Consider the following 118,861-nt stretch of genomic DNA (forward strand, 5'->3'; position numbering starts at 1 on the left):
AAGGCTTCTCTTGTGTGTGAACTCTCTGATGACTATTGAGGGAACCAAGTCTAATGAAACTCTTCCCACAATTAGAACAGCAATAAGGCTTCACTCCTGTGTGAACTCCCTGATGAATAGTAAGTTTGCTTGATGTAATTAAACTCTTCCCACAGTTAGAACAGCAATAAAGCCTCACTCCTGTGTGAACTCTCTGATGAATAGTAAGTTCATTTCACCTAATGAAACACTTCCCACAGTCAGAACAGGAGTAAGGCTTCTCTCCTGTGTGAACTCCCTGATGAATATCAAGTTTGCTATATGTAATGAAACTCTTCCCAGTCAGAACAGCAATAAGGCTTCATTCCTGTGTGAACTCTCTGATTAATTTTACATTTGTTTGATCTAATGAAACACTTCCCACACTCAGAACAGGAGTAAGGCTTCTCTCCTGTGTGAACTCTCTGATGAATTTTAAGTTTGCTTGATGTAATGAAACTCTTCCCACAGTCAGAACAGGAGTAAGGTTTCTCACAAGTATGGACTCTCCATTGACTTAAGGGAATCAAGTCTAGTGAAACTTTGTCCAGTCAGAACAGGAGTAAGGCTTCTCTCCTTTGGGAGCTCACCTGTGAACAGTTAGATCACCTGATGTAATGAATCTCTTCCCACAGACAAAACAGGAGTAAGGGCCATCTCCAGTATGAATTTTATGGTGACATTTAGGGAAACCGTGTGTAGTGAAACCTTTCAGAGTGGACAGGAGTATGGTTTCTCAACTGCGCACTCAGTTCATTTGAAGAAATTCAATTTTTCCACAATCAGAACATGACGTTTTCATTCTGGATGTTAAGGTGTCTGTTGAACTTTGATAGAGATTTTAAACAATTCGTCAACATGTGGCCAATGGTGAGAAATCTCATCTTCATGTTGTTTCTCCCCAAATGCAGAAAAGGTCTGCATGTCTGGGATCTCAACTGTGTGATTAAAATCAGAACAGTTACATTTTATTTAGTAGTGTAAACGGGTAAAACTGTAAATTGTCGACCGTCACCTTTTGATATAGCATTACCTACTTTCCTATCAGATTCTCCCTGCAGAACACTTCCTGCCGCTAACGAGTAGCAGCTACCATGTTACTTTCCTGGATGTCAGCCTGTTGGTTTACAAAACACTACAGCTATAGAACGTGGATTAGTTTGGGTCTTATAACCCTATTTGACATGTTAAATAACACAAATCAAGTATAGACTTTAGGTGGTGTTAGCTTTTGCTTGGTACCAGTTAGGAAACAATGAAACTGCTGTTGATATTTTGACAGAGCAAGACGCTGCAGGCAAAGTTGTTAATGTTTTGCCGAGCTTTGAGCAAGACACTCATATAACTTAAACATACGCATTATGTAATCATCATTTAAATTAAACTGTTGAGTGAAAAAACACGTACAAATTGTGTTCAAAAAGTATTCATGTTTTCACTTTACCATGTTGTCTTAGATGTCATAATTGATTAAATTTTTTGTCTTGCCATCTACACACAATAACACAAAGACAAAACGTAACAATCTCATGTAAATACAGCACATTCAGAACCAAGAGAGAAAAAAACACGGAACTTTTCATAGATCTGCAAAGCGAAGATTACTCCTAAAGCATTGAAAGTTTCCAGGATCACAGTGTGCTAAATAATTGTGATATAGAAGATGTTTGGGACCATCAACCAAGATGGCCCCCGCAGATGGCCGCCTCGGTTGGCTGGTGTGTAATATTCTGTCTTATTTTGTGTTAAATCAGTGTTGTGAGACAATTCTTGGATTGTTTTCTCAAGAGAGGAGATAACATACATCAGGGAAACAGCTCCTGTGGATTTATTCACAGATTTTCACGTAACATTCATTGAATTACTGGACATTCGGGTCAAAGCTACATCTGCACTTTGTTACGCCGCAAAACACATTAGAGGCAAAGATAATAAATAGTAACGTAAATCAGAAATGTTGACACATAACACTGTAAATGAAGTGTAAATCTTATGGGAATCACAATGACAAAAAATGGTTTGTCTTAATTTGATTATAATATGATAAAAATAATCCAAAGATGTGTAAACCTGTCGGAAGGTCAAGCTTTTCAGAAGCACCATGTCGATCAGGCCTTTGGGGTAGAGTGGCTACACTGAAGTCACTCCTGAGTGAAAGGGATACAACATGCTGCCTGAAGGACTCTGAGAATGAAAAGACTGCTGTGATGGGACTAAAATCAGCCTACTTGTTAAAGCGCTACATGAGGCGTAAACAAGGTGCCATTCATCTCCTGGTTGGTTTACACTGTAAAAATAAAATAATTTCAAAAATAATCCCCAACTATGAAATTAATGCCGTAAAAGCCGAAAGAGCAGCTTTTCCATGTTTTTCCAAATATTACGACGCACACTGTTACAGTTTGCATTACAGATCCATGTCAAACAGAAGCTATTTAACACAACTGATCTAGCTTATAGTAGCTTTCAGACATAACGCGTTTTTCTTACAATTATATTTTGTTTCTAAACGCTGTAGAATTGCTAAATTGGCGCCATGCTAACACGGGTGCTAGCTATTAGCAGGCAACGTGGTCAGTCTATCATCTACAGCTAGCTGCATGTGGGAATTTATAACGTATGGTAAACAAAAAAAATGCAAAAATAACTTTTGGAAACATATGCACATTAACAGTAATACCTTGCCGGACCTGCATCATACCTTTAATTAATTTCGAGGTTTTACGTGGTTTTTCAACTTAATTTCAGTCTTGACAAACCTGCTCATCAGTTGCGTCTTATAGAGTGAGCAGCAGGTCGCGCCATCATACAAAAGAGAGAAGTTTAAAACGTCCAGCACAAACTACCAAATCAACCAAAACGACTGGATATTAAGATAAACCTGTATTTGGCAAATACGAATTAAATTAAATCATTATAAAAGAGAAATTGCTAACAGAGAAACGGTACGGTCTTCCCTATATCTGCGTCAGTGCTACGTAATGTGGTACTAGGTTGACAGAATCCTTTGACTTCACCCGTCACACCTTGTAGACACTTTGTATTTGTTATGGCCTCAGGCAATATCTCAAACTCCTGGCCTTGTCACGTAAGAATGGAGCAGATGTAACCAGTGTAAGACAGTCCAGACATAATAGAAGAGGAAAAGAATAGAAGAGTTTAGAATAAAAGCATTTTTTGAGAAACAAATCGTCTTGATAAAACCAGTTATTACCTTGATGAATTCATCCCCAGTCTTCTTCTCCACTTCCTATTTAATATAATTAAATCCCAGTGTGTGTGAGGGTGGGCGACTCATTTATATCAATCCACATGGAGCAACTGTCGTACTCCGTCATCCACAATTTACATGTTGATTTCCAAACTAGGTTTGCTAATATGTTACACTGTACAGAGCAAAAATATTAATGACATCAACTATATCACAAGAAATGGCTAAAATACAGGTGCATGTTCAAGGAAAGGAGAAAATCATTGTATTAGTATTAGCAAATAAACTAGCTAACTTGGCTAACTAGCAAGCTAACGCTACGGTTTATCCACATTGTTAGTATTTGTTTCTAAACTACAATAAAGCTAGCTCAGTAGCTGTGTTTTTGTTTTATTTAAACCAAATTGAACATGTTTCATAATTGTTTTGAGACTAAATTGATTGAAATAAGTTAAAATAAGTATTCACCATTGTTTCAGAATTGTTGTAACTGTCATTATTTATATTTTTAAATAATGTAAATAAATAATATAAATGATGTTTCTAAAATATATTTATATTTTTCTCTTAGTGACTGACAGGTGGCAGTGTGAGTCCATCCACCACCATGTTATATTTATACAAATTGGCCGGTTTATTGGTATCAGCTTTTTTTGACCCTCCAATCACTATTGGTATCAGCGTTGAAAAATAATTCGGCCAACCTCTTCTCTGCAGGGCTTCCAGCTGACCCACTCCCTGGGCGGGGGCACCAGGTCTTGCATGGGAACTCTACTGATCTGCGGAGGAGTACCCCCGACCGCATCATGAACACATTCAGAACGGTGCCCTCCTCCACAGTGGTGGAGCCCTACAACACCACCCTCTCCAACCACCACCTGGACTAGCAGGAGCCAGCAGTACCCCAAGAACATGGCGGTGTTCATCACCATGTTCTACCACAAGGCCTTTCTGCACAGGTATACCGGGGAGGGCATGGACGAGACAGAGTTCACAGAGGCCGAGAGCAACATGAACCACCTGGTGTCATAACACCAGCAGTACCAAGACGCCAACACCGAGCAGGGAGAGTTTGAGGAAGAGGAGGATTCATGAAAAGACACAGTCTGTCTTGTCCAGTTCTATCCAGTATTTTTTATATTTTTTTACATTGATTTGTTCCGGTCTTTAAAATCTGGGTTTTGTGAAGCACTTCTGTGAGTTAAGATATATTAGCATGAATGGAATACTTGGTGTATCTTCTACAACACAGCCTAATTCTTCATATTCAATGGTAACAGTTTATTAAAATTCAGGTGAAATGAGTAATGACAACATCAAGCTAATACTACAATGGGGATTTCTCGCTGCTATATTATGCATTCATTTATGGATGACTGTTTTACATGAATGAATGCAACACAATTAGCATTTTCATGAGGACCAAACAAGATAGAAAAAACATTACATAAGATTACTATGAAACTCTTAGGGCAGGTTTTGCGGACAAAGCTGAAGCTTAGTCCCAGACTAAAACAATCTTGAAGGACTGGGCTTAATATTTGTCAGGGAAAGTGACCTTGAGAGTTTTTGGGGACTGTATGTTAATGATGATTACTACATTCCAGTCGAAGATCTATTTGAATTTCAGTTAATGCATTTTCTTTTATGTCTGGCTGAATGTTCCTTAGTTAAATTTTTCCCCCATTCATCCAGGTAGTTATTACAAGTATTCCAAACGTTTTAACAGTTCCCATTTCAAGATCCATGACCAGAGGCTCAGCATCACCCAGGACCAGTGTTATCAGGTTCGACAATACAAGGTTAAGACCAAAGTGAGACTCATTCTGATAAATTCATTGGAGCAGCATATTGCTCAGTGTTACAGGATTAGCACTGACCCTGTGACCTGTGTTTAGGAAATACAGTTAAACTGGCTGGTGATCAGTATGCAAAGGTTGACACTAATAGGACAGTAAAGCTGTTGGGCTGTGTTTTCCTGGTGTACTTTGAAATTCACTATTATTGTGTTTCTTTTTTACTGTAATGTAAAAAATGATGTGACTGAAGCAACACCTATGCTTCAGTCACATCAAACCTAAATCAAATTATCATTCAGCATAATAAGTGTGGGAGTTTGTCCCTTGTTCAGTAGAGGCACACATAATTCAGGGATAGAGGACCTTGTGTCTTGACCTTGTGTTGTTGAATGTGGGGCCCAGATACGGCTGAATCATCACTAGGAGACAACTCCTATCCTGGCCAATCCCCTCCCACCCCTTACTGCCCACTACACACTAGACTAACTTATAGAACTTCAAGTTACAGTCTGTTTCTGCGGTTTCCAAAGATAAGTTGTTACATCGTTATGGTAAGTAAGCCACTCCCATGTGCTGGGAATCTGCCTATCAGGGATCCCAGGCACGTAAAGCAGTAAAGCAGCTGCATAACTAGGTCACTCTAGGTGAACTGGTTCTGACCACAAAGATTTTCAAACAGGTACGGAAATAAAATTCAAAGAGTAATGCTTTTTGTTTTCTCAAATTACATCACTAAATACACCACTGGTGCCCAGCTTCCAGCCATAGTAGACCTCCAGCGCAAGCGGTTTCTGTGAAGGGCGCGCGGAATCATCAGGGACCCTTCACATCCATGCCACAAACTGTTTCACCTCCTACCATCAGGCAGGTTGTACAGGTCTCTTCGGTCCCGCAACAACAGGCTCAGGAACAGTTTTTTTCTATCTACTGATGAAGTTCATGCAGTCCCCATGGAAACAGCTTAGCTTGAGAATTGTAACAATCTGAATGTTTTAATTCCATTGCATTTTGTATTTTTATTTTCACTGTTAAGCACTTTGAATTGCTTCTATGTATGAATTGTGCTATATAAATAAACTTGCTTGCTTACGGCCTTGTTGTACTACTCCCTTTGTACTACTCTGACACTGCCTTGCAAAGTCTGATAATGGAAGGTTTCAGTTGTTACAGGTACATGTCTACCTCGGGGACCTCATTGCTGCGATCGTTTCATTTCAGTTGCACCTTGCACCTTCAATTTGCAACACTGCACATTTAGAATTGCAATCGTACTTGCATTTTTACAGTTAAATACAAACGTCTACCTCGAGGACCTCATTTCTGCCATCTCTGCACCTCAATAGCACATGCTACCTTACTCCTTTTGCCTGGATGACATATCTAGATTTTCCCATTTGTACCTGAACAACTATTATCCCACTTGTAACAAACACTATACTTAATACTTGTAAACCTTCTGCCCTCTTCTATTTGCCTTAACTGCACATCTTTACATTCCACTGGTAATATACATTTACTTAATACTTGTAAATACTTGTACATTTTCTGCCCTCCTCTATTTGCACTTCTGGTTAGATGCTTACTGCATTTTGTTGTGCTGTACTGTTCAATGACAAAGTTGAATCTAATCTAAATCTAATCTAAATATGACAATTAGAAAATGCACATTATCAAAAAATTTCAATAAACAAATACTTTAGGACAAAACAATTAATATAAAAATATGAAACTATTGGTTTTATCCCCCAGATACATAGATGCCATTTTACAAGGCATTTTTGATGATGAATGCCAAACAAAATCCCGAATATTTACATAATTTCTTGCACCATTATGAGTCTATCGCTGTTTCCTCAGTGATCACTGGTCTTCGTGAAATCTCTGGAAAATAAAAGCAAATCATCAATCATAATTTTTTTAACAGAATATAACAAAAACAAGAATGTCTGTTTTCACTCAAACTGGAAGGTTTAGCATTAAAACGTACATTTTTATGTGAACCGGTTTGGATTTGGTTGTTCTGAATCTACCCCAAGGGAATGAGCACGCCATGCAAGAGAACTGGCCCAAATCAGCTACAGGGAGCGAAGGAGAAGCAGCGGCTACAGGGAGCGAAGGAGAAGCAGCGGCTACAGGGAGCGAAGGAGAAGCAGCGGCTACAGGGAGCGAAGGAGAAGCAGCGGCTACAGGGAGCGAAGGAGAAGCAGCGGCTACAGGGAGCGAAGGAGAAGCAGCGGCTACAGGGAGCGAAGGAGAAGCAGCGGCTACAGGGAGCGAAGGAGAAGCAGCGGCTACAGGGAGCGAAGGAGAAGCAGCGGCTACAGGGAGCGAAGGAGAAGCAGCGGCTACAGGGAGCGACGGCAGCACCTCCATCAGGCAGCAGACTGGAGCAACCATACGGGCCTAGAAGGCCGAGGCGCGGGGCCTAGAAGGCTGAGGTGCGGGGCCTAGAAGGCTGAGGTGCGGGGCCTACCTCTGGCTGGGGAGGGCTGGGAGGCGGTACATGGTGGTGGATGGACTCTCACCGCCACCTGTCAGTCACTAAGAGAAAAGGGCGTCAATACCTGCCGGCGTCAAGACCAAGGCCTGGAGGAGGTCAGAGAGAGAGACGATCCCCCTCACGACGTCCTCTTCATCCACCAGCACCAGGCGGTGAACCTGGGAGGAGGAGGTACCAGAGCATCGAGGTTGAATGGAACAGGGTGTCATGTGGCACACACACAGGCAGCGAAAGACTGGAGAAAAGAAGCTCTGCCTCTCAGCCATAGACAGAGTTTAATGCATGGCTCTTAGATGTAGATAATACAGAGTTTAACACATGGCTCTGAGACGTAGATAATATAGAGTTTAACACATGGCTCTGAGACGTAGATAATACAGAGTTTAACACATGGCTCTGAGACGTAGATAATACAGAGTTTAACACATGGCTCTGAGACGTAGATAATACAGAGTTTAACATATTGTTCTGAGACGTAGATAATACAGAGTTTAGCACATGGCTCTGAGACGTAGATAATACAGAGTTTAACACATGGCTCTGAGACGTAGATAATACAGAGTTTAACATATTGTTCTGAGACGTAGATAATACAGAGTTTAGCACATGGCTCTGAGACGTAGATAATACAGAGTTTAACATATCGTTCTGAGACGTAGATAATACAGAGTTTAACATATTGTTCTGAGACGTAGATAATACAGAGTTTAACACATGGCTCTGAGACGTAGATAATACAGAGTTTAACGCATGGCTCTGAGACGTAGATAATACAGAGTTTAGCACATGGCTCTGAGACGTAGATAATACAGAGTTTAGCACATGGCTCTGAGACATAGATAATACAGAGTTTAACATATTGTTCTGAGACGTAGATAATACAGAGTTTAACACATGGCTCTGAGACATAGATAATACAGAGTTTAACGCATGGCTCTGAGACGTAGATAATACAGAGTTTAGCACATGGCTCTGAGACGTAGATAATACAGAGTTTAGCACATGGCTCTGAGACGTAGATAATACAGAGTTTAACATATTGAGTTTAATTCATCAATCTAAAGCCTGGGTGTTGACTACTATACAGCATTTCATATAAAAGGAGAATTTGAATGTTTATAACTTGAATATGTCATGGTTCCATGCACCCTCAACGCCGTAGACAATGTCTGCCAATACTGCATTGCTCTAGTTCAGTGTCGTAAACACATTCCTGATAGAAATGTCTACACATTATTAACTGCTGAGATATTCTCATTTTTGAGGACCAAGCTCCAGTATGGTACAAATATTTTGTAAGTATGAAATGTATACATAGTATTCATATTCCACAAAAACTAAGGAATCAGATCTGCCCCCTCAGGCCACAATAGACACTATTTAACTCAAGTGTCCCTTCAAGATACAACAGAAGTGATTGCTTCTCTCTGACACAGAAAATGTGGGCTTGCTTCCATTCTACGAAATTATTTTTATTCTTAAATCCCCGCAGACAAATCAATGTGAGAGGCCACCACCATGGTTGCATGTGGTAAACTCTTGTACGCCATTTGCTGTATTCCACGAAAGGCACGGCTCTGAGCCAGAGCTCAATTATTCTTCGCAGGCAAGGCCAAGAAATGTCAGTTGGCCCTCCCTACCCAAATGATAGCACTTTTCACAGACAATGATTGACCCCATAGACAATGCTGGTCCAGGGGCACACAATACACAGAATTGTTGGTCAGAACCACTACAAACCATCCACAAGCTAGGAGATTTAAAGTGGTTTAAAGGTTGGTGATTTGAAAATCCATTAGAAACTGCAGCTAAAACTAGTTTATATTCATTTGAAGTTGGTGGATTCATGATATTTCAGTCAGTTGACTTTAGTTGATTTTCAGGGTGATATACAATCTAATCTGAAGTTATAAAATAGTGAAATTCACCTTTAATGCAGCATTACAGTCTAATAGCCTTGTATCAAGGCTATCAAGGAATAAGTATTGTTTAACCATCAAAATGTCTTACCTCTGCTTTGGCAATACGATCAATGACAGTCTCCAGAGTTTCATGGGGGTAACATTTCAGCACTCCTTCGATACAGCAGGCCCTGGAGCTGATGGCCTCCACCATGGTCATGTTCAGATTGTTGTAGTTCTTCTGAGCTGCCAGATTCTAAAACACAGCAGAAGAACAACAAAATCCTCACCACATTACAGAGGTCAGGAAAAGTCACAGGATGATTATATTTCCTGAGTGGGACTTTTGAATACTGCAGTGACCAGATGCCCCGACATTCTCCCAGGATCCTACTTACGATCACATCAAACCTGGAGTACAGGGCCTTCACTTTTCCTGGAATATTATTTAACAAAAGAAGAAATACAGGCATTAAGACATGGCGGATAAACGGTGAAAAGCCAAAGCACCAAGGTAAAACCAGACACACCCTCCTCATTGACCACAGGTAAGGCGGAGACTCGCCGTTCTACGAAGATGGCCAGAGCATCATACACAGTGGCCGTCTCCTGCACAGTGGCTATTCTTTTAAATGTGCCGATGTCCACCTCCTCTATCCTCTTCTGGAGGTACCGGGGCTTCGGGATCATGGTACCCTGAGATAAGGAACACAGGGTGAACCAGAGAAACAGGATGTGGGTATTTTGGTCAAATTGTTTTCTCACAGACTGAGACATCCTGGATTGTAAAACATTTTGAAACAACAGAGACAGGCGAGTTCATACAGGGTTCAGTTTCAGATCTGTAGGAGAATGAGCAGTGAGCATGCAAACGTATTACACCAGACTGGTGTTACGAAAGCGGTTCTTACAAAGATGTGGAGGAACTTGAGGATGCGTTTGTGTGTGAGGATGTGCAGAACATTGCCAGACTCTGGGTCGATGACGGGCAGTCGGTGAATCTTATACTTCAATAGAGAATAGATAGCATCAAAGAGGCTGTGAGGAAAGAAGAACAATACCATCATCCATTCACTCAACCAAAAGGCAGTCCACTGAACAGCACTATCATCCATTTACTCAGTATCAAGTCAGACAGGAGATCCATGCTATCATCCACTCACTCAGCCAAAAGGCAGACAGTAGAAGAGTGTATTCTTCCATTCACTCAGGGAGAGGCTGACAGAAGAACAGTACCATCATCCATTCACCCAGCAACAAGGCAGACTACTGAACAGTGCTATCCTCCATTCACCCAGCAACAAGGCAGACTACTGAACAGTGCTGTCCTCCATTCACCCAGCAACAAGGCAGACCACTGAACAGTGCTGTCATCCATTCACTCAGCAACAAGGCAGACCACTGAACAGTGCTGTCATCCATTCACTCAGCAACAAGGCAGACCACTGAACAGTGCTGTTTGTCAATTCACTCAGGACAAAGGCAGACAGGAAGGGGTAATGATTTCTAATGTATATGTGTTATGTATCTCGGCTTACAACTTTAAAATCAAAAGTAATCTCTAGTGTCCAGATAAGTGTATTTTGATGTATTGGTCAGAAATGGGGGTTTCCTGTGGAAAACGTGGGGTCAAGTCCTTCTTGTTTCATTGGGAGGGTATGTAGCCCAAGTTCCACACCTGTTTGTGATGTCACTATACTGTGCCATCCAAAAGTATTGGACCACTTGGTATAGAAGAGCAGCCTTGTCTCATACCCAAAATACAAGAGAAATCTCACCTTGAACTATAGTTAAAACAAAATATAAATCTATATATAATTCCCCCAAGACCTGTCAAGATTATTGGCAGTCCAAGAAATCATCCTTATCTGTAACTCTGAAAGGTTTAACATCCAGTGTGCCTGTTAGGGGGTCTTCCTCGTCTCAGTTAGTTTAACCCGTGTACGTACTACAATGCATAGCCCAGTCTGTCACTACTTTACATTTCTGGTACGCATTGTGCACTTGCAGTAAAACAGCACAAACAGATCTGGAACCAGGCTAGATGATGAATGCCTGCAGAGGTGCTGCTACCTACCTAGAGTCAGGCGTTATACTGATTAAACCCTGGTTGGAATACTTCAGTAACTCCTCTGGAATCACACAGAACGGAAGAGAGACCAATAAAGAAATCAGTTGCATTTATTTGATCAAGTCCTTGTTTTACATCCACTGATGTGGATGTAAAACAAACATTTAAAAAAAAACATTTTAAAAACCCAAAGAACAAGAAGAAAGGGGCAGATAAAGTATAACATGATGCATTTGTAAGCAGATACAACAAGGCTTCTATTACCTCTACATTCCTCGATCTTATGCCTCTCCAGTTCATAGATCTCAATCTGTAAGACACAGATGGATGTACAACACAGAGACACTTATCACGCAACACAAAAGTGCTTATAAAGACTGTATGATGTGGTTCTCTTACCACTCATTACCATCAGCTGGTACAAAGCATTATCCTAAACATTACTATCAGCTAGAAAAACATTATGCTGAGCATTACCATCAGCTGGTAAAAAGCAATTTCCCTTAACATCTTGTAAAAACATTATTCCTTAACATAACATCAACTAGTAAAAGGCATTATCCTTAACATTACCATGAGCTAGTAAAAGGCATTACCCTTAACATTACCACGAGCTAGTAAAAAGCATTACCCTTAACATTACCACGAGCTAGTAAAAGGCATTATCCGGAGCGCCATGCTTTGTGCTGTACTGTACAGGGCATTAGAGGCTTGTCGGACCACAGGTCACTCACCAGAGGAGACTGCCAGTAGCGATGCAGTATGTTGATAAAGTCTGTGATGGTCAGCATACCTACAGGGAAGACAACGTAGAAAGAAGCAATATGACACATTGTTGCACGCACATACGGACACACATGACACGCTGCTTGAAAGTATATGAACCCCATGCGCAGTACATGGGTGTTTTCTTAGTGTTCAGCATTAAATCTATATTTAACAACCAGCCTTTATTATCTGACATGACATAGGTTTATTGTTACCAATTCCATATGTTGGTTTAGAGGAAATTAATAGTGTAGCAGAAAAACTAAATTGAAAAGGAATAAGTGCAGGTGCAAAAATAAGTGAAAGCCAAGGTGCATTGGTTGAATCGAGCAAGTAAGTAGAATCAGTTGGGTTAATAAACTGGGTACCAAATGAAACATTTAAAGTAGGGATCTTCAGGGAAATGTTTGGGCCGGACTCTGATGAAAAGAGACAAGGAACCTAGGCACTTTGGTGTTACCCATACAGGTGAATGCAAAACACACAATGCCGAAAGGAAAGGAGATCTCAGTGAGAGCACATCAGTCTGGGGAAGGCTAACTAACCATCTCAAAAGATCTGAGCTCCATCAGTCCACTCTTAGTTAAATAATTTACAAACAGAAAGCATAAAACATGACAACAACTCTGTCTGTTAGTGGAAGCCCCTCCATAATATCCCAAAGTGTTACAAGAATAATAATAAATCAAGTAAATTCCAAACCAAACTTAACATCTGGAGATTTGCAGACCTCCCTGGCTGCATCTCAGGTTACTGTGCTACAACATTGAATCGCAATGGCATTCAGGGGAGGATTGCTAGGAAGAAGCCTCTGCAGTCAAAAAAGAACCAAACTGCCTTTCTTAATTGTCAGACAGTGTGGATAAAACTGAAAGTTTCTGAAAGTCCATTCTCTGGACAGATGAGGGCACAATATACCTTTTTGGTCACAATCCAAACCGCTATGTTTGTCAAAAACCAAACACCGCTTACCATCAAAATAACCGTATCCTAAAATGTAAGCATGGTGGAGGGAGTGTCAAGGTCTGGGGCTGCTTTTCCTCCTCTGGACCTGGTCAACTTCACATCATCAAGGATACCATGAATTCAGAGGAATACCTGTCAAGCTGCTAATGGTAGGCAGAAAATCATCCTTCCAACAAAACCAAGACCCAAAACATTTTAGCAAATCTACCAAAAAATTACTCAGGAGTGAAAATATATTTGTTTTAGATTGGCCAAGTCAAAGTCCTGAGTTTCAGTCCGATCCAGACGCTATGGCGGGACCTGAAGCAGGCAGGACATGCCCAACACCCCTCAAACCTCACTCTGGTGGAGTTCTAAGAGGTGGGGAAAAATAACTAAAGAAATATTTCTGAGACAAATTATTGGCTATAAATCTTTGCACTGGCTTCCAGTCAGTTACAGAATAGATTTTAAAGTGGTGCTATTGGTCTATAAATCACAGAAGAGTTTAGGCCCTGAATACATTTCTGATACATTTGAAGATTATAAACCAAGCAGGAATATTAGATCCATGAACTCAAGCCAGCTAGTAGAGCCCAGAGTCCAAACTAAACATGGAAAGGCTGCATTTAAGCAGTTATGATGCACACAACATAATATATATATATATATATATATATATATATATATATATATATATATTATGAATTGGGGTTTAGATAAGGGTTTTATTTGTTTATTTTACACAAAAACTAATGACAAGACAGAGAGAAAGACATACAGAGAGATATTCATAAAGACAGACAGAGATATTCAGACAGACAGACAGAGATATTCATAAAGACAGACAGAGATATTCAGATAGACAGATCCTCAGCAATGTTGAACACAGGGCCAATGGAGAAGGACATATTCATATCAAGAGAGAGGGAACCAGGGATTATTGGGCTAGGCCTAAAATGTGACCCTGCTCCCTACATGGTGCAATATTTGTCAGCTGGGCCACTATATAGGGAATAGGGAACCCTGTGGGATGCTAGCCAGGCCTGAGTCAGATTAGAGATCCATCCCCTCTGCAGAACCTTTGCCAAGTTACAGGTTCTAACTTCAGTCCGGCACCTGGGCTTCAGTGTCTACTGGGAATTGCCAGGACAGTTGTCACGGCTTGACTCCTGAATGACACCCTATTCCCTAGGGAACTGGGCCAAAAGTAGTGGACTATTGTATGTAGACAATAAGGTGCCATTTGGGATGTATCCTAACACACTAACCAGGCCCACTGGCCTTACAAGTGTTTCTTGGCCGCCTGGGAAGGAAGCCAGCATGGTTAATTGGGGATGTGCATGGTCCTATCAACACCTCCTCTTATAACCCCTCAGGCTTGGTCATATCAACACTCCCTGTTATAACCCCTCAGGGATGGTCATATCGACAGACCCTGTTATAACCCCTCAGGGATGGTTATATTAACACTCTCATAACCCCTCAGGGATGGTCATATCAACACTCCCTTTCATAACCCTTCAGGGATTGTTATATGAACACTACCTGTTATAACATTCAGTGAGACAGAAAGGACAGGACATATATCCTAGCCCTCACGGGAGGTTAACAAAGATACTTAGACACAAAATGACGTGAATACAGAACATATGTATGCATAGGACAGAACCTCACAGTAACCAACATAACCTCACAGTAACACACAGTAATCAATAGAACCTCACAGTAACCAATAGAACCTCACAGTAACACACAGTAACCAATAGAACCTCACAGTAACCAACATAACCTCACAGTAACACACAGTAACCAATAGAACCTCACAGTAACACACAGTAACCAATAGAACCTCACAGTAACACACAGTAACCAATAGAACCTCACAGTAACCAACATAACCTCACAGTAACACACAGTAACCAATAGAACCTCACAGTAACCAATAGAACCTCACAGTAACACAGATACTGACTCACAGAACCTCACAGTAACCAATAGAACCTCACAGTAACACACACTAACCCACAGAACCTCACAGTAACCAATAGAACCTCACAGTAACACACACTAACCCACAGAACCTCACAGTAACCAATAGAACCTCACAGTAACACACACTAACCCACAGAACCTCACAGTAACCAATAGAACCTCACAGTAACACACACTAACCAACAGAACCTCACAGTAACCAATAGAACCTCACAGTAACACACACTAACCCACAGAACCTCACAGTAACCAATAGAACCTCACAGTAACACACACTAACCAACAGAACCTCACAGTAATCAATAGAACCTCACAGTAACACACACTAACCCACAGATCCTCACAGTAACCAATAGAACCTCACAGTAACACACACTAACCAACAGAACCTCATAGTAATCAATAGAACCTCACAAAACCAATAGAACCTCACAGTACGACCCATTAAACCACAGAACCTCACAGTAACCAATAGAACCTCACAGTAACACACACTAACCCACAGAACCTCACAGTAACCAATATAACCTCACAGTAACACACACTAACCCACAGAACCTCACAGTAACCAATATAACTATGCAATGACACACACAACATCACAGTAACTCACCTGTAACAACCAGAACCTCACAGTAATACAGAGAACCTCACAGTAACCCAATCTGCAATCAGTGACCTAATTTCAGGGATCCCACCCCTGAATCCAGGCCGTCCCCTAAACTTTATGAACTCAGGCAGAGTTAGGTTGTTGGGTTTGAGGGGAATGCTGGGTAGATATGATTGGATCTCTGTCTGAAATCTGATTCTGGCTCATGGCTGACCCAACCCAATGAACTGTAAAGGTTAGAGGCTGGATTGGGTAACGCTCAGGTCCCCTTACCTACAAAGGAACACTTTCCAAGCAAGGGGCAGGAGTTGAGGAGCAGGTGTAAAGAGATTCAGCAACTTTTGGAGCATCATCAGCATTATATCCTATAGCCTTCATCAGCATTATATCCTACAGCCTTCATCAGCGTTATATCCTATAGCCTTCATCAGCGTTATATTCTATAGCCTTAATCGGTGTTATATTCTATAGCCTTCATCGGTGTTATATCCTATAGCCTTCATCAGTGTTATATCCTATAGCCTTCATTAGTGTTATATCCTATAGCCTTCATCGGTGTTATTTCCTATAGCCTTCATCAGTGTTATATCCTATAGCCTTCATCAGTGTTATATCCTATAGCCTTCATCAGTGTTATATCCTATAGCCTTCATCAGTGTTATATCCTATAGCCTTCATCGGTGTTATATCCTATAGCCTTCATCGGTGTTATATCCTATAGCCTTCATCAGTGTTATATCCTATAGCCTTCATCAGTGTTATATCCTATAGCCTTCATCAGTGTTATATCCTATAGCCTTCATCAGTGTTATATCCCATAGACTTCATCAGTGTTATATCCCATAGTCTTCATCAGTGTTATATCCTATAGCCTTCATCAGTGTTATATCCTATAGCCTTCATCAGTGTTATATCCTATAGCCTTCATCAGTGTTATATCCTATAGCCTTCATCAGTGTTATATCCTATAGCCTTCATCAGTGTTATATCCTATAGCCTTCATCAGTGTTATATCCTATAGCCTTCATCAGTGTTATATCCTATAGCCTTCATCAGTGTTATATCCTATAGCCTTCATCAGTGTTATATCCTATAGCCTTCATCAGTGTTATATCCTATAGCCTTCATCAGTGTTATATCCTATAGCCTTCATCAGTGTTATATCCTATAGCCTTCATCAGTGTTATATCCTATAGCCTTCATCAGTGTTATATCCTATAGCCTTCATCAGTGTTATATCCTATAGCCTTCATCAGTGTTATATCCTATAGCCTTCATCAGTGTTATATCCTATAGCCTTCATCAGTGTTATATCCTATAGCCTTCATCAGTGTTATATCCTATAGCCTTCATCAGTGTTATATCCTATAGCCTTCATCAGTGTTATATCCTATAGCCTTCATCAGTGTTATATCCTATAGCCTTTATCAGTGTTATATCCTATAGCCTTCATCAGTGTTATATCCTATAGACTTCATCAGTGTTATATCCTATAGACTTCATCAGTGTTATATCCTATAGCCTTCCTCAGTGTTATATCCCATTGCCTTCATCAGTGTTATATCCTATAGCCTTCATCAGTGTTATATCCTATAGCCTTCATCAGTGTTATATAGTAATGTCTTCATCAATGTTATACATTAGTCTTCATAACTGTTATACCTTACCCACAAAGCACTGCAGCTTGTTATCCCAGAGTGGGGCTGCTCTCACACCATTTGCCACCAAAGCAAAAAAGGCCTTTTTCACCTGCACAGTGGAACAACAAAAATATTTAAAACTTTAGAAGTGTGCATCTCTGAATAAATCATTTCGATAAACACTGCAGTGTTGATGGTTTTGACAGGTTTACCTGCAGCGTTGTGTCAAAGATGACCAGCTTGGAGCTGGTTGGAATGGCATCATAGCAACAGTGGTTCATCATGAACTTCGTGTAAACACTGGCGTCTGGGTCTGAAAGGAGGGACATGTGCAGAGCACCCTGGTACAAGTCCATCAGTCTGTCAGTGCACTCACACAGGGCTCCTCTAACCTGTGCTCAAAACCTCTAACCTGTCCTCAAAACTCTCCTCAAACCTCTCCTCAAACCCTCAAACCACTTCTCAAACCTCTCCTCAAAACCTCTAACCTGTTCTCAGAATTCTCCTCAAAACCTCTAACCTGTCCTCAAACCTCTCCTCAAAACCTCTAACCTGTCCTCAAAACCTCCAACCTGTCCTCAAAACCTCCAACCTGTCCTCAAAACCTCCAACCTGTCCTCAAAACCTCCAACCTGTCCTCAAAACCTCCAACCTGTCCTCAAAACCTCAAATCTCTCCCCAAAACCTCAAATCTCTCCCCAAAACCTCTGACCTGTCCTCAAAACTCTACTCAAAACACTTCTCAAAACCTCAAACCTCTCCTCAAAATTCTTCTCAAAACCTCAAACCTCTCTTCAAACTTCTCCTCAAAACCTCTAACCTGTCCTCAAAATTATCCTCAAAACCTCTAACCTGTCCTTAAAATTGTCCTCAAAACCTCAAACCTATCCTAAAAACTCTTAAAACCTTAAACCTCTCACTAAACGTTAAACCTATCCTCAAGACCTTAAACCTCTCATTAAAACCAAAAAACATCTCAAAACCTTAAATGTCTCCTCACAATCTTAAAAACCTCTCCACATAACCATAAATCTCTGCTCATAACCATAAAGCTCTGCTAATAACCATAAAGCTCTGCTCATAACCATAAACATGTACATATAGTTTCCTGTTCCAGTGCCAATAGGAAACTAAGGGAATGATATATGGCCCAGTACACTCCAAAGCCTTAAGGTGCCTTATTGCTGTGATAAACTGGTTACCAACGTTACTAGGACAATACAGATAAATATTTCAGGCTCTTAGACAATTCAGGGTTCGACTCATTGATTTAATAATACAGCATATTAAAATTTAAAAAACACACAAGTTACCTGTCTCCTTCATTATGAGCCCATCCATGAAGGGGACCTGCAGAAAGGCACACCATTCTACATCATTAACCACCATCTACTACAATACCTACATTATTAGCTACCTTTCATCTGCCATTATTAGCTACCTACATCATTACCTGTCCTTCATCTGTCTGATTATCACCTACCTTTCATCTGTCAAATTACTTACCGTTCATTTGTCACATCACCTACATCATTACCTACCCTGCATCTGTCACACATTACCTACATTGTAACCTACCCATTTATCACTCATTACTCAGGCAACATACACACCACTGACAATACTTTAGATGGAATCGGCAGAAACTGATTCACTGTGTCACCTCCTCTGGTGTGTGGTAATGACAGACACTGATTCACTGTGTCACCTCCTCTGGTGTGTGGTAACGGCAGACACTGATTCGCTGTGTCACCTCCTCTGGTGTGTGGTAATGGCAGACACTGATTCACTGTGTCACCTCCTCTGGTGTGTGGTAACGGCAGACACTGATTCGCTGTGTCACCTCCTCTGGTGTGTGGTAACGGCAGACACTGATTCGCTGTGTCACCTCCTCTGGTGTGTGGTAACGGCAGACACTGATTCGCTGTGTCACCTCCTCTGGTGTGTGGTAACGGCAGACACTGATTCGCTGTGTCACCTCCTCTGGTGTGTGGTAACGGCAGACACTGATTCGCTGTGTCACCTCCTCTGGTGTGTGGTAATGGCAGACACTGATTCGCTGTGTCACCTCCTCTGGTGTGTGGTAACGGCAGACACTGATTTGCTGTATCACCTCCTCTGGTGTGTGGTAATGGCAGACACTGATTCACTGTGTCACCTCCTCTGGTGTGTGGTAACGGCAGACACTGATTTGCTGTGTCACCTCCTCTGGTCTGTGGTAACGGCAGACACTGATTCGGTGTGTCAACTCCTCTGGTGTGTTGTAACAGGAGACATTGTTTTTAGTTTGAAGGAGTCAGATGTATAAGATTGGTACACAGGCTGTCCACCCTGAGAAAAGGGGCCAGGAAGCTAAATCCAAAACAAGGGCTTGTCAACGCGTCAACAGAATGTAGAGACGTTCCAAAGCAGGAACAGGGACTGCCGATGCTACAAACAAAAGGAATGTCTTGGTGCAGCTATGTGCGTAGCTACAGCTACTGTTGTTTCCATTCAGTCTTCAGATATCCTGTTCTTCTGAACTACGAAGTTCATGTTGTTCTTGTTTAAACTTCTTGGAATGTAGATCGTTTTACATTGTTTACTGTCCTTGGCGTCTATGTCACAAGCCAAGAAAGTGCTTAACTATTTGAGTCAGGGATGGTGGCTCTTGACACTACTCATGCTGAGGTTACCAGACCTAGACTATAGTTTCAAACTGGGTGACATGCCGCAAAATGGTAAGTCAACAATCAGGATTACACGTTTGTCTTTTTTGCATTTTTACAACAGTCTGCAGTGTTGGTAAAACTGAGATGGTGAAGCAGTCTTCTTCAGCTCTTAACAACATCAGTTACTAACCATTCACACCTACATAGAAACTGGAGTCCCAGACGCAGGTCAAAACGTCCACTTACCTCTGAGAGTGGCTCCATGGCCGGGGCTCGGGGAGAGGGGAGGTGATGGGAGATCCGGCTGAGAGGAGGCTTTCACTGGGGCTGCTCTGTCCCCTCCTGATCTGTGCTAGCGTCCCCGGGAGCTGCAGGGTCTAAATCGGGAGCAAGGGAGCGGGCCGTGGCATGCAGGGAAACGGGGGAGAAGGGGGAGGGGGGGCAGATGCCAGTCAGAGGGGAGGTGTGTGTGTGTGTGTGTCCCAACAAGTCTGTGGACCGGAGCTGTGGGGAGGACTACAGTCCTCAAGCGAGCAGGGAGGAGCAGAAGTGACTTTGCTTCAGTTCAGTGTAGCAGGACAGGGAGACCTGTGTTACCTCACTCTCTAAACACGTCTCCATAAGGACCCTGAAGGTATTGCTGTTACCTTGGCATTCTTAGAAGTGTCCTTAATAACTTATTAACCTTGTTGTACTGTCCTCCAGCCTTCAGATCGTTTTGTCAGGGCTGTTTGGTAATATTTAATGCTGGTATAATACTTTTATGACAAAGCATGTGTGCGCGTACAATACACTATAACGGTTCTGAAATTCGCAAATGAAACTGGAAGTTGACTAGCGAAAGGAGGATGTCAGAGCAACAACTGCCTGCGTGCTCTTTAAGATGTCTTATTCTCTGCCAGCCAGTCCGGGTGTTAAAATGTCACAGCTCTGCCATTACAGATGAGGCTATTTATACATCCGCGACCTGATGGTTATGTATCCTTATGGGCCAAGTCCTAAAATGGAATACTATTCCCCCTGCTTTGGACCAAAGCTTGTAGGAAATTATGGCACTTAATTAGGAATAGAGTGTTTTTTGGGACGGACTTTGCTGTAATATCAGTATCAGTAGACAGGGCACCAGTAACGTAACCTGGCACGTTTGCAGCGCAGTATGCAGCACTGAAAAAGGCAGAAGATAAAAACACTTTTCTAATATTATTTGAAAACGGAAAAAATATTTTAAACATTACATTTCTCTATATGCTTTATTGACATAAGTGAGAATTTTAATGACTTGCATTAGGCTGGAATGTTGCAATTTTGTATGTCCTGAATACTCAGACCGCTGGAACCCCGCTGGAACCCCGCTGGAACCCCGCTGGCCATGGAGGGATATTTAATATTAAAATATAGAACCATACTTCTTGACACTAATTGCTCAGATGTGGAAATAACATCTCGTACACTGTTGCTGCTGGTAAGCGTTATCAGTTCAATGAAAGTTGCACCTACTCTTTCAAATAACATCAAAGCACAACAAATGTTAACCAAACAACTGGGTAAAGACCAGAATGTCTAGAACAATTACCTCCGGACAGATCAGTCAACGGAGTTGTTTTACAGGATTACCAGATCCCATTTTCAGTGAAACCAAACACTGCCTCTGAGAAAAACCTCATACCAACCGTAAAGCATGCAGGCGACGGCATTATGGTTTGGGGCTGCTTTGCTACCTCAGAAACTGGCCAACCTGCCATTCATTAGGTCAACCATGAATTCAATATTGTCCAGAGAATTCTGGACGAGAATTTGAGGCCACCTGTCAAAAATATGGTCCAAATACCAAATATGGACCTTGCAACAAGACAATGATTAAAAACACACAGGCAAAGCTACAAAAGAATCGCTCAAAATGAAAATTCGGTGTTATGGAATCACCTGATCAAAGCCCAGATCTGAAGTTATTTTAGCAATAGGGGGCAACACCAGCTATTGAAGCTAGGGGAGTCAGACTTCATCAGCACTGTGAAATAGCATTTCTATTGATTTTTTATGATTAAATGATTGCAAAGTATAATATTTTACTGTAATTTGTTAATGTAGGTTACCTTCATCTGTCAATAGTGCTGAAGTGAAGATTACATATTCATTTCCTAATGTTTTTTTTATCCATGCAGGTACTTTTTCATGTGTGTAGATATGTCGGACATTTCAAAACCTGCAATATATCAGGTTGGATGATGCATGTTTTTGAAAGGAAGACAGAAATGAGTGAGTATTCTTCAAATATCAGTTTTAATGTAAAAACTAGAACCTGAGCAGTTATTTCCTATAGTCTAGGACTCATAGTACAATTGTTAATATAATTGATAGAAATACTTCTTTATTTATTACAATTATTATTACAAGTATGTTTAAAAGGTCACACATACAGTATTAATATAAAGCATATCTAAATTGACCCACCAAATGGATGAAAACTATCCAATCACCCCCCAGTCAGCAGCGAGGCTAATCCGTAAACACACCTAGGGGTGGAATCCTATTGGATCCTGCTAATACACAGTGGGCGGGAGCAACCTTTCACTATCCACTCGACTGATTGGCGACGGCAGCTGTCTGTCCACCCGGTCAGGAGAGATGACCCTCCCATCTGGCCCATAACACTCCACAAAATGGAAAAGCCATCAGGAAAAACTCAGTGATCAAAACAGTCATCAGTTTGGCCAGTAACTCATGCTACACTTGTTGTCACCTCAGATGCAGGCATTATTGTTCTCCCCCCAGTTAAGACAACAGAACTATGTGACATAGTGTGTATACGTTGGACCTGTGTGTGGGTGGGTGTGTATACGTTGGCCCTGTGTGTGTGTGGGTGTGTATACGTTGGCCCTGTGTGTGGTGGGTGGGTGTGTGTGTGTGGGTGTGGATGTGTGTGTGTGGTTGGGTGATGGTGTGTGTGTGTGGGTGTGTATACGTTGGCCGTGTGTTTGGGTGGGGGTGTGTATACGTTGGCCCTGTGTGTGGGTGGGGGTGCGTGGGTGGGGGTGTGGATGTGTGTGTGTGGTTAGGTGATGGTGTGTGTGTGTGTGGGTGTGTATACGTTGGCCGTGTGTTTGGGTGGGGGTGTGTGTGGTGGGGTGTGTGTATGTGGGTGGGTGTGTGTGTGGGTGAGGGAAACATCCCTTCCCACTATGTGAATGAGGGTCTGCGGTTGCTTTGGAAGCCTGGGGGTCTGGTGAACAGTGTGGCAGTGCTCTGAGTACCATATGTCCAGGGAGGTTATCCAACCCTCTGAACCTCATACAGGTTATCCAACCCTCTGAACCTCATACAGGTTATCCAACCCTCTGAACCTCATACAGGTTATCCAACCCTCTGAACCTCATACAGGTTATCCAACCCTCTGAACCTCATACATAATCTCTGGGTGCAGGGCTGGCCAAACTGGGGCTGGGGGTTGGGGAGGGGGAGGTTGAGGAGCCAAGGAGACTGATGTCTGGGAGGGAGGAGGTGACAGACTGCACCTCCCGGTCAAAACAGTCCTCATCTTGGTCTGGTTGGGACCTCCTCCTCAGGCTAACCACCACACTGGAAGAGACAGGAAGTCAAAGGAAACATTTTACCGGTTACGTTGAATAAAACCATATATCTACAAAGTTCTAGGTATTTGGAAATGTACTAAAAAGCGATTCTAATTAATTATCTGGGTTGTCATATATATACATACATTTCCATTTTGAACACTAGGCTTTTGATGCTACAGTAGTGTGATTAAGGCCACTTCTTTAAAAATGCCCACTGTATGTTGTAACTAGTGTTGATTAAGATTGCTCACTCAATATGAATTAAAATGAGCATGCAATACAAGATGAAAAAAAAAAAAACACACCGGCCACTTCATTAGGTCCATCTTTTCAACTTCCCGTTAACACAATTATCAAATCAGCCAATCAGGTGGCAGCAACTCAATGCAATTAGGCATGTAGACATTGTCAAGTCGATCTACGGAAGTTGAAACCAAGCATCAGAATGGGGAAGAAGGGTGATTTAAGTGACTTTGAACATGGCATGGTTGTTGGTGCCTGACGGGCTGGTTTGAGTACTTCAGAAAGTGCTGATCTACTGGGATTTTCCCACACAACCATCTCTAGGGTTTAAAGAGAATGGTCAGAAAAAGAGAAAACATCCAGTGAGAGGCAGTTCTCTGGGCAGAAATGCCTTGTTGATGGCCAGACTGGTTCTAGCTGATAGAAAGGCAACAGTAACTCAAATAACCACACGTTACAACCAAGGTATCCAGAGGAGCATCTCTGAACACATGTTGAACCTTGAAGCAGATGGACTACTGTTCAGGCTGGTGGTGGTGGTGTATTGGTGTGGGGGATGTTTTCCTTAGTACCAACTGAGCATTGTTTAAACACCACAGTGTACCCATCTTCTAAAGGCTACTTCCAGCAGGATAACACTGGAACCAAGCGGTAAAACCATGTCACAAAGCCCACATCTCAAACTGGTTTCTTGAACATGACTGTTGTATCGTAGATACACCGCCCCCTCATGGCCAACTCCAATACCACCTTTAACATATAACAATGACAATGAGTTCACTGAACTGAAATGGCCTCCAGTGGAACTGTGACTGGCATCATGGATGAGCAGCCAACTAATCTGCAGAAACTGTGTGATGTTATAATGTCAAAACGGACCAAGATCTCTGAGGAATGTTTCTAGCCCCTTGTTGAATCTATGCCACAAAGAATTAAGGCAGTTCTGAAGGCAAGAGGGGGTCCAACCCGGTACAAGCAAGGTGTACATAATGAAGTAGCCGGTGGGTGTATATGCAGTAGTACAAAATATTCATGAGAATAGATGCATAAACAGGACAAATCTACTATAGTTTTGTTAAAACATTTGCTCATGATGTTAGCAGCAAGCAACATTTCAAATTTTTCAAAACTAGATCGAGCCCTAACAACAGTGGACTAGACCGACCCCTAACAACAGTGGACTAGACCGACCCCTAACAACAGTGGACTAGATTGACCCCTAACAACAGTGGACTAGATTGACCCCTAACAACAGTGGACTAGATTGACCCCTAACATGAAGGTCTGGTGTCTCTCCACTTACCTTGGTCTGCTTGGCTCCTGACTGGTGGTAGGAAGGTAGTGTGGCTTGGACCACTAGATCAGATCACAGAGAAACAACGCATGTCATTAAGTCTGCTTGATCAAACCCTATGGAATCACTGGAGTGACAACATCAACATAAAAGTCACAGTTTACATCAGTCAGGAAACACGGAGGTGTGAGATGAGGCGCGTGATGCTGCCGGTGTTTACATCAGTCACCAAACATGTAGGTGTGAGATGAGGCGCGTGATGCTGCCGGTGTTTACATCAGTCACCAAACATGTAGGTGTGAGATGAGGCGCGTGATGCTGCCGGTGTTTACATCAGTCACCAAACATGTAGGTGTGAGATGAGGCGCGTGATGCTGCCGGTGTTTACATCAGTCACCAAACATGTAGGTGTGAGATGAGGCACGTGATGCTGCCGGTGTTTACATCAGTCACCAAACATGTAGGTGTGAGATGAGGCGCGTGATGCTGCCGGTGTTTACATCAGTCACCAAACATGTAGGTGTGAGATGAGGCGCGTGATGCTGCCGGTGTTTACATCAGTCACCAAACATGTAGGTGTGAGATGAGGCGCGTGATGCTGCCGGTGTTTACATCAGTCACCAAACATGTAGGTGTGAGATGAGGCGCGTGATGCTGCCGGTGTTTCAAATCACGGAAAGGGAAACCATTGGCAGTTAGACCTCCGGCAGTTTGAATACTATAGTGGCTCTTCTTCGTTTACGGTTCGGATTTCTTCTTTGTTTACGGTTCGGATCTCTTCTTCGTTTACGGTTCGGATCTCTTCTTCGTTTACGGTTCGGATCTCTTCTTCGTTTACGGTTCGGATCTCTTCTTCGTTTACGGTACGGATCTCTTCTTCGTTTACGGTACGGATCTCTTCTTCGTTTACGGTACGGACCTCTTCTTCGTTAACGGTTCGGATCTCTTCTTCGTTAACGGTTCGGATCTCTTCTTCGTTAACGGTTCGGATCTCTTCTTCGTAAACGGTTCGGATCTCTTCTTCGTTAACGGTTCGGATCTCTTCTTCGTAAACGGTTCGGATCTCTTCTTCGTAAACGGTTCGGATCTCTTCTTCGTAAACGGTTCGGATCTCTTCTTCGTTTACGGTACGGATCTCTTCTTCGTTTACGGTACGGACCTCTTCTTCGTTAACGGTTCGGATCTCTTCTTCGTTAACGGTTCGGATCTCTTCTTCGTTAACGGTTCGGATCTCTTCTTCGTAAACGGTTCGGATCTCTTCTTCGTTAACGGTTCGGATCTCTTCTTCGTAAACGGTTCGGATCTCTTCTTCGTAAACGGTTCGGATCTCTTCTTCGTAAACGGTTCGGATCTCTTCTTCGTAAACGGTTCGGATCTCTTCTTCGTAAACGGTTCGGATCTCTTCTTCGTAAACGGTTCGGATCTCTTCTTCGTAAACGGTTCGGATCTCTTCTCGCAACGTATTTTGACCCAGAACTTAACAGAACATGATCTCAACAAATAAATTAGACTTCAGTTCTGGGTAAACTGAGGTTAATCCAAAGTGACTTAATATGGCACTGGTGTGTAATTACGGACATACGAACGGAGAGCAGCGTTTTACTAAACATGCAGCATTCAGTGGGAGCCAGTACTCACCTTGTGTGCAGGGTCATTGGTACCTAAGTGAACTCCTCTCTGACACAGAGTCCTCAGTATATTGATCCCTAGAAAAGAAATCAGTAAGGTATTAAATGATGTGCCTTAACTGACCACATTGACAAAATGATGTGTAACCCTGTTTCCAAAGAAGTTGGGACGTGTGTAAAATGGAAATAAAAACAGAATGCAAAGATGTGTAAATCATTTAAACCCTATATTCAATAAAAAATTGTACAAACACAACATATAAAACTTTTAGAGTTCTTTGAAAAATATATGCCCTCTTTGAATTGGCCTGCCTGTCTGGCCTGTCTGTAGACCAGACCTGTCGCCCGTTGAAAACATTTGGTGCATTATGAAACGAAAAATAAGACAAAGTAGATCCTGAACTGTTGAGAAGCTGAAATCCTATACCGAGCAAGAATGGGAAAATATTACACTTTCAAAACTACAGCAATTGGTCTCCTTCAGTTCCCAAACGCTTACAGAGTATTGTTAAAAGAAGTGGTGATGCAAGACAGTAGTAAACATGCCCCTATCACAACATGTTGCTGGCATCAAATTCAAAATGGACATGTCTTTTTTTCCTCTGGTTTAACATTTGATATGTTGTCTTTGTACTATATTCAGTTAAGTATATGGAAAAATGATGTGCACATCATCGCATCCTGTTTGTATTTGCATTCACCACAGCACCCCAGCTTTATGGAAACCAGGTTGTAACAGCGAAGCACACTGAAAGAATTTGGGGACAGGAGGTAAAGCACACTGTTGTCATTCTTATTGGCGGCGGCTGGAACAAGCTTTCAGAAGTTCAACCAACCACGCGACAGAGACTCACTATGAACTATAAACTCTGGTTAACAGGCCCTCGCTACCTGTGCTCTCGTAGATATATGACTTTGGTGCTACCAAAATCTGCACGTCCTTTGGCAATCACTGAATTCAGTTCTCTGTTGCCAATGACCAGAACAAATTGGACCAAATGAACCTGCTCCGTATAGTCTAGAAGGGCCCCCGACCTGCTCCGTATAGTCTAGAAGGACCCCCGACCTGCCCCATAGTGTCTAGAAGGGCCCCCGAGCTGTTCCATAGTGTCTAGAAGGGCCCCCGAGCTGCTCCGTATAGTCTAGAAGGGCCCCTTACCTGCTCCGTATAGTCTAGAATGACCCCCGACCTGCCCCATAGTGTCTCGAAGGGCCCCCGACCTGCTCAATATTGTCTAGAAGGGCCCCCGACCTACTCAATATTGTCTAGAAGGGCCCCGACCTGCTCCGTATAGTCTAGAAGGGCCCCCGACCTGCTCCGTATAGTCTAGAAGGACCCCCGACCTGCCCCATAGTGTCTAGAAGGGCCCCCGAGCTGTTCCATAGTGTCTAGAAGGGCCCCCAACCTGCTCCGTATAGTCTAGAAGGGCCCCTGACCTGCTCCGTATAGTCTAGAAGGACCCCCGACCTGCCCCATAGTGTCTCGAAGGGCCCCCGACCTGCTCAATATTGTCTAGAAGGGCCCCGACCTGCTCCGTATAGTCTAGAAGGGCCCATGACCTGCTCCGTAGTGTCTAGAAGGGCCCCCGACCTGCTCCGTATAGTCTAGAAGGACCCCTGACCTGCTCCGTATAGTCTAGAAGGACCCCCGACCTGCCCCATAGTGTCTCGAAGGGCCCCCGACCTGCCCCATAGAGTCTCGTAGGGCCCCCGACCTGCTCAATATTGTCTAGAAGGGCCCCGACCTGCTCCGTATAGTCTAGAAGGGCCCATGACCTGCTCCGTAGTGTCTAGAAGGGCCCCCGACCTGCTCCGTATAGTCTAGAAGGACCCCCGACCTGCTCCGTATAGTCTAGAAGGGCCCCCGAGCTGTTCCATAGTGTCTAGAAGGGCCCCCGACCTGCTCCGTATAGTCTAGAAGGGCCCCCGAGCTGTTCCATAGTGTCTAGAAGGGCCCCCGACCTGCTCCGTATAGTCTAGAAGGGCCCCCGACCTGCTCCGTATAGTCTAGAAGGACCCCCGACCTGCTCCGTATAGTGTCTCGAAGGGCCCCTGACCTGCTCAATATTGTCTAGAAGGGCCCCCGACCTACTCAATATTGTCTAGAAGGGCCCCCGACCTGCTCCACAGTGTCTAGAAGGGCCCCCGACCTGCTCCACAGTGTCTAGAAGGGCCCCCGACCTGCTCCACAGTGTCTAGAAGGGCCCCCGACCTGCTCCACAGTGTCTAGAAGGGCCCCCGACCTGCTCCACAGTGTCTAGAAGGGCCCCCGACCTGCTCCACAGTGTCTAGAAGGGCCCCCGACCTGCTCCACAGTGTCTAGAAGGGCCCCCGACCTGCTCCACAGTGTCTAGAAGGGCCCCCGACCTGCTCCATAGTGTCTAGAAGGGCCCCCGACCTGCTCCATAGTGTCTAGAAGGGCCCCCGACCTGCTCCACAGTGTCTAGAAGGGCCCCCGACCTGCTCCACAGTGTTTAGAAGGGCCCCCGACCTGCTCCGTAGTGTCTAGAATGGCCCCCGACCTGCTCCGTACAGTCTGCAAAGGCCCAGTGGGTTCCCAACCTTGTACCACCAACAATTTTGTTTGGCTCTACACTAGTAAGCCTATGGTGTCCCTGCTCGGTATAGTTTAGAAGGGCCCCTAACCCGCTCCATATAGTCCAGAAAGGCCCCTGACCTTTTCAGTTCTTCTGAGATGTCTTTAAGTTCAAACTATCCTTTTCTGTTCAAGCTAGAAAGGCACTTAGAAGATTGTTCAAATATTTTCACCGTATTCAGGTCTATTTCTCAGCTTACTGACACATTTGAGTTCACTTTATTCACAAACATTACAAACTGCTATTATTGAAATTATTATATGTATTATTAACATGGCTCAGTGCGTCGTTGATACTGGTATTATTAACATGGCTCAGTGCGTTGTTGATACTGGTATTATTAACAAGGCTCAGTGCGTCGTTGATACTGGTATTATTAACATGGCTCAGTGCGTTGTTGATACTGGTATTATTAACACGGCTCAGTGTGTTTTTGATACTGGTATTATTAACACGGCTCAGTGTGTTGTTGATACTGGTATTATTACCACGGTTCAGTGTGTTGTTGATACTGGTATTATTAAGAAGGTTCAGTGTGTTTTTGATACTGGTATTATTAACACGGCTCAGTGTGTTGTTGATACTGGTATTATTAACACGGCTCAGTGTGTTGTTGATACTGGTATTATTACCACGGTTCAGTGTGTTGTTGATACTGGTATTATTACCACGGTTCAGTGTGTTGTTGATACTGGTATTATTAACATGGCTCAGTGTGTTGTTGATACTGGTATTAACATGGCTCAGTGTGTTGTTGATACTGGTATTAACATGGCTCAGTGTGTTGCTGATACTGGTATTAACAAGGCTCAGTGTGTTGTTGATACTGGTATTATTAACAAGGCTCAGTGTGTTGTTGATACTGGTATTATTAACAAGGCTCAGTGTGTTGTTGATACTGGTATTATTAACAAGGCTCAGTGTGTTGTTGATACTGGTATTATTAACATGGCTCAGTGTGTTGTTGATACTGGTATTATTAACATGGCTCAGTGTGTTGTTGATACTGGTATTATTAACACGGCTCAGTGTGTTGTTGATACTGGTATTATTAACACGGCTCAGTGTGTTGTTGATACTGGTATTATTAACACGGTTCAGTGTGTTGTTGATACTGGTATTAACATAGTTCAGTGTGTTGTTGATACTGGTATTAACATAGTTCAGTGTGTTGTTGATACTGGTATTAACATGGTTCAGTGTGTTATTGATACTGGTATTATTAACACGGCTCAGTGTGTTGTTGATACTGGTATTATTAACACGGTTCAGTGTGTTGTTGATACTGGTATTAACATAGTTCAGTGTGTTGTTGATACTGGTATTAACATAGTTCAGTGTGTTGTTGATACTGGTATTAACATAGTTCAGTGTGTTGTTGATACTGGTATTAACATGGTTCAGTGTGTTGTTGATACTGGTATTAACATGGTTCAGTGTGTTGTGTGTTGTGCTGTTCTTTTGCAACTGTCAGTCAATTTGTCATTGAAAATAAGTTCATAAGACGCGGGTTTGTATCCTGCTCACAGATTATCCAAGGAGTCCTGCAGATGGCAAACATCTCAACACTGACCGACTCCTGAGTGCAAGAACGGACTTAATCAAGTGGAAATCAGAAAATACTTGGAAAAAAGATTGGTTTTCAACTGACTTGGTGAAATAAGAGTTAAACAACTATGGCTGCCAGACAGTCCCTGGTGAAATAAGAGTTAAACAACTATGGCTGCCAGACAGTCACTGGTGAAATAAGAGTTAAACGACTATGGCTGCCAGACAGTCCCTGGTGAAATAAGAGTTAAACAACTATGGCTGCCAGACAGTCCCTGGTGAAATAAGAGTTAAACAACTATGGCTGCCAGACAGTCCCTGGTGAAATAAGAGTTAAACAACTATGGCTGCCAGACAGTCCCTGGTGAAATAAGAGTTAAACAACTATGGCTGCCAGACAGTCCCTGGTGAAATAAGAGTTAAACGACTATGGCTGCCAGACAGTCCAACATACCTTTGGTCTTGTTCTGTCCATACTTGGTCTCCCACTGGCTCAGGAGGATGTTGAGGTAGCGGGGGTGCTCGAAGAAGCGCAGGTAACGTGACGAGCTGTTGGAGGGGAACACGCGTTCAAACTGGCCCCTCCGGCTCAGCTCGTCCTCCGTGTCAGCCAGGACACGCACGTCCTCTGGAGTCAACACATCCAGGATGGATGAGAACAGCTCCTACACGGAGATAACCCCAGTTGGTTAGACATTAATACCATCCAGGATGGCAGAGGCACTGGTCTCTGGAACAACAGTAACAATGACAAACATCAGCTGATAAGCCAGCGGCGGTATATGTCTAAACCAAAACACTAAATAAATTTTTTTGGGGGGGGTGCACTTCCAGAATTTAAACTGCCAAGTGATCTAGGGGTCAAAACAATAAGATATGTTAAGTTAGTACAAAAGAGGATTGACGTCTTATGGTTTATTTAATAAATCCAAGGCTTCTATTATTGTTCCCTGTTCCAGACAGACGACCGGCAGTTAGTTCTGATCACACCACCTGATGCCAGTATTGACCATCAACACATCCCCTGGCTACTTCTGATCCCACCACATGATGCCAGTATTGACCATCAACACATCCCCTGGTTAGTTAAGACAAAAGCTAAAGATGAATCTACCAGGCAGAACAGCTTGCTTCAGGTTCTGACAAAACATCTCATCTCATTTCATTTGGTGATTCCTTAAAGCTAAAAATGTTTTTGTTTAAACATCATTGTGATGTAGACTTGTGTGTTTTGGATCATTTTCTTTCTGCATGAGCCTAGTGGACATCAGCTTATCTCACAAATGGAGAAGCAGTTTTCTCCAGCACAGAAAGGTGGACCAACCATTTTCTTAGGGTAAGGGGACAATTCATATTCTTAAAAAGGGGATTTGTTTGTTGAAAAACTTGTTTATATTGTTACATATTCTCCCCTGTTAACCCCCATCATTTTGTAATTTAATTGTTCGTTATGACCTCTACATTCAGTGTCTAAACAAATGATTTAATAAGCAGTAATGGAAACTGGTTCCTGAGGACTTCTGACTTCATGAATGTACCTGGTCTGCGAAGCGCTGGCTCAGGTAGAACGCCCGTTTGACCTTCTCATCAGTAGAAATGTCCAGTCTGGATTTCTCCCTGGTTCCTCCACACAAACTACACAACACAACCGGCTGTTGAATCCATACACACAGCTCCACAAAATACACAACAAACTGTTGTTGAATCCATACATACAGCTCCACAAAATACACAACAAACTGTTGTTGAATCCATACATACAGCTCCACAAAATACACAAACTGTTGTTGAATCCATACATACAGCTCCACAAAATACACAACAAACTGTTGTTGAATCCATACATACAGCTCCACAAAACACACTGTTTTAAATTGAGGGATTAGCAACAAAAAGCAGATTACCTTCAATCAGAATGGGCTACTGAATATTAGGGTCACATTATCAGATTGTGACGTTTTTAGGTCCTTGTCCAAAGGTAGCATGTGTGGACTGTACTGGTGCATGTTTAAAAATCCTGTGTGTCGTCGTCCGCCTCTACGTCCTGTGTGTCGTCGTCCTACGCCTCTACGTCCTGTGTGTCGTCGTCGTCCGCTTCTACGTCCTGTGTGTCGTCGTCCGCCTCTACGTCCTGTGTGTCGTCGTCCGCCTCTACGTCCTGTGTGTCGTCGTCCCACGCCTCTACGTCCTGTGTGTCGTCGTCGTCCGCTTCTACGTCCTGTGTGTCGTCGTCCTACGCCTCTACGTCCTGTGTGTCGTCGTCCTACGCCTCTACGTCCTGTGTGTCGTCGTCCTACGCCTCTACGTCCTGTGTGTCGTCGTTGTCCGCTTCTACGTCCTGTGTGTCGTCGTCCTACGCCTCTACGTCCTGTGTGTCGTCGTCCTACGCCTCTACGTCCTGTGTGTCGTCGTCCTACGCCTCTACGTCCTGTGTGTCGTCGTCGTACGCCTCTACGTCCTGTGTGTCGTCGTCCTACGCCTCTACGTCCTGTGTGTCGTCGTCCTACGCCTCTACGTCCTGTGTGTCGTCGGCGTCCGCTTCTACGTCCTGTGTGTCGTCGTCGTCCGCCTCTACGTCCTGTGTGTCGTCGTCGTCCGCCTCTACGTCCTGTGTGTCGTCGTCGTCCGCCTCTACGTCCTGTGTGTCGTCGTCGTCCGCCTCTACGTCCTGTGTGTCGTCGTCGTCCGCCTCTACGTCCTGTGTGTCGTCGTCGTCCGCCTCTACGTCCTGTGTGTCGTCGTCGTCCGCCTCTACGTCCTGTGTGTCGTCGTCCGCCTCTACGTCCTGTGTGTCGTCGTCGTCCGCCTCTACGTCCTGTGTGTCGTCGTCCTACGCCTCTACGTCCTGTGTGTCGTCGTCGTCCGCCTCTACGTCCTGTGTGTCGTCGTCCTACGCCTCTACGTCCTGTGTGTCGTCGTCGTTGTCCTACGCCTCTACGTCCTGTGTGTCGTCGTCGTCCGCCTCTACGTCCTGTGTGTCGTCCTACGCCTCTACGTCCTGTGTGTCGTCCTACGCCTCTACGTCCTGTGTGTCGTCCTACGCCTCTACGTCCTGTGTGTCGTCGTCGTTGTCCTACGCCTCTACGTCCTGTGTGTCGTCGTCCGTCTCTAAATCCTGTACATCATCCGTCTCTACATCCTACTGACCAGTCACTCCTGCTTCCAGCTTTTCTGTGTCAGAGTATTCACCTGTGCCGCCCCCTGTCCCCAGGACCAAACCGTAGAAAAACTGCTCCAATCTAAAAGTGAGTCGGGGTCTAGAAGCCTCTACTGACCTGCTGGTGGAACTACTGGCAGAGCTACTGGAGGGAAGCATATCTTCTCTCTGGGGCAGAACGAACCCGGCCAGGTTCAAGACGTCTCGGATCATCTGACCCTTAATGGCCACATCCAGCGCAGTGTTGGAGTGGAGGCTGGTGGGACAGAGAGGAAGGGGGAGTCAGAGACACTGAGACAGGACAGGGTGGAAGGGGGAGTCAGAGACACCGTGAGACAGGGTGGAAGGGGGAGTCAGAGACACTGAGACAGGACAGGGTGGAAGGGGGAGTCAGAGACACCGTGAGACAGGGAGGAAGGGGGAGTCAGAGACATCGTGAGACAGGACAGGGTGGAAGGGGTAGTCAGAGACACAGACCGGACAGGGTGGAAGGGGGAGTCAGAGACACCGTGAGACAGGGAGGAAGGGGGAGTCGGAGACACCGTGAGACAGGGAGGAAGGGGGAGTCGGAGACACCGTGAGACAGGGAGGAAGGGGGAGTCGGAGACACCGTGAGACAGGGAGGAAGGGGGAGTCGGAGACACCGTGAGACAGGGAGGAAGGGGGAGTCAGAGACACCGTGAGACAGGGAGGAAGGGGGAGTCAGAGACACCGTGAGACAGGGAGGAAGGGGGAGTCAGAGACACCGTAAGACAGGGAGTAAGGGGGAGTCAGAGACACCGTAAGACAGGACAAGGAGGAAGGGGGAGTCAGAGACACCGTAAGACAGGACAAGGAGGAAGGGGGAGTCAGAGACACCGTGAGACAGGAAGGAAGGGGGAGTCAGAGACACCGTGAGACAGGAAGGAAGGGGGAGTCAGAGACACCGTGAGAAAGGGTGGAAGGGGGAGTCAGAGACACCGTGAGACAGGGTGGAAGGGGGAGTCAGAGACACCGTAAGACAGGACAAGGAGGAAGGGGGAGTCAGAGACACCGTAAGACAGGACAAGGAGGAAGGGGGAGTCAGAGACACCGTGAGACAGGAAGGAAGGGGGAGTCAGAGACACCGTGAGACAGGAAGGAAGGGGGAGTCAGAGACACCGTGAGAAAGGGTGGAAGGGGGAGTCAGAGACACCGTGAGACAGGGTGGAAGGGGGAGTCAGAGACACCGTGAGACAGGGTGGAAGGGGGAGTCAGAGACACCGTGAGACAGGGAGGAAGGGGGAGTCAGAGACATCGTGAGACAGGACAGGGAGGGGGAGTCAGAGACATCGTGAGACAGGACAGGGAGGGGGAGTCAGAGACATCGTGAGACAGGACAGGGAGGGGGAGTCAGAGACATCGTGAGACAGGGAGGAAGGGGGAGTCAGAGACATCGTGAGAGTGCCACAGGATAGAACACTGCTCAGGCATTTAGCACCATAACCTATTATCACCATACTTAGGTGTTGATACGAGATGTATTGTGATTCAATACTATGATTTTAACATATCAACTTTCCAAACATGTTGCTCACCATATGTCTGCCGCAGAGGGACAAAAGAAATCCATGAGAAAACACGCTTTGATCAATAACAAAAATGAAAGTGTTGGAAACTAATGATGGACAACACACTACGAAGGAGTTCTGGTGCAGGCTAAGGACAACTACAGCATTATAATATCGTCAAAACAATATCATGACAAACAACAGTATCCATCGCCGACCACCCAACGTCACAGCCCAGAACGCCGCTTCCGCAATCACAGCCCAGAACGCCTCTTCCGCAATCACAGGACAGAACGCCTCTTCCGCAATCACAGGACAGAACGCCTCTTCCGCAATCACAGGACAGGACGCCTCTTCCGCAATCACAGGACAGGACGCCTCTTCCGCAATCACAGGACAGGACGCCTCTTCCGCAATCACAGGACAGGACGCCTCTTCCGCAATCACAGGACAGGACGCCTCTTCCGCAATCACAGGACAGGACGCCTCTTCCGCAATCACAGGACAGGACGCCTCTTCCGCAATCACAGGACAGGACGCCTCTTCCGCAATCACAGGACAGGACGCCTCTTCCGCAATCACAGGACAGGACGCCTCTTCCGCAATCACAGGACAGGACGCCTCTTCCGCAATCACAGGACAGGACGCCTCTTCCGCAATCACAGGACAGGACGCCTCTTCCGCAATCACAGGACAGGACGCCTCTTCCGCAATCACAGGACAGGACGCCTCTTCCGCAATCACAGGACAGGACGCCTCTTCCGCAATCACAGGACAGGACGCCTCTTCCGCAATCACAGGACAGGATGCCTCTTCCGCAATCACAGGACAGGACGCCTCTTCCGCAATCACAGGACAGAACGCCTCTTCCGCAATCACAGGACAGAACGCCTCTTCCGCAATCACAGGACAGAACGCCTCTTCCGCAATCACAGGACAGGACGCCTCTTCCGCAATCACAGGACAGGACGCCTCTTCCGCAATCACAGGACAGAACGCCTCTTCCGCAATCACAGGACAGAACGCCTCTTCCACAATCACAGGACAGAACGCCTCTTCCACAATCACAGGACAGAACGCCTCTTCCGCAATCACAGGCCAGGATGGGGAAATGCAAATATCTTCACCATTCAAAGGGTCTAGGGTTGCCAAAATCTGACAAGTTCCGCCCCGGTTTACAGAAGAATGTTGGTGAATTCCGGGAATCAGAGGAAAGGCGGCAGAGAGGGAGTACTGTAAGCAGAGCTGGCACGGTGATGCCGTGTGGCGTGTTACCTAGGCGATATGTTGACCTCTAAGACCCAGGGCTTCAGGTTCTCATCCAGCATGATGTCAAAGCCAAACAGCTCATGACAACTGTAGGGAGATCGCAGGTGCATCTTCACCAACGTGTTGACATATGGGTCAGACCTTCACAAAGACACACGTTATGAACAACATTTCTATTTAGGATGAGGAGTTCAAATGTTGCGACAAGACATTAAAAGGCTCAAATTATTTGAAAATATTTGAAAAAAGGCAAGCAATAAGTTACCAAGACATGCATAATTCATGACATCAATAGTTGCACCTAGTTATTCTGGGAATATTCAGATATTTCTTTCAGTAATTGGTCATGTGGCCAACCAGATGAGAACAGGGGTGGCAGTGTGAAGGGAGCAGGGACTCACGCTATGATGGTCTTGATGACAATGTCCTTGATCTTCTCCCAGATCAGAGTTGTGTTAACTCCCTTGGAGCCCAGGTAGTGCCACAAGGCCTTCAGTGCCCTGGATACCACACACACACACACACACACCACACACACACACACACACACACACACACACACACACACACACACACACACACACACACACCACACCACACACACACACACACACACACACACACACACACACACACCACACACACACACACACACACACACCACACACACACCACACACACACACACACACACACACACACACACACACACACACACACACACACACACACACACACACACACACACACACACACACACACACAGGTCAACATCAAAGGAAAACTCTGTTATGTGACACGAGGCCAACATCCAACAGACTGCACAGGGCCCCCCAAGGAAGGTTTGACACTTGTTATACGATCTAATCAAGTGTCATATTACTTATCTCACCACTTGTGTCCCTGACAGGCCTTGTCACTGTCATTGTTCTGGTACTCAGAGTTCTTCTTGTTCACACTGTAGTTGGTCAGATGCATGAACTTGTTGCCAAGGCTTTTCATGGAAGATGAATACCTTTAAAATCACACAAACAAGCAAGTCCCCGTCACTGAGCAACACAAATAATACCTAGTGGAATGTTCATCCACACAGACACTGTGCAGGGTTATAACATGTTAATACCAAACCATTACACATGCAATTTCAGCTAGAGTGGAATGTTAATTCACATATAACCCTGCAGTGTCTAACATGTTTATATAACAGTATTAAACCTGTAGGTTTGAGGATTCTAGAAAATACATGGCGTACTAGTGGATACATACCGGTGGATACATACCGGTGGATACATACCGGTGGATACATACCGGTGGATACATACCGGTGGATACATACTGGTGGATACATACCGGTGGATACATACCGGTGGATACATACCGGTGGATATATACCGGTGGATACATACCGGTGGATACATACCGGTGGATACATACCGGTGGATATATACTGGTGGATACATACTGGTGGATATATACTAGTGGATACATGCTGGTGGATACATGCTGGTGGATACATACTAGTGGATAACAAATAGCTTCTGTTGCAGTTGGTGGCTCCGAGCCTGAAAATAGTCTCATAACAATGTGGGCCAGAGATGCCTTTACTCAAAGACCGAGACGACAATGTGAACCGCCAGGCACGGGCTACTTACTTGCAGCTTGCAAAGCGGACGAGCCCGTCCTGGAAGACGTAAACACGCAGCGGGTCGTACGAAGACACGTAGACATAAACACGCAGGTCAAACTTGCTGCCGGCGATGAGGTAGGGCTTGTGGAGATACCTGCACACACGGGTCACACACTTACAGGATCCAGCTGGCCAATCACACTGCCTCGACAGGGTGAGTTGGAATGGAAGGCCGTCGAATCAGGAAGTAATTTAAAAAGGACACCTGTTCTCTATGACCTTTCAATCCAATCACTTCCTGAAATTACCATATTTGGTTCTGAATTTAACTCAACCTGTGGCAGTAGACAGAACAAATAGGCACAGGTCAAGGAGAACCAGGAGAACACATGTCATTCCCAGGCTAGAACCCCCCCCCCCCCCCCCCCCCCCCCGCCAGATGGCATTCGTACTTCTGCACCAGCAGGGGTCGCTTGCGGGGCATCTGACTCCACTTGTGAATCACCTGGATCCCGATTCCCCGAGCAGACGCAGGCTACAGGACAACCAGGGAAGAGAACAGGTTTTTTACTACACTTAGACCAGACTGGTGCAAACAGCTCCAGAAAACATTAAGACACCACTGCCCCTTTTCCTTTCCTTTCCTAAAAAGTCGATAAGGAAGGTTTTGAGTGAGGAACAGAAGGGTTAAAATGAAGAGACCGCTTCGGTTCCTTGACATCTACAGAATGTCCATGACCATAGCGATGGCAGGACCAAAGGACCATGATGTAATCATTTTACATTGGTATTTCATTCAGAAAAAGCCTTTTCAGTCCTAAAATGGGTCTAAATATTTTTTTCATTCCAGCAAAAGTATTTGAATTCCAGCGTTGGTTCAGATGTTGGAATAACCAAGGCCATGAGTACCAAACCAGAACCCAGCCTAGATCTAGAGCTGTCCAGGATCTACTTTCCCTAAATAGAAAGGTCTTCACCAGGAGATCTGCCCCATCAGCAGGGAACAGGAGGAATTTACCGGCTTGATGATCCATTTCTGCCTGCTACCGCTGTCCTCCCAGACTTTCCTGAGTAACTTGATGTCCTGAGGGAGAACGAAGGACCGGGGGAAGAAGCCAAACTCCCTCTTGCCAAACTGAGCCTGCATCTTGGACAGGTTTCTCCACAGGCGGTCCTTGCGGCCAATCTGGAACGAACCAGGAAAGTGGTTCAACTGAAACACAGAAGGGAAACCCAAGTCAACAGAACAATCACAACAACATCATCACAACAACACTGATAATGATGCTTATCTTCAGACCAGTGACGTCTTACCTTCTGGTATTCTCGGATGGCCTTGAATCCAGGGGACTTCATATGGTGACCCCAGCAGCCAAGCCAATCATGGCTTTCTACAAAAACAATCCCTTCGTTAGCACTTGAACAAAGGTCCGGTGGTGATGTAGCCCTTGACAAGCAACCACACATCAAATGCAACCTCACATTAAGTCACCTCCAAAGTGAAGGAAAGAGCAGCACAACTCTACCCTGAAACTCTGCTCATGTCTTTGCATCTAGACACACACATAATCTCACATGCTGACCGTCCACTACATATAATTACATGACAACAGTGTATTACGTATCTATTTGTTGTGTTTGCACACAGATACAAACCAACAGGAGGTTGTTTAATGCCAATCTGTCTGTGTCAGAAACAGGACATCGGAGTAGGAACAGAACAATGACTTACTCTTGGTGGCTTTGAAGTGGGACCTGGCAATGGTGTGTTTGACTACGTTCGGAGTCACCGAGCTCATCTTCCATTTCAGCAGCTTCCTCTGGTCTGGAGGCAGGGGCTCCACTGAAACCCCAACCAGCACAGTTATACCCCCTCCACCCAGCACTACGGTTATAACACCTCCACCCGTCCCCACAGCTCTATCACCTCCACCCAGCATTACGGTTATAACATCTCCACCCGTCCCCACAGCTCTCACCTCCACCCAGCACTACGGTTATAACACCTCCCCCCGTCCCCACAGCTCTCACCTCCACCCAGCTCTCACCTCCACCCAGCACTACGGTTATAACACCTCCCCCCGTCCCCACAGCTCTATCACCTCCACCCGGCACTACGGTTATAACACCGCCACCCGTCCCCACAGCTCTATCACCTCCACCCGGCACTACGGTTATAACACCTCCACCCGTCTCCACTGCTCTATCACCTCCACCCAAACACCTCCACCCGTCCCCACAGCTCTATCACCTCCACCCAAACACCTCCACCCGTCCCCACAGCTCTATCACCTCCACCCAAACACCTCCACCCGTCCCCACAGCTCTATCACCTCCACCCAAACACCTCCACCCGTCCGCACTGCTCTATAACCTCATTTAACAGAGTTACACTGATAAAGCAGCAGCACCCAATCACAATGGCCCCATCTTCACAGGCCTCTGCCACAGTAACCTCTATCAAGCAATTCATTGGCTGTGTCCCAAACGCAACCCCAGGGCCTGTTTCTAAAGCAGTGTGGTGTAATGTACTGATGGGGTTAGGTCTCAGAGCGGAGTCTCACCCCGCTGATCGGCAGTGCTGAAGTACAATGTGGGAGGCCTGAGGGGAAACAGGCTGGGGATGAGGGCTGGCTTCAACTCCCTCCCCTCCTCTGGTTCAGGACTCATCAGCTCCTCATCAGCTACACTGAGGCGCGCGCGCACACACACGCAAACACACACAGAGACACACACAGACGTTAAAAGAGAAGCTACACTAAATCACACCAATGCTAGAGGTGTAAGTAAACATTCTAACACACAAACACGGTTTACCAAACAGCTTAGAACAGCAGAGTGCTGAAGCAGATGTCTCCCAGCCAATTGTTGTCTGAAACTGTTCCATTCTGACACGTTCTCAACCCCAGACATGCTTCAGCATGTTCATTCCAGTCCAGGACAGAGGGGAGTACCTCGCCAAGGCTTTTCAGCAGTATAATTCACACCCACACGACTTAGCGATAACTTTCTCTCAGAGCATGGCCAGCCATGTCTTTTAAAGGAATTTTTCTTTTTTTAGACAAAGCATAATAAGACTTTAAATTACAGATTAATATGGCATAACATACACTACTGAAAACATACATGGAATTGGTTTGAATAGGATATACAGCAAAATGAATAGGAAATACAGTAATTGACAACGTAAGAAATTATGATTTTTAATTGAAATAATAATTGTGTCCTTAAAACTTCACTTCCGTCAAAGAATCCTCCATTTGCAGCAATTACAGCATTGCAGACCTTTGGCATTGTAGTTGTCAATTTGATGTAATCTGAGGAGATTTCACCCATTGCTTCCTGAAGCACCTCCCACAAGTTGGATTGGCTTGATGGGCACTTATGTGCCCAGTGGCTGGGTAGGTTACTTGTAATCTTTTACAGTTACCTGTTTAAAATTGTAATCAGTAATGGATTACTTTCATATTTAGAGACATTATAAGGAATACAGCCAACTGAACAGAACCGATCGGCGGATTAATCAACTTCAGAATTTACATTCCTGGGCAAATACATGGATTGCCTTCTATCTACACGCAATACCCCAAAATGACAAAGTGAAAATATTTACATATGCTAGTTTGTTTGAAAAAGAAAAATTTGCTGTGACACCAAATGAAGCTCATAAGAATCCTGTGTGCTTTTATTGTCCTTGAGATTTCTCTAGAAATGTGGCAAATTCAATCAACTGGACATGACTTAGAAAGGCAAAAGAAATGGCAATTTCTGGAAAAAGGTATTTACGTCATTGTTTCTGTCAGGTCCAGGCTGGGGGCATCTAGACATCTCTATGCGTCTGGGGGCCACAGTCAGGGCCTGAACGCAGAGGTGCCTCTAGGCATCTCTGCGCTGCTGTTTTGGTTGGCCCCAATAAGAGGCAGCTGCGCCACGTTGCCTCTAATTAGGGACCCTATTAAAGTTGCTCTTGTTTTCTGATTATGAGGGTCATTGTTTGCACTCAGTTTGCAATCTGCCTCTCTTTTGCCTCCTCGTTTTCTGTTCTGATTGCAAAGAAGGACATTTCCCATTGACTCTGCGCCGGTGTCCAGCCTCCTAGAACGTGATAGTTTGAGGCGTACATTTTGAGTTACCTGACGTTTTGACCCACAACCACCAAAATTGTGGAGAGCTTGCAGAAATTCCTGGGATCCACATGCATGTGCCCAAACGTAAACGTGCACAGAAATACATTTTACAGACAAGAACAGAACCAGCAATTATTAGAGTCAACAGCGATCAATTATGTAAATGTAATATTACAAAAATAAACTGGGTATAACACCTGCATTCTTAGCATAAATGTCATCAGCAGCCAATGTTAACCAATGAGCTCACTGTTCTGAGGTCCAGAACAAGCAGAATCACATGGCCTTTCTGTACCTGGCCTGAGGCGTCGGTATCAAAGGGAAATCTATCCCTGGGCCGAGTGCTTGTCAACACACCTTTCCTCCTAAAATATTGTGATAAAATAATTTATGGATTTTATCTTGTTAAAAAATATTTATAGGAAAAGAGTAGCCTACTATTACCCTAATCAAGTCCTCTCTGAAAAAGATAAAATACCAGGCATGGCCTATTATTGTTTTGAGAAATATGCATTGGTGGTAGATTACTAAACCACATTTTATATGGGTAGGCTAATATTAACGCAATCATACTCAGTTTTTACCAGCCAAAACCAGAGATAATTAAATAAGTGCTTCGATTACTAATCTTATTTATCTGGTTATGCGCGGCCAACTTTGCGCGCATGCTGATCACACAACTTTTAAGACAATAAAATTACAATCAAACATGCAACGAGTCATAAATTGAAAAACAAGTGCACTAAATAGTTAAATGTAATCCAAGTAGTAATCATATTTTCTCAAAAGTGTCTGTAATCCGATATAATTTTTGCTTGTAATGTAACAGTTACTGTTTTTTTGTAATCCGTTACTCCACAACCCTGCATGTACCATACAGTCAAGCTGCTCCCACAACAGTTCAATACGGTTGAGATCTGGTGACTCGAGTTTTGTCCGTTTCAATCAGTTAGGATGTCCAGGCCGTGGGTGCAGAAAAGTGTTTGACAGACCTTCAGGAAATTACAGGCGCAGACCATTTCTGAAACGTGTTTGCTTCTTAAGCATGTTAAAACATAGTTTAGAACTGTTCTGCACCAAGCCACCGTCATGTAATTTCGCAACATTATTATTTCATAGACAAAACGTGTTTAAGTCGTTTATTTGTCGCATCAGCTGATTGATAAAAGAAAACAAATACTCAAGCGTGTGTAAAATAGTTTTACTAATATTGTAAGTTGACTTTTGTCAAATTTCCATCCATATTTCCTAATTAGATAATGGGCATTAAAATGCTGTTTTTGGCTGTGCTCACATTATTGCAAAAGGTTTTTCTAATGATCAATTAGCCATATAAAATGAACAAACAACATGCCATTGGAATGCAGGACTGATGGATGACGACAACAGGCCTCTGCACACCTACAGTATGTAGATATTCCATTAAAAACATGCTGTTTCCAGGTATAATATTAATTTACAACATTAATTTCTACAATGTATTGCTGATCAATTTGATGTTATTTTATGGCCAAAACATGTACTATTCTTTCAAAAAACAAAGATATTTCTTAGTTCCCCCAATCTTTTGAACGGTAGTGTATATGTGCCGTCTGAATTGTGAATTTCGTATGTCACTGGTAGAAACAGGCAATGTACATTTCCTGGTTGTGAGCAAACAACATTATCAAGGATTCATAAGGATTTCATAGCTTCTTTAAATCATCAAGAGCAGTCATTGTTTGGCTGAGAAGGGGCAAGTATTTGTTTAAAAAAGCCGATCTTCAAGACTGGGAACAGTGGTGTTTAGAAAGCCATAGGACATAAATCAACCTGGCGATCCTGCAGTTTCATGGCCCATAGAAACGTTGTGGAGTGCAATAACTGTCTAGGATCATCACATCTACCTACCACTAGAGTGGTCAAGCAATCATCAAAAGGCCACAATAAATGCTACAAAACGTCACTCCATTCAATTTTAGATCATTGCTTGAACGTTCCCAGTCCAAAAAAATCATACCGTGGTGAAAACTTCTGTCTGAAACACCTCCAATCACTATAACCATATCTGAAACACCTCCAATCACTATAAACGTATCTGAAACACCTCCAATCACTATAAACGTATCTGAAACACCTCCAATCACAATAACCATATCTGAAACACCTCCAATCACTATAACCGTATCTGAAACACCTCCAATCACTATAAACGTATCTGAAACACCTCCAATCACAATAAACGTATCTGAAACACCTCCAATCACTATAACTATATCTGAAACACCTCCAATCACTCAAATTCAGTCAAAAACCCATACTGTTGTTATAATTCTGTCTGAAACCCCTCCCATCACTCAAATTATGTAGGTGGACCGAAAGTTAAAAAACCGTGCATTAATCTAGATTTTCTCACCATTTAAAAATAACCGGCCGATAAGACAAGTATATACGGGCAAAAATAATGAATACAAACAAACAAAACTCACGTGACAGTCATATAGGATGGGGTCTTCCTGCTCAGTCCTCCTGGATTAGAAATAGTGCGTGGACTCTCTAGAGGGTGAATCACATTGACTTTGAAGTAACAGACCTACTTCACACTAGCTATGGCTGTGAAGAAAACAAGAACGCCCTGACACATATCAACAAATCAGCCGGGACGTCACGTTATGACAATGGTCCCACTGGCAAAGCACTATCTGACCACAGAGGATCCTGTCCCCATTATGGAAAGATAGTTCTACTTTTATCACTGATTGACAATTGGGAGACCTTTCCACCAGCCTCTGGGCTTTCAACCTTTTACCAGCAGCAACCGCTAGAACAAAAACAAGTTCAATTCTCTCTTGGGGTTTTTGTCATTCCGGTACCAGGGAACTGTCAGGGGCCCTGACTGGGACGACTGCAGTGATTCTGAATGGCCATTCTACACAGATCCAGACACAAAAGGTTGAAACATGACACTTCAGTCTTCACACATTGATAATAGGCATTTTTGTTAAATTATCAGGGTTTTTTTCCAGGTTAACTGTCTAGTGTACAGATTGCCCACACAACTTATCTACAACTCACTGAACATTCTGAACTCAAAATCCAGAAGACTAGCTGTTGATGAATCACCTGGTCACACATTCTGGGAATACAGAAGCTGAAAGAAAATTTTCTTAGATAATTTAAAGCAAAGAAAATTAAACTAAACCTGAAATTGGGAATACTATATCTATTCACGATTTGCGCAAAGATTTAAAGTTGGCCTCTAGCTTACTGTAGAAAACCCATTTTCATTGCAAGGAGGCTCCATCTGTCACTCTGTTCAACAGTAAAAGACAAAGAGGTTGGCGAATCGGAGACTGAACAGGTCTAAACCCCAGGGGAATACAGGCTTAACCCTGGACCGAGTCAGAATCCTTACACCGATTAACTTATCGTCTGGCAGATCACCCAATCACAGCAGACACTGGCAGTACTTTCAAAACACAGTTCCAACACCACAGGGGACAACATCAGCGTTTAATCTTTTAATCAATCGATGCTTCTACTAACGCAATACACAGAGTAATGACACTTACTTTGACAGGGAAAAGCAGAGTAATGACACCTACTTTGACAGGGAAAAGCAGAGTAATGACACCTACTTTGACAGGGAAAAGCCAGAGTAATGACACCTACTTTGACAGGGAAAAGCCAGAGTAATGACACCTACTTTGACAGGGAAAAGCAGAGTAATGACACCTACTTTGACAGGGAAAAGCCAGAGTAATGACACCTACTTTGACAGGGAAAAGCCAGAGTAATGACACCTACTTTGACAGGGAAAAGCCAGAGTAATGACACCTACTTTGACAGGGAAAAGCCAGAGTAATGACACCTACTTTGACAGGGAAAAGCCAGAGTAATGACACCTACTTTGACAGGGAAAAGCCAGAGTAATGACACCTACTTTGACAGGGAAAAGCCAGAGTAATGACACCTACTTTGACAGGGAAAAGCCAGAGTAATGACACCTACTTTGACAGGGAAAAGCCAGAGTAATGACACCTACTTTGACAGGGAAAAGCCAGAGTAATGACACCTACTTTGACAGGTAAAAGCCAGAGTAATGACACCTACTTTGACAGGGAAAAGCCAGAGTAATGACACCTACTTTGACAGGGAAAAGCCAGAGTAATGACACCTACTTTGACAGGGAAAAGCCAGAGTAATGACACCTACTTTGACAGGGAAAAGCCAGAGTAATGACACCTACTTTGACAGGGAAAAGACAGAGTAATGACACCTACTTTGACAGGGAAAAGCCAGAGTAATGACACCTACTTTGACAGGGAAAAGCCAGAGTAATGACACCTACTTTGACAGGGAAAAGCCAGAGTAATGACACCTACTTTGACAGGGAAAAGCCAGAGTAATGACACCTACTTTGACAGGGAAAAGCCAGAGTAATGACACCTACTTTGACAGGGAAAAGCCAGAGTAATGACACCTACTTTGACAGGGAAAAGCCAGAGTAATGACACCTACTTTGACAGGGAAAAGCCAGAGTAATGACACCTACTTTGACAGGGAAAAGCAGAGTAATGACACCTACTTTGACAGGGAAAAGCCAGAGTAATGACACCTACTTTGACAGGGAAAAGTCAGAGTAATGACACCTACTTTGACAGGGAAAAGTCAGAGTAATGACACCTACTTTGACAGGGAAAAGCCAGAGTAATGACACCTACTTTGACAGGGAAAAGCAGAGTAATGACACCTACTTTGACAGGGAAAAGCAGAGTAATGACACCTACTTTGACAGGGCCGCCATGGAAGCTGTGGAAAGGGCATCATTAACCGAGGAGCAGTCAGAGCCGTCTGACTCATCTGAGAAGAGAAACAGGAGGTTGAATTCTTTATGATGTCCTGACTAATTAGGTGGTGTCATTTTCACTTGTCTAGTTGATCTGTGGTTAAATTAATAAAAGATCCTTCCTCACCACTCCCATCATCATCATCATCATCATCATCATCACCGACACTGCAGTCATTGTCATCATCAGGGGAGTTCTCTCGGTCTACGTCCTCTTGGATAGCAACACTTTCTGGCCTACTGACACAAAGGAAACAAGGCTGAAGAGTAAAACACTATCTATTGTAAATAACCTACAATTTACCAGGGAGGTCTACAATAGACCAGGGAGGTCTATGATATACTTAAAACTCTATACCTGTTTTTAAACTGTATTCAGACTGTATTCAAATTCTCCGGATTAGAAGGGATCCCCAAAGAATGAGATTAAAAAAGGGCTACCTGGCCACAGGTGATAAACCTGGTTTTACATCCAAATTCCTTCCATCACCTACTAACTCAGTTTACCACAAATCTACTTGATACAAACCAATTCTGTGGATTGATGTCTGTTTCTTTTTTGCACTCCTGACTTGCCACTACCTACTCCTCCAGCAGACAGCTATATGTGGGATCAAAATACCTTGGGAGCTCAAATGACTCAACCACCAGGTCCACTTCCTCCTCGTCCAGGGATGGTGAGGCGCAGGATGGACTGTGGTTCATCTCCAGACACTGGACCCTCCTCTCCTGGGTCAGGTCTATGGCAGATATCTGGGTGGTCACCGTGGTGACCGAAGGCCTGGGACTCCCCTCAGTATTGTCTGAGGTGGCATTGGCAGTAGAATTTTGACTGGCACTAATGTGGTTGGGGAAACGGGTTGGAGTTACCAAGACTTGGGACGGCACTGCCCTGCAGGCTACCGTAGCGTTTGGTGTGGCGTTACTTCCTGTGCCGGAGGAGCATGTGGTCTCCGTAGTCACCACAGCAGGCTCAAACGTCTGCTCCATCTCAGTAAGGCTGAGCGCTGCGGAACGTACTGCTGGAGAATGGTTTTGGCAGACTGGGTAAGAGCTAGTGGCCAGGGCTTTGCCCAGCTTAACCAGGTCCACCCCGGACCCCCCAGTTACTGAAATCTGACTGTTAATTGTCCCCAACCTGGGCCATTGGGGGGCTGCACTGACCGCTCTCCGAGTCCCTGTCAGCTTCCTTACGGCCTGAGTGAACCCCACCTCAGAGCAGACTCTGGGGGTCCGTTCGGTCCGCGTTTTATGGGGAACTCCAGCAGCACAACACCCCGGCTTCTGGGGCTGATCAGCCTCCACCACGATCAGGCTCTCGGACTGACGCTGTCCCTGGAGCTTCCAGATCTGATCCAGGGTCACGTCACGGTGGGAGGACGAACCGTCCCATGAAGGCACAGCGGAGGTGAGGTGGGGGGTGTCTGTGAACTCTGTCCGGGCTTTACCGTCCCCATTGTCCCCCACATAGCAATAGGAGGCTGCCTGGATCAGGGGGTACAATGGACCCGCTGAGCCTCTAGTCTGAGCAGACTCCAGGCTGGACTGTGAAGGCACATTCCCCGGGTCAGGCCTCATGACACTCTTCCGGTTGTCTCTCAGCTTGCCAGTGGCCCAAGGGACTGACTGGTTGGTGGGCATGGCGGCGGCAGTTCCCTCAGGGGGCCGTGGTGCCACACTGCCCGGTTGTGACTCTGGAACGCACTCTGCCTTTGGCGAGGAGGGACAGACAGCAGGGTGTGGTGACAAGGCTCTTTTGCGGGCCAGGATCCGTGAGCGTAACTTCAGCGAGTCCAAGTTCCAGCCAGGTTGAGAGCTGTGTATAATTGGCTTCAACACACCAGGTTTATGCGTGTAGGCGATAATGTCAGACCTGGACAGTTGCACAGTTGTTTTCTTAGTGGCTGGAGTGCTTGGCTGACAGTGACCATTACTAAGTCGATTGGCTGCGTTATCACCTGCGTTGCTAGGACGCTGTGGCTTGTTAGCTATGACAGTGGCTCTGGGCAGAAAAAGGTAGGCACTTTGTAGAGGGGTCCCTGAGACACCATGGAATTGGTTCTTCTGAGTATGACTCTGTCTCACACTTAGTCGACTCAAACAGTCACTGGAGACCGGGGGGACACTAGCCGAGGACCGAAGGGGGAGCTTCTTTTTGTGGCTACTGGGGGCAGTAACATTTAGACTGTTCACAGAATGACACACTGCAGATTTGGCTCGTATGGTGAGGGCTGATGACGGATTACTTGCCCACTTGTCTTCAGCTCCATTGAAGGCCATCAAGTTCCATCTCACACCCTGTTGGCATGGACTGTGGCCGACACCAGAAAACTGAGGGAGTTACCATGCGACTGAAACAAAACCCCAAAATAAATGGATGAAATTAAACACCAGAAGCATGAGTTGACAGGTGGTCACTAAAAATGAAACTATACATTAATGTGTCATTACAGATAGCTAGATAAGATGCTAACCTATTTAGTTCGGAGTTAGTTTGGCTAAATTGGCCAAATGCTAGTACAGAAGCGCCTACAGTACTGTAGCTAACTTGCGAAAGTTCCCAAAGTCGGTGTACAACAGTTACCAGAAAGAAGTTGACCATTACCGGCAAAGTTAGCTTAGCATTAAGCTTGCCACTTCCCAAACAGTGCGTTTAATTTTCTAAAAGTTCGGTTTTAAAAAACATCGACCCGATTTATCAGCATTTCCAAATGTACGGTGACGGTCTCCTTGCCGAATATTGAAATTGCTGTGAGTTACACAGCCATGTGGTTTCAACATGAAGTTAGCTAGATAGCTTTCTGGCTACCGTCCCTAGTCAGTAGCTGTCAAGGATTGCCTGGCTAGCGTTAGGTACCGGGGGTTACCAGATGATTTATTCCAAAACACAGATTCAATTGTAGCGAATACTGTAGACAATCTCGGTAACGTCAGCTGACCAGAATTACAGATCAAGTCAAGCTACTCAAACGGAGTCCCGAAGCATGTTCTAGTGAGGGCATGGCAACGAGCTACCGCGTTAGCAAGCTAGCTACAGTAGCTAACTGTGAAATATGAACAACATTCACGGGACATCGTCAGCTTGAGCTAACAACCTCGAAGAAAGAGTTGAACTAATTGTATAGTGGCCGTTAGTTCTAGCTTGACTAGGTAGTTTTAATGTATGAAATATTTATATTTACCAGGTCCAGCGCCAGACGCATGGCAAGTGACAACAGCAGCAACACCGGTGCTGCTTCTCACAAAAAAAAGTGTCTCGCCGCTGAAATGTCCCACAAGGGAATCCCACCCGTGGCCTCCTAGCAACCACAAACTGAGGCGGTTGTCACCAGCCGTAGATAAATTCAGTATTCAAGTAGGCTACTTCCAGAGCTTCAGTGCCCGTGTCATCCCAAACAAAACCTTATTATTCATTATTAAAACCTAACATTATTATGAAAGTTCACCTACAGTATTTATTTGATGTAAACGACGCATTCTACACAGACTTTATCAAGTCGGGCTGGCGATGCACTGAATTTTTTATGCATGATCTAGCACTTACCATTGTCAGTTAATTGAATGAGAACAACTTTTGTCTGTTATCTGATTAGAGCTATATGTAGTAGAATTTGGGTCTGGATGAGGGGTCATGTGTCGTCGTCGTCGTCCCAATATTACAGACATGTCAATGTGACCCCACTGGAAAAGAGTGAAAAACCTGGGATCCACTGACCCTGACCCTCCAATATACAATACAAACCTACGCCCTTGGCCAAATGTGGATTTCTTTGATTGAATAGGTAAGTAGCCTGATAGTGTTGAATAGTAAAAATAGACCAGAGGTTTAACATGCCAGATGGACCAGCTCTTATGCACAGTATCAACAAGACAACCATACTTTTAGTTCTCTAGCTATAACTTATTGAAGACAGACAAGGCTTAGTGTGTGCCGTGTTTGGAGTTGACCAGAGCTTTTCATCAAACCCTGTTATTTGATACTCTCCTTTACAGCAGATTTACGTAACAAACCTCACATCCATCTCACATTCAGTCAGAATTAAAAATGTATAAAGACAAACCACCTGCAATTCACACTGACAGTACGTCAATCATTGTGTGTCTTCCAAATGGCACTCTGTTCCCTATTTAAAGTGTTCTACATTCAACCATGGCCAAAGGAGTCCAATCAAAAGTAGTGCCCTGCATTTGAAATACGTTGCCATTTGCGACCTTTCATGTGACGCCGATCCTGTAACGTGATAGGCCTAGTCTTTTCAAACCTTGTTGCCAGGTGATCACCAAAAACTGCAGTAGTTATATACACGACCAATAAAGGGTGAGGTATTACATATTTCGAGTATTTTGACAATGTACCTGAGTTCTAAGGTGTCTCAACGTTGTTTACCAAGTAAATCAAAGAGTAGGCCTTATCCATTTATTTTACATACTTGGATGGGAAACATTGTGATATCCAACAGCTTTAGCTTTCTGGTCTATAACCATCCGGTTTATTTGTTGCTGTAAACCAAATGGCATAGAAAGGTTGAGGCTGTGCTAACTTCTTAAGAAACAACACACAACTGTCAGAGATTTATCATGTTTTAAAACACATTGTGCCTATGTTGGCTACAGCTCAGCACTGATAACATTCAGAACTTTCCCACGGTTAAATTGTAGCCTATTATCATAACTTAATGAAGTATTACCATGGCTTAATGAAGTATTACCATAACTTCATGAAGTATTACCATGGCTTAATGAAGTATTACCATAACTTAATGAAGTATTACCATGGCTAAATTGAGTATTTTTATAACTTCAAGAAGTATTACCATGGCGTAATGAAGTTTTACCATGGCTTAATGAAGTATTACCATAACTTAATGAAGTATTACCATGGCTTAATGAAGCACTACCATGGCTTAATGTAAGTGTTATTACCATGGTATAGTGGAAGTATTACTACGTTACTAAGTGTTACCATGTTCTAATGGAAGTATTACCATGGCTTAATGAAGTATTACCATAACTTAATGAAGTATTACCATGGCTTAATGTAAGAGTTATTACCATGGTATAGTGGAAGTATTACTATGTTACTAAGTGTTACCATGTTCTAATGGAAGTATTACCATGTTCTAATGGAAGTATTACCATGGTATAGGCCTAATAGATGTATTAACATGTTTCTAATGGAAGTGTTACCATGATCTAATGGAAGCATTACCATGTTTCTAATGGAAGTATTACCATGTTCTAATGGAAGTATTACCATGATATAGGCCTAATAGGTGTATTACCATGATCTAATGGAAGTGTTATTATATTACCCTGGTATTAAAGTACCATATTACCATGGTTATTATAATGAATTACCGCAATATTCCCATCCTTATAATGAAGTACTATGATTTACCTTGGTTATAATAAATAATAATCAATATCCTGTTAATCGTTTGTTTGTACATTCTGTTTAAAGTGGCAGCACTATTTCATCAGATTTGGTTCCCTAACTAGCTGATACTACCCGATATATATATTTTTGTAAAGTGAGAGGACTTATAGTATAGTGGATTTCATTACTTAATTATCCGTAAATCCCCCAGAAGCCAAGAGGCCTCAACCAAACCCCTTCACTAACATTCAGCAGTGCCCTTATCAAGTGACAGCAGATCAATTTCAAAGCTGATCTTATTAGTCGGAATAACAATTAGTCTGACAACTTGTATGGGTTCCAATAACGAGCTTGAAATTGCATTCTAGCTGCCAGGCAAAATGAGAAAGGTAAAATTAATTATTCAAATCGGACATGGGTGAGGTCAGCTAAGATCTTTATTCTAGATTTTCACGGTAAAAACTATTCTAAATTCCCCCATCTTTCTCTCTTTATGAGTTGGGCTTTTGGCCTTGTGTTATTGCAGCAGTTCACAGCAGGCTTAACAGAGTCAAAGATGGAGATGTATGAATCTTACCAAGTTGTACTTCTTAACATTCACATCGGTCAACCGATAAGTACTTACCAGCACCGATGTGCTTTGAGGACAATGCATTCACCCACCGTCAGCCATGACTGAGCATGGAGATGCCTGAGAGTTGCCAGAGCGTAATGTCCAACACCAACTCCACCACAGTGCTGAGCCGGTTTGAGCCACAAGATCCAAAGGCGTTGTCCAGATAAGGTGACAACGATTCAAATTACATTTTCATTATTTTGCAAAAACAAAACAATAATGTGAAGAAGTTAAATCAACATATAAAAAAGACATTTAAAGTGAATATATTGTTTTGCCTTCTGCTTACGTTTTAAACCAAATCCAATGTCATCATTCAAACACTGCTCGAAAAATTAAGGGAACACATGAATCACACATTGGGTCTTGGTGAAGGAAATATATGAAAGATCTAAATCTTTACTGTACATTGTGTAATTCGTTAAGAACAAAATGACGTAACAATGGTCAAGGGAAACCAAATTCCCCAACCGATTGAGGGCTGGATTCAAACTCACACCGAAAATCTAAGTAAACAATTGAAATCACAGGCTGTTCTAACTGGTGTGGATTTCATTATGGGAAATCATAATGTTTATGACCCCCACGTTCCTGTATGCACTCCCAACAACGTCTAGGCATGATCTTGGTGAGACTGCAGATGGTGTCCTAGGGGATCTCCTCCCAGACCTGGATCAGGGCATCAGTGAGGTCCTGGACAGTTTGTGGTGCTATCTGGCGGTGTCAGATGCACCGATACATAACGTCCCAGAGCTTCTCAATTGAAATCAGGTCTGGGGAACATGAGGGCCAGTCAATGGCATCAATGCCACCAATTGTGCAAGTTCTCCCACTTATGTAATTTTCATCATAGGTACACTTCAACTATGAGAGACAAAATGAGAAGAAAAAAAATCACATTGTAGGATTTTTTATGAATTTATTGGTAAATTCCTCTGTAAAATAAGTATTTGGTCACCTACAAACAAGTAATATTTCTGGCTCTCACAGACCTGTAACTTCTTCTTTAAGAGGCTCCTCTGTCCTCCACTCATTACCTGTATTAATGGCACCTATTTGAACTTGTTATCAGTATAAAAACACCTGTCCACAACCTCAAACAGTCACACTCCAAACTCCACTATGGCCAAGACCAAAGAGCTGTCAAAAGACACCAGAAACAAAATTGTAGACCTGCACCAGGCTGGGAAGACTGCATCTGCAATAGGTAAGCAGCTTGGTGTGAAGAAATCAACTGTGGGAGCAATTATAAGAAAATGGACGACATACAAGACCAATGATAATCTCCCTCGATCCGGAGCTCCACGCAAGATCTCACCCCGTGGGGTCAAAATGATGACAAGAACGGTGAGCAAAAATCCCAGAACCACACGGGGGGACCTAGTGAATGACCTGCAGAGAACTGGGACCAAAGGAACAAAGGCTACCATCAGTAACACACTACGCCGCCAAGGACTCAAATCCTGCCGTGCCAGACGTGTCCCCCTGCTTAAGCCAGTACATGTCCAGGCCCATCTGAGGTTTGCTAGAGGATGATCCAGAAGAGGATTGGGAAAATGTCATATGGTCAGATGAAACCAAAATAGAACTTTTTGGTAAAAACTCAACTCGTCGTGTTTGGAGGAGAAAGAATGCTGAGTTGCATCCAAAGAACATCATACCTTCTGTGAAGCTTGGGGTGGAAACATCATGCTTTGGGGCTGTTTTTCTGCAAAGGGACCAGGATGACTGATCCGTGTAAAGGAAAGAATTAATGGGGCCATGTATCGTGAGATTTTGAGTGAAAACCTCCTTCCATCAGCAAGGGCATTGAAGATGAAACGTGGCTGGGTCTTTCAGCATGACAATGATCCCAAACACACCGCCCGGGTAACAAAGGACTGGCTTAGTAAGAAGCATTTCAAGGTCCTGGAATGGCCTAGCCAGTCACCAGATCTCAACCCCATAGAAAATCTTTGAAGGGAGTTGAAAGTCTGTGTTGCCCAGCGACAGTCCCAAAACATCACTGCTCTAGAGGAGATCTGCATGGAGGAATGGGCCAAAATACCAGCAACAGTGTGTGAAAACCTTGTGAAGACTTACAGAAAACGTTTGACCTCTGTCATTGCCAACAAATAACTGAGCAAGGATAACTACACCTAACCAATTGAGGCATATGCATTTTGTACACAACTGGAAATACTGTTTTTTTTATTGCTTGAGCACATTTGTCCCACCAAAATTCACTTTTAAAAACAGCTTAAATGCAGGCCAATACGGAATAACTGTTTTCCAAAATGAGACATACTATTTGCAAATCGCACAAAGACTTCCAAAACATAAAACATTTGACACAAAATAAAAAACTTCATCAAAACTTACAACTAATAATTACACAATGGCCCAGTAAATACTTATTAGAGCTATGAACACACCGTAGCATGGTTAACCCTTTTTTATTCTGAATGGGCCATTTGTTGAAAGTATGATTATATTATGTAGCATAAGAGACAAGTAAAATATTTGCTCAGCATGGGCTGTATTATTTTTCCTTAATCAATCAATCAATCAAATGTATTTATAAAGCCCTTTTTACAACAGCAGTTGTCACAAAGTGATTTACAGAGACACCCGGCCTTAAACCCCAAGGAGCAAACAACAGTAGTGTTGGATTTTACAAAAGAAACACCAATCAGATTAGATTCAACTTTATTGTCATTGAACATTACAAATACAGTATGAGTACCAATGCAGAATATCCAGAAAAAATTGGCTTTATTTTACATTTTTACATTTTGTCCTCAAAAAATTGAATGATGCCATATATACAGAGAATAAATACAAAATATTCCAAGCTAACAAACTACTGCAAAAATAATATTAATTATTGAATAATCTTAATTTTGATACCCCTGTTGATCTACTGACATTTGGCTGGACTTGCTGTTCAGCCTCTCTCATGGAAAGACAGTGATTGACAACATGATCAATAATTGTGGCACAAAATTAATCCAATCTATAGTTCTTTGCATTCCCGTTTAAGCTACTAAACCACCACACATCTGCACTGAATACTGATTCAACAACAGTGAAAATAAATAATTTTGCAGTAGAAGAGGCTCAGATTCATGTTTGTATTATTCAGCTGTGAGCAAATGTTTTATCACTCGTTTACTTTACTGAAGAGTTGTGTTTACTGGTTTCCCAGTAAGTGCTTGATGAAATTTGATGAAATGTTAAACTTCCAGGCCACCGAGCGTTGGAAACGCAACTAAAGTTTGCTTTGAATTGTGGGTAATATCACCCCCGCAAAAGAGCAAAGTTGTTCACTCGTTCCCTCAAGCTAAAGCAAGGTCCAGGGGGCAGCATTTGTAAACTGGACCGGCACTTCACATGGCAATCTAAACTGTATCCGGTCTAGATATAGTGGATTCCCCAAGCAGACGTGGCTAAGGGAAGTGCTGAGGGATTGTCTATTTTGCGAATGGTGTGGAACGCTGGTCACCGTGCCAGGACAAGATATAATTCTCTCAACTTTGACAACGACGACCCATAGAGGACACTAAAAGAAGTTCATGTCTGGAGACGATCGACTGTAAATTATAGTACAGAAACCACTAGATGGCGCTAAGCAGTGCTGGAAACTTAGCTAGGCATGGGTCATGGCGAGAAGGGATACAGCTCATGTCAAAGTGACTTTTTAACGACTGAGTTCATGAGCCGTACGCCTTTTAGCCATGACCCCCGGGTATCGGTCCAGGATCAGAGCTGTTTGAACCGCACCTAGTTACTGTTATAAACAATCCAACCAGCAGGCCTGTTCATCAAAGATCAAGGTTGGAGAGTCTGTAACTTCAATTTGTGGATAACAAATAACATTTGAGAAATATATATTGCTGAAATTCATGGTTTATTTAATAATCAACCGACCTCTTGGTAGTACTAAGACTTCTGTTCAGCGGGCTCGGGCACGTAACATGATGGTCGGTGCTTCCGCGCCGGTGCCAAGTAGCCCAACATGTCGCCTCTTATCCCCATCCTCATTCTGCGCTGGGTTTTTCTAGCCCCCGTTGCCCTCCCTCCCGCGCGCGTGTTTACTGACATGTCAGAGCCTGTGGGACGGAGTTACTGTTGCACATTAGGCTACTCTCCATCTGGATGCTCTGACCCCTTTGAAGTCCTTGTTTAATGAAGAGAGCTGCATCTCTCACATTTGACAAGACAGTTAGGCGGCGTCGAGTCTGCGTCCCAAGAGTTTGTTACAAAAGAAACTTGTAGCCTTTCGGTTTGGGTATTACAAATAGTTGGTAGCCTTCAATTGAGACAGATATATAAATACTAAGTGGAAAAGCATTTTTCAATATACATTTTTCAAATCAAGACCATGAGGCTCATGTCGACGCGCGTGTCTTTCGTCTCTCTTCTGATTTTGGTTTTTTTCTTGGGAGACTGCCGCGGCTCTCAGGTGCAGTTCGGCCGCCTAGACCGGTGGGTGAAGACTGGTTTTCAGTACCTGAAGTTGAACCTGTGCCGCAGGGTGTCTCTGTCTGAGGGAGAATGCAAGCGGCTCTCCCACCTCCAGCTCAGCGGGGTGGCTGTCTATGTTTCCGAGCCAAACTCTGAAAAAGTACTTGCCATTCTCCCAGATTCATATTCTGCAGGGTTGCCGCTGCAGAAGCAAGGTGGTCATGGATTCAGTCCTGTACTGGAAGACAGTAGAAGACCTCAGGATTTCTTCCCCGGATCGACTGCGCATGACGGCGTGCTGGTGTTAGATCCTAGTCCCGGAGAGAGTTTCGGACATCCCGTGGTTCTCTTCTATATTGACCTAAACACGACTAAGAAAAAATGTGCACATATGGATGGAATTTACTTAGGTAAGACCATATTAATGTATTAAATCTACATAAAGTCAACTTTTGTAATGGATAACTCATTTAAAATAATTATTGTAATTCTTATAATATTTTTTTCCGAAATCTGGGTGAACAGTCTTGATCAAGGAGAGAACGAGAGCTTTTTTAATTTTGCGTTCAACCTAAAACTTCTAACTTTTATCCATCACATTTAGAAATTAATCATCGTAATTACATGATCAAAACAATCTTTAACTCAATTATTCCAAACGTTTATTTTGCCATGATGCAGAAGTCGCTTTAAAAATATAGTTTACCAAGCAATTACTTCACAAAGTTAAACTAAAGATACTCCTGTAGTTTACACAACTAACGTTTAGTTTAAAAAGTGAAAAAGTATTATGTACATATTAAATGATAATAAGAGGTTTGTCATAGACTATAATTTGTAACTACAGATCAATTTTGCGCCATTGCCGTGACAGGTTAACAGAATGTAGATTAATCTTTTAAAATGTGTTATATGTAAACAATATTTGTATATATGTTACAGAGTAGGTTCGAATGGGTAGATAACGAAAAACCAAGTATTGCATTTACTTTACATAATTTAGCAGCAGCTCTTTTCTGGAGCATGTTACAGGGCATACAAATCTTCCTTCCAGGCCTGGAATTGAACCTGCAATTAGTTAATAAATACATAATTGCATTTGTGTGTAGTTCCAATGCTTAATTACACATACATTACAAAATACTTCAAACCTTCAAGGACAGTTTTAACCCATTATAATTACACTTTCCTCATGTATGTTCCTGGGGCATGCAGAATGGGAAATCTCTCTACCAAAGTTCTCAAGTGTTTTAAAACCTTCTGAGGCTACATTGCCTGACTCTCATCCTAAGGGAGCCACTATTTTTAATGATATGAGGTTTGACAGGGAAAATAGCCTGGTTGACACAATACAGAGAAGCTAGACTAGTCGACGCGATACAGAGAGTCTAGCCTGGTTGAATCGTTTGTAAATCATTCTCATACAGGGTAGGATGTTGAGACCGTACAATGAAGGGGTAAGAGCACTGCATTGTGGAAAACAGACAGGGCAATTTGTGTGTGTGCGTATCTGTGTGTGTATGCTTGGTTGTATATGTGTGCGTGCCTGTGTATATAAGAGCTCTCAGGCCCAGTCAGGTGAGGGACACCCTGCTGGGTTATAGGAAGGCCTGAGGGAAGGCTGAAGTCAGAGTCATGCATTCACAATAACACCTTTCCATTATTCATTATGAGTGGATCCGGTCCCCAGCTAAAAGTTTAGTACACTACTATATACCCCATTCACCCCCTCCACCCTCTACCCCATTCACCCCCTCCACCCTCTACCCCATTCACCCCCTCCACCCTCTACCTCATTCACCCTCTCCACCCTCTACCCCATTCACCCTCTCCACCCTCTACCCCATTCACCCTCTCCACCCTCTACCCCATTCACCCTCTCCACCCTCTACCCCATTCACCCTCTCCACCCTCTACCCCATTCACCCTCTCCACCCTCTACCCCCTCCACCCTCTACCCCATTCACCCTCTCCACCCTCTACCCCATTCACCCCATTCACCCTCTCCACCCTATTCAGCCTCCACCCCACCAAATTCAGCCTATTCACTTTCTACCTTCTTCAGCCTCTAGACTCCATTCATCCTCTCCATCCTCCACCCACTTCATCCACCTACCTCATCATAGTTTATGGAAATTACAGGATTGTTTTCAAAGAAAGAGGAAATCAAAAGCATTTATTGTCTGTCAGAGGCAACTATGAGGTGTGGAGCTTTGCCCATTTGACTGATATATTGTCAGATGGCGCTTCCCTATCCCAGAGGAGCAGACAGGAATGAAAATGCTTTTCAACAGGTTTAGTTAAGAAAGACTGAAGCAATTTTAATGAACGTCACTGCCAAGCATAAGCTGAAAAGACCGACCGAGGTGACGTGGTAAATATCAGCCAGATTTCAGATTGAATATGATAGTGTTTTGGGAGTTGAGACCAAGGTTGACCAACCGCCTCCTCCTGATGCTGAGCGAAAGGGAGATCCAAGAGAGAGAGAGAAGGAGATCCGAGAGAGTGAGAGAGAGAGAAGGAGATCCGAGAGAGTGAGAGAGAGAGAAGGAGATCTGAGAGAGAGCGCGAGAGAGAAAAGCATTTTTTTCTAAACCTAATTTGAAACCCACCCAGGTCTTATAATGGGAGCCAGGAAATGGCTAAGTGTTGAGAGTGAGCAACACAAAAGGCATGTTCGTGTTGCTCTCCACCTTCAAAGCCAAGCGGTCGCTGGAGATGTTCAGTTGCTCTGTTGACTGGACCTGCCCTGGCTTCTATTACCCTGACCGGCCGGACTCTCACAGCACCAGGTTTCCTATTCCTGCCGTAAACAAACACCATGGCCGTGTTTCCAAGTGTCAGTCTACGACCAGAGGAAAGTTTTGACGAGGGGGGGCTGAAAATGGATGGACGCTATCATCATATCATATTTCAATTTGTAAATTTCTTTAAACATATTTTATAACATCTCCCTGAATGAAATGCCATTCAAGGGCATGTAGCAAGTACGGAAGCCAAACATTGTTTCTGGGCCAGTGTGCAACAGGTTGGATAGATATTCAGTAGATTACTTGGAAACCAAAAAAAGCATTAGCTGTCTGTCAGAGCCCACTTTTCAGGCACTTTAATCGCAGTATTGATTGTGATAATTGCACATCTTGTCCACACATTCACAAGTAATGTGTGGTTCACCCTTTACCAGACAGTATGATCTACAAAGTAATATGGAAATTAAATATAAGTAAATTAGCAGATACTTTACAGAGTGCAAACCCCCCCCCCCCCCAAGTGAGAGATGAGAAGGGGAGAATTCGCCCCACAACTATTTTCTTTAGTGGAATAAATACGGAGGGAGCAGAGACAACGAATAAGACGTAGGAACAGAGATTAAAGCAGAGAGAGACAGGCAACAAAGACTACATAGTAAAGACAGTTGTGTACTCATGTGAAACAGGAACTGTTTTTAACAGATGGAAGGAATGAGACACATTGTAAAAATCGTGATCCAGACCCATCTGGACAGACACCCACTACACACTCCATCGCTTGCCAGTCTCTCTCCCATCTTTGGCACTCTCATGCCAGAAAATTCTTGTTGGCTCTTCAGCTTTTATTTTCTAACGCATACACTTTAACACACACACACACACAAACACAAGCATACACTTTAACACACACACACACACAAACACAAGCATACACTTTAACGCACACACACACAAACACACACATATGCACATGTACATGTACACAGACAGACACACACCTCCCCACTCATTACTGTAGACACAGACACACACCTCCCCACTCATTACTGTAGACACAGACACACACCTCCCCACTCATTACTGTAGACACAGACACACACCTCCCCACTCATTACTGTAGACACAGACACACACCTCCCCACTCATTACTGTAGACACAGACACACACCTCCCCACTCATTACTGTAGACACAGACACACACCTCCCCACTCATTACTGTAGACACAGACACACACCTCCCCACTTATTACTGTAGACACACACAGATGCACACACCTCCCCACTCATTACTGTAGACACAGACACACACCTCCCCACTCATTACTGTAGACACAGACACACACCTCCCCACTCATTACATTAGACACAGACACACACCTCCCCACTCATTACTGTAGACACAGACAGACAGACACACACCTCCCCACTCATTACTGTAGACACAGACAGACAGACACACACCTCCCCACTCATTACTGTAGACACAGACACACACCTCCCCACTCATTACTGTAGACACAGACACACACCTCCCCACTCATTACTGTAGACACAGACACACACCTCCCCACTCATTACTGTAGACACAGACACACACCTCCCCACTCATTACTGTAGACACAGACAGACACCTCCCCACTCATTACTGTAGACACAGACAGACACCTCCCCACTCATTACTGTAGACACAGACACACACCTCCCCACTCATTACTGTAGACACAGACACACACCTCCCCACTCATTACTGTAGACACAGACACACACCTCCCCACTCATTACTGTAGACACAGACACACACCTCCCCACTCATTACTGTAGACACAGACACACACCTCCCCACTTATTACTGTAGACACACACAGACAGACACACACCTCCCCACTCATTACTGTAGACACAGACAGACAAACTGACAAACAGACAGACACCTCCCCACCTATTACTGTAGACACAGACAGACAGACACCTCCCCACCCATTAATGTAGACACAGACAGACAGACACCTCCCCACCCATTAATGTAGACACAGACAGACAGACACACACCTCCCCACTCATTACTGTAGACACAGACACACACCTCCCCACTCATTACTGTAGACACAGACACACACCTCCCCACTCATTACTGTAGACACAGACACACACCTCCCCACTCATTACTGTAGACACAGACAGACAAACTGACAAACAGACAGACACCTCCCCACCTATTACTGTAGACACAGACAGACAGACACCTCCCCACCCATTAATGTAGACACAGACAGACAGACACACACCTCCCCACTCATTACTGTAGACACAGACAGACAAACTGACAAACAGACAGACACCTCCCCACCTATTACTGTAGACACAGACAGACAGACACACACCTCCCCACTCATTACTGTAGACACAGACAGACAAACTGACAAACAGACAGACACCTCCCCACCTATTACTGTAGACACAGACAGACAGACACCTCCCCACCCATTAATGTAGACACAGACAGACAGACACCTCCCCACTCATTACTGCAGACACAGACAGACAGACACCTGCCCACCCATTACTGTAGACACAGACAGACAAACAGACAGACACTTCCCCACAAATTACTGTAGATCAGGGGTGTCCAAACCATTCCATGTAGGGACGTGTGTCTGTGGGTTTTTGGTTTTTCCTATAAATTGGTTAGTAACCTAATTAGTCAATTAAGTACAAGGTGAGAGCAAAAACCTGCAGACATACGGCCCTCCGTGGAACTGTTTGGACACCCCTGCTGTAGACAGACAGACGGGACAAACCTCCCCACCCATTACTGTACACAGACAGACAAACAGACAGACACCTCCCCACCCATTACTGTACACAGACAGACAAACAGACAGACACCTCCCCACCCATTACTGTACACAGACAGACAAACAGACAGACACCTCCCCACCCATTACTGTAGACACAGGCAGACAGACAGACAGACAGGGCCTATGGATGAAGTGTAAAAACATCCATGTCTGTAGTGGGAATGATACAGTGAGACGTCTCAGAAGGGAGAAACCTAAAAAAGGTTCACCATCACTGGACTGTTTAGGACTGATCTGGACTGGGCTGGTTGGACTGATCTGTACTGGGCTGGTTGGACTGATCTGGACTGGACTGGTTGGGACTGATCTGGACTGGACTGGATGGACTGATCTGGACTGGACTGGTTGGGACTGATCTGGACTGGACTGGTTGGGACTGATCTGGACTGGACTGGATGGACTGATCTGGACTGGTTGGACTGATCTGGACTGGTTGGACTGATCTGGACTAGACTGGATGGACTGATCTGGACTGGTTGGACTGATCTGGACTGGACTGGATGGACTGATCTGGACTGGTTGGACTGATCTGGACTGGACTGGATGGACTGATCTGGACTGGTTGGACTGATCTGGACTGGACTGGTTGGGACTGATCTGCACTGGACTGGTTGGGACTGATCTGCACTGGACTGGATGGGACTGATCTGGACTGGGCTGGTTGGACTGATCTGGACTGGATGGACTGATCTGGACTGGACTGGATGGACTGATCTGGACTGGTTGGACTGATCTGGACTGGACTGGATGGACTGATCTGGACTGGTTGGACTGATCTGCACTGGACTGGTTGGGACTGATCTGCACTGGACTGGATGGGACTGATCTGGACTGGGCTGGTTGGACTGATCTGCACTGGACTGGTTGGGACTGATCTGGACTGGTTGGATTGATCTGGACTGGACTGGTTGGATTGATCTGGACTGGACTGGTTGGGACTGATCTGTACTGGGCTGGTTGGACTGATCTGTACTGGGCTGGTTGGACTGATCTGGACTGGGCTGGTTGGACTGATCTGGACTGGACTGGTTGGGACTGATCTGTACTGGGCTGGTTGGACTGATCTGTACTGGGCATTTTAGTGGAGAAGTGCCTTCATTCCACAGTAATTTCCTTTGGCTCTGGGTCTTAACACATATATGACTGATGTTGGATGAATCACTGTGTTCCAGGGGAGGAGTGCCTGACTCTAGCCCTGAAGAGTCGCTGTCAGAACCAGCTGAAGCGTCGTCAGAGTGCCAGCGAGAGGCTGGTGGGGAACGGGCACGCCCAGCGGGCGACCGTGGCGAGGCCTGGCATCAGCTCGGTACGGGTGGAGCGCAGCGGTGGGCTCTGTGAGGTACACTTCCTCCCCCTGGTGGTCGGAGTCCGGGATAGCAACCGCACTCAACGGCTACGCTGCATCGGTGAGCTGACTGGCCTGCTGGTACACACTGCTGGTACACACTGCTGGTACACACTGGAGGCCTGATTAGGTTTACAGTTTGGATTATTTTAAACCTAACCTAAACCTAATCTAACCCAAACTTAATTTCAGGCCTCATCCTAACCTTAACATTTTTTATGATTGAGCTTGTTTTGAATTCACAAAGGAGTGTCTATTATGAACCGGCTAAATTGTGAAGGTCTATGCAGTATCATAAAAAATGATATAAACAATATTACACAGCAGATATAAACAATATTATACAACAGATATAAACAATATTACACAACAGATATAAACAATATTATACAACAGATATAAACAATATTAGACAACAGATATACACAATATTACACAACAGATATAAACAATATTACACAACAGATATAAAGAAAATTACGCAACAGATTTAAACAATATTACACAACAGATATAAACAATATTACACAACAGATATAAACAATATTACACAACAGATATACACAATATTACACAACAGAAATAAACAATATTAGACAACAGATATACACAACATTACACAACAAATATAAACAATATTACACAACAAATATAAACAATATCACACAACAGATATATACAATATCACACAACAGATATAGACAATGTTACACAACAGATATATACAATATCACACAACAGATGTAGACAATATTACACAACAGATATAAACAATATTACACAGAAAACAGATATAGACAATTTTACACAACAGATATAAACAATATTACGCAACAGATATAAACAATATTACACAACAGATATAAACAAAATTAGACAACAGATATAAACAATATTACACAAAAGATATACACAATATTACACAACAGATATAAACAAAATTAGACAACAGATATAAACAATATTACACAACAGATATAAACAATATTATGCAACAGATATAAACAATATTACACAACAGATATACACAATATTACACAACAGAAATAAACAATATTAGACAACAGATATACACAACATTACACAACAAATATAAACAATATTACACAACAAATATTAACAATATCACACAACAGATATATACAATATCACACAACAGATATAGACAATATTACACAACAGATATAAACAATATTACACAGAAAACAGATATAGACAATATTATACAACAGATATAAACAATATTACGCAACAGATATAAACAATATTACACAACAGATATAAACAAAATTAGACAACAGATATAAACAATATTACACAAAAGATATACACAATATTACACAACAGATATAAACAAAATTAGACAACAGATATAAACAATATTACACAAAAAATATACACAATATTACACAACAGTTATACACAATATTACACAACAGATATAAACAATATTACACAACAGATATACACAGTACTCATGAGGAGGTTGAGTTAGTAGTCTGCTGTGTCTCCATTGGCTCTTGTACTTCCTGTCAACTGTGTAACAGGAAGTCCTGTGCTCCCCCAGATCACCCAGACTTCGCCCGGTGCCCCGAGCCTCTGCCCATCACCAGCCCACAAACGCCTGTGTCCAGCTGTGAGCTGAATAAAAACACCCGGCGATGCCACCAGCAGCCTCTGGCCACACACCTCTCCTGCAGGCTCTATCAGACCTGTGACCACGCAGTGTTGCTCTCAGGTCAGTTACATCCGGTGGGTCTGCTGACTGTACCAAAACTCACAGGCAGGTGACCCCAACCTAGAGTCAACACTGACTGTGTGTGTGTGCGTGTGTGCGTGTGTGTGTGCGTGCGTGTGTGGTGTGTGCGTGTGTGTGTGCATGTGTGTGTGTACAGGCGGATGGCAGGAACAGATCACCTACCACCGTCATGTCCAGAATCTCCAGCTCTTCCATTTGATGTTGAGGAACAATGGCTTCCACAAAGATCACATCAAGACGTTCTTTGCTGGAAACGGACAGCTTTCAGGTAAGATGACAGACAGACAAACTGAAAGTGGAAGAGACAGACAGCAGGAAACAGACAGACAGGGTGTCTCTTACTCCCTGGTGAACCTCCTCATCCTCCCCACAGCAGAGGAGACAGAGGGTGTTTATCCAGCCACAGAGAAAGCGGTGATAAGGAACCATCTTTCCTACATTTGTCGTAAGCAGCACTGTGCCGACACCCTGGTGCTGTTTCTGAACAGTCCTACCAGGAACGACGGGACCATGTTGCTCTGGGATGGGAACTACAATGGAATAGTGAGTACATTACTATAGCAACTACAACAAAATAATGATTACATTACAATAGCAACTACAACAGAATAATGATTACATTACAATAGCAACTACAACAGAATAATGATTACATTACTATAGCAACTACAACAGAATAATGATTACATTACAATAGCAACTACAACAGAATAATGATTACATTACTATAGCAACTACAACAAAATAATGATTACATTACAATAGCAACTACAACAGCATAGTGTTCCTTCCGGTCTATAGGATTCTGGTCAAATCTAGTGCACAAAATTAGAAATAGGTTGCAGACCTTTCCAGAAGCTCCCTTTCAGCTTTTGTTAATGTTATGAATCTTAATATTTTATCGCCCAATAATGTTGTAATGTTTGATGTTTCACCTCCTGATATTTAATCTCTTGATAATGCTGATGTAAATGAATGCTGTCATTCTTAGGATTTAATCTCCTGATATTTAGTCTCCTAATAATGCTGTCATTCTTAGTATTTAATCTCCTGATATTTAGTCTGCTAATAATGCTATCATTCTAATAATCTATGGTCATATAATATCAGCTTAATTTTTTTCCAATTCCGTTGTATTTATTTCGGTTGTATTTATTTTTGTGATTCTGTTTTGAATATCACTCCTCCAAATTACAGCGCGGGTCATTTGTTTCCCAGCCACAAAGGCCCGTAATTCCAAAAAAAACACTAGATTACATAGATGAGGGAAACCCTGAACACTACTATGAAACATACTGCTGTAGCAAATAATTAGCAAAGTTTTGTTTAGATCAAGCGTTTAACACTGTTTGAGTGACAGGGAGTCACCGACTTGCAGCTGAAATTTCGCAGACTATGGCCTAGATTTCAAATAATTGCCAAGCAATGTCATTCAGTCCTCCCAAACAATATTTTACTGTATACAATATTTTATTAACCTAAACATGCAGGCACCGTGGATCTTACCGCGATATCTGCAGGTTAGAATAGGAGCGCGTCACTACATTCAAGGCTGTTTTTTGGATAGCCCAGAAAGTTTCGCGAGCGGACATTACAGCCAATGGGATGGTGCCCTGACACGCACGCGCAACGGAAGCCGATTAGCGCTTCGTTTTCATGGCGCGAAATTTGTTTAATTAAGTTAAGCGAATGATATGGGACAAGACATTCTGCACTCAGAGCTCCATGTCCTTCCAGATTCGAGACACTCAGAGTAGGCCAAATGCCGTGTTCATTATCATTAATATTACGGGGCAATGTTAAAATTATACAGCTCCAGAAAAAATTAGAGACCACTGAACCTTTTTCTTTCCTTTCCGAAAAGGTTGGGTTAGGGTCTCTTAATTTTAACACTTCTGTTCCTCACTCAAAAGCTTCCCTTTCGGATATTTTGAAAAGGAAAGAAAAATTTGCAGTGGTCTCTTAATTTTTGCTGGAGCTGTATATTCCTAAATATATTCCTATATTCCTACAATTTTTATTATTTAGTTGATTTCTTTGTTTATGTCTGGACTCCGTTATCACGTCCACATTCTCCGCAGACATGACAGAGCCCTGGTAACACCTGTCTTCTGCCTGGGGCATGGCCGACCCTGGTAAGACAGAGTCGATGTTATAACCAGAGTGGCAAACCTCTCCACCGGCCACAATGACCTCAGACGCCCCAGGGACCCTCTTGGGACAACAGACGCCCTAGGGACCCTCTGGGACAAAGGCAACCTGATCCCAGATAGAGAGACACACAGTCAGACAGAGTGACAAAAAGGCCCCTGGGGGACTCAGCGACCACACAGGAACACCAGCCCTGCAGACACTGCCTGTGAAATCCTGTTAAATCCTCTGGGGTGGGGGGGGGGGATAAAGCTGCCCGACATATGCATTTATTATTCTGTCTCGGTGGGGGCCCAGCTCAGCCCTCAGCCGGTTCAGCTCCCTGATCCCCAACCTCCTGTGGTTTCATTCTACCCCCCCCCCCACCCTCCCCAAACACACACACACACACTCAACACGTCAACCCATGTCTGGGTCCTGAGAATATGGCCGTATACAGATCAGGTTGCTCCTACAGAGATAGTTAACTTTGAGAATGTGTGTGCGCATCCTCCTCCCGTGCCCAGGCCGACCTGAAGGAGCGCTACAGTGTGGGAGAGCTGCTAGCGGATCTGGCTGGATGCAAGGCCAGTAGGGTGCTGCTGTTTGTGGATCAGAGTTACAGTGGCGTGCTCAGCAAGAGACTGAGGGGGTCCGTGAAACACCTCAACGTGGTCCTGCTCAGCAGCGCCCCCTGGGACCTCAACATCGCCAAGGGCTGGGCCTCTCTACACCCAGCTACGTGCCTTATAGATCACCTTAGTAAGGTAGGGAACGCACATTTCCAAGGGTTAACAGAACTACATTACCCAGAGGTAGATTTGTTTTTCTAGATGTTCTAGTAGCAATGAATGTGTGATGTAGTACTGCCATTGATCATTGGACCTGACTCATCTTCTTTATCCAATCCCATCTCAGGGTTCAGGGATGTCCCGCCTCCTAGACCCCACAGCCAGCCTATTAAACGTCACTCTGTCTGGGGCTCCCTGTAATGCCACACCCCCTTTGAGTGAGGCAGAGATGAAGAGGGGGTATATGGGTTGTCAGAACCTCCCCACGGCCCTGTGGTATCAAAACCACAACCAGAACCGACGCAGACCCCTGGACAGAAAGAACTGAGGAATAACAAATGCACAAAAAGGCACACACAAATACACAAAAAGCAACACACACACACACGTTAGAGTTAGGGTTATGAGTTGCTTTCTCCATCACACACTGGACGATGGCTTGTCATAGTTCTGCTCCATTACAACACCTCTCTGAATATTTCTTTTCAGCCCATGACTGCACCTATTGAACCCACCCAGACCCTGTGACCCCACCCATGCCCCAAAGGCCACACCCATATCCTTAGACCACGCAAATGCCCCAAGGCCACACCCATATCCCTAGACCTCGCCAATCCCCCAAGATCACATCCATATCCCTAGACCATGTAAATGCCCCAAGGCCACACCCATATCCCTAGACCACGCCAATCCCCCAAGGCCACACCCATATCCTTAGACCACGCAAATGCCCCAGGCCACACCCATATCCTTAGACCACGCAAATGCCCCAAGGCCACACCCATATCCCTATTTGGGGATAATGCCCCATATCCCACACCCATAGTCCAAAACCACACCCATGGCCCAAGACCACTCCCATAGCCCAAAACCACATGCCCACACACAGATACATGGCCACAGAACAATCCCTATGACCCAGCATTGACCTCATCTACAGAGCACATGGACCTGACACAAATATATAGGAGGAGGAAAGGAGTAGGGGGCGGAAGAAATGGAAGGGGGGAGACGGGAATACATTGGGGGGGTAGAAAAGAGGACGAGAAGAGAGGAATGGGATGAGGAGTAGTGGTGAATAGAAGACATGGGAAGGGGGGTTGAGAAGATGAGAGGATGAGGAGAATAGAGAAAGGGGGACGAGGGGGGATGAGGAGAGGACAGAATGATGCCAGGGGATCTGCTGTGTCCCAGGAGGACCCTCCTGTCCTGGCCTTGCCAGCGGCGGTGATGATGATGATGATGGCAGTGCCTGGGGTTCATGTGGGGGACAGCAGTGTTGTTCTGGATGCTTCCTCTGGGTCACCTCTCAATGGCTCCCTAGCCCCTACTGAGTGCACTTTCTCTGAGCGGGCCACACACACACTCACACTATAGGGCGCCATTTGGAAGGCGCCTGATGCTACTGCAGAACATCTCACTCTCACCATAGCATTTCACCCCCCAGAGCAGCCTGTCACAGACGGACCCACCTACCTGGCACCAGGCAGCTCAGTGGGTTAGCCCGGCACAGCGCTGGCCTACGGCTCCATGACTTAATGATGAGTACGCAGCCTGTTCCAGCCATCATAGCTCACTGTCCTAATTGCAGTCCCACGCCAATCCCCCCCCCCCCCAAGCTAATTCACCCAACCTCTCATAATAGCTATAAATAAGCTACTGTCCCTGTATATACACTGCCAATCCTCATGTGGTTCAATAAAAACCTTATCCTGAACATCTAAGATATTCAAGCTTTTGTATCGTGCCAGATAGTGTATTATATGTCCTTTGTTCTATTCTGTAAATATTGCACATCATGGAAGTTACTGCTCAAATGGTTACTGTCAAATAACTGTTGAATGGGATTTCATACTCAACACGTTTGCATATTTTAAACCCGTAGCTTTGCTTGTCTAAGCAGATGTACATACTCAAAATAAATTAACTTTTGTAAATAAGGTAGTAGGCTTCTTTTTACTTATTGTTTATTATGTTCTTTTATTTATTCCTGAGTGTATAACTTGTTCAACTCTTTCGTAAATGGATGTCATCTTCAGTTTAATAAACAACAGTAGATTCAAAGATTTGACGTTTCTTTGCATTGTAATGTTTCTTGATACACATGAATACTGTAGAAAGTAATTGACAAAGAAACACACACATTTTACACTACAGCTACAGTATTTTACAAGGCTTATAAATGGTTATAATAAGGTTATGAAGCGTTAAATGCTTTGGTTCCAGGCAAACAGATAATGATGTATCACACTTGGTTTATTTTCTTAGGTTCACTTCTCAGACAAAACTCATTTCCGTACACCATACTTATTTAGACTTCCTGGACAAGCAGTAATATGTCGGAAGTAGTTCAAACCACTTCCCAAAGTTTGCCTATACCCACCAAAATGCCACAATAATGGGTTTGGTTTCATGTAACTTGTGATGGTCGAGTATCGAAATCCACTTTGGCTCTTTGCTCTGGATTCCACATGCTAGCTCAGGGACTGCTGAAGGGAGGAGGCGTCTGTTGACCTAGGGTTAGGTTTGACCTTTGGGTTAGGTTTGACCTATGGGTTAGGTTTGACCTATGGGTTAGGTTTGACCTATGGGTTAGGAATGACCTCTGGGTTAGGAATGACCTCTGGGTTAGGAATGACCTATGGGTTAGGAATGACCTCTGGGTTAGGAATGACCTCTGGGTTAGGTTTGACCTATGGGTTAGGAATGACCTCTGGGTTAGGTTTGACCTATGGGTTAGGAATGACCTCTGGGTTAGGTTTGACCTTTGGGTAAGTGCAGAGATGGTTAGGGGAGATTTTGAAACTGCACTGAAATCCTATTAATGCAAATTATATAGCCTTTAGCAATGTACCCCATAAATCCTTAAAATTCCACAAGGAGTGAATGGGAGTCAACTGGGCTTAGGCAAACAAAACCATCTCAAGAATTAATTACATCAATATAACAAGGAGTGAATGGGAGTCAACTGGGCCTAGGCAAACAAAACAGCTGAAGAATAAATTACATCAATATGAAGTTAAATATAACAAACATTGGCCTGGATTTTAGGTAATTAACTTGTTCTCTGTAACATCTTATGAAGATTATGAAGATTAAAATAACTTACTTCCAAGGTGTATTTTAGAATTTAATTAGCAACTTTTATGTGCTATGTTTTAAACTGTCACGTCCTGGCATGGAGGGCCTCTGTGTTAGAGTCAACCTCTGGCTTAGGGTTAATTAGTGGGGAAGATTGGGCTGGTAATCTTTGTGATAGGGTTGACCTCTGTGTTGGGTTGACCTCTGTGTTAGGGTTGAACTCTGTACTAGGGTTGAACTCTATGTTAAGGTTGACCTCTGTGTTAGGGTTGACCTCTGTGTTATGATTGACCTCTGTGTCAGGGTTGACCTCTGTGTCAGGGTTGACCTCTCTGTTAGGGTTGACCTCTGTGTTAGGGTTGACCTCTGTGTTAGGGTTGAACTCTCTGTTAGGGTTGACCTCTCTGTTAGGGTTGACCTCTGTGTTAGGGTTGACCTCTGTGTTAGGGTTGAACTCTCTGTTAGGGTTGAACTCTCTGTTAGGGTTGACCTCTGTGTTAGGGTTGACCTCTGTGTTAGGGTTGAACTCTCTTAGGGTTGACCTCTCTGTTAGGGTTGAACTCCGTGTTAGGGTTGACCTCCGTGTTAGGGTTGACCTCTGTGTCAGGGTTGACCTCTGTGTTAGGGTTGAACTCTGTGTTAGGGTTGACATCTGTGTCAGGGTTGACCTCTGTGTTAGGGTTGACCTCTGTGTCAGGGTTGACCTCTGTGTTAGGGTTGAACTCTGTGTTAGGGTTGACCTCTGTGTCAGGGTTGACCTCTGTGTTAGGGTTGAACTCTGTGTTAGGGTTCGGGGTCTTCTGCAGCTGTTTCAGCCACATAGCAGAATAGAAACCTCCCTGGGCCAGCAGGTCTTCATGCCTGGAGACAGAAATGGGGGACACAGACAGAGAGACAGGGTGGTCAGAGAGTGAGGGGGAGAGAGAGAGAGAATGGGGAGGCAGAGAGAGGGTGAGAAAGAGAGAGAGTGGGAAGAGGAGAGGGAGACAGAGAGGAGAGCGATGTTCTCATCTAAAGTTTTGCACAAAACAGTGTTTCCCAGGACTTGTATGAAATCACAAAGGCATTAAGAGGTTATTTTCAAGGCCACTCTCAGTTTCCCACAGGTTTATTAACAGAGCAACGGCAGAAATGCAAAGTGAGACGGGAGCGGTAACGGGAGGTCAGGTTTGCTGAGCCATACATTCATATCAAAATGACATTAAAAGCTTGTTTCTACAAGTAGAATAGAACACTGTCGCGTTGGGCCGGGCTCATAATGGAATATCACACCAGGACATCTATTGCCAGACCCATCCAGCCAGGCTTATTTAAATGGATCCAGAAACAGAGAAACTTTGAGCACAAAACACTCAAAACTTCACCAACTCCGAAGACTGAACACGTATAAATAAGTAAAGCCCTGCTAGAGTTTTTTTCCCTCATCATTCTCAGACTTTTCTTTTCTGGGGGGAAGGAGTCAGTCTTCTCCCCCCACACTTGTGAGGAGAACAGAGACAGCTGGTAGAAAGGACAAGGAGCTTCAATTAACCTCCTGTTTTCTGAAAGCCTTAACCCCTTCTCCCCTCCCCTCCACCTCCCCCTTCTCCCTTCCACCTCCCCTCCACCTCCCCCTTCCACCTGCCCCTCCCCCTTCTCCCCTCCACCTCCCCCTTCTCCCTTCCACCTCCCCCTTCCACCTCCCCTCCACCCTTCTCCCCTCCACCTCCCCCTTCTCACCTCTACTCCACCCTTCCATGAAGTGTGTTTATATCCTGAGGCCCTTTCATCCCTCCGTCTCCCTCCACTCACCTCTTTCATCCCTCCACTCACCTCCTTTCATCCCTCCGTCTCCCTCCACTCACCTCCTTTCATCCCTCCATCTCCCTCCACTCACCTCCTTTCATCCCTCCATCTCCCTCCACTCACCTCCTTTCATCCCTCCGTCTCCCTCCACTCACCTCCTTTCATCCCTCCGTCTCCCTCCACTCACCTCCTTTCATCCCTCTGTCTCCCTCCACTCACCTCCTTTCATCCCTCCGTCTCCCTCCACTCACCTCCTTTCATCCCTCTGTCTCCCTCCTCTACCATGACTAGACATCCTGGTCTCTTTCTTCCTGTCTGTGACCCCCCTGAGCCTGTCATCCAGCCCACTTCCTCCAGGTTAAGGCCTGCGTGTTATCATGGCAGCGTCAGTCAGAGCTGAATGGTGTTGGGTTCCATCCCCCAGGGCTGGTTCAGGCGGTTCTTGGGGCAGAGAATTAGCCCTTAAAGCCACCAGGCAGCTCCTATATCAAAGTCCCACCAGGACACAAGGTGCAGCGGTTGAACAGTTCCAGCATGGTGCTTGAACACAGAGATCAGCCGGGATCAGCTGGGATCAGCAGAATGAATGGTCAAGGGCCATTAGGCCGGGTGGGAGGCAGGGAGGGGAGGACCCCTCAGGGCCAACTCTGAGACAGCCCTACCCTGAGTATCAATCTGTATGGACACACATCCTGTCTGTGGGAAGAGGACACCAGACAGACTGGCAGACAGACAGACAGACACAGACAGACAGGCAGACAAACAGACACAGACAGAAAGCCAGACAGACAGACACAGACAGACAGACAGACACAGACAGACTGGCAAACAGACACAGACAGACTGGCAAACAGACACAGACAGACTGGCAGACAGACAGACAGACACACTAGCAGACAGACAGACTGGCAGACACACTGGCAGACAGACAGACACACTGGCAGACAGACAGACAGACTGGCAGACAGACAGACACACTGGCAGGCAGACAGACAGACACACTGGCAGACAGACAGACAGACAGACTGGCAGACAGACAGACAGACTGGCAGACAGACAGACAGACACAGACAGACAAACAGACACAGACAGAAAGCCAGACAGACAGACACAGACAGACAGACAGACACAGACAGACTGGCAAACAGACACAGACAGACTGGCAAACAGACACAGACAGACTGGCAGACAGACAGACACACTGGCAGACAGACAGACACACTAGCAGACAGACAGACTGGCAGACACACTGGCAGACAGACAGACAGACTGGCAGACAGACAGACACACTGGCAGGCAGACAGACAGACACACTGGCAGACAGACAGACAGACTGGCAGACAGACTGGCAGACAGACAGACACACTGGCAGACAGACAGACAGACAGACTGGCAGACAGACAGACACACTGGCAGGCAGACAGACAGACACACTGGCAGACAGACAGACAGACTGGCAGACAGACTGGCAGACAGACAGACACACTGGCAGACAGACAGACTGGCAGACAGACAGACACACTGGCAGACAGACAGACACACTGGCAGGCTGATCTACTCTACAGATAAAAACAGTGAGTAAACCACTCAGGACTATCTCTCTCCTTTCCCCTCCATTTCCCACGTTAACCTCAACAGGGCCCTTCACCCTCTCAGGGTTACTCAGGGGTGGACAGGAGTACTCAAGCTGAACACAGGAGAGGCAGTAGTGACACGGTCCATTACCTCAGAGCTGAGAGGTCAACTGCCAGACAGACTAGCGTGTTTTAAAGAGAAAATAACTCACCTTCCTCTCTCAGCGATCCGGCCATCTTGGACAACCAGTATCTGGTCTGATCCAACGATGGTCGACAACCTTGAAACAGAACACATGAAGATCCACTTCAGCTACAATGACTCAGTCAGAGCCAATGCTCATCTTATCCCTGACCTCATCCCATCTCTACTAGGCTCACCCCATTCTTGACCTCAGCCCATCTCCACTAGGCACATCCCATTCTTGACCTCATCCCATCTCCACTAGGCTCATCCTATCCCTGTCCTCATCCCATCTCCGCTAGGCTCATCCTATCCCTGACCTCATCCCATTTCCATTATGCTCATTCTATTCTTGACCTCATCCATTCTGGCCTTGGCTTAAATGTTTGGATAGAAAGAAAATAACTAGACAAAATTTTAAAAGATGACAGTGAAAACAAAGAGAAAAAGCAATGAACACAAAGATACAAAATATGGGGGAGATGGGAGACAGATGGATGGGCAGAAAGGTGAGGGCAGGAGACAGAAAGAACAGGGAGAGAAGAGACACAGAGGTGAGTGAGGGGGGAGACAGAGGTAAGTGAGGGGGGAGACTGAGAGGTAAGTGAGGGGGAGACAGAGGTGAGTGACAGGGGGGAGACAAAGGTGAGTGACAGGGGAGACAGAGAGGTTAGTGAGGGGGGAGACAGAGGTGAGGGAGGGGGTAGACAGAGGTGTGGGAGGGGGGAGACAAAGAGGTGAGGGAAGGGGGAGACAGAGGTAAGTGGGGGGGAGACTGAGAGGTAAGTGAGGGGGGAGACAGAGGTGAGACAAAGGTGAGTGACAGGGGGGAGACAAAGGTGAGTGACAGGGGAGACAGAGAGGTTAGTGAGGGGGGAGACAGAGGTGAGGGAGGGGGTAGACAGAGGTGAGGGAGGGGGGAGACAAAGAGGTGAGGGAGGGGGGAGACACAGAGGTGAGTAAGAGGGGGGAGACACAGAGGTGAATAAGAGGGGGGAGACTCAGAGGTGAGGGAGCGGGGAAACACACAGGTGAGGGAGGGGGGAGACAGAGGTGCGTTGGGGGGAGAGAGAGGCGAGGGAGTGGGGAGAAAGAAAGATGGGTGAGACTGAGAAGTGAGGCAGGGGGGAGACAGAAAGATGGGTGAGACTGAGAGGTGAGGCAGGGGGGAGATAGAGAGATGAGGGAGGGAGAATAGACAGCGAGTTTGGGGGAGACAGAAAGAGGGTTAAAATTACCAAAAAAGTTCAGGAAAGATCAGAAGGAAAAAAAGGGAGGGAGAATTAGTGAGCTGTGTCCATGTTGTTCCCCGTCTCGTAAAAACCAAATTACAAAATCATTCCTGAGTAATAACTTACAGACTACCTAACATGTGCTTCCTGTCGGTCGGAGCAGAGCAGCTCGCCAGCAGAGCAGACCTGGACAGAGCCAGGAACACACTCCGGATGAACCAAGAGGTGTTGACGGTAAATATTAATGAAATACTTTCCCTTCACGAGTGGTGCTGATTAAGTATCACATTCTAAGACTTAACAGCTATTAGATGGCGGTGCTGCTATTTTTGCTGCGTTGTTTCTTCAATATTTAATCTGCACCTCGGTCACACGGAGGCAAATGGTTCCCTATAGATGTCCTACTTCTGACTGGCGTGATGTTACCCATTAGCTATGCACTGTATGTGGGCTCTTTAAGTAGGGCACTTTGTAGGTAATGTATTGGACGAGGCTTTCCGTTCCCGGCCAGCTGCGATGAGTGTCCCCGCGGGGACGTTGGGATTTGAGGACAAAGACACTGGTCAGTGGAAACAGGGCCCAGGTGGTCCCATTGAAGTGTCCATCAATAGATGGTGTTATCTGGAGATGAGATCCTGGGATTTAGAGATCAACAGCTGACCCCAGGGCCTGTGTTTCTCCGGCACCTTTTCATGTGTCTATGCCCTTGAGACTGAGATGTAAGCATCTTTCAGGACCATTCAATTAATGTACCAACATCATTGGGAGCAGAGACCTTCTCCTTCGCCTCCAGACATCTCAGATCTATTAGCTAGGTGTGGTTGGACACACATTCTATCAACAACAATAGTGGGTTTATTGCGGTTGAACACAACAGAACATTACGTCACTGTGGATTCATGTCTAGCAGCTGGAAAACACATTTAGGTTGCTGAAGGACCAAATCAGCCGAGTTCAGAGACTCTGTCTCAGATTAAAGCACACAGGCTGCTGGCAATTCGTTGCCAGTCTCGTGATAACATCACCAGTGTCGTGATATCGTCACCTGTCTCATGATATCATCACCAGTCTCGTGATATCATCACCTGTGTTGTGATATCGTCACCTGTCTCATGACATCATCACCAGTCTCGTGATATCATCACCTGTGTTGTGATATCGTCACCTGTCTCATAATATCATCACCAGTCTCGTGATATCATCACCTGTGTTGTGATATCGTCACCTGTCTCATGACATCATCACCAGTCTCGTGATATCATCACCTGTGTTGTGATATCGTCACCTGTCTCATGACATCATCACCAGTCTCGTGATATCATCACCTGTGTTGTGATATCGTCACCTGTCTCATGACATCATCACCTGTGTTGTGATATCGTCACCTGTCTCATGACATCATCACCAGTCTCGTGATATCATCACCTGTGTTGTGATATCGTCACCTGTCTCATGACATCATCACCAGTCTCGTGATATCATCACCTGTGTTGTGATATCGTCACCTGTCTCATGACATCATCACCAGTCTCGTGATATCATCACCTGTCTCATAATATCATCACCTGTGTGCAACCACAATGGTGGTCCGGCCAGCACAGACTTTGGACAGCGAAGCCTGGATGTTCCGTTCAGTTTGTGTGTCCAGGGCTGATGTAGCCTGGAGAGAGAGAGGAAGAGTGATACAAATAAGAGTGAGAAAAAGAGTGAAAAAGAAAGGGAGGAAGAAAGACAAATAGGTGCCGGGCTGGCTGGTGGTCAGCAAGAGGGAAGACTAAGAGGGAAGACAGTGAGAGGGGAGATAGCGAGAGGGGAGACAGCGAGAGGGGAGACAGCGAGAGGGGGAGACAGTGAGAGGGGGAGACAGTGAGAGGGGGAGACAGATCTTTCATTGACATATTTAAACCTTCAGACGACGCAAAGGTCCAAAATATCAGCTTCGGAGCAAATCTAAATAATTTATCTTATTTATTCATAGCTGAGCCTTCAAAATGGAAGACCAATACAGTTTGCTGGATGAGAACCTTCCTCTCACCTCATCCAACAGGAGGATGTGTGGGTCCTTGAGGATGGTTCTGGCGATGGCCACCCTCTGTTTCTCTCCCCCACTCAGCTTCAGGCCTCTCTCTCCCACCTGTGTCTCGTACCCTGAGGAGCAACAGACCAGGCTCCTTCAGACCATATTCACAGCCTTCATCATCACCATCGTGAGCGTCTTCATCGTCCTCACCCTCGGGCAGGGACAGTATCTTGTGATGGATGTCCGCAGTGAGTGCCGCCTCCTCCACCTCCTGGTTGCTTGCAGAAACACGTCCGTAGCGAATGTTGTTACCGATGCTGTCACTGAATAACACTGTGTCCTGAGGAACTACACCAACATAGGAACGAAGAGAGGTTTGCTTCACCTGCAGCAGGGGACAAGGACAGCAAAACTACATTACCCAGGAGGCAAAGCTAAAGAAAACATGTCTAGGAACGGAGAAAGGCTTGAGGGGCTTAAATGTAGACTGTTGTTGTTGCTGTTCACCGAGCTTCCAAATAATACATTCTATTTAGCTAGCTTCTTCAATTATAATTCATGAAGAAGCCATAAATAGAACAGAAAAACACACAGGAAACATAAACTGCCGACCAGAGTCAACATTCATTTAAACATTGATTGGACTGATTACAGCTGAAGCCAATGCGGTCTAATGGCAGGAACTTGTGAAATTAGCAGCAGACACCAGACATCAGCCAGATGCTGGTAACAATCTCATAGGCTGGCTTGTAACAGGATGAGATGGTCTGATGGTCTGGTCAGTAACAGTCTGATTGGCTGGCCAGTAACAGTCTGATAAGCTGACTCAGGCCTTGACTCTAGAAACGTACCCAGACCCTGACTCTATTAACAGACTTAGACCCTGACTCTAAAAACAGACCCAGATCCTGACTCTAGAAACTGACTCAGACCCTGACTCTAAAAACGGATCCAGACCTTGACTCTAAAAAATGTACCCAGACCCTGACTCTAAAAACAGACTAAGACCCTGACTCTAAAAACAGACCTAGATCCTGACTCTAAAAACTGACCCAGACACTGACTCAAAAAAGGACCCAGACCCTGACTCTAAAAACGGACTCAGACCCTGACTCTAAAAACAGACCAAGACCCTGACTCTAAAAATGCAGAATAATGCCTGTAATCTTATACAAATGCAGATCAATACCTCCGAGATGCCACCAGACAATCAAACCTCCCCACATCTCCACACCATTAGTGTGTGGCATCTGCATGCGACCTTCTCACTTCAAAAAGCCAGATCAGGAACTAGATGTTCCTTTGAAATCTCCCCCTGTTTACTCGTTCCCTGCGTCCATTTTTAAAGAGTAAATTCTGTTTCTTTTTATTGTCCACTTGCCCTTCAACGAGTGGTATGCACTACAGTTTACCAGAGCATTATGGGCTGTGGTCAAAGTAGTCCACTGATTAGGGAAAAGCGTACTATTCGGGACAAATGCTGGGCTGCTTTTCCAAGATAACCAACAGCAGACAGACAGAGCAAGATGCGGACAGACACAACATGAATGCACTTCTTCAAACAGGAGAAGATCAGTTGGGATTGAAAACGATCCTCAAAGAAATGCGGATGTGCATACCAACACACGCCTGTTTAAATCGGACCGTTCCGATTGTTATTTAATAAGGAGGAAACGAGGACTACGATTTATGCACAGAAATGTTTCTTGTAACATTCAATTACAGTAAAACACAAATAAAATGTGAAGATGGCATGAAAAACAGTGTACGTATTTTAACAATATGTGGGTTGTTTTTCATAGTGGAAATCATCCTAATGATAATGTGGTGGATGTGAGCTGTATAGACTTCTTCATCATGAATATAACGTGGTGTATGTGAGCAATATAGACATCTTTTTGATTATGATAATGTGGTGGATGTGAGCAGTATAGGCATCTTTATGATATTGATAACATTGTGGATGTGAGCTGTTTAGATATCATGTTAATGATAACATTGTGGATTTGAGCTGTATAGACATATTTCTGAAAATTATATCGTTGTGGATGTGAGCGGTAAAGACATCTTCATCATGAAGATTAAGTGGTGGATGTGAGCAGTATAGGCATCTTCATGAGAATGACAATGTGGTGGATGTGAGCAGTATAGGCATCTTCATGATAATGATAACCCTGTGGATGTGAGCTGTATAGACATATTCATGAAAATTATATCGTTGTGGATGTGAGCGGTAAAGACATCATCATGACGATAAAGTGGTGGATGTGAGCGGTATAGACATCTTCATGAAAATGATAATGTGGTGGATGTGATATAGACATCTTCATTGACTTCCAACTCCAGTTCCTCTTGTCCCATTGAAGCTTGTACTGTTATAAACACAATACAGATCCCATTTCCTTCGGAAGCCATACTTGAAAAGTTATCATTCACTTCATTAACTCGATTCATATTGTGTGTTGGTATGTATTACGCTTACTGGGTCAAGAGGAACAGCATCTGGGAATGATTGACAGAGCCGAGAAACTACTGCCGCCAGTGTGTATGTGTGTGTGTGTGTGTGTATGTGTGTATGTGTGTGTGAGCAAATGAAAGACGTAGTTAAGCAGAGCATTTAGAGGAACAAAGTGATTGAAGAGATCAAATGGGATCATGCACTTTAGCCGGGGGTTTCAAGAGAAGACTTCTTCCTTAACCACCATCAGGGATCCATTTATGACAAAGTCACCCCTGGGATGAATTTAGTTTAGGCTTCAGAGAAAAGTGACAGTCAAGGCACATCAAGATCGAGATTAGGATTAAGATCAAGACCATTACATAACATAACCATAACATTCCGTGACCATAACATACAATGACCATAACATACCATGACATACCTTCACCATAATCATTACAAATCATGACCATAAGATACCATGACGTTCATATATCATGACCAAGACCATAAGATAACATGATTATTACATATCATGACCTCTACATACTACGACCATGAAAATAACATACCAAGACCATTTACATACCATGACTGTTAAATACCACAACCTTAGCACACCATGAAATTACATACCAAGACCCTGACTATTACATAGCACAACCACAACATACCATAACCATTACATACCACAACCATAAAATATCATTACATAGAACTTTACATGCCATCACCATAACATACCATGACCATTACATATCATGACCATTACATATATGATCTACCTACACGTATGATCTCATGATACAAGTGAGTGGCCAAACACTCACTATGGAACTTTGTCATAGTTTGGGTGGATTAAATCTGACAGATGTCTGCAAATCAAGGGAGTCAGGTCAAGTCAAGTCAAATTGATTTATAAAGCACACTTAAAAACAACTTATGTTGACCAAAGTGCTGTACAGTCAAAACATATAGCCAACTAAACATATTTATAGGACATGACAAACATAAACAGAACTTCCTACCCATTTGCAGACTCAAATGCTAAAGAAAAAAGAAAGGTCTTAAGGTGAGATTTAAAAACGTTGCTACTAGTAGAGGACCTAATATATAAAGGTAGGCTGTTCCACAACTTTGGAGCAGCAACAGAAAAAGCACAATCTCTTTTAAACTTCAAAAGTGACAGTGGAACGCACAAAAGCAGTTTATTGGATGACCTAAAGGTCCTTGAGGAAGAGTGCTGGCTAAGGAGGTCTGAAATATAGGAGGGTGCTGATCCATGTAGGATCAGCACCATGTAGATCCATGTAGGATCAGCACCATGTAGATCCATGTAGGATCAGCACCATGTAGATCCAGGTAGGATCAGCACCATGTAGATCCAGGTAGGATCAACACCATGTAGATCCAGGTAGGATCAGCACCATGTAGATCCATGTAGGATCAGCACCATATAGATCCTTGTAGGATCAACACCATGTAGATCCTTGTAGGATCAGCAATATGTAGATCCATGTAGGATCAGCACAATGTAGATCCATGTAGGTTCGGCACCATGTAGATCCAGGTAGGATCAGCACCATGTAGATCCAGGTAGGATCAACACCATGTATATCCAGGTAGGATCAGCACCATGTAGATCCATGTAGGATCAGCACCATATAGATCCTTGTAGGATCAACACCATGTAGATCCTTGTAGGATCAGCACCATGTAGATCCATGTAGGATCAGCAATATGTAGATCCATGTAGGATCAGCACCATGTAGATCCAGGTAGGATCTGCACTATGTAGATCCATGTAGGATCAGCACCATGTAGATCCATGTAGGATCAGCACCATGTAGATCCTTGTAGGATCAGCACCATGTAGATCCATGTAGGATCAGCACCATGTAGATCCATGTAGGATCAGCACCATGTAGATCCAGGTAGGATCAGCACCATGTAGATCCATGTAGGATCAGCACCATGTAGATCCATGTAGGATCAACACCATGTAGATCCATGTAGGATCAACACCATGTAGATCCATGTAGGATCAGCACCAAGTAGATCCATGTAGGATCAGCACCATGTAGATCCATGTAGGATCAGCACCATGTAGATCCATGTAGGATCAGCACCCTCCTATATTTAACAGGTAGCCAGTGGAGAGAGGACAGTAGAGGAGGGAAGGCGGGACAAGGTTCCCAAGTACAAAGAGTTACAATAGTCCAGACGTGAGGAAATGAACGCATGAATAACTGTCTCTAAATCCTTAAAGGAAAGAATGGGTTTCAATTTGGCAGTGGCCCGGAGTTGGAAAAAGCTGCCTCCGACAACAGCATTTACTTGATTATCAAAATTAAGATCTGAATCAAAAATGATCCCGAGATTTTTTGCATAGATATATACATTGTTGAATAGGGGCCCTAAGTTATTAACAATAACCTTGGTGGAATCTGTGGGGCCAAATACAATAACTTCTGTTTTTGTATTATTTAATTGAAGAAAGTTTTTAGCTAGCCAGTATTTAATATCTTTAAGACAATCAGAGAGTGATTTCAGGGATTTATTTTCATACATTTTCAGGGGAAGGTACAACTGAGTGTCATCAGTATAGCAATGGTAAGAGATGTTATATTTCTGAAAGATGGAGCCCAAGGGAAGCATACATAACGAGAATAAAATAGGGCATAGGACAGAGCCTTGAGGTACCCCACAGGTGACTGATGCAGAAAAGGAGAAGTTGCCAATATTTACAGAAAATATCCTGTCTCTCAAATATGAAGTAAATAGCTTTAGAGCAGTACCCTGAATGCCAACTTCTAGTTTAAGACGGTCTAGAAGGATGGCATGATCAATCGTGTCAAAAGCAGCACTAAGATCAAGAATAATTAAAATAGCACAGTTTCCATTGTCCCTAAACAACAATAAATAATTTAAAACCTTATGTAAAGCTGATTCAGTGCTATGGCGTGCCCTAAAACCAGACTGGAATTTATCCAGAATACGTTTTTCATTTAAAAAGGAGGAAGGCTGGGAAAAAATTACTTTCTCTAGAACTTTGGATAGGAATGGCAATTTTTAATTGGGACGGAAATTATTAAGGACAGTTTTTTAATAAGGGGTTGGACCCCTGCATGTTTAAAACATGACGGGACAGTGCCATTGAGAAGGCAGCTATTTATTATAGACAATATATCGGGACCAATAGTGTCCAGCACTTCTTTAAAAAGGCGTCCGGGGGGCAGGTAGTAGGTTTCATGTGTAAGATTGTGTCTATCACATGTGAAAGAGATACAGGTTCAAACTGGTTAAAAAGAGCAGAACATGTGGCTAAATCAGAGGGGTCGTGATCTGGAGGTAAGATGCAAGATCTTATGGCATCTATCTTCCCAGTGAAGAAAGACAGAAAGTCTCAGAAGTCGCTTCAGGAAAAGCAGTAGCAACCGAATGTAAAGCCTTGTTTATCACACTAAACATGACTTTATGATTACTGGAGATTATTGAGAGGTTGCATTGCGGGATTGTTGAGATTGCGGATTATTGACGTGCTATACGCTGCCTGCTGTTACCTACCTGGCTACCTGCCAAACTTATTTCTAATTTACTCTATATAAACTAATTGGTGAAAATTCTATTTTAAGAGTTTTACCAACGCAGTATTTTTATCTGTTGACCTCTTCCCCAACTCTACTACACCAGGACTCTTTTGGGACATAATTAACAGAACTACTCACCCCTGAACACCCGAGGCTAAGTATCATTACAATGCCTTATCACTGTAATTGTTGTAGCAACAACACGGAGGAGAACTATCGTCTTCAGTTAAAGATAGCAGAGTTAGAGGCTCGGCTTCTGACGCAAATGTCAGGCAAGGATTATGCTACTGTAGAAATTGAAAAAACTGCGTCAGTGCCACCAGGAAGAAACAATAGTTTTGTTAGCCCCCCGGCACAGCTCCTGCAGCCGGGCAAGAACTTTCTCTTGGTCACTGGGAAGAAATGCCGTCGACCAGTTAAACCTGAATCGTTGCTAAATCCAACTGAGACTTTCAACAGGTTTTCCCCACTGGAGTCGGAGTCAAGGCCCGAGCCGTCTTCGGAGGGGAATGATCGGCAGGCATGTTCTACCGGTGGCCATGAAAAACTAAAAACCATAGTCATCGGCGATTCCATTACACGTAGTATTAGACTAAAGAATCAGCCGGCGATCGTACACTGTTTACCGGGGGGCAGAGCCACCGACGTAGCCGCAAATCTGGGGTTGGTGCTAGCGAAGTCTAAAACTGGCAAGTATAGAGAGTACAGAGATATTGTTATTCACGTTGGCACCAACGACGTTAGGATGAAACAGTCAGAGGTTACGAAGCAGAACATAGCATCAGCGTGTAAACTAGCTAGAAAGATGTGTCGGCATCGAGTAATTGTCTCTGGCCCCCTCCCAGCTAGGGGTGGTGACGAGCTCTACAGCAGACTTGCGGAACTCAATCGCTGGCTGAAAACGGAGTTCTGCCCGTCACAGGAGGTAGAGTTTGTAGATAACTGGCCTTCTTTTTGGGACTCTCCCAGAAATAGGGCCAGGCCTGATCTGCTGAGGAGCGACTGACTCCATCCTAGCTGGAGTGGTGCTCTTCTTTTATCTAGGAACATTGACAGGAGTCTCACTCCTATAGCTTTAACATGAGATAGGGTGCAGGTCAGGCCGCAGGCTGTTAGCCAGCCTGCTAGCATAGTGGAGTCTGTCAATAGCATAGCCAGAGTAGTTAGTACAGCTTTACCTATTGCCACTGTGACTCGTTCCAGGCTGAGAAAAGTTAAACAAGGTAGTGCTAACAAAAACAACCTTATTAAGATAAAGTCTTCCTCTGCCTCGGTCACAAATAAAAATAAAAATGACTGTATCACCTCGCATCTCAAAATAGGGCACCTAAATGTTAGATCTCTTGCTCCAAAGGCAGTTGCCGTAAATGAATTAATCTCTGACCATAAACTAGATGTTATTGGTTTATGTGAAACGTGGCTAAAGCCTAATGAATTCACTGCCTTAAATGAGGCCTCTCCTCCTGGTTATACTAGTGAACATATCCCTCGTGCATCCTGAAAAGGAGGGGGTGTCGCTAATATTTATGACAGTAAATATAAATGTACTCGCAAACATATCACTGAGTTTCATTCTTTTGAAGTTTTACTAATGAAAGTTAACCAGGCCGATAAATCGTTTTACATAGCTACTATTTATAGGCCCCCCGGGCCATACACATTGTTCCTCAATGAGTTCCCAGAATTCTTGTCTAACCTTGTAATCATGGCAGATAGTATTCTAATTTTTGGCCATTTCAATAATCATATGGAAAAGTCCAATGATCCTCTTCAAAAAGCCTTTGAAGCCATAATTGACTCAATGGGTTTTATCCAACATGTCTCAGGTCCAACCCATTGCCACAATCACACCTTAGATTTAGTCCTGTCACGAGAAATAGATATTGTAGATCTAATAATTTGCCCCCAAAATCCTGGATTATCGGATCACTGTCTTATTACATTTACCGTTAAAACAAAAAAAACATGGTGAGAGGCGGCGGGCTGGTGTGGGTTTGCTTATAGCTCCCCAGCTCTGCCGCCATGTGTTGGAGTTTACCCCGGTGAACGAGAGGGTCGTTTCCCTGCGCCTACGGGTCGGGGATAGGTCTCTCACTGTTGTTTGTGCCTACGGGCCGAACGGCAGTGCAGAGTACCCGACCTTCTTGGAGTCTCTGGGAGGGGTGCTGGAAAGTGCTCCGACTGGGGACTCTATTGTTCTACTGGGGGACTTCAACGCCCACGTGGGCAACGACAGTGACACCTGGAGGGGCGTGATTGGGAGGAACGGCCCCCCTGATCTGAACCCGAGTGGTGTTCAGTTATTGGACTTCTGTGCTAGTCACAGTTTGTCCATAACGAACACCATGTTCAAGCATAAGGGTGTCCATCAGTGCACGTGGCACCAGGACACCCTAGGCCGCAGGTCGATGATCGACTTTGTTGTCGTCTCATCTGACCTGCGGCCGTATGTCTTGGACACTCGGGTGAAGAGAGGGACGGAGCTGTCAACTGATCACCACCTGGTGGTGAGTTGGATCCGATGGCGGGGGAGAAAGCTGGACAGACTCGGCAGGCCCAAGCGTACTGTAAGGGTCTGCTGGGAACGTCTGGCCGAGTCTCCTGTCAGAGAGATCTTTAACTCCCACCTCCGGCAGAGCTTCGACTGGATCCCGAGGGAGGTTGGAGATATTGAGTCCGAGTGGACCATGTTCTCCACCGCCATTGTCGAAGCGGCCGCTCGGAGCTGTGGCCGTAAGGTCTCCGGTGCCTGTCGAGGCGGCAATCCCCGAACCCGGTGGTGGACACCGGAAGTAAGGGATGCCGTCAAGCTGAAGAAGGAGTCCTATCAGGCCTGGTTGGCTTGTGGGACTCCTGACGCAGCTGACGGGTACCGACAGGCCAAGCGGGCTGCAGCCCGGGTGGTTGTGGAGGCAAAAACTCGGGCCTGGGAGGAGTTCGGTGAGGCCATGGAGAAGGACTATCGGCTGGCCTCGAAGAGATTCTGGCAAACCATCCGGCGCCTCAGGAGAGGGAAACAGTGCCCTACCAACGCTGTTTACAGTAGAGGTGGGCAGCTGTTGACCTCAACTGAGGATGTCGTCGGGCGGTGGAAGGAATACTTCGAGGATCTCCTCAATCCCGCCGTCACGTCTTCCATTGAGGAAGCAGAGGATGAGGGCTCAGAGGTGGACTCGTCCATCACCCGGGCTGAAGTCACCGAGGTGGTTAAGAAACTCCTCGGTGGCAAGGCACCGGGGGTGGATGAGATCCGCCCTGAGTACCTCAAGTCTCTGGATGTTGTGGGGCTGTCTTGGCTGACACGCCTGTGCAACATCGCGTGGCAGTCGGGGACAGTGCCTCTGGGATGGCAGACCGGGGTGGTGGTCCCTCTTTATAAGAAGGGGGACCGGAGGGTGTGTTCCAACTATAGGGGGATCACACTTCTCAGCCTCCCCGGGAAAGTCTATGCCAGGGTTCTGGAGAGGAGAATACGGCCGATAGTAGAACCTCGGATTCAGGAGGAACAGTGTGGTTTTCGTCCAGGCCGCGGAACACTGGACCAGCTCTATACCCTCTACAGGGTGATGGAGGGTTCATGGGAGTTTGCCCAACCAGTCCACATGTGTTTTGTGGATTTGGAGAAGGCATTCGACTGTGTCCCTCGTGGCATCCTGTGGAGGGTGCTTCGGGAATATGGGGTCCTGGGTCCTTTGCTAAGGGCTGTCAGGTCCCTGTACGACCGAAGCAGGAGCTTGGTCCGCATTGCCGGCAGTAAGTCAGACTTGTTCCCTGTGCATGTTGGACTCCGGCAGGGCTGCCCTTTGTCACCGGTTCTGTTCGTAATTTTTATGGACAGAATTTCTAGGCGCAGCCAGGGGCCGGAGGGTGTCAGGTTTGGGGACCACACGATTTCGTCTCTGCTCTTTGCGGATGATGTTGTCGTGTTGGCCCCTTCAAGCCAGGACCTTCAGCATGCACTTGGACGGTTTGCAGCCGAGTGTGAAGCGGTGGGGATGAAAATCAGTACCTCCAAATCCGAGGCCATGGTCCTCAGTCGGAAAAGGGTGGCTTGCCCACTTCAGGTTGGTGGAGAGTGCCTGCCTCAAGTGGAGGAGTTTAAGTATCTAGGGGTCCTGTTCACGAGTGAGGGAAGGATGGAACGGGAGATTGACAGACGGATCGGTGCAGCTTCTGCAGTAATGCGGTCGATGTATCGGTCTGTCGTGGTGAAGAAAGAGCTGAGCCGCAAGGCGAAGCTCTCGATTTACCGGTCAATCTACGTTCCTACTCTCACCTATGGTCATGAGCTTTGGGTCATGACCGAAAGGACAAGATCCCGGATACAGGCGGCCGAAATGAGCTTTCTCCGCAGGGTGGCTGGGCGATCCCTTAGAGATAGGGTGAGAAGCTCGGTCACCCGGGAGGAGCTCAGAGTAGAGCCGCTGCTCCTCCACATCGAGAGGGGTCAGCTGAGGTGGCTTGGGCATCTGTTTCGGATGCCTCCGGAACGCCTTCCTGGGAAGGTGTTCTGGTCCCGTCCCACCGGGAAGAGACCCCGGGGAAGACCTAGGACACGCTGGAGGGACTATGTCTCCCGGCTGGCCTGGGAACGCCTCGGTGTCCCCCCGGAAGAGCTGGAGGAAGTGTCTGGGGAGAGGGAAGTCTGGGCACCCCTGCTTAGACTGCTGCCCCCGCGACCCGGCCCCGGATTAAGCGGAAGATGATGCGATGCGACAAAAAAAACACTTGCTCCGCAAACAATGAATTTCAAAAGCCGTACTATAAATTCTCGGACTACAAATAAATTCCTTGATATTCCTACAAGTTCGCTCATTAACGACAGAGTAAATAAATCTGTGAACGATCAAATTGAGGATCTAAACTCAATACTGCAAAATACATTAGACACAGTTGCACCACTAAACTTGCTCCCTGGTACACAGACAATACTAGAGCACTTAAGCAAGCCTCCAGATAATTGGAGCAAAAGTGTCGCTCCACCAAGTTGGAAGTATTTAGACTAGACTGGATAGACAGTACACTACAATACCGAAAATCACTCACGTCTGCTCGATCAGCTTATTTCTCCAACCTGATTGAGGTGAACAAAAACAATCCAAAATTTCTCTTAGATACAGTTGCAAAGTTAACAAAAAAGCAAAGCTTAGCAAGTGAAGTGGGTCTTCACTTTAGTTGTAATGAACACATGAACTACATTGATGAAAAGATCATCACCATTAGAAAACAAATAACAGACTCCTCCTTAAATAGTTATGGTCCTCAAAATCTCAGTTGTCCTAAAAATGTCCTGAACCTCCTTGACCAGGTGTCAATGGGGACACTTGAATTTATTGATACCGTATCGCTCAACACATTTACAAAATTTGTAATGTAATGTAACTCTCAGCTAGACCTGATTCCAACAAAATTACTTAAGGAGCTATTTCCTGTGCTAGGTCAGCCAATGCTGAACATATTAAATTGCTCCCTTTCCTCCGGATGTGTACCAAACTCACTAAAAATAGCGGAAATTAAGCCTCTTCTAAAAAAAAATAATCTGGATTCCGACATATTAAACAATTATAGGCCAATATCGAACCTCCCGTTCCTCTCAAAAATCTTAGAAAAATCTGTTTCCCAACAACTGAATGCCTTCCTAAAGACAAATAACATTTAAGTAAAAACTCCAGTCCGGTTTCAGATCCCATCATAGTACTGATCAGATCCCATCATATGGCCTCGGACAAAGGTTCCGCATCCGTCCTGTTACTTCTTGATCTTAGTGCTGCTTTTGACACTATTGATCACTCCCTTCTCTTAGAGAGACTGGAAACCCATATTGGGCTACGTGGACATGTTCTAGCCTGGTTTAAATCTTATTTATCTGAAAGATATCAGTGTGTTAGTGTGGATGGCATATCCTCTGACAAGTCAAAACGTATGCTTTGGTGTTCCTCAAGGCTCGGTTCTGGGCCCATTATTGTTCTCACTATATATGCTCCCTCTGGGTGATGTAATCCGAAATCACAATGTAAACTTTCACTGTTACGCTGATGACACCCGGTTATATATTTCAATGAAGCATGGAGAAGGCCCTAAATTAGCTACTTTGGAAGCATGCATTTCAGATATTAGGAAGTGGATGACAGACAATTTCTTGCTCTTAAACTCAAGGAAAACAGAAATGCTAGTTTTAGGACCCATGAAACAAAGAGCGTTGTTAGCAGATCTCACTGTGAACCTTGACGGCTGCATGGTCGTATCCCAAAAAACTGTAAAAAACCTTGGCGTTACCCTTGACCCTGACCTCTCCTTTGAAGAACATATAAAATATGTCTCAAGAGTTGCTTATTTTCATCTTCGAAACATTGCAAAAATGTGAAACTTTCTATCAAAAACTGATGCAGAAAAATGTATCCATGCTTTCGTTACTTCTAGACTAGATTACTGCAATGCTCTTCTCTCTGGTTATCCAGACAAATTAATAAATAAACTTCAATTAGTGCTGCACACGGCTGCTAGAATCCTAAAAAAAAATTTGGCCTTCTTAGGGAGTTTTTCCTAACCACTGAAATCCAACACTACTGTTGTTTGTTCCTTGGGGTTTAAGGCCGGGTGTCTCTGTAAAGCACTTTGTGACAACTGCTGTTGTAAAAAGGGCTTTATAAATAAATTTGATTGATTGATTGATGGAGTTGTTAGAGATAATATCAGAGAAATATTTGGCTTTTACTGTTTTAACAGAGAGTTGATATTGAATTAAACAATCTCTCATTATTTCATATGACACTTGCAACTTGTCCAGTATGGGTAACATTATTTAGCCTGGGCTGAGTTCTAGCATTCACTCCCCTCTTTTTAAAAGGAGCAACAGAATCCAGGATGTCAGAGCAACTGGAATTAAACATAGTGACTAAGACCTCTGTGCTCAGGCTGGAGGGAGCCTCAATACTGCTGATGAGGGGAGAAGCCTTATAAGCATCTGAGAAGAGTTTGGCAGTGGAAGAGTTAAAAGAGGGAGAGAAATTGCCTGGTAGTTTGCGTTTAGGGAGCAGGCATGGAAGGGTGGCATTAAAAACAACAGGTTTATGATCAGACAAACAAATATCATCTATCTCAACACTGCAAATAGGAAAACCAAATGACACAACAAGATCTAGTAGATTCCACAACTGAATGAGTGAGATTAAATAAGTCAACAACTTGTAAAACCTCTGTAACCATATAGGCTTAGCTGGACAGCAAACATGAATATTAAAATCGCCAATAATCAGAAGATTATCAGAAGTAGGTACAATAGAAGATAGGAAGTCTGAGAAATCTTGGACAAAATCCTTATCGTATTTAGGAGGTCTATATAAAATCGCACATATCATTGGACTGCACAGTTCCACCTTGATCAGCTGTACTTCAAAACGTTGGTATGTTTCAACGGACACAGTGGGACACTTAAAACTATTTTAAACAATAACTGCTAATCCTCCACCACGACCAGCAATTCTAGGGGAACTAAAAAAATCACAGTCACTGGGAGAAAGTTCACAAAGAGGACTCACCGACGTTAAGCCATGTCTCAGACACAAACAAGAAATCTAATTCACGAGATAAAAAGAAATACTTCAGAATAAAAGTTTTGTTTGAATTAGACCTTGCATTTACCAAGGCCATTTTAACAGAGATGTGTTCGGCCAGACGGCGTGTAACAGGATCGCCAGGATTCTTTGGAATGGGATTGTAGCCCAATGAACGTAAATTACAGTGGTTGATTCCTCTCTTACGAACGTGAGGTCTAACCGGCAGGTACAACGCTGTTTGTGCTGGATCCAGAAGAATAGGTACGAGGCAGGTACTGGATTGCAGCAGGGACAATCTCCAGGAAACACTGAATGACTTTGCCTCGAGGTTTGATTAAAGCTGGCTAATATGCCTCTTCATTTAGAGAGGTGCAGTAGGGGAGCTGGCACGGACTCGCTGGTAAACGAGGGAGAGAGAACTTCTGTCCCCCTGGACTCCGACTGTGTAGATCAGAAGCGGTGGCCCGAATATCGAGGAGAGCTTGGCGTTCATATACTATGAGCGAGGAGGCAACTTGGGCAGACATGTAGACAAACAACACAAACATACAGAGAAATTCGATGTGACGGTTCGCCGTTAAAGTTATTTAACATGAACACGGTCCTCACTACGGAAGGAAACACGAAGAGACCAAATAAAACACTAACATGAACAACATGAAAAATAACATGGGCCAATCTGCTTGGGTTACCAGATCCTCATTCCCCAGTTTCCTATCGTAGGCCAGATGTCAAGGGCAGGGCGGCTGTAACCGTTTATTGTTCAGACACACAATGGCTCCACTACAGGAAGCACAGAGGGGAGACATGGCCCACTGCTGTGTCGCTAACCTGCTAACCCTAATGTTGGACAGAACATCTTTACAGCCAACCTGCTCTGCCTGCTCTTCTTCACACCAATAGTACAAGGTATTACTCTCCTATCATTCTCCCCTGTCATTGTCCTTCCCCTCTCTATCCCCTCCATAGGGAATAACTATCCTATCTCCCCCCTTCTCTGTCCTCCCCCTCCCTCCCCTTAGTAGGGTATTACTATCCTATCTCCCCCCTTCTCTGTCCTCTCCAAATCTAAGGGCTATCAATCAAGCCTGGGTCAGACAGTGCCCAGCGTCCCGAGTGTCAGACCATTCACACCAAGTGCACAATGTCAGGGAACAGGTTATCTGAGGCCACTACTCAGAATAGTATTTAATATGATGAATACTGAAGGTATGCCAGCTAAGTAGAAGTCAGACACCCAGAACCACTCCAGCTGATGACTACTCCAATTTCCCAGCAGTTTAAGTCAAGGATATGAAGGTGATTCACAAAGGGCTCACATCATCGTTGTTTGTTGGTAGTACATTCTGAATCATCTTCTACATTTTCCTCCACCTCACACTTCTTCTACTGTCCACCTCAGACTTCCTCCATCATCCACCTCACACTTCTTCTACTGTCCACCTCAGACTTCCTCCATCATCCACCTCACACTTCTTCTACTCTCCACCTCAGACTTCCTCCATCATCCACCTCACACTTCTTCTACTCTCCACCTCAGACTTCCTCCATCATCCACCTCACACTTCTTCTACTGTCCACCTCAGACTTCCTCCATCATCCACCTCACACTTCTTCTACTCTCCACCTCAGACTTCCTCCATCATCCACCTCACACTTCTTCTACTCTCCACCTCAGACTTCCTCCATCATCCACCTCACACTTCTTCTACTCTCCACCTCAGACTTCCTCCATCATCCACCTCACACTTCTTCTACTGTCCACCTCAGACTTCCTCCATCATCCACCTCACACTTCTTCTACTCTCCACCTCAGACTTCCTCCATCATCCACCTCACACTTCTTCTACTCTCCACCTCAGACTTCCTCCATCATCCACCTCCTGTTGATTCTATCCTCTAGCTCACACTTCTATCCTCCACCTATATAATGATCATCCACAGAGGTAGGAGGTATATAATGATCATCCCTGGAGGTAGGAGATATATAATGAACATCCACAGAGGTAGGAGGTATATAATGATCATCCCTGGGGGTAGGAGGTATATAATGATCATCCCAGGGGGTATGAGGTAAACAATGATTATCCCCAGGGGTAGGAGGTATATAATGATCATCCCCGGGGGTAGGAGGTATATAATGATCACCCACAGGGGTAGGAGGTATATAATGATCATCCCTGGAGGCAGGAGGTATATAATAATCATCCCTGTGGGTAGTAGGTATATAATAATCATCCCTGGAGGTAGGAGGTATATAATGATCATCCCTGGGGGTAGGAGGTATGTAATGATCATCCCCAGGGGTAGGAGATATATAATGATCATCCCCGGGGGTAGGAGGTATATAATGATCACCCACAGGGGTAGGAGGTATATAATCATCATCCCTGGAGGTAGGAGGTATATAATAATCATCCCTGGGGGTAGGAGGTATATAATAATCATCCCTGGAAGTAGGAGGTATAAAATAATCATCCCTGGGGGTAGGAGGTATATAATAATCATCCCTGGAAGTAGGAGGTATATAATGATCATCCCCAGGGGTAGGCGTTCAAGGTGGAGTAGATGGGAAATGGTATAAAAAGCTGCACTCAGGTCTGGGAGGATGAGGATGGATAGTAGGCTTAAGTCAGCTGCACGGAGGAGGTCGTTGGGGGTTTTGACAAGGGCTGTTTCAGTGCTGTGTTTGGAACAGAAACCAGACTGGAATGGTTCATGGAGGTTATTGGAATTGAGATTGTTTTGTAGTTGAGTGGCCACCACCCTCCCCCAGGTTTTGGAGAGAAAGCGCAGGTTGGAGATGGGTTGGTAGTAGTTCAGGTAATCGGGTCGGCATTAGGTTTTTTTAAGATCGGGGAGACAGCAGCAATCTTCAGGGTGGGAGGTTCCATACCAGTGGTGAGACAGGAGTTGATCAGGTGAGAAGGAAGTAGGGGTGAAAGAAGGAAGGTGTGCTTTAACAAGGCTGATAGGCACGGGGTCAAGTTGGCAGGTGGATGATTTTGAGTTGCAGACAAGTTCTATAATGGAGTTTTCAGTGGCTGAGGAGGTACAGGCTGTCTGAGTAGGTACAGGTTGTCTGAGGAGGTACAGGCTGTCTGAGGAGGTACAGGCTGTCCGAGGAGGTACAGGTTGTCCGAGGAGGTACAGGCTGTCTGAGGAGGTACTGGTCCATCCTTCAACTCACACTGACTCTTTCCACCACAGACTCCCTATGTTGAAGATGTTGGTAATGATGCTAGCTGCGAGGCACGCACTATGAACGCCACTGGAATGCCATCTGGACCAGCGGCTTAGTGAATGTTGAGTCGTTTTAGAGTGTCTCCCACGTCAGCCTCGGATAGCAAGAATGAGAGGACCTACTCTTTTAACCCTAACCTTAACCTAAAACTCACCCTCTCTTTTAACCCTAACCTTAACCTAAAACTCACCCTCTCTTTTAACCCTAACCTTAACCTAAAACTAACCCTCTCTTTTAACCCTAACCATAACCTAAAACTAACCCTCTCTTTTAACCCTAACCTTAACCTAAAACTAACCCTCTCTTTTAACCCTAACCTTAACCTAAAACTAACCCCAAATATTTCACTTCAACCGTAAATCTAAAATCAACCCCTAACACTAAAACCTACTCACACAGTTGTGTAAACATCAGATATTAACAACTCCTCTGGTTATTTTTCAGCCATGCTCTACATCTGTTATGACATCAGCCATTAAAGAAAAAACCCTGGCTGTCAGAGAAACAGCCCTTAGGTACAGTAACAATTTTAGCTCACAACTGTGGTTAATTGAAGACTAGTGATGCATGTTAACCTAACTGCTCTGTGTTAGCCTAGCGCTGTGTGTTACATTAACACTATGTGTTAGCCTAGTGCTGTGGGTTAACCTAATTTAGAGTGTTAGCCTAGCCTAGCACTGCATTGTGTTAGTTTAGCACAAGGTGTAAACCTAAAGCTCTATGTTAGCATAGCACTGTGTTAACTTAATACAGTGTGTTTGTTTAACCTAGTGCTGCATGTTAACCTAATTCCATTTGTTAGCCTAGCCTAGTATTACTTGTTTTTGCTCCTTTCGCCCCATCCAGGGCTTGAACCAGTGAACCTCTGATCACAATGACAATTGTCAACCACAAAGCATCAATACGTTCACAAAGCAAGGTAAACAACTACTTCAAGGTCTCAGTGCGTGTGAAGTAACCAACTGAAATGCTATCAGAGTGGCTCTAACTGACCAGTTATTTTACACCTGTTACACACCAGTGTGTTAGCCTAGCCTAGAGCTTTTTATTAACCTAATGCAAAGTGTTAGCCAGGCACTGTAAGTTAATCTATTGTGGATTCCGCTATGTGCTCTAGCCAATGTTTGCGAAGCAGAAACACATAGTAAAAGCTGAGGGGTGACGTGTTGAAGGGGAACATGTGGCATGCCAGCTGTGTTCGTGACTGCCCGCTCTCCTCTTTTGAATCCTTAAATCCACATTTTCTACGAACACTCGCAAGATCAATGAAGCCCAGCAGGCAGTCTCCCTCATTCTCTTTCTTTTTCTCTCTCTGCCTCCATCTCTCTCAATTTCTTGTTCTGCTTCCCTCTCCCTCTCTTTCGTTCTTTCTGCCTCGCTCTCTCTTTCTCTCTCTACCCGCTGGGCTTCGACATGCTGGCTGGGCAAACAACTTAGATTTTCCGTCATCAAAAGACCCTTGTAATTCCTTTGAAAAGAGAAATGTATGACCATCGGTGTAGAGTTTCTTCTACATGAAAATGCTAAACATTTCTTTTCATCTACCATCCCTCATAACTGAAATGGACAGCTGGCTGAAAATATGAATATAATATAGACACTTAGAATAGAATCACATATCCATGCCCTTACTGGGAATACTTCTAGTGATTTTATTTCTAGAGATTTCACCCGAGATTCACCCGAGAAGCACCATTTCACCCGAGATACTGGAACAGGAGACAAGGATCTGCCCTGACACTCACATCGGTCATTGTCCGCTTCTCCGTGCTCCAGCAGCTGAGACAGGACCAGACCCAGCCCAGTGCTCTGTAGCCCCCCCCCCCCCCCCAACGACAGACAGGCAGGCGTCAAAAGTGCACTTAAAGGGTTGAATAACTGACCACCAGAAGAATGGAAATATCCTGGGGTGACAGGGGCATAAAAGAGACAGGATCTGAGAAGTGATCCAGCACTTCCTCTCAGAGAGGAGGAGCTCTATCTATGCCTGGGAAGCATGCTGACAGAACAGACAGAATATGCAATTTTGCCTTGGTGTGTGTGTTTCATGTGTTGTGTATGTGTGTGTTCTTGTGTGTGTCTACAGGTTTTTGTATTATTGTGTGCGTGCGTTCTTGTGTGTTCTTCTTCATGAGTTTGGGTGTGTACTAACCCATGAAGGCAGCAAAGCCCAGGCTGACTCATTACAGATGAATTAATGAGGCTGACTCATTAGTCTACAGATGACTTAATGAGGTTGACTCAGTAGTCCACAGATGAATTAATGAGGCTGACTCAGTAGTCTACAGATGACTTAATGAGGCTGACTCAGCAGTCCACAGATTACTTAATTAGGCTGACTATGTAGTCTACAGAGTCTTTTGTTGTTCTGTACTTGTTCTGTTGTTCTGTACTGTTGAATGACAATAAAATGTAATCTAATCTAATCTACAGATGACTTAATGAGGCTAACCATGTAGTCCACAGATGACTTAATGAGGCTGGCACAGTAGTCCACAGATGACTTAATGAGGCTGGCACAGTAGTCCACAGATGACTTAATGAGGCTGGCACAGTAGTCCACAGATGACTTAATGAGGCTGGCACAGTAGTCCACAGATGACTTAATGAGACGGGTGTTCCATCCATTAGAGTTACCAGTTCCCCACAAAGAGCTTTTTGGGCTGGATTTGTAATAGGTCATTAATACGTGCATAAGCTAATAGCCCAGCTAACCACGAAACTAGCAAGTCGGCACATTCGTGACATAGCACACAATTTTCAGGAATTCGTCCTCTTTTACAATCAATTGCCAAAAATCCCAGAATGTTGCTTAATAGGGATGCAGTTATGAAATAGGGTGCCATTTTTCACAACCAGTCTGACCCGCTAAAATCAAAATGACCAGTGTTCGGCACAAAACAGACAGCTAAGCATTAGGGATGGACACAGATAGTCAAATATTCGAATACCCGAAATGTAGTATTCGAATACCCAATTTTTTTACATATGTATTTTTTGGTTGAAATAAATAGACTTGAATGTTATTTTTGTAAATACTTTAAAAATTCCAATCGAACATTTTAACATATGACGACCATGACCTTTTAAAAAAGTATACAGTTTTACGTCGTTTTTATAACATTCGCTCCTTCACACGTGTTTGTTGTTTACATTGATCAAAGCTTCAGTGTTGTCGGGCCCAGTCAGTCAGAATGATGCAATATACACAGCTTAGCCTACGGTTAGCAATGAATGAAAGCCAACTAATTCAAAGGAAGATGGAATATATTTACTGAATTAATGTTATCTCCGGAAAAAATATTTCCGGAGTGGAACGGAGCAGACAGAGTTCACAGGAGCAGGACTCCACTTCCAAAACAGTGCAGCGTGTGCTTGCGATTGATTACGGTATGCGCATTCTGCGAGGGAGAGTGAGGGCGGGGCACAGGGGTGGGGCCGTTGATTTCGCGGCTTTACGGCTTTACTTCCTGCTCGCTACTGCGCATAACTACTGCGCAGAACTGGTCCCAAGATCGCTATCTGCGCAGACGCAAGTCCAAGATGTCAGCGCCGTATCGGGACACTGGCGGCTTCAGTTTTCACCAATGGAAAAGAGCGAAGGGGCGTCGTCCATTTTTTTTTACAGTCTATGCTCCATACCCGCAGTCGCTTTTTTGTCACACGAACGTCATTGAGCCGATGTTACACGAGAACACCCTGTCCTTCGCCCGTCAGAGCGCTCGTGTGGTGTCGGTCGTTTTTAAAAACATTCAAATAATATTCGAATAATAACACATACTATTCAGATAGTAGGGATGTGCATTGGACCATAAGTATTACACTGTCCAACTCAACCAGATATCACAACCTCACTTACAAACCAGCAGATAATGGACAAATGTATATCACACAGACTCATTTCCAAATTGACATATTATGGACAAATGTCTACCACAGCCTCACTTCTAAAACCAGAGATTATAGACACATTCTATCGCAGGCTCACTTCTAACCGCATATTATGGACAAATGTCTGTCAAGGATTTACTCTCAATCCTGACAGATTATAAACAAATGTCTTTCATGGCCTCAAATAAAAAATTTATTTTATTTTTGATGGCATTATAAAAGTTTAAAGACTCAGTCTAAGGTTTTGTATAGGCCTAAAGCAACAACTTGTTTAGTTATGGTTTGGGATACAATGGTGTGCTCTTGAACCTGCACAGTCCTGTGATTTGCTAGTGCATTGTGGACTGCAGTGGCTTTTTGTATGAGCACAGAGGTCGGCGTGTCCCAAAGCCCCGGGGCCATGGACCACAGGTTAGTGTTGCAGTCGAAATGCAGTGAACCCTCCACTACTCCGACCCCAGAGAGGCCGCTCACCTCGTGACCCGTGGAGAGCCGTGCAAATGGGGTTGAGTGTCCGACAGCACATCGGAATAAAAGCAGAGTCTGAACCTAAAGTTATTTATTCATTATTTACAGGCTCCCTTTTCTCAATGATTTATTCACATGTGGCAGCTTGACTTGGCTAGGAGACAGACACAGAGAGACATGCCGTCTGCTGACCAAATCGTACCCTATTCCTGGCACAGAGCACTATCCTGCGGGCGCTAGTGGAAAGCAGTGGGCTGCCTAGGGAATAGGGGGCCGATTGGGACCAAAGACCTGAATCTTATTGCCACAGCTCAGCTGTCTCTGAGTCATCACGCTATTCTCCTCCATCAGCTATAACATCCATTACAACAGCAAGCTTTTCGTAGTGAGGGCTACCAGAAATACCCAAAACACTAAAGGAGAGTGTCTGCTAAATGACAGGAATGTAAATGCGATTCATTCGGTCTTTGATGGCTGTAAAGTTATTCAGAGCCGTAATACATTACTCTTAGATAAGCCTGTATTTTTGCTTTATTTATAGGAGAACAGTTCTCTGGTGACACCTTTAGGACTCATCATTGTACCATTTATTTATCTCTAACAGGTTTCAGACTCATCTCTGTGTCTTTGTAAAAGGTAAGATGGGACTTTGTATGTAACTAGTACAGCATTCTTTTCATCGAAATTTAAAAAGCACTCCTGCAGAAACTTATTTCACTTACCAAGGTTTAAAGAATAAAATACAGCACAACATTTGATTCAATAGTACTATATATGGCAAAAGTAGCTTTTATTTACATGCCCTGCAGAAGTAGAATAAGCTAGGGAAATTAGCTTGGGCTTGAATGCCTTTCTCAAGTCTTTAAGCGAACTCTAAGCATTGCGGAGGTTTCTCTCGAGGAAGGGTGGGTGCTTGCTTGTTGAAAGGTTTTGTCTCCTATTTGGTGTGTGTGCTATTTTTTGACTAAATGTATTATGTAAACAGGTTCAACTTGCTAAAGAAAGATAATCTGTTCTCACTGTGTTTTTTTCTGAATAAAGGAAGAAAAAGTGACTACAGTGCCAAACTTGGAGACTACTGCATAGAAACAGACGTCAGAGCCCATATTGTCTAGACAGTCTGTTTTTTTCTCCTTTTTGACCAAAGTGAAAACACTGACTTTGTGTGGTCATTTGAAATCTTTTCATGTCTCATATCCAGGCCTGGAGTTACTTCACCTTAGATATGTCCTGACCGTCTATGCGGATACAGCCTCCCTGGACGTCAAAGAAGCGAAACAGCAGTCGAAGGATTGTGCTTTTCCCTGAGCCAGACATCCCCACCTGTGGACACAGCGGGAGACAAACCCTGGTGTACATGGACTAGGCAGATCAGATGTATTCACTGGAACAGCAGGAAATGTAAACTTGCGGTGTATTCAGGGTTTTAGAAGGCTTTCCTTTTTGCTCTCCTTCATTTCATGTGTGTGTTTTGACTCACATCAACCCTGGCAAGGGAAGTCCATTAATTATAATCCACAAAACAATTCAGATTTCCTGTTGCTGTGTGAAATTGGCACGGAAAAGGACATCAGCAGATCAGACTATAACAGACAAATGTAACATACTTGTGTCTGAACCACACCCAGAACTGTTGAAGTCCTGGGTCTAAGCCAACGCCAGATGAAAGTTAGCGGCAGATGAATGTTTAGACAAAACACAGAACCTACCAGAGCAACAGTTTGACCAGGAGTCACAGTGAACGACACGTCCCTGAGAATCACATTTCTGTTGAGTAAAACAGAGATACAAACGGTCAGACGGATTAGGTTGGTGATCCCTGACAGATGCAGCAGGACATTGATCTTGTGGTTCTGGTTGGATGATGTGGAGTGCAGAGATAAAGTCCACAGCCATGGACGACCCTGCGTACGTCTTCAGGGTATCCATGCGTGGAAGGATGTAACGGGGGGCCCCATGTGGACAGTTTCCCACGGACCCACTGTCTCCGGAGGGAGGGGCGCCGGGGCACGTGAGGTCAGTGGCAGTTTGGAGACGGGGCAGAGATGAGGCCTCTAAACGCCTGCCGTGTCAGAGAGTTGGGTGTTGTCAGAGCCATACTTAGTGATGCACACCTCCCTGCTTCTGTTCCAGGTTTCGGGGGCATGAAGAGACCTCTGCTTGCGAGCCTCGTTGGACGCCCTGAAGTACTCCAGACTCGCATTACAGAGGCTTCCAGTAAAGAGAAGAGACCTTCTGTGTTCCATTATAAGTAACACTTGGTGTTTGACAAGGGAGAGGCCGTCAATACCTTCTCTACAGGCATGCCGAAAGTCTGTTCATTTTTTAAAATAAAATGTTATTCGGTAAAACACAACTATTTCCAAAGGTTTGCTAAGCATCGGTTGAAGGCTGATTGGTCGGCTGTTTGAATCATTAAGGGCTCTTTGCTATTCATGGGTTGCTGAATGACTTTGGCTTCCCTCAAGGTCCCGCGGCGCGCGCACACATTCCTCTAGATCTAGATTAAAGATGTGGCAAATTGTCTCGGAAATATCATCTGGGTATTGTAATGTCCACTTGTGGTTTGTGGGACATTTTTTAAATGGTACACAACGATTTTAAGAGGACCAAATAATAGAAAGCATTAGAGAACAAGGATTGGCAATGTGCATTTTTTCTTTAGATAACAGTGAGAAGAAGCAAGAAATAATTATTCTAAATGTTATAATGCTGAGATTTTTTTTTTTTACTTTATCACAAATTTTAATATTGACTCCACTTTCAACCCTGCACATATGAATTGTTAGCTTCAATTCCCTCTAGTTAATTGCATGTCTCTTTCAGTGAAACACAAATCACCTTTCTGTGAAATCTGAATGGTTGTTTCCTGGAAGTCAACACTCCACCACATCTGATTGGTCAGGGTAGCTGGTTCCTTTGACTTCCACACCCTCCCTCATGTCATTGTTCGTAACATCTAAGATGACCTACCCTTCAGTGTAACTGAAGCAGACATTCTCAAACTCCACTTTCCCTGCGGTCAGCAGGAGCTCTGTGGCGCTGACATCGTCTTTAACCTGGATAGGACCAATCAGAAAGGGGAGGATGTCAGCAGTGAATTGATAGACTAGTGGTCAGTGTTTGAACAGTTTCCCAAATGTGGCTGGTTTGAATCCTGAGACAACATCTCGAATTGCACTTGGAGAAGGTACCTAACCCAAACTGCTCCCAAGAAGAGCGCCTGCTAAATGACACGAGTGCATGTTTACTAAGGACCCTGGCTTCTGTGACCGGGACCCAGCCCCACGCCCACATGGGATGTCGGAGGGGACATGTCAAGAATATTAAGCACCACCTTGCAGTTACCGTCAAAGTTTTTCTTCAAGTGCAACACCCCCTCCCGTCCCCATTCCCTCCCCGTCCCGGAGCCCCCCAGCCCGGCGGTCAACGGCTACAGCTTCCCAAGAAATAAAAAAGGGAAAATCTCGACATCAAATAATGCCTTTGTTTATATTCCTTTGGCTATTAACATATCAAGGGGATCTAAAGGAGCTTTGACTGCTGAGCCCTTCGCTGAGTACAGGCTGACGGGAGTGACTAGCTGGGGAGAGCTTTCCCACAGAGAGGCCCTCCACAAGCCCCAGGGGCCGAGGCAAGGGCGCGCACGCAAAGGCTGGCACACACACACACACACACACACACACACGTGTACGCAGGCCTTCATTAAGGCCTCATCCCTCCACTTCAAGCTGGAAAACCAGACACATGAGTTGTTCTTTTCTCAACACAAAGCAAAATACCTCTCTCCAGTCCAGCAGACATACTCACTTCTGGTTCTTCAGTTAGGAGTGCGAACATGTTCTCCATGTCAATAAAGGCACTCTGGATCAGCCTGGGGGAGAGACCATGTTGTAAGGTATTTTACTGTATATCAGCCTGGGGGAGAGACCATGTTGTAAGGTATTTCAGTGTATATCAGTCTGGGGGAGAGACCATGTTGTAAGGTATTTCAGTGTATATCAGCCTGGGGGAGAGACCATGTTGTAAGGTATTTCAGTGTATATCAGTCTGGGGGAGAGACCATGTTGTAAGGTATTTTAGTGTATATCAGCCTGGGGAGAGACCATGTAAGGTATTATAGTGTATATCAGCCTGGGGAGAGACCATGTAAGGTATTATAGTGTATATCAGCCTGGGGAGAGACCATGTTGTAAAGTATTTCAGTGTATATCAGTCTGGGGGAGAGACCATGTTGTAAGGTATTTCAGTGTATATCAGTCTGGGGGAGAGACCATGTTGTAAGGTATTTCGGTGTATATCAGTCTGGGGGAGAGACCATGTTGTAAGGTATTTCGGTGTATATCAGTCTGGGGGCGAGACCATGTTGTAAGGTATTTTACTGTATATCAGTCTGGGGGAGAGACCATGTTGTAAGGTATTTTACTGTATATCAGTCTGGGGGAGAGACCATGTTGTAAGGTATTTCAGTGTATATCAGTCTGGGGGAGAGACCATGTTGTAAGGTATTTTACTGTATATCAGTCTGGGGGAGAGACCATGTTGTAAGGTATTTCAGTGTATATCAGCCTGGGGAGAGACCATGTTGTAAGATATTTTACTGTATATCAGCCTGGGGAGAGACCATGTTGTAAGGTATTTCAGTGTATATCAGTCTGGGGAGAGACCATGTAAGGTATTATAGTGTATATCAGCCTGGGGAGAGACCATGTAAGGTATTATAGAGTATATCAGCCTGGGGAGAGACCATGTAAGGTATTATAGTGTATATCAGCCTGGGGAGAGACCATGTAAGGTATTATAGTGTATATCATCCTGGGGAGAGACCATGTAAGGTATTATAGTGTATATCAGCCTGGGGAGAGACCATGTAAGGTATTATAGTGTATATCAGCCTGGGGAGAGACCATGTAAGGTATTATAGTGTATATCAGCCTGGGGAGAGACCATGTAAGGTATTATAGTGTATATCATCCTGGGGAGAGACCATGTAAGGTATTATAGAGTATATCAGCCTGGGGAGAGACCATGTAAGGTATTATAGTGTATATCATCCTGGGGAGAGACCATGTAAGGTATTATAGAGTATATCAGCCTGGGGAGAGACCATGTAAGGTATTATAGTGTATATCAGCCTGGGGAGAGACCATGTAAGGTATTATAGAGTATATCAGCCTGGGGAGAGACCATGTAAGGTATTATAGTGTATATCAGCCTGGGGAGAGACCATGTAAGGTATTATAGTGTATATCATCCTGGGGAGAGACCATGTAAGGTATTATAGTGTATATCAGCCTGGGGAGAGACCATGTAAGGTATTATAGTGTATATCAGCCTGGGGAGAGACCATGTAAGGTATTATAGTGTATATCAGCCTGGGGAGAGACCATGTAAGGTATTATAGTGTATATCATCCTGGGGAGAGACCATGTAAGGTATTATAGAGTATATCAGCCTGGGGAGAGACCATGTAAGGTATTATAGTGTATATCATCCTGGGGAGAGACCATGTAAGGTATTATAGAGTATATCAGCCTGGGGAGAGACCATGTTGTAAGGAATTTTAGTTTCCACAGGGGTTCAGTTACATTGAAATCCATTTAAACAATTCTAAAGTGTCAATAAAACCAGGAACATCCAACAGCAAATATCACAACATTCCATATAATTTCAGATGTGAAGAACTGAAGGAGGATGGTAAAGAATATACTGTTGTATCAATGCCTCACCTGTAGTAGGTCCCAAACCAATTGAGAGGAGTGTACAGCTGGATAATGTAGGTGCCAAACAGGACATAGTCACCCACCTGACAATGACAAATTCGACAACAACATTTAATAGGCAAGGACATTAATTACATTTGTGCTACGGAGTGTCGACACAACAAACGAGGTATTCCATACTGTACATTGGGAAAGAGTCAAAGGGTGGCAGTTGGGTTGCTATGAATCAAACCCATATAAAGGAATCAGAGGGTGACAGTTGGGTTGCTATGAATCAAACCCATATAAAGGAATCAGAGGGTGACAGTTGGGTTGCTATGAATCAAACCCATATAGAGGAATCAGAGGGTGACAGTTGGGTTGCCTAGATTCAAACCCATATAAAGAAATCAGAGGGTGACAGTTGGGTTGCTATGATTCAAACCCATATAAAGGAATCAGAGGGTGACAGTTGGGTTGCCTAGATTCAAACCCATATAAAGAAATCAGAGGGTGACAGTTGGGTTGCCTAGATTCAAACCCATATAAAGAAATCAGAGGGTGACAGTTGGGTTGCTATGATTCAAACCCATATAAAGAAATCAGAGGGTGACAGTTGGGTTGCCTAGATTCAAACCCATATAAAGGAATCAGAGGGTGACAGTTGGGTTGCTATGATTCAAACCCATATAAAGGAATCAGAGGGTGACAGTTGGGTTGCCTACATTCAAACCCATATAAAGGATTCAGAGGGTGACAGTTGGGTTGAGAATAGGGGGACGTACCTGGAAGTGGCCCTCAGTGACCATGTAAGCACACAGCAGAGATCCTGCTAGCAGGCCGGAACCAATTATCAGGTTCTGGGTCTGGTTCAGTAGAGCCAACGAGGCGTTAGTCTTCCACTCCGACCCCTACAGATTGACACAAACATATCTGAAATTCGGAGCTGTGAACCTCAGCACTCAACCAGCAGGACGTATAGATTTCAATAGATTTTAAAAGGGCAATGATATCCTACTACCTGGTACTTCAGAATGGCTTCCTCAAAGCAGTTCACTTCATATCTCTCAGCATTATAATATTTCACCTGCAACAAACAGCAAAAGGCTTCAGGGTGATTAGTGAATGGACTATCTGAGTAGGATGGTGTAATAGAGATCTATGGCCTTGAAGTGGCCTGGGCTGGGTAAAGACCGTCTCGAAGTTGAGCAGGGAGTCCACAGCTTTGGACTTGGCGTTGTTCTCCAGAGCGTTCATGTCTCTTCTGTACCTGGTCCTCCACTCCGTCATAATAATGGTGAGCGCTGGGAGGGGACATTCATGTTATGTGGCGAGCAGCCAGTCTCCTCCATAGCCTCTAACTGACTAATGGCAGGACAAATCTCAATGCGTTGAATTCATAAGACAAGGATCTCACTCAGGTAGAGCAGCATGCAGATGAAGACGATGAGGCCGAACCAGGCACTGAAGTAGGACACGAAGTAGAGGATGGCGATGACTATATCAGCAATTGTGGGCAGGATGCTGAACATGATGTAGCTGGGAGGCAGAGACATTAGATGAAGAGGCAAGCGTGTGGGAGAGGGTGTGTGTGTGTAGTACTTCAGCATTGTGAGGGAGAGGGTGTGTGTGTGTGTTTAGTACCTCAACAGTGTGAGGGAGAGGGTGTGTGTGTTTGAGTGTGTGTGCAGTACCTCAGCAGTGTGAGGGAGAGGGTGTGTGTATGTGTAGTACCTCAACAGTGTGAGGGAGAGGGTGTGTGTGTGTGTGTAGTACCTAAACAGTGTGAGGGATAGGGTGTATGTGTATGTGTGTGTAGTACCTCAGCATTGTGAGGGAGAGGGTGTGTGTTTGTAGTACCTCAGCAGTGTGAGGGATTGGGTGTATGTGTATGTGTGTGTAGTACCTCAGCATTGTGAGGGAGAGGGTGTGTGTTTGTAGTACCTCAGCAGTGTGAGGGATTGGGTGTATGTGTATTTGTGTGTAGTACCTCAGCATTGTGAGGGAGAGGGTGTGTGTTTGTAGTACCTCAGCAGTGTGAGGGATTGGGTGTATGTGTATGTGTGTGTAGTACCTCAGCATTGTGAGGGAGATGGTGTGTGTTTGTAGTACCTCAGCAGTGTGAGGGATTGGGTGTATGTGTATGTGTGTAGTACCTCAGCATTGTGAGGGAGAGGGTGTATGTATGTGTAGTTCCTCAGCAGTGTGAGGGATTGGGTGTATGTGTGTGTGTAGTACCTCAACAGTGTGAGGGAGAGGGTGTATGTGTATGTGTGTGTAGTACCTCAGCATTGTGAGGGAGAGGGTGTATGTGTATGTGTGTGTAGTACCTCAGCAGGTTATTAATGGAGGCGGTCCCTCTATCTACACTTGTCAGGACGTCTCCGGTCTGTCTCCCCAGGTGCCAGCACAGTGAGAGGGAGTGGAGGTGTCCAAACAGACGTAGCTGAACCACTCTGCTGGTGTACTGCTGCACCCATGTCCACAGGAAGGAGCGCAGGTTACTGATAAACCCTGATGTACCTGGTTTAACAGATATTAATAGGTGACAGGTATTAATAGATAAATTGTATTATTACGTAACAGGTGTTAATAGGTAACTGGTTTTAATTGGTAACAGGTATCAAAAGATAAATGGTATTAGTAGGTAAGTGGTATTTAGAGGTAAAGAGTATTATTAGTAGGTAAGAGGTATTAAGAAGTAAAGAGTATTATTAGTAGGTAAGAGGTATTAAGAGGTAAAGAGTATTATTAGTAGGTAAGAGGTATTCGTAGGTAACAGGCATTAATAAGTATACGCTATCATTAGGTAATAGCTATTATTAGTAGGTAACAGGTATGATATGCTTTCATTAGGTAATAGTTATTATTAGTTAGTAGTTAACAGGTATAATATGCTATCATTGGGTAATAGATATTATTAGTTAGTAGGTAACAGGTATGATATGCTATCATTGGGTAATATATATTATTAGTTAGTAGGTAACAGGTATGATATCCTATCATTAGGTAATAGATATTATTAGTTTGTAGGTAACAGGTATGATGTGCTATCATATGGGAATAGATATTATTAGTTAGTAGGTAACAGGTATGATGTGCTATCATTAGGTAATAGATATTATTAGTTAGTAGGTAACAGGTATGATATGCTATCATTGGGTAATAGATATTATTAGTTAGTAGGTAACAGGTATGATATCCTATCATTAGGTAATAGATATTATTAGTTAGTAGGTAACAGGTATGATATGCTATCATTAGGTAATAGATATTATTAGTTAGTAGGTAACAGGTATGATATGCTATCATTAGGTAATATATATTATTAGTTAGTAGGTAACAGGTATAATAGATATTATTAGTTAGTAGGTAACAGGTATGATATGCTATCATTAGGTAATATATATTATTAGTTAGTAGGTAACAGGTATAATAGATGTTATTAGTTAGTAGGTAACAGGTATGCTATGCTATCATTAGGTAATAGATATTATTAGTTAGTAGGTAACAGGTATAATATATATTATTAGTTAGTAGGTAACAGGTATGATATATATTATTAGTTAGTAGGTAACAGGTATGATATATATATTATTAGTTAGTAGGTAACAGGTATGATATATATATTATTAGTTAGTAGGTAACAGGTATGATATATATTATTAGTTAGTAGGTAACAGGTACGGTATATATTATTAGTTAGTAGGTAACAGGTATAATAGATATTATTAGTTAGTAGGTAACAGGTATGATATATATTATTAGTTAGTAGGTAACAGGTATAATAGATATTATTAGTTAGTAGGTAACAGGTATGATATATATTATTAGTTAGTAGGTAACAGGTATGATATATATTATTAGTTAGTAGGTAACAGGTGTGATATATATTATTAGTTAGTAGGTAACAGGTATGATAGATATTATTAGTTAGTAGGTAACAGGTATGATATATATTATTAGTTAGTAGGTAACAGGTATGATAGATATTATTAGTTAGTAGGTAACAGGTATGATATATATTATTAGTTAGTAGGTAACAGGTATGATATATATTATTAGTTAGTAGGTAACAGGTGTGATATATATTATTAGTTAGTAGGTAACAGGTATGATATATATTATTAGTTAGTAGGTAACAGGTATGATATATATTATTAGTTAGTAGGTAACAGGTATAATATATATTATTAGTAGGTAACAGGTATGATATGCTATCATTTCTCACCTGCCCCTCCACCCTGGAGGAACTTGAGCAAGACATAAACACACACTGTCATGGCCAGAGTTTTCCAGCTGCTGCCGCCTGATAGATCATTCACTGCACAAGACAGAGACCCAGGAAAGGTTGAAGAACAATTTCAACTGCCACAACAATATAGGATTTATTAGGAAATACCTGAAGTAAATAAAAGTGTTTTACTAGCACAGCCCCCCCAAAAAAATATTACACTCAAAGGCAAACTGCAAAAGGTCAAGGTTAGTTACTGACTTTGTTTTCCAGAAAGAAATCGCAGAAAAGCTTCACATAGACTATGCCAAATACTATACCAAAGACTATGCCAGAGACCATGCCATATACTATGCCAAAGACTATGTTATAGACTATGTTATAGACTGTGTTATAGACTTTGTTATAGACTGTGTTATAGACTGTGTTATAGACTGTTATAGACTGTGTTATAGACTTTGTTATAGACTGTGTTATAGACTGTGTTTTAGACTATGCCAAAGGCATCCGGGTGGAGAGAGTTGTCCGTTAGGCAGGGTGTCTCAGACAAGGACTCACTCATTATCATTCATACCCATCTGGGACGGGGCTCTGAGAATCAGCCGCAGACGAAAAAGGACAGAAATGGAACAACAACAGTAAATGCCTGGAGAGTTGGGGGGGGGGTAAATGGGGATGAGGGGTGGTGATTTTCAGCCCTGGCACGGGGGCGGAGGGGCCTGGGGACAAAAAGTCCCTTGTAGCAGCGTGTTAACTCCTCTAAAAGCCCCTAATGCCCCCTAATCGTGACTGGCAGGGTGAGTGACCTCCATATTGTCCCCCTCACCCCCCAGCAACACAAAAGACCCTGGCTTTTCACTTTCATGTCTATCCAAATGCAAGACTGTTATTCCTGCCTAAAGACTAGGCACTGAGAAGACAGTGGAACATACAAGTAAACGTCTCTCTCTCCTTTAAAGGGCACTGTCCATGTCCTTATTCCACTGCTACTGTTACAGTCAGAGGAAGAGAGGGATGGTGCCGAATGGAGGGAGAAGGAGAAGGAGAGAAGATCGAGGAGGTGATAGAGAGTGAGCAGTAAGACGTTAAGCAGCGTTGGGTTTTGTCCTGGTGCCTTTTGTAACAGCCAGTTGGTTCTTGGCTGAATAACTGGGGGACTTCAAAGCAGGTTTAGGGGTCCACTCTCATGTCCAGCTGATAGCAGGTTTAGGGGTCCGTTCTTGCGTCCAGCTGACAGCAGGTTTAGGGGTCCACTCTCACATCCAGCTGAAAGCAGGTTTAGGGGTCCACCCTCATGTCCAGCTGACAGCAGGTTTAGGGGTCCACTCTCACGTCCAGCTGACAGCAGGTTTAGGGGTCCACTCTCACGTCCAGCTGACAGCAGGTTTAGGGGTCCACCCTCACGTCCAGCTGACAGCAGGTTTAGGGGTCCACTCTCACGTCCAGCTGACAGCAGGTTTAGGGGTCCACCCTCATGTCCAGCTGACAGCAGGTTTAGGGGTCCACTCTCACGTCCAGCTGACAGCAGGTTTAGGGGTCCACCCTCATGTCCAGCTGACAGCAGGTTTAGGGGTCCACTCTCACGTCCAGCTGACAGCAGGTTTAGGGGTCCACCCTTATGTCCAGCTGACAGCAGGTTTAGGGGTCCACTCTCACGTACAGCTGACAGCAGGTTTAGGGGTCCACTCTCACGTCCAGCTGACAGCAGGTTTAGGGGTCCACTCTCACGTCCAGCTGACAGCAGGTTTAGGGGTCCACTCTCACGTCCAGCTGACAGCAGGTTTAGGGGTCCACTCTCACATCCAGCTGAAAGCAGGTTTAGGGGTCCACTCTCACGTCCAGCTGACAGCAGGTTTAGGGGTCCACTCTCACGTCCAGCTGACAGCAGGTTTAGGGGTCCACTCTCACGTCCAGCTGAAAGCAGGTTTAGGGGTCCACCCTCATGTCCAGCTGACAGCAGGATTAGGGGTCCACTCTCACGTCCAGCTGACAGCAGGTTTAGGGGTCCACTCTCACGTCCAGCTGACAGCAGGTTTAGGGGTCCACCCTCATGTCCAGCTGACAGCAGGTTTAGGGGTCCACCCTCATGTCCAGCTGACAGCAGGTTTAGGGGTCCACTCTCACGTCCAGCTGACAGCAGGTTTAGGGGTCCACCCTCATGTCCAGCTGACAGCAGGTTTAGGGGTCCACTCTCACGTCCAGCTGACAGCAGGTTTAGGGGTCCACCCTCATGTCCAGCTGACAGCAGGTTTAGGGGTCCACTCTCACGTCCAGCTGAAAGCAGGTTTAGGGGTCCACTCTCACGTCCAGCTGACAGCAGGTTTAGGGGTCCACTCTCACGTCCAGCTGACAGCAGGTTTAGGGGTCCACTCTCACGTCCAGCTGACAGCAGGTTTAGGGGTCCACTCTCACATCCAGCTGAAAGCAGGTTTAGGGGTCCACTCTCACGTCCAGCTGACAGCAGGTTTAGGGGTCCACTCTCACGTCCAGCTGACAGCAGATTTAGGGGTCCACCCTCACGTCCAGCTGACAGCAGGTTTAGGGGTCCACTCTCACGTCCAGCTGACAGCAGGTTTAGGGGTCCACTCTCACGTTCAGCTGAAAGCAGGTTTAGGGGTCCACTCTCACATCCAGCTGAAAGCAGGTTTAGGGGTCCACCCTCATGTCCAGCTGACAGCAGGTTTAGGGGTCCACTCTCACATCTAGCTGAAAGCAGGTTTAGGGGTCCACCCTCATGTCCAGCTGACAGCAGGTTTAGGGGTCCACTCTCACGTCCAGCTGACAGCAGGTTTAGGGGTCCACTCTCACGTCCAGCTGACAGCAGGTTTAGGGGTCCACCCTCATGTCCAGCTGACAGCAGGTTTAGGGGTCCACTCTCACGTCCAGCTGACAGCAGGTTTAGGGGTCCACCCTCATGTCCAGCTGACAGCAGGTTTAGGGGTCCACTCTCACGTCCAGCTGACAGCAGGTTTAGGGGTCCACCCTCATGTCCAGCTGACAGCAGGTTTAGGGGTCCACTCTCACGTCCAGCTGACAGCAGGTTTAGGGGTCCACTCTCACGTCCAGCTGGCCCTGATCCTTTCAGTGTCAAGTTTCAAAGTTGAATCCTCAGGGGGACCACGGAGCTGACTTATCCGGGCCGGGGGGGGGGTGTTCAGACAAACTCAAAAGCCTCTGTGATCGCCAGACATTTCCATTTCACAAATCAAATTATTCAAGGCCTTGCTGATGGATGACTGATTGATCAGGTGTGCCAACAAAAATGTCAAACGTCCAGTGGTCCCAAACAACACTGTTGGGAAAGCCTGATAACCCAGGAATTAGCACAGATAAACACTCAAAAGATATTACCAAACCTCACAAATAACACAGATTAACATGTAACATTTACTATCCAGCCCAGATCATACTGTCAAAAATGCATATTATATTTTTCTCCAATTTCTCTTTTGTATGCATCAGATCAGTTCTGAAATGATCTGTCATAAAACAATGTAAAAAGAAGTTAAAAGACCTGGTGTGATTTTTCAGAAATACTGAAGATCTAGTGTGATTCTTTAAAAGACTAAAGATCTGGTGTGAATGTTCAAAATACTAAAAATCTGGTGTGATTGTTCAGAAGACTAAAGATCTGGTGTGATTGTTCAAAAGACTAAAGATCTGGTGTGATTGTTCAGAAGACTAAAGATCTTGTGTGATTGTTCAAAAGACTAAAGATCTGGTGTGATTGTTAAAAAGACCACAGATCTGGTGTGATTGTTCAAAAGACTAAAGATCTGGTGTGATTGTTCAAAAGACTAAAGATCCGGTGTGATTGTTCAAAAGACTAAAGATCTGGTGTGATTGTTCAAAAGACCACAGATCTGGTGTGATTGTTCGAAAGACCACAGATCTGGTGTGATTGTTCAAAAGACCACAGATCTGGTGTGATTGTTCAAAAGACCACAGATCTGGTGTGATTGTTCAAAAGACCACAGATCTGGTGTGATTGTTCAAAAGACTAAAGATCTGGTGTGATTGTTCAAAAGACTAAAGATCTGGTGTGATTGTTCAAAAGACTAAAGATCTGGTGTGATTGTTCAAAAGACTAAAGATCTGGTGTGATTGTTCAAAAGACCACAGATCTGGTGTGATTGTTCAAAAGACCACAGATCTGGTGTGATTGTTCAAAAGACCACAGATCTGGTGTGATTGTTCAAAAGACCACAGATCTGGTGTGATTGTTCAAAAGACCACAGATCTAGTGTGATTGTTCAAAAGACTAAGCTGTAAATAAAAAGATCATATGGTGGCGGCCTGTAGTTTCTTATAAAAGACAGATGGTAGTGGACATTTTAAAGTTATACATCTATTTATAAACCGGGTGATTTGAATCCAGAAGTCTGATTGGCTGATAGCTGTGGTACATGAGACTGTGCACCACAGGTGTGACATCAATGTACCATAATGAAGGCAGTGTCCGGGCACTCTGCAATGCGTCTTGTGTAAGAACAGCTCTTAACTGTGGTATATTGGCCACATACCACACCCCTTGGGCCTCCTTGCTTAAGTTAGTTCTGGAGTCTGTTAAAGTCTCAAAAGTCTAGTCCCCAAACTCAAACAGTTCCACTCCATTTTATTATTTTTTAAATTGTATTTAGTCCCTCTAAACAGGGACTAATTTAGACCTCGGTTTCCAGGTGGGTGACATTGATGATCAGGGAGAACAGAAAACCAACAGGTTTCCAGACATCATGGAGATCAATACTCCTTGTGTAGTCTCTGATTTAAACTAATGAAGAGCAGTGGTTTGGCCTTGTGCAGAATACAGACTTTGAGCCGACACTGCCCCCTGCTGTGGGAAGAGTGTCACTGAACTTCATCAAGGACAGGAAATGCACACTAATCCTTAGCACAAGGGTTTTCACGTCAACTAAACACATTTAAATTCAGTTCACTTTCCAGGTATACATATTTTCACCCTGAATGTATGTACCTGTCCAGGGCGATATAATATTTTAAAACCTGTGTGGTTGGAGCCCAGATTGCTGGCTGTTTGGTTGTAAGCCAATATATTAGACATTATTAATGTCTGATATATTGGATTGAATCCTGAATGCTGATTGGCTGATAGCGATGGTATATAAGACTGTATATCAATGGTATGACATGACATCACTTTTTACTGCTATAAAAATGAGGTAACTGGTTTATAAGCACACAATGGGACCTCTGGGGTTTGTAATATATTGCTGATATACCACAGCTAAGCGCTGTGTCCAGGCACTCCACAGTGCATCATACATAAAAACAGCTCTTAGACATGTTATATTGCCCATATACCACACCCCCTTGTGCCTTTCTGCTTACTAATACCATGAGTGGGACAATTAATTGCACTGGTTATCAGTTCACAGTTGAAATAAGGCAACTCTTGGGTTTGTGGTATAAGGCCAATATAACACAGCTAACAACTAAATCTAGTCTAGATCTGTAGACCAGTGGACACTAGTCTCGACCTGTAGTCCTGTGGACACTAGGCTAGACCTGTAGTCCTGTGGACACTAGGCTAGACCTGTAGACCAGTGGACACTAGGCTAGACCTGTAGACCAGTGGACACTTGTCTCGACCTGTAGTCCTGTGGACACTAGGCTAGACCTGTAGACCAGTGGACACTAGGCTAGACCTGTAGACCAGTGGACACTAGTCAAAACCTGTAGTCCAGTGGAAATTATTCTAGACTTGTAATTAGGTGGGCACTAGTCCAGACCTGTAGTCCAATGGACACTAGGCTAGACCTGTAGACCAGTGGACACTAGTCCAAAACTGTAGTCCAGTGGACACTAGTCCAGACCTGTAGTCCAATGGACACTAGTCCAGACCTGTAGACCAGTGGAAGAGTCCTACTGTGTTTTGTGTACCTGAGTGTGAGACGTTGCTACTAGCTGTATCTGGGACGTTATTGTGGCTGGAACTGGGAGAGCGCAACACATGGAACACAGTGCATTCCTTCACGGTGCATTGTTCCCCAGCAACAAAAGGTAAGAATTGGTGTAGACGCATGTGAAGCTGCGGATCCTGCCGTAACTGCCGTCTGACTGAGATAAAAGCATGGAAACACACGATAGCATATAAAGACAGAGATGGTGCGGCCGTGGTGAAGTTCAGAAGTACGTGTGTTTCTACCGCCATTGTTTGAAAGGTAGCCTATTTTGGCTGAAACCCGCGGATATGGCAACCCTGGAATAACTGCAGATTTTATGCACTGTAAAATGCGCGACCGGAGTGGAATGGAAATGCACGTGTCTTTTCTAATCCACGGCTCCAGGAAATTTGGAACCGGTTCCAACTTGGAACTGGTTCTTGATACCCAACCCTATTGGACAATAGTCTAGACCTGTGGTTTTGACTGAAGAGGGACAGAAAGTCTCACCAATGTTTTGGATTGAATGAGGACAGATAGATAGTCTCACCAATGTTTTGGATTGAATAGGGACAGATTGTCTCAACAATGTTTTTGGAGAAAATGGGGACAAACAGACTCACCAATGTTTTTGGAGAAAATGGGGACAAAAACGTTGATTACTCTCTCCACGGCCAGTAGGCCCAGACAGAGCAGAACCTGGCCCTGTAGGAGCAGGCTTCCCCTGGGCCACAAGTAGGGAACCAGGAGACCCACTTTCTGCCCAAAACCCTGCCAGGTGGAAGGGATCCCAGAGGGCTTGGATGTGGATAGACTGTCCTTTGTGGGGCTTCTATCAATGCAGGCGGGCTGTAATGGAATGAGTGACACCTTCTAGAAAACAAATAATAGGCAAACATGAACGACACACCAGAAGTTGAATCTTCTCAGAAGAAATACTATGGTCCAAAAATGTGTGACTACAGAAACGGTCAACCAATAACCGTTTCCAATCAAACTGCAGTTTCATCCCACATCATGAAAACATAAACGCATAGTTTACCTCAACAGTCAGAGTGGTTCCACCTCCTTTTGGATCTTTTCCAGACATTTTACACAGTTTAAAGTTTACAGTCTATTCTTTTTTGTTTTTCCTTAATTATTTTAGGTCGTGCCTGATATTCAAGAGGTTCAACATTTGGCACAAACCGAAATGTCCAGGCTGTTGTGCTTTAGTCGAAATGCACGGTCAGCTGTTTCGGAGGTCCATCCCCCGCACACCGCAAGACCGAGTGAAATGTGCCTACACTAGCAGGTGTTATATAATATGATATATGTTCAAGCGGTTAATATATGATACGTTATTGGTTTTGAATAGTAACATTATACATTTTCGAGACAAACCAGAAGTTATACGATAAGAGCAACAGCAGTCAGGCTGTCCGGGTGGGAGTGCCTCCTGGCGCCAGTCGCGGTCACGTGAGAGGGTCTTTTGCTGATGTTGCGTAATGTCTACTCGCCCAACATTGTCCAGTTTGGGTTTTGTTCTCCTTTTCTGAACATTTTGTTATTTTCTTTTCGGGGTTTTAAGAAACGGTTACAAATAATTATTGGGTTCGTGTATATATTTGCTTTCAGAACAGTAGTTGTTATATTTTGTGTTAATTATTTGGAGAAGCCCATTTTGCGAATTAATTAAGACTTGAGGAAATTCATCAAAATTTGGAGGACAGTGGAAATGTATTATAGGGTTTATTTCTTTTAATGGTAGAAGTGCTAACTTGAATAAAAACAATGTACATTTTCGACGTTGCCTGCCTCTGGATTTAGGACCACAAGGCGTTCCACAGCTCAGACAGCTGCCTCGTTTCCCTGCCCAATCGGTAGTAAATTAGCAACAAAAATACGAAAACCCGCCATCTACGATATCTAAAAGACATTGGATTAATTAGCCTATCGTATGGTATATAAAAAGTGTTTATTTGCTGCACTTCAGTATAATTATTATGCCAAATAACCTTGCATTGAACTGTTTTTTCCAATAACAACAGTGAATACGAAATTGCTTACACCAACATAATGTATTTCTAGTTTGGCTTCTTCATTAAAGAACTATTGCACTATTTACTTGAGCCCTGTATTGATATAAAGGTTACCTAGTTAGGTAGATGCCCCAGAATGAGTAAATCCAAGCCTTATGAAGCAGTACTGAAGAGTCACAGAAAGAAAGTCTAAATATAGGTGATTGTCTAACAGCTTACACAATGCTCTGCCCACTTAAAGTGTAAATTAAATATTTTGGCCAATCATCTGTTCAGAGTAGGGCTGTAGTGGTAGTGGACAAGCAGAACGGTTTTCTCCCAATACGAGCGTTTGGC

The 118,861-nt window shown here is 44.4% G+C and overlaps 4 protein-coding genes across 13 annotated transcripts; 1 reads left to right on the top strand and 3 right to left on the bottom strand.

The window, feature by feature from the left end:
• Positions 1 to 6,744: 6,744 nt before the first annotated feature.
• Positions 6,745 to 20,539, bottom strand: prkag3b (protein kinase, AMP-activated, gamma 3b non-catalytic subunit). Of its 3 annotated transcripts, none has more exons than XR_003777558.2 (13): positions 20,356 to 20,538; positions 18,772 to 18,808; positions 17,671 to 17,771; positions 17,486 to 17,567; positions 12,235 to 12,293; positions 11,765 to 11,810; positions 11,507 to 11,561; positions 10,341 to 10,467; positions 9,960 to 10,125; positions 9,828 to 9,865; positions 9,539 to 9,685; positions 7,502 to 7,686; positions 6,745 to 6,909 (listed from the first exon to the last, which is right to left on the bottom strand). XR_003777558.2 is itself a non-coding variant. In XM_010900373.3 (13 exons), the coding sequence occupies exons 1-13, from the start codon at positions 20,371 to 20,373 to the stop codon at positions 6,860 to 6,862; spliced, it is 1,020 nt and encodes a 339-aa protein (XP_010898675.1). In that variant the 5' UTR covers positions 20,374 to 20,539; the 3' UTR covers positions 6,745 to 6,859. The 3 variants fall into 3 exon arrangements, 2 of the variants coding, with proteins under 2 accessions (XP_010898675.1, XP_010898676.1); XM_010900373.3 differs by having other exon boundaries at positions 7,593 to 7,686; positions 20,356 to 20,539; XM_010900374.3 differs by having other exon boundaries at positions 7,593 to 7,686; positions 17,671 to 17,799; positions 20,356 to 20,539.
• A 2,650-nt stretch (positions 20,540 to 23,189) lies between these two features.
• On the bottom strand, positions 23,190 to 50,860 carry ttll4 (tubulin tyrosine ligase-like family, member 4). 2 transcript variants are annotated; one of them, XM_029115723.2, is made up of 19 exons: positions 50,710 to 50,860; positions 48,150 to 49,878; positions 47,655 to 47,767; positions 47,469 to 47,541; positions 41,137 to 41,261; positions 40,305 to 40,415; positions 39,887 to 39,963; positions 39,591 to 39,785; positions 39,025 to 39,107; positions 38,598 to 38,726; positions 37,838 to 37,960; positions 37,348 to 37,446; positions 36,953 to 37,087; positions 34,267 to 34,404; positions 32,530 to 32,626; positions 31,446 to 31,656; positions 26,857 to 26,924; positions 25,228 to 25,280; positions 23,190 to 23,685 (listed from the first exon to the last, which is right to left on the bottom strand). In XM_029115723.2, the coding sequence occupies exons 2-19, from the start codon at positions 49,805 to 49,807 to the stop codon at positions 23,508 to 23,510; spliced, it is 3,666 nt and encodes a 1,221-aa protein (XP_028971556.2). In that variant the 5' UTR covers positions 49,808 to 49,878; positions 50,710 to 50,860; the 3' UTR covers positions 23,190 to 23,507. The 2 variants fall into 2 exon arrangements, with proteins under 2 accessions (XP_028971556.2, XP_028971557.2); XM_029115724.2 differs by having other exon boundaries at positions 47,655 to 47,764; positions 50,710 to 50,859.
• Positions 50,861 to 57,614: 6,754 nt separating this feature from the next.
• On the top strand, positions 57,615 to 70,349 carry si:ch211-67e16.11. 2 transcript variants are annotated; one of them, XM_034289060.1, is made up of 7 exons: positions 57,615 to 58,376; positions 64,748 to 64,981; positions 66,488 to 66,658; positions 66,816 to 66,947; positions 67,056 to 67,222; positions 69,337 to 69,576; positions 69,728 to 70,349. In XM_034289060.1, exons 1-7 carry the CDS (start codon positions 57,884 to 57,886, stop codon positions 69,926 to 69,928), a joined length of 1,638 nt encoding a protein of 545 aa, XP_034144951.1. In that variant the 5' UTR covers positions 57,615 to 57,883; the 3' UTR covers positions 69,929 to 70,349. The 2 variants fall into 2 exon arrangements, with proteins under 2 accessions (XP_034144951.1, XP_012986924.2); XM_013131470.4 differs by having other exon boundaries at positions 57,617 to 58,376; positions 67,053 to 67,222.
• Positions 70,350 to 71,556: 1,207 nt separating this feature from the next.
• abcb6b (ATP-binding cassette, sub-family B (MDR/TAP), member 6b) lies at positions 71,557 to 117,972 on the bottom strand. 6 transcript variants are annotated; one of them, XR_004574927.1, is made up of 19 exons: positions 117,547 to 117,970; positions 117,128 to 117,377; positions 110,599 to 110,691; positions 108,698 to 108,890; positions 107,785 to 107,906; positions 107,562 to 107,671; positions 107,389 to 107,454; positions 107,153 to 107,278; positions 106,395 to 106,471; positions 104,476 to 104,539; positions 103,639 to 103,724; positions 102,375 to 102,432; positions 101,884 to 101,988; positions 79,687 to 79,861; positions 79,492 to 79,604; positions 79,022 to 79,116; positions 76,253 to 76,321; positions 72,366 to 73,542; positions 71,557 to 72,329 (listed from the first exon to the last, which is right to left on the bottom strand). XR_004574927.1 is itself a non-coding variant. In XM_034289056.1 (19 exons), exons 1-19 carry the CDS (start codon positions 117,592 to 117,594, stop codon positions 73,197 to 73,199), a joined length of 2,142 nt encoding a protein of 713 aa, XP_034144947.1. In that variant the 5' UTR covers positions 117,595 to 117,971; the 3' UTR covers positions 71,557 to 73,196. The 6 variants fall into 6 exon arrangements, 4 of the variants coding, with proteins under 4 accessions (XP_034144947.1, XP_034144946.1, XP_034144948.1 ...); XM_034289056.1 differs by having other exon boundaries at positions 71,557 to 73,403; positions 73,458 to 73,542; positions 117,547 to 117,971; XR_004574928.1 differs by lacking the exon at positions 71,557 to 72,329 and adding an exon at positions 74,718 to 74,907 and having other exon boundaries at positions 73,474 to 73,542; positions 117,547 to 117,972.
• Between the last annotated feature and the right edge of the window lie 889 nt (positions 117,973 to 118,861).

Source organism: Esox lucius, chromosome 20 (assembly GCF_011004845.1).
Source record: "Esox lucius isolate fEsoLuc1 chromosome 20, fEsoLuc1.pri, whole genome shotgun sequence".
Taxonomy (NCBI): domain Eukaryota; kingdom Metazoa; phylum Chordata; class Actinopteri; order Esociformes; family Esocidae; genus Esox; species Esox lucius.

Excerpts from the sequence above, each read along its gene's own strand:
- abcb6b (XM_034289055.1), bottom strand. The coding sequence starts at position 117,594 with ATGTCTGGAAAAGATCCAAAAGGAGGTGGAACCACTCTGACTGTTGAG. Across the intron at positions 103,725-104,475 it reads TCCTAACTGAAGAACCAGAA|GTTAAAGACGATGTCAGCGC; the intron begins GTGAGTATGTCT and ends GGTCCTATCCAG. Across the intron at positions 79,862-101,883 it reads ACGGTCAGGACATATCTAAG|GTGAAGCAAACCTCTCTTCG; the intron begins GTGAAGTAACTC and ends CCCCTGCTGCAG.
- ttll4 (XM_029115723.2), bottom strand. The coding sequence starts at position 49,807 with ATGGCCTTCAATGGAGCTGAAGACAAGTGGGCAAGTAATCCGTCATCA. Across the intron at positions 47,542-47,654 it reads TGATGATGATGATGGGAGTG|ATGAGTCAGACGGCTCTGAC; the intron begins GTGAGGAAGGAT and ends TTCTCTTCTCAG. Across the intron at positions 31,657-32,529 it reads GCCAGCGCTTCGCAGACCAG|GAGCTGTTCTCATCCATCCT; the intron begins GTACATTCATGA and ends ATCTCCGTGTAG.
- prkag3b (XM_010900373.3), bottom strand. Across the intron at positions 17,772-18,771 it reads GCTCATAATGAAGGAGACAG|ACCCAGACGCCAGTGTTTAC; the intron begins GTAACTTGTGTG and ends CCCTCCTTTCAG. Across the intron at positions 6,910-7,592 it reads CTTGGTCTTGACGCCGGCAG|AGATTTCACGAAGACCAGTG; the intron begins GTATTGACGCCC and ends TTTATTTTCCAG.
- si:ch211-67e16.11 (XM_013131470.4), top strand. The coding sequence starts at position 57,884 with ATGAGGCTCATGTCGACGCGCGTGTCTTTCGTCTCTCTTCTGATTTTG. Across the intron at positions 66,948-67,052 it reads TGGAAACGGACAGCTTTCAG|CAGAGGAGACAGAGGGTGTT; the intron begins GTAAGATGACAG and ends TCCTCCCCACAG. Across the intron at positions 69,577-69,727 it reads TTATAGATCACCTTAGTAAG|GGTTCAGGGATGTCCCGCCT; the intron begins GTAGGGAACGCA and ends ATCCCATCTCAG.